Genomic DNA, 144,179 nt, shown 5'->3' with positions numbered 1-144,179 from the left:
ATCTTGCCACTCCTTTGCTCAAATCTTGTTTTAGAGATCAGTCCAGCACAGGAACAGGCCCTTCAGCCCAGCAAGACCACACTGACAGATGACGCCGTTCTAAAGTTAAAAAGAAAGTTTTTGCTCCGACACCCTCTCTGTCATTCTGTTTCCTACTTACTCATACTTGTGTCAAGATTCCTCTTCAACCATGCTCTATTAGCTCCTTCTCCTCTATCAGTACATTCCAGGCACTTGCACATTCTGTCTGGAACAGAAAAAATAAACCTTGCCGATCATATCTCCTGAACTTTCTCCCTTTTACAAAAAACCTACGGTCTTGAGTAATTGATATTTCTACTCTGGAAAAAAGCCTCTACCTGTCCTTCTATCTATGCCTCTGATAATTTTGTAGATATCTATCAGGGAGCCCCATAGTCAATGATGCCCAGGTGCACACAAACCATGTTTGTTCAATTTCTCCTTCTGGCTCATACCCTCCAAACCAGACAACATCCTGGTAAAATGTTTCCATACCCTCTCCAACACTTCCACATCGTTCTGCTGGTGTGGCAACCAGTACTGTACACGATATTCTTAAAGTGCCTGAACTAAGTTTCACTACAGCTGCAATATGACCTGTTAATTTTCATACTGCATGCTCCGATGTCTGTCTGCAAGTTTGCCGTCAGTCTTCTTGATCACCCTCTCCACCCGTGTTGTTACTTTCCGGGAACTGTGGAGCTGTAAACCTACATCCCTTCGGATGTTGATGCAGCCAGTAGTTTTTCCATCCACTTTATACTTCTCTCCTGCATTAGACCTTCTAAAACACATCACGTCGCAACTGACCAGATAACGTTTTCTCTGTCCAAGTCTGCAGCTGACCTATATACCGCTTTATTCTCTGGCAATCATCCTCACAATCTGCAACTCCACCAATCTCTTTACAGATCTCCAGTCACAAAAACACTGTTCCACCACGACTCTGTCTTCGATGACCAAGCAGTTATCTATCTTACTATCCATCTTACTAACTGAACGCTGATCCCATTTCACTTCACCTTCTGTATGAACCTTCCATAAGGAACCATATCAAAGGCCTTGCTAAGGTCCAATCGGCCAACATCCAGCCCCACGCCCTCATCAATCAATTTTGTCACTTGCTCAAAATAATCAATCAAGTTTGTGAGACAGGATATTCCCCACATAACTGTGTTGCCTGTTGCTAGTAAGTCCAGACTAGAACACTGTTGGAGCTGCACTCATTCAGACAAGTGATTATTCCATCATATTCCTGACTTGAACCTTGGAGGTTAGATTAGATTCCCTACAGTGTGGAAACAGGCCCTTCAGCCCAACCAGTCTACACCAACCCTTCGAAGAGTTATTCACGCAAACGCATTTCCCTGACCTATATTTACCATGACTAATGCACCTAACACCATTGCCAATTCGCCTGAACCATCTTTGGCTGTGAGAGGAAACCGGAGCACCCGTAGGAAACCCATGCAGACACGGGGAGAATGTGCAAACTCCACATAGACAGTCACCAAGGCCGGAATTGAACCTAGGATTTAGTGCTGTGAGGCAGCAGTGCTAAGCACAGAGCTCTTGATAGTTACTGTACAGTGGGAGGTATGTCGGGCCGTGATGGTTCCTGTACAGTGGGAAGTATATCTGGCGGTGATGGTTACTGTACAGTGGGAGGTATGTCGGGCCGTGATGGCTACTGTACAGTGGGAGGTATGTTGGGCTGTGATGGTTACTGTACAGTGGGAGGTATGTCGGGGTGTGATGGTTACTGCACAGTGGGAGGTGTGTCGGGCCGTGATGGTTCCTGTACAGTGGGAGGTATGTCGGGCCGTGATGGTTACTGTACAGTGGGAGGTATGTCGGGCCGTGATGGTTACTGTACAGTGGGAGGTATGTTGGGCTGTGATGGTTACTGTTCAGTGGGAGGTATGTCGGGGTGTGATGGTTACTGCACAGTGGGAGGTGTGTCGGGCCGTGATGGTTCCTGTACAGTGGGAGGTATGTCGGGCTGTGATGGTTACTGTACAGTGGGAGGTATGTCGGGGTGTGATGGTTACTGTACAGTGGGAGGTATGTCGGGGTGTGATGGTTACTGCACAGTGGGAGGTATGTTGGGCCGTGATGGTTACTGTACAGTGGGAAGTATATCTGGCGGTGATGGTTACTGTACAGTGGCAGGTATGTCGGGTGTGAGGTTGCAGACTGAATTGTATTCTGCTGCTGCTGATGGCCCACTTCACCTCATAGATGCATCATAATTTGTTGCTCAATCTGTTTAACGCCTGTCCCAGTAGAAACCCATATCATGGTGAGGTGGGTCTGCAAAATGCAAAGGTAGCCCTTGCTCCCCATAAGGACTGTGCAGTGACCATTCTTACCGGTATATGAAATGTAGAAGTGTATCTGCAGCAGGCAGATCAGTGATGATGTGGTCAATGATATGTTTCCCTTTTACTGATTCCCTTATAACCTGTCGCAGAGCAGTCTAGCAGCTACAGGATCCAGCATCAATGCTTAGCACTGTATTGACTATATGCCAAGAACTGCCCCCTCAGCCTGGCTATGTCCTGTCAGTGGGACAGAACCTACCAGAGAGGATGGTGAAGTTGCCAGGGACATAGTCCTGTTCACATAATCCTGCTTTACAGGCAATATCTGACTGTTTTTTGATTAGTTCGTGGGAAATATACAGCAAGTCACTTTTACATTTTGTATAATGAAGTGTTAATATCACTTTGTTTCTTACATATTTTAAAATAACCCAAACATCAATATTTTTCAATTGAAAACAATTGAAGTGAACAATAATTGAATTACCAGAGCGCACAGCTAACTATTACACAATTCAGTGACTGTAGTAAACACCCGATTCATGTTCAGATCAGTGAACACACCATATTGCAGGCAGCAAAGCTGTTGGAAATGACTTTGAGGAAAAGCCTGAATTCAGACGCAGTGTTATTGGGCCTCACCATGACCTCCAAAACACTGACCATCTTCAAAATCTGTCCAGAAAGCTTCCAAACTGGAGCTGGGCAGTTACTCACGCAATAGACTGGTTAGAGACATACCTGAACAACGGGGAGTGGTGTGTGGGGCAGACTGGTCAATGGACGAGCACATGGCGCAGTTCAACATTTGTAACAATGATCTGTAAAAATCATGTCTTGCAAGTATATCGCTTCTGGTATGGCACCTAAACTCTGTAATTCTGCACCTTGGACCCAATCCTGAATGAAAGTGTTATAAAGGTGATGGACTCCTGCAACACATGGCATTATACATTGAATCCCTCATAAACCATATCCAGTGTATGTTAGCCCCACAATGTCAGTATCCAAACAGAATTGTACAGCTCCATTGATGGCCGGCATCATCCTGGACCAACGCTCTTGTGTGTGACTTGAGCTGGAAATCTCTGTATAAATGTTTGTAGCGTTGTTCTAACCGTTAACAGCAAAGTCTCTTTACTGAAGGTCTGACATCCTTTCATAACACCAACCGTAAGATTGTCCAATAAGCACAAAATCCACCCATGTATTCAGTTCATTTTTGTAACAACAATATGATGAAAACAGTGCCCAACTCACAGTAAGGAGCATTGAAATGATGAGTCTCATGATCACACCCAAGACCAAATTATGATTAACTACAAGGAATTAGAAAATATACATTTATTTTCCCTTTTATTAATATTGTGAACTCATAGTCGACTCTCCTGCTCCTCAGCGGCTACATGAATAGCTGTGCTATTTTTTCAGAACCACACTTTTTGACTCTGATCTCCAACATCTGCAGTCCTCACTTTCTCCCTGCTAATATTCACGCATAATCATTTTCATCGCAACAATATCACTGCGTGTTTAAACATGTTACACTCAGATCTGGGTACATTTTGAATTGCTTCTGTCTATCTCAGAGCTCAGTAATGTGGGATGTGAATGACAGTGTCTGTGTGATGCTCGGTATGTAGGCCATGCCTCTGAGAGACTGACAGATTGTTTAAAACAGCACATCCCTTCAGCTGTTTACAACAAACAGGTTACTGCCGAGACACTAACAGCCTGAGCTCACAAAACCCAAAGCACAGTGTCCAACATTGGGCATGTCTGGAAAATATTTTCATTTCATTTATTCATGGAATATGATTGGGCCAGTATTTATTGTCCATCCCTTGTTGCTTATGAGAAGGTGAGGGTGATTTGCCACGTTGAACCACTGCAGTCAATGTGCTGTAATTAGACTTACAATACTTTTAGGATCTGACTAGAAACGTTGATGAGGGTCGAGCTGTGGATGTGGTGTATAAGGATTTCAGCAAGGCATTTGATAAGGTTCCCCTTAGTAGGCTCATTCAGAAGGTCAGGAGGAATGGGATATGGGGAACTTACCTATCTGGATTCAGAATTAGTTGGCCAACAGAAGACAGCGAGTGGTAGTAGAAGGAAAATATTCTGCCTGGAAGTGAGTGGGTGTTCCACAGGGCTCTGTCCTTGGGCCTCTACTGTTTGTAATTTTTACTTAAGACATGGGTGAGGGGATTGAAGAATGGGTCAGCAAGATTGCAGATGACACAAAGGTTGCAGGTGTTGTTAAAAGGTTCAGAGGGCTGTTGTAGGCTGCAGCGGGACATTGACAGGATGCAGAGATGGGCTGAGAGGTGGCAGATGGACTTCAACCTGGATAAATGCGAGGTGATGCATTTTGGAAGTTCGAATTTGAAAGCTGAGTACAGGATTAAAGATAGGATTCTTGGCAGTGTGGAGGAACAGAGGGATCTTGCTGTGCAGGTACATAGATCCCTTAAAATGGCCACCCAAGTGGACAGGTTTTTAAGAAAGCACATGGTGTTTTGGCTTTCATTAACAGGGGGATTGAGTTTAAGAGTCGTGAGATCTTGTTGCAGCTCTATAAAACTTTGGTTAGATCGCACTTGGAATACTGCGTCCAGTTCTAGTCGCCCTATTATAAGAAAGATGTGGATGCTTTGGAGAAGGTTCAGAGGATGTTTACCAGGATGCTGCCTGGACTGGAGGGCTTATCTTATGAAGAGAGGTTGACTGAGCTCGGATTCCTTTCATTGGAGAAAAGCAGGAGGAGAGGGGACCTAATTGAGGTGTACAAGATAATGAGAGGCATAGATAGAGTCGATAGCCAGAGACTATTTCAAAGGGCAGAAATGGCTAATATGAGGGGTCATAGTTTTCAGCTGGTTGGAGGAAAGTATAGAGGGGATGTCAGAGGCGGGTTCTTTAAACAGAGATTTGTGAGAGCATGGAATGCGTTGCCAACAGTAGTTATAGAAGCAAGGTCATTGGGTACATTTAAGAGATTGCTGGACATGCATATGGTCACAGAAATTTGAGGGTGCATGCATGAGGATCAATGATCGGCACAACATCGTGGGCTGAAGGGCCTGTTCTGTGCTGTACTGTTCTACGTTCTAATACCATTGGGGTGGACCTTTAAATAGTGATACTGACGGAATGGCAAAATACTTCCCAATCAGGATGGTGGTTGGCTTGGAACGGAAAGCGAACATATGATAATCCCATGTGTCTGTTTCCCTTGCCCTTCTTGACGGTCATGGTTTCAGAGGTACGCTGTAAGGAGCCTTGTTAAATTTCTGCAGAGCACCGTGTAGATGGCAGGTATTGATGCTCCTGAGTGTCAGTGGTTGAGGGGTGAAGGTGCATTCACAGGGAAAATGGGGAGGGGGCGGGTATTTCATCGCACACACATTCAATGTGTGTCTTATAGATGGTGTACAGGCTTTTGGAAATCATGAGGTATGTTATTTCTGCAGGATTCCTAGCCCTTGAGATATTCTTGTAGCCAATTAATTTATATGCGTCCAAGTGTGACGCTGAAAAAGCACAACAGGCAGCATCTGAGGTACAGGAGAGTCGACGTTTTACCATAAGGCCTTTTCAGGAATGGGTAATGAAAATATACGGTCAGTCTAGTTCTGGTTAACGGTAATCAGCGGGATATTGGTCTTTGGGAGTTCAATGATGGTGGTGATATTGAACGTTAGAGGATGTGATTCCATTTTCAATTATTAGAGTTAGTTGTTGTCTAGCATGTGTGCAATGGGAATGGGACTTGTCACTGTTAAACACACACCTTCATATTTCCAGGTCCTTGTTGCATTTGGATAAGGATTGCTTCAGTATCAGAGTAAATCACTAATAGTGGTGAATATTGTCCAATCATTGGCAAACAATCCCAGTTGTGACTTCACTTGAGTAGGGATGGTCATTTATGAAGCAGCTGAAAATTATTGGGCCTAGGACAGAGAGCACTTAGACAGCTCACTGATGCTGTCCCTCTCTCTGAGCTAGGAAGCTGGCTTCTAGTTCAACTTGCTCCAAAGGTGTTTAGCAACATATCTGAATGGAATAATATTACAATACCTACCACATGGAGCTGAGTGATGACTTGGTTCGTTGGACAGCTGGTTTGTAATACAGATTAATACTAACAGTGTGGGTTCAATTCCTGCACTGACTGAGGTGTATGATAAGGGCTGTCCTACTCAAGCTCTCCCTCACTTGAGGCATGATGACTGTCCAGTTAATCTACCGCCAGTTGTCTCAGTCTAAGGAGAGAGCAGCCCAATCATCCTGTCGGGGTATGGTGCCCTACCTTTCCATTTCTGATCTACAGGCTTACCCAGAAACCCCTCCCTTGGGGAACTGCAGCAGAGCTGAGATGGTTGCTCTCCACCAACCCCAGCCACCTTCCTTTGTACCAGGTATAACTTCTGCCAATGCAGACGATTCCTATTTGCTCCTGGTTTGCCGTGAATCCTGGATACGACACTTGGTCAAATGCAGTTATGATCATGTTAAAAGTGAAGTCACTGTCAACTCACCTATCGAATTCAGCTGTGGGTTTTCTTGTTGTAAATGGTTTAGCTGAAGACTGCCATCTGGAGGAGACTAAACTTGATCCTCCCATCGATATGTCTGTCTGAACATTGTTGTGAAAGTTTCAGCCTGAGCTTTCCTATTATTGTGCTGGGCTCTTCAATCTTTGAGGAAGGTGGTATTTGTGGATCCTCCTTCTCCGGTGAGTTGTGTGATTGTCCACCACCACTCACCCAGACTGTATATGAGAGGATTGCAGAGATTCATTGGATAGATTTGTGTATCATTTTCTATTTATACCATGTGGTGAGTAAGTGGCCCAATTTAGTAACTTCATCTCATTCTGAGGTGTATTTGGTGCTACTATAGGCAGGCCCTCCTGTATTCTCCATTTAACAAGGCTGTATCCCTGGCTTGATGGTCAGGATAAAGTGGAGCATACACCAGGCAGTGATAGTGAAACTTATGCTGGAGTACAATCCTGCTGCTGTTGGTAATGACCCGAACCGCCTCACACAGGCCAGTGCAAAGTTCCAAAATCTATTGGAAATCTGCCCTGTTTAGCACAGTGATGGTATCACATGTACACAGGGGGTCTTCACGATGTAAAAGTGGAACTTTGTCTCCCGAAATACTGTGCGCGGTAGGTTGCCATTCCCAATACGGGTATCGAACCATGTGTCTGCAGCCGGTAGGTTGGTGATGGTGAGGTCAAGGATGTTTCTCCCTGTCAGTCATTCCCCCCGACCTGGTGCAGACGCAGTGAAGCAGTTATGTCCTTTTGAACCCGACCACCTCGATCAGTAATGCTGCTGCTGAGCCCCTCTTGGTGTTGGGTTTGAAATGGCCCACCCAGTAAACATTCTCCAGCTCTGTCACTCTCTCAGTGCTTCCACCAAGTGTTGTTCAATGTAGAGGGACACTGATCCAACAGCTGACGAGGGGTGTCAGCATGAGGTTTCCGTGTCAGTGTTTGATCTGACACCGTGAGGCTGAGGGAGGGGAGTCAGCAGGAGGTTTCCGTGTCAGTGTTTGATCTGACACCGTGAGGCTGATTGAGGGGAGTCAGCAGGAGGTTTCCGTGTCAGTGTTTGATCTGACACCGTGAGGCTGAGGGAGGGGGTCAGCAGGAGGTTTCTGTGTCAGTGCTTGATCTGACACCGTGAGGCTGAGGGAGGGGAGTCAGCAGGAGGTTTCCGTGTCAGTGTTTGATCTGACACCGTGAGGCTGAGGGAGGGGAGTCAGCAGGAGGTTTCCGTGTCAGTGTTTGATCTGACACCGTGAGGCTGAGGAAAGGGAGACAGCAGGAGGTTTCCATGTCAGTGTTTGGTCTGACACCGTGAGGCTGAGGGAGGGGAGTCAGCAGGAGGTTTCCATGTCAGTGTTTGATCTGACACCGTCTGGTTTTGTTATGTCACATTGTTGTTTCAGCAGTCTATAGGACACCTCTCCCAAATCTTGCCATTGCCCCCAGACGTTCAGAAGGAGGGGTTTCCAGGGTCTGCAGGGCTTTTTATTTGTGTCGCTGTCAACCGAAGGGCCTGTCCTGTGCTGTATGACATTGACTCTATTTCTCTCGTGATTGGACAATCCAAGGTCTCACTCCTTCAGTTCCTCCCAGTGCCTTCTCTATTCCAAAGGTTTCTATAATATTTTCTCGATTAAGACATTGCTCAATTCCATTTTTAAACTATGTACGTGTATATCTGTATCTTTCCCTGTCATCTTCTCCAGCCGCTACATCCATCTGTGTCTCAGTAACCCTCCATATCCCCACAATTTTTATCTCATACTCCAGACCCATCTATGACTGCAAATACTGCCAGCCCCTCCATCCTTCCCTATGTCTATACCTTCCAGATGCTACAATTCTCCCTGTATCCTGTGATTGAATTTAAAAATATCTCACTAACCTTTTCTAACATGCACAGGCCACGCTATCTCTCGGCCATCTCCAGCCTTGCTTTCCTTTTCCTGTAACATCTCCAGCCTTGCTTTCCTATCTCTAACATCTTCAGCCTTGCATTCCTAGAGACCTCAGTGAATTCGTTATACATCTGCTCCGGTATTTTCATCTTTCTGGGGCTATATAAAATATCCCCAGCAGTGTGTTCAGTCAACACTTTGATTCTAACCTTGGCCAATAAACCCTCATTTGAAGACTCTTCAAAGATATTGTCCTTCCTTGCTGCTGTAACTGACTCCTTAATTAATAATACAACACCACCTCCTCTTCAACACCCTCTCCTCTCCTGCCCATATTTTACAGTATAACAGAATATTGAGTTGTTGATCCTGACCTCCCTCAAACACGTCTCTGTGATGGCAAAAATGTCACACCTCCAAATGTCAACTCATTCCTTTACCACATCAGTCTGTCTGGTAATACTCCCAGCATTAACATAAACTGGAACATAACACTTGGAATACTCTGTACCTTAGAGTTCTTCAGTCATTCACTATTTCTTATAAGACTGCTCAAACTATGAACCAAAATTATAACTCTGGCACTGAGTGTCATTTTTTTTAAAAAAAAACGTATTCATCAAGTGCAACTCTCCAGAACTGAGCAGTCAGCTCCCCATACAATGAGTTTTTGATGGTTAATTCCCCACTCAGTGTACAGAGGGGACAGCTGCAGTAATACAGAAAGTGAGGACTGCAGTTGATAGAGATCAGAGTCGAAAAGTGTGGAGCTGGAAAAGCACAGCAGGTCAGGCGGCATCCGAGGAGCAAGCGTGTTGATGTTTTAGGCATAAGCCATTCATCAGGAAGGCTTTGGTGCATTCCTTCTTTTTTCATTCTGTGATTCACAGGACGTTGGGAACCGTACTTACTCAGGCAGGCAGCACTGTATGTAGCGTTGAAATGGAAAGCAGTGAATCAGTTGGTTGGAGATGGAATAGAAAAGTTGAAGGGAAGTACAGACTGATTGAAGTACAAACATAAGGATAGGTAAATAACCTGGGTCAGATAGGGTACACCTGAGGTTATTCCAGGAAGTGATGGGAGAGATTGGTGTGCCTTTGGTGATAACCTTTGCATCCTCATTGTCCACTGGAGTATTGTCAGATGATTGACGGATGGCAAATGTTATTCCCTTGTTCAGGAAAGGAAATAGGGATAACTATGGGAATGACAGAACAATCAGTCTTATATCGGTGGTGGGCAAAGTATTAGAGATGATTCTGAGAGGCAGGATTTACAATTACTTATAAAACAATAGTTTGATTATAGGTAGTCAGCATGGCTTTGTCAGCAGCAGGCCATCCCTCAGAAACCTTATTGAGTTTTTTTGAAGATGTGAAAAAACACGTTGATGATGGTCGACCAGTAGATGTGGTGAACAAGAATGTTAGCAAGGCATTTGATAAGGTTCACCATTGTAGGCGCATTCAAAAGTTAAGGAGGCATGGGACACAGGAAAGTTTGACTGTCTGGATATGGATTTGTCAGGCCCATAGAAGACAGAGAGTGATAGCAGATGGAAAGTATTCAGCCTGGAGCTCAGTGACCAGTGGTGTTCCATAGGGATTGACTCTGTGACCTGTGCGACTTGTGAATTTTATAGATGACTTTCATGAGGTAGTGGAATGGTGGGTTAATAAGTTTGCCAATAACATGAAGGTTGGTGGAGTTGTGGATAGTATGGAGGGTTGGTATAGGTTACAAGAAGACATTGACAGGATGCAGAGCTGGGCTGATAAGTGGCAGATACAGTTCGACCTTAAAAATTGTGAAGCGATTTATTTTGGAAGGTTGTATTTTCACACACAATACAGAGTTAAAGGCCGAATTCATGGCAGTGTGCAGTGACAGAGGGATATTGGGCTCCATGTCCATAGATCCCACAAAGTTGCCACCCATGTTTGCAGGGTTGTTAAGAGGGCTTATTGTGTGTTGGCCTTCATTAACAGGAGTATTGAGTTTAAGAGCAGTGAGGTTAATGCTTAACTCTATAAAGCTGTGGTCCAACCACACTTAGAATACTGTGTTCAGTTCTGGTTGCTTCATAGAACATAGAACAGTACACCACAGAACAGGCCCTTCAGCCCACTATGTTGTGCCGACCATTGATCCTCATGTATGCACCCTCAAATTTCTGTGACCACATGCATGTCCAGCAGTCTCTTAAATGTCCCCAATGACCTTGCTTCCACAACTGCTGCTGGCAACGCATTCCATGCTCTCACAACTCTCCGTGTAAAGAACCCGCCTCTGACATCCCGTCTATACTTTTCTCCAAACAGCTTAAAATTATGATACCTCGTGTTCTCCATTTCTGCCCTGGGAAATAGTCTCTGGCTATCGACTCTATCGATGCCTCTCATTATCTTGTATACCTCAATTAGGTCCCCTCTCATCCTCCTTTTCTCCAATGAAAGAAGTCCGTGCTCAGTCAACGTCTCTTCATAAGATAAGTCCTCCAGTCCAGGCAGCATCCTAGTAAATCTCCTCTGAACCCTCTCCAAAGCATCCACATCTTTCCTATAGTAGGGCGACCAGAACTGGACGCTATATACCAAGTGCAGTCTAACCTAAGTTTTATAAAGCTGCAACAAGATCTCACGGCTCTTAAACTCAATCCCCCTGTTAATGAAAGCCAATATACCATATGCTTTCTTTATAACCCTGTCCACTTGGATAGCCATTTTAAGGGATCTATGTACCTGCACACCAAGATCCCTCTGTTCCCTCACACTGCCAAGAATCCTATCCTTTATCCTGTACTCAGCTTTCATACTCGACCTTCCAAAATGCAGCACCTCGCATTTATCCAGGTTGAACTCCATCTGCCACCTCTCAGCCCATCTCTGCATCCTGTCAGTGTCCCGCTGCAGCCTACAACAGCTCCAATCTTTGTATCGTCTGCAAACTTGGTGACCGATTCATCAATCCTCTCATCCAAATCATTAATAAAAATTACAAATAGTAGAGGCCAAAGGACAGAGCCCTGTGGAACACCACTCACCACTGACTTCCAGGCAGAATATTTCCCTTCTGCTACCACTCGCTGCCTTCTGTTGGCCAGCCAATTCTGTATCCAGACAGCTATGTTCCCCTGTATCCCAGTCCTCCTGACCTTCTGAACGAGCCTACCATGGGGAACCTTATCAAATACCTTGCTGAAGTCCATATACACCACATCCACAGCTCGACCCTCATCAACTTTTCTAGTCACATCCTCAAAGAACTCGATAAGGTTTGTGAGGCATGACCTGCCCCTCACAAAGCCGTGGTGACTGCATTTAAACAAGCCATACTCTTCCAGATGGTCATAAATCCTATCCCTCAGAATCCTTTCTAACACCTTGCAGACGACAGACATGAGACTGACTGGTCTGTAATTGCCGGGAATTTCCCTATTTTCTTTCGTGAAGAGAGGAATTACATTTGCCTCCCTCCAGTCCTCAGGTATGACTCCAGTGGAGAGCGACGATGCAATGATCTTCGCAAGTGGTGAAACAATCACATTTCTCGCTTCCCAAAGCAGCCGAGGGCAAAACTGGTCCAGGCCTGGTGACTTGCCAATCTTAATGTTTGACAAAAGTTTCAGCACATCAGCTTCCTCTATCTCTATCCATTACAGCATGCACACCTGCTCTTCAAATGTTTCATTCACTACAAAGTTTGTTTCTTCAATAACGAAAGAAGCAAAAAACTCATTTAGGGCTTCCCCTCCCACCTCGGACTCCACGCACATGTTCCCTATGCTATCCCTGATCGGCCCTACTCTTTCTTTGACCATTCTCTTATTCCCCACAGATGTGTAAAATGCCTTTATATTCTCCCTAATCCGTTGTGCCAAGCCTTTCTCGTGCCCCCTCCTGGCTCTCCTCAGACCATATTTGAGCTCCTTCCTCGGCTGCCTGTAATCCTCTAGAGCTGAGCTTGACCCTAACTTCCTCCACCTTATGTAAGCTACCTTCTTCCTTTTGACAAGAAGCTCCACCGGTCTCATTATCCAAGGTTCCTTTATCTTACCCCGTCTTGCCTGTCTCAGAGGAACATGTTTATTCATCATTGCAGCAACTGTTCCTTAAACAGTCTCCACATGTCTATTGTGCCTGTACCATGGAACAATTGCTCCCAATCCATCCTTCCTAACTCATGTCTAATCGCATCATTCATTCCTCTTCCCCAATTAAATATCCTCCCATTTTGCCTAATCTTCTCCTTCTCCATAGCTACGTAGAACGTGAGGCAGTTGTGGTCACTATCACCAAAATGCTCTCCCACCACAAGATCTGATACTGCCCCGGCTTGTTTCCAAGCACCAAGTCTAAGATGGCCTCTCTCCTCGTCGGCCTGTCAACGTACTGAATTAGGAAACCCTCCTGAACACACCTTACAAAAACAGCTCCATTCAAATTTTCTGCTCGAAGGAGATTCCAATCAATATTGGGAAAGTTAAAGTCACCCATTACAACAACCCTACTACGTCCACACTTTTCCAAAATCTGCCGACCTATGCTTTCTTCCATCTCCCTGCTGCTATTGGGGAGCCTGTAGTAAACCCCTAACGAGATGACTTCTCCCTTGCAGTTCCCAATTTCCACCCATACTGACTCGGTAGGCGGATCTTCGTCGACAATGGTAACCTCTGTAACAGTGAGACGCTCTCCGATTAGTAGTGCTACACCCCCTCTTCTTTTCCTCCCTCCCTATTCTTTTTAAATGCCTTGCTGATATATGTACACACTGCTTTCCTTCCCGACTGCCCCTCTGGTCCTCGTCACTTCCTCCGCTGCTCCCGCTCCTTCTGTGAAAGAGCAAACAACGCTGCCCTCTATCGGTAAATAATTTTTTAAAAACTGCCTTACCTTACCTGCAGTCTTTCGGGTTCTTCTTTCCTCCGCTGCTGCTCGCACTCAATGTGGAAGTCTCAGAGAGTGTGCAGAGCATATCTACCAGGATGCTGCCAGGACTGGAGGACATGTCTTAGGAAGAAAGTTTGAGAGAGCTAGGGCTTTTCTCACTGGAGCGAAGAAGGATGAGAGGTGAGTTGACAGAGATGTAAAAGATGTTGAGAGACATAAAGTGGATAGCCAGATCCTTTTCCAAGATGGAATTGGCTATCAACAAGGGGGATAAGTTTAAAGTGATTGGAGGAAGGTTTAGAGGAGATGCCAGAGGTAGGTTCTTTATTCCGAGAGTGGTGGGTGGGCAGAATGCAACGCCAGCGGTGGTGGTAGAGTCAGATACATTAGGGATAGTTAAGAAGACTCTTGGATAGGAACATGGAAGTTAGTACATTGAAGGGTATGTCGGTTAGTCTGACCGAAGAGTAGGATAAAAGGCCATCAAAACATTGAGGGCTGAAGGGCTCTTACTGTGCTGTACTGTTCTGTGTTCCAAGTTTCACTCAGTTTGTGGATTCTCATTAATTGGTGATGGTTTGAGGGAGTGAGCTGTGTGAGATCAGGAAGCTGGGGTGGGCCATTAGACCAAGACTTCCAGTTTTGATGTACATTGTTACATTCACCTAAATGCTAGCACAATATGTGTGGTTACCTAGACCAGACAAAATCCATCAAGTTCCGTTATTAAAATTATTCTTGGCTTGCCGTTTGCTCCTGGTTTCTTCGGAAGCATTCTGTTGTGTGTCCTATCAATTAGTATCAGACCATCCACAAACGTGTACAATTTTATTTTGATACTGGTGAATATGAAGGTACATTTATTGGATATAGTTTCAGAGGGTTCACTGTGAGACGCAAGATGCTGCAATAGACTGTCAATTGTGAATGTTTACACCCAGTGTCTGGTCCAGGGGGCAGATGCATGGACTTTGGGGGACATGCCAGATGTCATCACCATAAGTAACTTGAGTGATGTGATTCTGACACTCCATGTCCACACATCTGCTCCATGGGCCAGCCTATGACTGAAGATGAATTTGTTAGACCTGAATCCTGGTCAGTCATTGGTATCTAATTTAGACAGCATTTATACCTACACTGAGAGCAGAGATAGCCTGTTGGTTTCTTTACTCCTGCTCAAGGCGGATCTTAAATGATTCTCTGTCAGAGCATGTTTGAATGACTGCCCTGACCCAGGATGGAAACTCTCTGGACAGATTCAGGAGGCAGGCCAGTGTCTCACTTAGTGCCACAGGCAGCTGTGAGGTCCAGTAGCACTGTACCCGAATTCACCCTTTTGAAATCCACTTTTAATGTCAATCATGATGCAAAGCGATGGGTTTACTGACCTGAACAATGATCAAGAGTTTGCCATGTTTGTGAATTGGGCAATAATAAGGTATGAGCTATAATTATTTAACTGAACAATAACTGCATCATCTCTGAAAACAATAAAATTAATTTTATTTGATGGAATTAAAATATAAACACCGAACAACGTTTTATGATACAAAAGTAATGAATTACATTTTGTTTTGTCTGAAGAAGAATATGTTGTCTGACTATCTTGGTGATCACAATTACACATTGAATCTCAGTACTCAAATGTGTACATTGTTGCTCTATCATTTGCAAAATGATTGATCTCTGACTGATTGCATATTCAGAGTGAGCAAATGATTGAACAATCAAATAGAATTATAACTCTTACACATTTAAATATAACCAGTCGATTTGATTTCTCACCTGAAATGTGTGAGTTTCAGTTATTTGCCAACAATTCTATTAGTTTTAAAATAATGATGGAAAAGGATAGACTAGATCTAAAAGTTGAAGTTCGAAATTGGAGAAAGGCCAATTTTGACGGTATTAGGCAATATCTTTCAAAAGCTGATGGCGGCAAATGTTCGCAGGTAAGCAGACGGCTAGAAAATGGGAAGCCTTCAGAAATTAGATAGCCGGAGTCCAGAGACAGTATAATCTTGTTAGGGTAAAAGGAAAGGCTGAAAGGTATAGAGAGTGCTGAATGACTAAAGAAATTGAGGGTCTGGTTAAGAAAAAGAAGGAAGGATATGACAGGTACAGGCAGGATGGATCGAGTGAATCCTTAGAAGAGTAGAAAGGCAGGAGGAGTATACCAAAGAGGGAAATCAGGAAGGCAAAAAGGGGACATGAGTTAGCTTTGACAAATAGAGTTAAGGAGAATCCAAAAGGATTTTACAAATACATTGCGAACGAAAGGGCAAATAGGGAGAGAATAGAGTCCTCAAAGATCAGCAAGGTGCCTTTTTGTGGAGCCGCAGGAGATGGGAGAGATACTAAATGAGTATTTTGTATCAGTGTTTACTCAGGATAAAGACATGGGAGATGTAGATATACGGAGAAATAGATAGTGACGTCTTGAAAAATGTCCATATTACAGAGGAAGAATTGCTGGATGTCTTGAAATGCATAAAGGTGGAAAAATCCCCAGGACCTGATAGATTAGGTGAAACTTGAAAGGGTTCAGAAAAGACTTACATGCATGTTGCCAAGGTTGGAGGGTTTGAGTGACACCTGGATGTTGAACAAGCTAGAGCTGTTTTCCCTGGAACGCTGGAGACTGGGGGTGACTTTATAGAGGTTTATAAAATCATGAGGGGCATGGATCGTGTAAATTGACAAGGTATTTTCCCTGGTGTGGTGGAGCCCACAACTAGAGGGCATAGTTTTCGGTTGGGAAGGGAAAAATATAAAAGAGATATAAGGGGCAACCTTTTCACTCAGAGGGTTGTACGTGTGTGGAATGAGCTGCCAGAGGAAGCGGTGGCAGTTAGTACAATTGCAACATTTCGATGGCGTCTGAATGGATATATGAATAGAAAGTGTTTAGAGGGATATGGGCTGAGTGCGGGCAGCTGGGACTAGATTGGATTGGGATATTTGGTCGCATGGACAAGTTGGACAGAAGGGTATGTTTCCATGCTGTACATCTCTTTGACCCTGTGACTGTAATTTAGAAATGGCAATAATTTGACATGCACTGTCAAATAAATAAATTGTTTATATTATTAAATTGTAGCATACAGTAAGTTGAAAACTTGCTATATTTAGAATGAATGATAAAGAACCAAGAACATTCCAACACAGGAACAGACCCTTCGGCCCTCCTAGCCTGTGCTGATCCAGATCCTCATATTTTCTAAACCTGCACATATTTTCTAATGGTCTGTATCCCTTTGCTCCCTCCCCATTCATGTTTCTGTCTAAATACATCTTAGATAACACTATTGCTCCTGCCCCTACCGCCTCAGATGGCCACACGTTCCAGGCTGCCACCACCCTGTGAGTAAAGTTATTCCCACATATATCTGCACTAAACCTTTCCCCTCTCACTTTGAACTCATGACCCCGAGTAATTGAGTTCCACAATTTGGGGAAAAAAGCTTCTTCCTATCCATCCTGTATATATCTGTCTTGATTTTGTGGACCTAAACCTTCGACTTTGTTATGAAAATAGTCCTAATCTACTCAATCGTTCTTTCTTCGTCTTTGGAGGTGATACGGTGGCACAGTGGTTAGCACTGCTGCCTCACAGCGCCAGAGACCTGAGTTCAATTCCCGCCTCAGGCGACTGACTGTGTGGAGTTTGCACATTCTCCCCGTGTCTGCATGGGTTTCCTCTGGGTGCTCCGGTTTCCTCCCACAGTCCAAAAATGTGCAGGTCAGGTGAATTGGCCATGCTAAACTGCCAGTAGTGTTAGTTAAGGGGCAAATGTAGGGGTATGGGTTGGTTGTGCTTCAGCAGATCGGTGTGGACTTGTTGGGCTGAAGGGCCTGTTTCCACACTGTAAGTAATCTAAATCTAAATCTATATACAGCATTCCAAATGTGGCCAAACCAATCTCCTATGCAACTGTAACATGACCTGCCAGCGCTTGTACTCAACACCTGATCCAATGAAGGAAAGCATGGCATATGTCACCTTGACCACTTTGCTGACCTGTGTTGGCATCTTCAGGAAACAATGGACTCGAACACCCAGATCTCGCTGTAAGTCAATTTTCCCCAGGAGTTTTCCATTTACTGTGTTGTTCACTCTTGAACTGGATCTTTCAAAATGCATGACCTTGCATTTGCACAGATTGAACTCCATCTGCTATTTCTGTGCCCAGCTCTCCAATCTATCTATATTCTGCTGTATTCTCTGACAGTTCCTTCACTCTCTGCTACTCCAACAGTCTTGGTGTCATCTGCAAACTTGGCAATCAGGCAACCTTCTTCCAAATCATTGATATATATCACAAACAACAGTGGTCCCAGTACGGATCGCTGTTGCACACCACTGGTCATAGGTCTCCATTTTGAGATATCCCCTTCCACTACTCCTCTCTGTCTCCTGTTGGCCAGCGGGTTCTCTATGCATCTAGATAGGACACTCTGGACCCCATGCGACTTCACCTTCTCCATCACCCGACCATGGGGAACCTAATAAAACGCCTTACTCAAGTCCCTCAGTATCTTCTGCAACAGCTTCCCTACCAATGATATCAGGCCTGCCGGTCTACAATTACCTGGATTATCCCCGCTATCCTTGTTAAACAAGGGGACAATATTAGAAATTCACCAGTCCTCCGGGACCTCACCCATGTTCAATCATCCTGCAAAGATAAATGTTAAAGCCCCAGTTATTTCCACACTCACATCCCTCAGTAACCTGTGATTGATTCCATCCAGACTTGGGGGCTTGTCTACCTTAATACCTTTCAGAGTATCCAAAACTTCCTTCCTCTTTATGTCGACTTGACCCAGAGTACTCAGAGATCTATCCCTAACCTCAACATCCGTCATGTCCCTCTCCTTGGTGAATACAGATGCAAAGTACTTCCTAAGAATCTCACCCATTGTCTCTGACTCCATGCATAACTTTCTTCCTTTGTCCTTGTGTGGGCCAAACATTTCACTAGTTACCCTCTTGCTCCTTATATATGGAAATAAGTCTTCGGGATTTTCCTCAACCCTGTTTGCTAACGCTATCTCATGACCACTTTTAGCCAATTTGAATCCTCGATATTTACTGGGAAATGTTGCTAGTGAAAAGAAAATAAACATTTGTTCATGCGAGTGGGAACTCAGATCTTTTCAAAGTGTTTTGTACCAAAAATAATTTGAAATTCGTCTCAGTGCAAATAAATGCAAGAGAAGAAACCTCTTGGGAAGAGTAATTTTCAGCCACTATTCCCCCCAAAGTACATCTGAGGTAGAATAGAGTGAGGGTTTGTAACAAGGGCACAACAGTAACTATGGGTGGCTTGAACATGCAAATTGGCTGAATTAATCAACTTGACAGTAATGTCCTTGAATAAAGATTCAGTGAATGTATGAGAGATTATTTCTGAGAGCAGGCCATCATGGGAACAACCGGAGAATGGGGCTGAGTGGTTAGCACAGCAACAGGGACCCAGGTTCGATTCCAGCCTCGGGGGACTGTCTGCGTGTAGTTTGCACATTTTTCCCCTTGTCTGCGTGGGTGTCCTCCCACAGTCTGAAGATATGCGGGTCAGGTGAATTGGCCATGCTAAATTGCCCATAGAGTGAGGTATGTAACTCAGAGGGGTCTGGGTGGGTTACTTTTCGGAGGGTTGGTGTGGACTTGTTGGGCCTAAGGGCCTGTTTCCAAAATATGGGGCATCTAATCGAATTTAGAGTTGATAATATGTAACAAGAAAGGATTGGTGGATGAGCTTTGCCTTGGAAGGAATACCCACAACATGCTGGAGTTTCACATTCAGATTGAAAGAGTGAAGACTGAGTCATACATGTGGGTTTTAGTGTTAGGCAATGATAATTATACAGACCGAAGGAGGGATTTGGCTGTGGTGGTCTGGGGGATGAAAAGAACAGTCAAAGACAGGACAGCTGAAGAAAATTGGCAAACAATTAGGAAGATACTAAAGACAAAGAGGAATTGTATTATGGAAAAAAATCATCCATATCTTGATGAGGAAGTCAAGGATAATATGAAGACAACTCCCAGTGCATGTCATACTTCACACGTTAGTCACACTGTGGAGGATTGGGCAAGTTAGTGGCCCCGTGGTGTTATAATTGAATTCGTATGTGATAAACCCAGATAATGTTCTGGTGACCTGGGTCCAAATCCTGCCACAGTAAGTGGCGGAGCTTCAATTCAAATCTGGAACTAAGAGACTGATGTTGGTTATGAATCGATTGCCCCAAGAAAAACCCACCTGGTTCACTGATGTCCTTTAGGGAAGGAAACTGCCATCCTTACCATAGACTCACCACTCTCAGACTGAAGACATTTCTCCTTATCTCCGTTCTAAAGATTTTCTCTTGACCCTCGGGCTATATCCTTGAGTGCTTTCTCTCCGAACAGTGGAAGCATCTTCCCAACGTCTACTCTGACCAGGCAACCAGTATTCTGTATGCTTCTGTTAGAGCCCCCTTCACCCTTATACACTCCAGCGAGTATAGACCCAGAGACCTCATATGTTAAGTTTTTTATTCCTAGGACCATTCTTATGAAGCTCCTCTGGACACGCTCCGGGGTGCTACATATTTTATGAGTTATGTGGCCCAAAACTGTACATAATACACCAAATGTGGTCTGACCAGAGTCTTAGAGAGCTGCGGAAATCCATCCATTCAACTAGATTAGATTAGATTAGATTACTTACAGTGTGGAAACAGGCCCTTCGGCCCAACAAGTACACACGGATCTGCTGAAGCGCAACCCACCCATACCCCTACATCTACCCCTTACCTAACACTACGGGCAATTTAACATGGCCAATTCACCTGACCTGCACATCTTTGGACTGTGGGAGGAAACCGGAGCACCCGCAGGAAACCAACGCAGACACGGGGAGAATGTGCAAACTCCACACAGTCAGTCGCCTGAGGCAGGAATTGAACCCAGGTCTCTGGCACTGTGAGGCAGCAGTGCTAACCACTGTCATCTCAAAAGAAATGTCATCAATGTATTTGCCTTTCTGACCAGATTGACCACCTGAAATAATAATCTTACAATGGACAATAATAAATTTACCATGGAGTTACAAAAATGAACAATGATTAAAGCATGCTGGGAAGTAGAACCCATCCTTGACCAAATTCTTCCACATGCTGCAGAATCCAGACAGGCTGCAGCTACCCAGAGATGGTTTGCAAACAAACCTGACAGCTCCAGACCCTGTAATACTAACCTGAAGTTGGACCTGAATGGGACAATGGAAATTCGCCCTTTGGGCCATCAATGTGACAACCCCAGGTTGGATCTGATTGATCAGGGTAAATGAACCTGATCATTTCATTGGCAGATCCTCCACACCCTCCAAAAAGGCGTGAAGACTTGGAAGGATATGAATCACCATAAAACCCCTCAGAGAGTGGTAACTCGAGAATAACCACTGAAAGAGAAGACACCTACAAGGCAATCAGAAGAAAACGAAGACTTCACCACGTGGAATCCGGTCAACTTCTGGTGGGGTGGTATGTGATCATCCAAGCTTAAGTTAACCCATAAGATAGATTGTAGTGTTTTTCATTACGTTATAATACGTTTATTGTTCTAATATTAATTGCATTCAATAAACAAATATCATTGTTTGTAAGAGTTGACTCAGTTCTTTTGCTGAATGTAAGATTTCAAACACACTGTGTGGCAGATACAGCACCTTCCTAGCGACTGACACAGCCTGCACATTTACCTTGAGATAATCCTGACTGGAACTCGCAACACTTTGCACTTCAGACTTCTGAATTTTTTCCCCAGCTATAAAATAGTCCATGCCTCTCTTCTTCCTACTAAAGTGCATAACCTCGCACTTTCCCAAGTGTACTCCATCTGCCACGTCTTTGCCCACTCTCCTACCATGTCTAAATCCTTCTGCAGCCTCCCTCCCATCTCAATGATACCTGTCCCTCTATCTACCTTTGCATCATCTAAAAACCTCGCTGGATTGCCCTCTTTTCCTTCATCTGGATTGTTAACGTACAAAGTAAAAAGTTGCAAAACACCAGTTGTCATTGACTGCTATCCTGAGAAGGACCCTTTTATTCCCACTCGATCTTCTGCCAGACAGCCAAGCTTCTGTACAGACTAGTACCTTATCTCTGATACCATGGGCCCTTACTCCAGGCCTCCTGTGAAGCACCTTGTTAACGTCCTTCTTGAAGTCCAGACACATAGTATCCATTAGCTCTCCTTGATCTAACCTGCTTGTTACATCCTCAAAGTGTTCTAACAGATTCATTAGCATGACCTCCCCTTGATGAAACCATACTGACTTCGCCCTACTTAATTATTCACAAATCTCATCCTTCACAGTGGATTTCAGGAAGTTACCCACGATCGAGGTTAGGCTGATCAGTTTGTAATTTTCTGTCTTTTGCCTTATTCCCTTTTTAGCAAGGTATCAGGGAGATCCAAGATGATGGCGACCCAGCAGGTCTGAGTCTACAGAGCTCTGCCCAAGACCCAGGCAAAGTGGGGTACCCATTCTCACCTCACCTGTTAAATAGTTTTCGCCCTGCAGCTTTGCCGTTTAGCAGTTTGATGCTTTTTAAAATGTCCAAAGGCAAAGGGTCTCACAGTTCACAACAGGGAGGGACCCCTCCCCCACCCTTTAGCAAGACAGATGTCTGCGGCTGTCCTGGGGGACTCACCTGCAGGGGTGAACCTGATCTTGGAGCTTGTTAAACTCCGAGAGAAGTTGCTGCGTCCATTGAAGAGACCCAGTCCAGGTGGGAGTCGATCTCGATCATGCTGCAGAAACATGACGGAGAGATTGAGAAACTCGGGCAGCGTGTCGGAGGTACAGAGCAATGGACCACGGCCTCCGAGACCACTGCTGAGTTATCCATGAGTCAGGTCTGGGCTCTGGAACATCGAGTCCGACCATAGAGGCACAAATTGACGATCTCGAAAATTGAGGTCATCGGAAAAATATTCGGTTGCTGGGCCTTCCCGAATGGGAGGAGGAAGCCCAACTTGTTGATTTCCTGGAGCAATGGCTCCCACGGCTGCTGTAACTGGAGTCAGAGCTGGGTCAGGTGTGGGTTGAACGGTCCCACCGGGTTGCTGTGCGCCGGCCCGGGTCGGACCAGCGTCCCCGTCCAGTCCTAGTTCAACTTCAACATTACAGGGAAAAACAGATGCTGCAAGAGGCCTCCAGAGACTTGGGGAATGATTCTCATGCCATGATATACAAGGGGTCCAGGATAATGTTCTTCCAGGACTTCTCTCCAGCTGTGGTCTGCAAGATCAAGGCATTTGATGAAGCGAAGAAGCATCTGAGGGATTTAAATATTCAGTAATCTATGCGCTGCAGTCATGGAGGATCTGTACATAACTTTGGATCACCAGAAAAAATAAAATAATTCCTGGCTTCTCTCAAATACACTGTGGTACTTGAATTATATTGATAATGACTTTATTTTGCTCCCCCTCCTTTGTTTTTTCCTCCTCCTTTCTTCCTTTCTCTTCTCGATCTTTCCTTGGTGAGGGGGTGTGGGCGGTGGGTCCCCTTCCATATCATTTCTATGGACTCTTATCTAGAGCTCGTGCTGTTTATTTGATTATTAGGGGACGTTTCTGAGTGTTATTTTTATTTGGTTGCTTATTACTTGCTGGGATTGTAATTTTGTAATTTTATATATTTTCATCTTGTGTTGTTTTGCTAAGTGTATCTTGGTGATGGGGGGGGGGTGGTTTAGCTCGCACATTTTTAACGTCTGCTTTATAAGAGATTGGAATTTATTTGCTCTACTTTGCAATGCCTGGGCCGAGGACATGGTTCTGGCTGGGAGATGTTATGGCGGGATTATTGGAAGGTAGTAGTGCCCCTGTGAACAATGGGGAAGGTCTCCTTTTAAGTATGTTTTATGTTATTTGTTTTTGGGAGTCGTTCTTAGTTGTTTTGGTATCGCTCTTTAAAGAGTGTTTTATGTGTGAATCGCTTTTGGTTTTTATTCGATGTCTTTTGGGTGGGGTTCTTCCTCCTGGTGGGTCTTGGGCTTGCTTGGACGATCATGGCTAGTCATTCGTTTAGGTGGTGCACTGGGAATGTCAAGGAAAGCCACTCACAAATCAAAAGGAAAAAGATCATAAGACCATAAGACATAGGAGTGGAAGTAAGGCTATTCGGCCCATCGAGTCCACTCCGCCATTCAATCATGGCTGATGCGCATTTCAGCTCCACTTAAGTCTTAAAAAAGAAAGGGTGGATGTAGCCTTTCTACAGGAGACACATTTACATTCTAAGGAGCATTTAAGGCTGAAATAGGATGGATTTGGCCAGGTGTTCTTTTCATCTTTCAGCTCAAAAAGTAGGCGAGTCGCCATTCTTATTCAGATGAATCTTCCCTTCCAAATGCTCAGCCAATAAAAGATAAGTCTGGATGGTATATATTAATTTCAACTCTAATGTATGGAGAGGAATTTGAGATTTTGAATCTCTGTTGCCCCCCCCCCACCCCCCCCACCCCGGAGCACCCTTTTAAATTTGAAATGGAAGTGTTCTGTAAGTTGCTCGCTCTCGGGGTGCACCACATGATTATAGGGGGAGATTGTAATTGTATCATCAACCCAGGGCTGGACAGAATATCTAAGATCTCTGCAGGCATATCTATGAGACCTAGGCAGTTGGCGGATCTGAGTATGGAGTTGGGGTGGTGGATGTGTGGCGGTGTCTTCAACCGGAGGCTAGAGACTTTACTATTTATTCTAACCCTCACAAGTGCCATACCAGAATCGATATGTTTCTGTCCCCTCAATCCTTTTGAACTCAATATTGTTTTGTGAAGTAGGTAATATTTCCGACCCTGCCGCAGTATATATGAAGGTTAAGACTAGTGATGATGATATCGCTTCCCGACATTGGGGTATTGAAGGATAGTAAGTTCATAAAATATTTCTGGCAGGAATTTAAAACCTTCTGGGATATCAACTTCAACACGGCCAGTAACCCTTCGGTGATTTGGGAGACTGCTAAGGTCTATATGTGAGGTTTGATTATCTCATATTATGTGATCTGGAAAAGACAAAAGGGAGAACTACAGTGTCTGATCGAGGCTCGCCTGAAGGCGGCTGAGACAGCGTACGTTGACAGACCCTCCATTACTCAACTACAGCTGATCACAGCACTTAGGGCAACTTTACCACACTTGAATACCACACTTACTCAAACAGCAAAGAGGGAGCTATGACTTGCGAAGCAGAGATTATTTGAATAGGTGACAAGCCTGGCAGTTATCTTGCATACCTTGCCAGAAAGAAAAAGCCTCCCCAAGTCATTAAGTCTATTAGAAGGAGTGCTGTAACCCTGACTTGTGATCGCATAAAGATCAATGCAGTCTTTAGAAAGTTCTATTTCGAATTGCATAGATCACAGGACTGTGAGGATAGAACGAGGAAGATAGAGTCTTCTTTGAAACTCTGGCCCTCCCGGGCCTAACCACGGAGCAAGTATTGTTCTTGAATGCCCCCCTGGCAACCCAGGAAGCACAGGAGGAGATGAAGCAGCTCCAGAGTGGCAAAGCGCCCGGACCAGATGGATTCCAGGCTGAGTTCTATAAAGAGTTGATTGGGGAATTGTTTGGGCCACTTATAAATTTGCTTAAAGATTCACATAGTCAGGGCTGTCTGCCGCCTTCTCTGAGAGAAGCAAATGTTTCTCTCATTCTTAAGAAGGGAAAGGCCCCAGATGACTGCTCTTCGTACATACATATATCCTTGTTGAGTGTGGATTTTAAAGTTCTCTCAAAAATGTTGGCATTAAGACAGGAGAGGGTTTTACCATTCATTATAAAAGAGGACCAGATGGGGTTTATAAAGGGTCGCAGATCAACTAATAACATTAGAAGAGTCTTATATATGGTACAAGCCTGCCAGCAGGGAGCAATACCGGGATTAGTTGTCTCCCTGGAGGCAGAGAAGGCATTCGATTGGGTAGAATGGCCATATCTCTTTTATACGCTGGAACGGTTTGGTGTTGGAGAGGTCTTTACTAAAGTAGCGGTGATCACCAACAATTCAAGTTCAGATAGCTTTGGCGTTGGCCAAGGTTGTCGTCAGGAATGCCCTTTCTCACCATTATTATTTACGCTACTGATTGAGCCGTTGGTGGAAGCTATACGAGCTGACCATAATATAATGGCTCCACAGGTTGGATCAGTTAAGCACAAAATTACTCTCTCTGCGGATGATGTCCTCCTTTTCTTAATTGATCCATTGACTTCTGTGCCCCGCTTAATTCAAGTGGTTAACTTATTTGGCATGTTCACAGGTTATAAACTCAATTTTGTGAAATCATAGGCCATGCCGCTGGTAGGTCTTGCCAGTATATTCAATTTTCCAGATGGATCCTGTTTCCGTTTTCAGTGGTCACTGGGGGGATTTCTTAACTTCGGTATTTTTAATACTCCGGCATTTGGTCGGCTATATAATGTCAATTATTGGAGAAAATAAGATAGGACCTTCAATGCTGGGAAGATCTCCCAATATCCTGGCTTTGGTCAACATGAATATCCTACCTGGCCTTTTCTAAGCTATGAGAATGCTCCCCTTGATGCTGCCGAGACAGGCGCTATGTAGGCTTTATGGTTGGCTTGGCTCTTTTATTTGGAGTCATAGACGGCTCCTTGTTAAATTAGAAAAGCTGCAGCTTCCACAAGTAAGGGGTGATAGAGTCATAGAGCCTTTCAGCCCAGTACAACTATGCCAGCCAGAAAACACCAAACTACATTATTCCCAGTTACCTGAAGATCTATACCCTACTATTCCCTGGCAATTTGTGTTTAAATGCTGTGTTACCGTGTATCTGTGACCTGAGCTTTTTTGTTCTTTCAATACATGCACGAAATGCTTTCACGGAAATAGATCATATAACTTCAAAGACCGTGACCAACTCATCAGATCAACAAAACGTCCTCATTGTTTAATAATTATTAGAAAATCGGATTGTCTTCTTCGTTCATTTGGGATTTACATGGAGCTAGACTAGCAATAATTTGTCCTTGAGAAGTTCCAGTCCAGTTGGTGTTGGTCCATCCAAGTGGCTGGTGGGATGGAGTACCAGCAGTGCATCTCATGTGCTGGTTTAGCTGGGAGTAACTATTACTGGTGGTGGATGGAGTGTTACACAAGCTGTCTTGCTGTGACGAACAGCTCGCAGGAAAATGGACTCTTTATCATTATGAATATATAAGAAGGAATTTACTATTCTTCAGAGAAATAACAACCTTACACGAAAAGTCTATATAATAATGAAAGGAAGTCTATTTCTATGTCATTGGTGTCCTTAAAATAATGGTGTCAAGCAGTTAGAATAATGTTGGCGCTGTCGTTGAATGACTCTTCACTGAGCATGTATGTAATCCTAGAAGTTCTTCGAGATGACTGGCGTGTTCGAGATTGAGTAAGTGCTGATACTCCATGGGATGATGCTGGTTTATAATCTCGCCACTTACTGAGCACAGTTCAATGGAACAAACCAACAAGTCCAATTGGCTGCTGCTTCAGAATATATCAGAGCTTTCATGGCTGCTACCACATGGAATCATGTTATAAAGACAAGGCCCATCGTGTCTACATCATCCAGTGCTGATACAACTGCTTTATAAAGATTGTGAGGTTTCCTTCCTTATCCACCCTTTCAGGCAATCTGGGTTCAAAACAGATTCAACAAATCCTCTCTTAGTGCCTTATCTTTTAATTTAAACGTGTTCTCCCATATTTTTAACCCTTTGACAAAGGGGAACAGCTGCTGTCTGTTCACTCTGCTCATACCTTTCACGTTCTTATTCACATGGGTTTAAACTAGTATGGCAGGCGGGTGGGAACCTGAGCTGTATACCGGAGGTGAGAGTTGATGCAGGTGAGGCAATAGCAAGAGGTAGACCAGCTAGTGGGAAGGATTTTCCTGGGAAGGAATGAAGGGATCAGTTAAAGAGTGTTTGCTTTAACACAAGGAGTATCAGGAATAAAAGTGATGAACTTAGAGCATGGATCAGTACCTGGTGCTATGATGTTGTGTTCCAGGGTTTACACAATTTAAAAAGAATGGGGGGGGGGGAAGGGGAGGGGGTGTAGCACTACTAAACAGAGAGGGTATCACAGCTACAAAAGCTTCCATTGTCGAGGAAGATCTGCCTACCCAAGTCAGTACGGGTGGAAATTAGGAACAGCAAGGGAGCAGTCACCTCGTTAGAGGTTTACTACAGGCCCCCCTATAGCAACAGGGAGATTGAAGAAAGCATAGGTCGGCAGATTTTGGAAAAGTGTGAATGTAGTAGGGTTGTTGTAATGGGTGACTTTAACTTTCCCAAAATTGATTGGAACCTCCTTCGAGCAGAAGATTTGAATGGAGTTGTTTTTGCAAGGTGTGTTCAGGAGGGTTTCCTAACTCAGTACGTTGACAGGCCGAACGAGGAGAGAGGCCATTCTAGACTTGATTCTCGGAAACGAGCCGGGGCAGGTATCAGATCTTGTGGTAGGAGAGCGCTTTGGTGATAGTGACCACAACTGCCTCACATTCTACATAGCTATGGAGAAGGAGAGAATTAGGCAAAATGGTAGGAAATTTAAAATAAGGGGAAGAGGAAACTATGATGCGATTAGACATGAGTTAGGAAGCATGGATTGGGACCAATTGTTCCATGGTAAAGGCACTAAAGACATGTGGAGACTGTTTAAGGAGCAGTTGTTGCGAGTGATGAATAAATATGTCCCTCTGAGACTGGCAAAAAGTGGTAAGATAAAGGAACCTTGAATGACAAGAGCGGTGGAGATTCTCGTCAAAAGGAAAAAGGTAGCTTACATAAGTTGGAAGAAGCTAGGGTCAAGCTCAGCTCTGGACGATTGCAGGCAGGCGAGGAAGGAGCTTAAAAATGGTCTGAGGAGAGCCAGGAGGGGGCACGAGAAAGGCTTGGGAGAACACAAAGGCATTTTACACTTATGTGAGGTATAAGAGAATGGTCAAAGAAAGAGAAGGCCGATCAGGGATAGAGTAGGGAATTTGTGTGTGGAGTCTGAGGAGGTAGGGGAAGCCCTAAATGAGTTTTTTGCTTCTGTCTTTACGAAACAAACAAACTTTGTAGTGAATGAAACCTTTGAAGAGCAGATGTGCATGCTGGAATGGATAGACCTAGAGGAAGCTGATCTGCCAAAAATGTTGTCAAACATTAAGATTGACAAGTCGCCAGGCCCGGACCAGATTTTTCCTTGGCTGCTTTGGGAAACGAGAAATGCAATTGCTTTGCCACTTGTGAATACCTTTTCATCCTCGCTCTCCACTGGAATTGTACCTGAGGAGTGGAGAGAGGCAAATGTAATTCCTCTCTTCATGAAAGGAAATAGGGAAATTCCCGGCAATTACTGACCAGTAAGTCTCACATCTGATGTCTGCAAGATGTTAGAAAGGATTCTGAGGGATAGGATTTATGACCATCTGGAAGAGTATGGCTTGTTTAAATGCAGTCACCACGGCTTTGTGACGGGCAGGTCATGCCTCACAAACCTTCTCGAGTTCTTTGAGGATGTGACTAGAAAAGTTGATGAGAGTCGAGCTGTGGACGTAGTGTATATGGACTTCAGCAAGGCATTTGATAAGGTTCCCCATGGTAGACTCGCTCAGAAGGTCAGGAGGATTGGGATACAGGGGAACTTAGCTCAGCGAGTGGTAGTAGAAGGAACATATTCTCCCTGGAAGTCTGTGGTGAGTGGGTGTTCCACAGGGCTCTGTCCTTGGGCCTCTACTGTTTAAAATTTTTATTAATGACTTGGATGAGGGGATTGAATGATGGGTCAGCAAGTTTGCAGATGACACAAAGGTTGGGGGTGTCGTTGACAGTATAGAGGCTGTTGTAGGCTGCTGCAGAACATTGACAGGATGCAGAGATGGGCTGAGAGGAGGCAGATGGAGTTCAACCTGGATAAATGCGAGGTAATGCATTTTGGAAGGTCGAATTTGAAAGCTGAGTACACGATTAAGGATAAGATTCTTGGCAGTGTGGAGGAACCGAGGGATCTTGGTGTGCAGGTACATAGATCCCTTAAAGTGTCCCCAAATGGACAGGGTTGTGAAGAAAGCATATGGTGTTTGGCTTTCATTAACAGGGGGATTGAGTTTAAGAGTTGTGAGATCTTGTTGCAGCTCGATAAAACTTTGGTTGGACCGCACTTGGAATACTGTGTCCAGTTCTGGTGGCCCTATTATAGAAAAGATGTGGATGTTTTGGAGAGGGTCCAGAGGAGGTTTCCCAGGATGCTGCCTGGACTGGAGGGCTTATCTTATGAAGAGAGATTGACTGAGTTCGGACTCCTTTCATTGGAGAAAAGCAGGAGGAGAGGGGACCTAATTGAGGTATACAAAATAATGATAGGCATAGAAAGAGTCGATAGTCAGAGACTATTTCAAAGGGCAGAAATGGCTAATACGAGGGGTCATAATTTGAAGCTGGTTCGAGGAAAGTATAGAGATGTCAGAGGCGGGTTCATTACACAGAGATTTGTGAGAGCATGGAATGCGTTGCCAACAGTAGTTGTAGAAGCGAGGTCATTGGGGACATTTAAGAGACTGCTGGACATGCATATGGTCACAGAAATTTGAGGGTGCATACATGAGGATCAGTGGTCGGCACAACATCGTGGGCTGAAGGGCCTGTTCTGTGCTGTACTCTTCTACGTTCTATGTTCTACACGTCTGTCAGGTTCAGTTTCCTCCCACAGTGCACACAGCTTCAGTAGATTGACCATGCTAAATTACCCATCATGTGCAGCGAGGTGTGTTGGCTGTGGGATACGCAGGGACAGGGTAGGAGTGGGTTAGCCATGGGAAATGCAGGAAAGGGGTATGAGGTGGGTTGGGTGAAATGCTCTGCAGAGGGTCAATGTGGCCTTGATGGGGCAATGTCCCATAAAATAACAAAAGTAAAGGTTCAATCAAACAAAGAAACAAAAATAAAAACAGAATGCTGGGGAAACCGAGCAGGTTTGGTCGCTTTGTCGAGAGAAAAACAGATTTAGCATTTTGAGTCGACTCACCATGCATCAGATGTGGAAGCATCGGGGAAATTATGCACTGTGTGTTGGTGGATTGAGTTGAATATATGGAGAAATAGAGACATTGAAAAAAATCAATAAAGGGACTGTGGATAATCAGCTAATATGGAAATAAATTGGGAGATCATTTTCATTTATTTTTCACCTTTTCCCATATTCCTGAGTGTCATGCTCATATAGGTATATGTCAAAGTCCCTGTTTCAAGTGAATTCTGTCCCCCCATCACTCCATCCTGAGTGTGGTCATCTTCCTTTCTTCATTAATGGGACATGGGTGTTGTTGGCTGGGCCAGCATTTATTTCACTTTCTGAGCTGCTTTTGAGAAGGTGCTGGGGAACTGCTTCTCTGAACCACTGCACATCGACGTGTTGTAGACTGGCAGTGGTTCAGTCTGTCTGGTTACACTTCTTTGAAACCTTGTAGTATTATAACTGAATGTCTGTCTTGGCCATTTCAAAGGCCATTTGAGAGACTACCACTGCTGAAAGCCAAGAATCACATGCAGGCTAGACCAGTGATGAAATCAAATTTCCTTCCCTAAAGGAGACTAGTGAGCCAGATGTTTAGTTTTGGCACCCATCAATATTTCATTAGATTGATAATTCCAAATATTTTATTGAATTCAAATTCCAGCGTCTGATGTGACGGGATTGAAGTCCGGGTTTGGGTCATTACCTCGGAAAGGTATACCATTGGGAAATATTTGTGGAAATCTCCGAAGTTACAGTCTAGAGAAAATACCACTAGACCATCACCTCCCCCAGCATCTCCACCATCAATAGCAGTGTTGGTATTACCGTGACTGACATACAGATAATTGTGCAGTTACATTATCAACTATTTCCACGAGAGCAGAACTATTCATATTTCAGGGACGGCACAGAAATGTAACAGTTTATCAGCCAGGATTACAAACAGAGGAGATGTAGGCATTTTCAACACTGTGCCATATATATAAGTATTCACTTGCTCCTGACATTGGAAAGTCAGTGTAGTTTCTCTGGATGGTTTTCTTGGATTTGTGTTGTCAGCTGCTGCATTCATTCAGCGAGACCAGAGGCCCTGGTGTTCCTACTCTGTGCAAGGTATGAGGATAGATTTTATAGTGTATCTGAGTCTGCTGAGAGTGCATAGGGAGGTGTAGAGCACTGCATTATCCTTTCTGAGATTTCCACAAGTACCTCCCAATGGTATACCTTTCCCTAGTGCAAAGACTGAATCCGGTTTATTTCAACAATGAGGAGGTCACAGAGCTGTGCAGTCTCACACCAGGGAGAGGACAATATTCAAAATGTCCATCAACCATTTTGATTCTGGACCTTGCTAGGCAGGAGTAGGGGACATATCCATTATGCCAGAGTCCCATCACCTCACATATTCACAAGGTGACAGTGGCCACCTCTGTCCAGTCAGGTGAATACATTGGTTTTGTCTAAACAGAAGAAGCAACAGAAAATCTTTTTCGGAAATATTAGAGAACATGGTTACTGGCAAAAGTGAGGAAATTAAGAAATTTAGAATTAGTAATGTTGAAGTACTGGAAAAACTCATTGTGTTGAAGGTTGGTAAGCTGCTGGAACAGATCGGTGATGAATTTAGACGGCTACAGAGATAGGGTTGGAGAATTGAGTTTGCTGGATAACTCTTTTCAGAGCTGGTGCAGACACGATGGGTGAATACCCTCCTTTTTTCCAGCCTTTTCCGTAATCATATGAAAGAGATCAAAACTCTTTATGATGTGTAATGGATCCTGCAGACTGGAAAGCAGCCATTGTGTATTGTGACCACACATATTTACAACAGGACGGAGAGTGAAAACAGAAAAACAACTGGGGGATAGGTTTATGTCATTAGTGAGATAACTATGAGCAATTTTTGTATTTAATCATAAATAGTTCATTGTAGAACAATAATATGATTGAGTAGTGTCAACCAGATTCAGGACAGGAAAACTACCTTTGAAAAACGTACTGGAGTTTATGGACGATGTTGGTTGTGACATCGACGAGTGAGAACTAGTGTGAACGGTGTATTTGTATTTTCAGAAGAAGGTTGACATGGTTGTACACAGGTGAGAGAAGAAAGTTACAGTCCTTGGGGAAGGGGAAGGTATCCTGCATGGATTAAGAATTGGATGATGGAGAGAACACAGAGACTAGGGTCTTCCTTTGGACAGAAGGTCACGACTGATTGGGTATCACATGCATCAGTGCTTGGAGCATCGCTGTTTGTAACACAAAAAACTGATATGAATGTGAACTACACATGCAGTCCTTTTCATGTTGGATTTATTTAAAGGTGAAAGTCTGTGAAGTGCTTTTGACACAAAGGATCGGAATGTCCTTGGCCACAAGTCACGAATAGAATTCACGCAGGGCATCCATTAATCAGAACAGGAAATGAAATGGCAGCCTTCATTACAAAATGAATCATGTGGAGGAGTTGTGGAATGTTGTTGAGGCAGTATTTGGGCTATTGTGGACAGACTTTCTGACCTTTATAAATCAATGATCAACTTGTCACAGAGGAAGTGCAAAGCTGTTTTATCAGATTAATCTCTGGGATGATGGTAACATAAAGCGAGTGTGAACGAAATGGATGTTTAGTTGGTAGCACGGTGAGAGCATATTAGTTGATTGTATTGAAACTTGAAGATTATGGACGAACACACATTATGTCCAGAGAAAGACATTGGTGGCATAAGAAATTACATTTTGCCCATGATACGTGCTTCTTGGTAGTTTATGTTCCTCTGTGAAGCTCCTATATTGGTTGAGGGAGAGCTTCAGGTTCTGAATGAACTCTCATTGCCTCAATGTGCAGTTGGTGTGTGACCCTGCACTGAAAGTCACATTATTCACAAATCTGTCAGCAGTTGCAATGCCTAACTCCCGAAAAATGTTAGCCATTCCCAACAGCTTCTGACCTCCATAGAGAATACCGGTCTGCCTTCTCGGAGATGTCCTCTCTCCTCACCATCAACAACCATATTAATGTATACATTGTGGACCATTAGCAATGGAGCCAGAAGGAACGACATGGAACAGTCTATCCATGCAGTGTCTTTTTCATTGGTTTGTCATGTTTAGTTGTAGATAACATCGTCCTATTTCTGTACAAGGGGCTTGAGCGGCTGAATGTCCACCTCATGATGTCTTGGGAGACGCTCAAGAACCTGACTGTGCAACCCGCGGTTCCTGTTTAGCAGCTCAATGTGTTTGACTGGACTCCTTACCTTCCTGTGCAATAGTCAGGAGGGAATGAATGGGCTATCCCTATTCTTATCCAATAACATTGATGGGCGGAATGACCTCCTCATATTCCTGTGAAGTTAGCTTGAGGTGCTGAACGAACACCTCTCTTTACTCTGGTAACACAGTAGTGTCCAGCAGGACTGTTACATGAATGTTACCGACACTTCAACAGCACAAGCCTGAATGCTGTCCGGGTCTTCCTGCACATGGACACAGACTGCTTCAGGAGCTGAGGGGGGCACATTGTTCTCAACATTACATGATTTTCAGTCACCACCTCCACTTCTGAGATTCTGATGGGGGGGAAGACACCGAGGCGCAAATGAGGATGTTTGTGCTGTGGATCTCTAGCAGAGATGTCCCGAGACTGAGGTGATATATGTCGAAGAAACATAAACATCTTGTTTGTGCTGAATCACTCCAACCAGTGGGGAGGTTACCCTTGGATTTCCATTAAGTTCCATTTTCTTCAGGTTCCTTGATACCATCCTCAGGTAAACACTGCCTTGTTGTCAGGGCCATTCACTATTACCTGGTTTTTATATATTTTGTTCATGTAAATAGGTCACGGTTGTATATGTGCGGCGTGTTTCCTTCTCACATAAGGGTGTGACCATCGGGACTTCTCTATACCAGAGAGTTTGGGGAGATAGATCATTGAGATAGTGGTAAGACAGGGATGGATGGATGTTTGACACGGCAGGCACTCCAGGAGTTGGGGCATAGAGCAGATCAGCCATGATCTTATTGAAGGAAAGGCAGGCAGTAGGGGCTGAAAGACATATCCTGCTTCTCATGTTCTTGAATTCTCTTATTGGAAAGTTCATCGTTGTTATTTTCCTGGCTGTCCTGTGAAGGAATGCTGTAGTCAAAGAGACCAGAGGATTTTGTGAGCAATATCTGGGTAGTGTAAGGGGTCATTATTCACTGTGAATCTGGATCAACAACATGACAAATAAATGGAGAGGGGGTACTTCTGTAAGGAGTGAGGAGGGAACTGTTTCACAGTAACACCAACTCTTTTTTTCCCAAGAACGTTCTCCAATCCACACCAAATCATGTTTGACTGTATTCAGGGGTTGAATGGTCTCCTCGGTTTCTGTGCACCAGGTAGTAGGAGCAAGTAGTCTCCAACTGCTCCTCATAGCAGATTGAGGCGCTGAATGGAATGGGGCAAAATAGGACTGAGATACAGGAGTGGGTCCCTGCCCCACCAAGGACTAATTTTGTGGCTGATCACATTGTGGTCTCAGCTGCACGTTCCTATCTGCAGTTCATTATACTTGAGTCACTTTCCCGTCAAATATTTAACTAACACACCTTTCAATAAATGCAAACACACAGGTACCACAAACCTGTGGGGAGGAGAAATTCCCACTCAAATGGCCTTCTGAGAATTTCTCCTTATCCCTGTTCCTACTGAGGTTAGGGAGTCATTGCTTCTTTTTCTAGTCCCACTCCTCCAGCCGTCACGAAAAATTATCCGTGTAACTAAGTGTGTGATATGGTAAATGATATCGTTCTCAGACTGGGTCAGGTTCAGTGTTAGGAACAAGTCAGACAGGTTTCTCAACTTTGTTAAAAATCTAAAACCAAAGCTAAATTACTCGAAATACGATGGATACATAAATGATATAAGAGTGTGAACATTGACAATACCTACATCAACATTTATTTTTCTATAAATCTGAGACACAGAAATATGCACACAAAGACACACACACACACACGTCTGAAGGCAAACGGAATAAAAAGAAACTCTGCAGGATATTAGTTCGAAAGAGCTTTGTCCAAATAACAGTAAATTTCATGACAATAGCAAAATTGAGATAGTTTCAATTGTTATTCTGCCTCTGAAGTGATTCTGCCTCACAGAAGCTGCTAGCACTGGGGTTTCTTCCTGGAACAGTTGGATTTGGCTGAATTCCCTTTGCTGCAGGCAGAGGACAGATTCCAATGAATCATCAGCAGGAAGCTTAAAAGAGTTCTAAAGATGGCTGATTGGTTTTCAGCTCTCATATGTTGCTGTAGAGAAGTACAAGTAGAGATGGAGCAATGGCCGTTTGCTTCTACGACAGGTCGCATTTGCTTCCTCCCTGATCTGAAACATGCAATAATGTGACCCAAACACCAACCTGGACTCGGTAAGGTCTGGGTGAACATTCTCCTGATTGAATTACTCCATCCACGTTACCTGCTCCATTTAGGAATAATTTGCAATTTATAATTTGAAGGTATATTTAGAGGTGTATGCATAATTTTTGTACAATATATTAAAGTCTTCATAGTATCTGTGTTAAAATGAGTATATTGTTTTTTAAATTAAATCCTTAGTTTTATTCTCTAATCCTCAGCTCTGCCCCAATACACTCTCCTCAGGGTCTTATATGGTTCAATATGATCAGCTCTCATTCTCAGGCTTGAAGTACTCTGACATTGTAGAGTCCATGAGGGCCATGGATGCGGGATCAGTCAAGGTTATTATCCAAAGGCTGGAGGAGTCCAAACCAGAGGGCAAAGACTTAAATTGAGAAGGGAAAATGAAAAAGATACCTGAGTGGTATCTTTATCACACAGAGGGTAGTGCGTGTATGGAGCAAGCTGGCAGCGAAAGTGGTGGAGGCTGCTACAATTAAAACATTTAAGAGGCAGTGGATGGGTATATGAATAAGGAGGTTTAGAGAGTTATGGGTCTCATGTTGGCAAATGGTTTTACATCAGATTGGAATATCTGGTTGGTGCAAATGAGCTGGACTGAAGGGTCTGTTTCCGTGCTGTATGACACTATGGTTCTATCAGGCCTTCATTCTAGCAAGGAGTAAAGTGAAGCATGTGTGAAAAGCTTCTAAAACAATTGCATATTTTTTTCTTTCAATTTCGGGGTTCATAACTACATACAATACATTCGATGTAGTCTCAGCATTGTCATGTACAGATACAGAAAAACATCCCGATGATTATACCCAATAGCGTTTGCATGAAACAGCATCATTCGATACACTTCCCTAATCACTTGCTGAATCTGCTGACGAGGTTTATATGGCTCATGTACCAAGACACACACATCCCTCCGTACCAATGCGTTCTGTGATGTTCTCTCCATTTAAGTAGGTTACTGTTATTTTATCTGTTCTGAGCACTGCCTTCCCTTAGCCCTTGTTATACTGTTTTCTGCCAAAGCTTTGCTCACTAATTTCCCCTGTCGGTATTCCATTGCAGAGTCTCCATGTGCTGTTAAATGATTATCGTGGTAAATGAACTAATTGAGTTCCAATCCAATGAGTCACCTCATCCAAGTCATTGGTATAAATTGTCAATTGTTGATAATGTCACACTGATCCCTGAGGCATTCCACTAAGTTGCAACTTTACAACCTGAATATAAACATTTATCCCGAATGTTTATTCCCTGATAGTTTACCAGGTTTCCCCTGTTGCTGGGCACCAGGCTAGAAAGGTTGGATGGCCTCATCCTACACTGTGTAATGTACTTAGTGGGCTGAATGACTTCAATCTATTACTGTGTAAAACCTTAAAGGGCAGAATGGTCTCCGCCTGTCTCATTATAATGATGTTGACTGGCTGAATGGGACCTTTCTTTACCTCTGTAACATTATTGAGTGGTTGAGAGAACAGCATCTGGACATTCAGCCCCTCAGGCCTGCTGCACCATTCAGAATGTGCATTGTTGATGTGATTGTGATTAAACATCCCCTTCCTGTCAGTTCCTAATAAATATGGATTCTCTTGTTCATCAAAGATCTATGGAACTGAACCTTGCTACTTCGGCATGAGAACATCACAGATCATACAACCCTAAAGAGAAAGGAACATCCCTGTCTCAGTCAGAAATGGGAAGGTCCTTATTCTCAAAATGCGTTCCCCTCAAACGAATCACCACTCATTTGACATATAAGGAGTCGACCATTAGGAACATATATCGACCATTCAGCCCCTCAAACCTGTCCACATTCTCATTAACTCTCCTAAATCAAATTCTTACCAAATTCAGCCTCCACTGACCTCGTGGAAAGACAATTCCAGGCACCGCAAGATCATATGAGCAATGGACCTTGGAGCAGAATTTGGCCATTCAGCCCATCTTGTCTGCCATGACATTTGATCACGGCTAAAATATTTCTCAACCCCATTCTCCTGCCTTCTTCGACTCACCATTGATAACTTATTAATTAAAACGTATAAATCTCTGTATTAAAGACATTGTGTGCCTGTATGTGGGGTTATGTTCGTGTGTTTGTGTGTAAACGTCCATATCTGTGTGCGTATCTCTGTGGGCCTGTGTTATGTGTGTTAGTGTCAGTATCTCAGTTTGTGTGTACCTCTGTCTGCATCTCTGTGTAGAGTTGTTTTTGAAGTAAATAGATGGAAATTGGGATCAAAGTCTCCCTCTTCTCTCTCTGTCTGTCCCTGTTGTTCGCATAGTTCATAGAATTCCTACAGTGTGGAAGCAGGCCCTTCAACCCAACACATCCACACTGACCCTTCGAAGAATAACCCACCCAAACCCGGTTGAAATACTCTCCTACGTTTACTCATGACTAATGCCCCTTACCTACACATCCCTGGGCACTGTGGACAATTTAGCATGGCCACTTCACCTAACATCAACATCTTTGGGCTGTGGGTGGAAACAGGAGAATCCAGTGGAAACCCTCGCAGACACGGAGAGAATGTGAAACTTCACACAGACAATCGCCCGAGCGTGGAATCGAGCCCGGGTGCCTCGCGCTGTGAGGCAGCAATGCTCGCCTCTGAGTTTGGTGATTAGATTCATACAATACTACCCTCTACTGGACTGTCCACACCACTGCATCAATGGCAGAGTTTTTACTCTCTCAGAAGATAACAAATCTTCTGTGAATCTCTCAAATTGCACGGCCGTTTGATTTTCCAATAATATCTTTGGAAGTATAGAGCTGTTTTGTCCGATACAGAGCAATGTTGTTCCTACGTCATTAGCAACACTACTGGGCCTTTATCAGGACTTTTCAATACTTTCTCAAATAAGTTTTAAGATTGCAACTCACAGAATGAGAAATCAATTCATGGCACCGTCTGACAAAATGGTTCACCTGGAGGTGAGCATTTCCATTCCGACAGGCCCAAGTATATTTGCAACCCACCATGTACCAGCATTGTGTGTGCGTGCCTGCACGTGGGTGTGTGTGTGTGTGTTGAAGGTGCTGTCAGTTTGCATCGTGCTATGAGCTCTCGCACTCTCTCCCCCTCCCAGACTGAATCCTCGAGGGTTGTCACTCTCTGCCACTATTGCTGCATACGGTGGGCAGGCCAGCTGAGGGAGACAGTGTTTCATTTTCAGCACCACAGAGACGTCAGACCTGCACTTAATTATAGATACTCACAGAGTCAAATACAGACACACAGGTACGGGTGGTGATGGAGGAGAGATGGGCATCGGGCACTCCACCACCCAGCTTGTCCCTTTCCATCCTATTTCAGACTGTTTCTCTTGGAAACGAGAAATGGAGGGAGGGAGTGAAGGTGGGAGTGGGGGTACCTGCTGTTCGTGCTGTTGTGGGTGAGGAGGGAGGTGAGATGGTGATGTGTCCAGAGGGAGTCAGTCCATAGTGTTGTATCCAAACAATGTTATTAGTGAGGGAGATATAGTGGAGAGGAAAGAGAGAGAGAAGAAAGGTGCTATTTGCAGTATTGTGAGTGGTAGAGCATGAGCCTTGTTCGTGTGTCGGTACTATAACAGATATGCAGTGAGTGTGAGGGAGCAAAGAGAATACGGTGACCCTTATCCTGACAGAGTGGGGAAGGTTATTGATGCTTGTCCTGTATTGCTGGGCATTTCCTCAGACCTCAGATACTGCACTGAGTTGGGTGGTGAGCTCAGACCATGCTCGGTGGGTCTGGTGATGTGGCCCCCTCTGGCAAGAGAATAATCCTCTTCTGTACTAGCCCATCCACCAGGACCTCCGTGCCCCTGTCAACAAACAGTGGTGCAATTGCCCCTTATCCCCCATGCTCGGAGTAAACCGTGCAGGGCAGCTCCAAACTGAGAAAGCTCAACCGTGTGCCCATTGGACTTTTAAAGATGGCACCAGTGTCAGGGATCAGGGAATATCCAGGGGCACCCGGGAAATGGTGAGTACCTCCAGCCATGATGAGAGGGTCACCATGGGGTGGGGTGGGTAGTTAATGAGGTGCATTCGATAAGATAGTACAAAGTAACTAGCTCAGCCTCGTGCAGACAATCCCTCTGTCACACTGAATGAAAACGTCATTGAGACAAATTGTTGTTAGAATCAACCCAATGAGTCGAAGACTCTGCTGACCCCATTCCCAGTTACAACGCTGCAGCTGTTTGTCCAATGCTCTCCATCACAGAGAAGGAGCTAAACATCACCTTACCCTTGGGAATAAGGCAGTGGGGAGGGGGTGGTTTTGGTATCAGTGTGGGAGCACTTAATGGCAAGTCATCATAATTCTATTAGTTTCAAAATAGAGATGGAAAAGGATGAACCAGGTCTAAAACTTAAAGTTCTAAATTGTTGAAAAGTCAATTTTTATATTAATCAAGAATTTTCAAAGTCGATTGGGGCAGATATTCGCAGGGAAGGGGGAAGCCTTCAAAAATGAGACATCAGGAGTCCCGAGACAGTATGCCCCTGTTAGGGTGAATGGTAAGGCTGGTACGTGTATGGAATGGTGGAGGATTGGAGAGGTTGAGGTTCTGGTCACGGAAAAGTGGGAAGGAAAGGTCAGGTATAGACAGCAGGAATTGAGATTTGTTTTCTTAATTCATTTACGGGATAAGGGCGTCCCTGGCTAGGCAAGCATCTATTACCCATCCCTAATTGCTCAGAGGGCAGTTAACAGTCATCCACATTGCTGTGGGTCTGAAGTCTCATGTAGGCCAGACCAGGTAAGGATGGCAGATTGTTTCCTTAAAAGGTGTTCAGATGGATTTTTCTGACATCGGAATGGTCATCATTAGCCTCGTAATTCCTGATTTAAAGTGAATCACTAGAGGAGTCTGAAGTCAACAAGAGTATACTTAAGAGGGGAATTGGGAGCATAAAAAGGGGACATGTGATAGCTTTGGCAAATAGAGTTAAGGAGAATCCAAAGGAATTCTACAAATACGTCAAGAACGAAGAGTAACTGTGGGGAGAATAGGACATCCTTAAAGATCAGCAAGGCTGCCCATGTGCAGAACCACAGGGAATGGCGGAGGTACTGAACGAATATTTTGTATCAGTATTTACTGTGCAGGAGGATATGGAAGCGAGGGAACTTGGGAAATATGTAATGACATCTTGGAAAGTGTCTGTACTACAGAGAAGCTGCTGGAGGTCTTAATACATGCAAAGGAAGGAAAATGTCTTGCCTTTTATTAGATGTACGCTATACTCTGTGGGATGCTAGGGAAGTGATTGTTGAGCCCCATGCTATTATCAATAGCCACAGGTAAAGTGCTGGAAGACTGGAGGTTGACTAACGTGGTGCCATTATTTAAAGGATTGAAGAATGGTAATAAGGAAAAGCCAGTGAACCTGACGTCAAAGGTGGGTAAGTTGTTGGAGAGGATTACAAGGCATTGGATTTTCACGCATTTTGAAAGGTAACAACTGATCAGGGATAGTCAACATGGCTTTGAGCAAGCAATATTGTGTCTCACTGACCTGACAGAATTTTCTGAAGAAGCGACTAAGAAGATTAATCGAGGTAGAGAGGTGTACATTGTCGATATGGACATCAGTAAGGTGTTGAACAACATTGTGGATGGTCATCTGTTTAACAAGGTTCGTTCATATGTAATACATGGAGAACTAGCCATTTGGATACAAAATTGGTTTAAAAAGGTCGGAGACCGAGGGTGGCGGTAGAGGGTTGCAATATCCTGGCAAAGTTTGCAATGTTCTTTCATGCTGTGCAGATAGTCCAGTTTATGGAGTAGTCCACAAGCACGGTCTGCTTAGCTCTCAATCTTAGCCATTACCTTACCCCAGTTTATGGTGTCTGGGCTGATTCTGTGAAGCAGATTCAAAATTTGAGGCAATGGACCATTCCAGCTGATCTGGCAATGTCTTTCTTCAATGTAAGCATCCTTGTGATTGGGCCCACTGTTGTCTCACTTATCCAGTTATTCCAATCCCCCCATCTCCTTATCCACATTTTCACCAAGTTATCAGTTAATTAATTGTTTGTTTGTTTTTTCTGTATCTTTCCCTGGCCTGGGTTTTTGACTCCCTCGTGTATCGAGTGCTGGCATGGTGAACTTCAGAAACATTAAAATGGTGTGTGCCAGGCTGTTGTTCACTTCCCGAAGTGTCCCATGTGGTGCTCCATGGACAGCGGTGTTCCAGCAGCTCTGACTCACGTGTTTGAATCTTGGTATGTGCCTGATCGCGGAATGCCTCTGTTAGTCTCTCTCAGTTGATTGTGCAGTCAGTAAAATGAGGAATACTCTTGAGTATAATCGTAAAGGACCAGGCATCTAACTTGTAGCTGAGGGGCTTGTGACTGACTCCTGTTATTGAAAAGTTAGTGGAGCTGCTGGGGATGGTTTGCCGGAGGTTGTGCTGTGAGCTGCCTCAGACATTCCGGACAACCTGAGGATTTGGTGACCCAACTCTGAATGGAATATGGGGACTGTAGTTACAGCATCTGGGTCTGTAACATGAACAACAAATGGAGAAGAGGCTACAGAGAGGGGAAGCTCTGAAACCACGGAGTTAGTGTATGTGGGGAAAGTAATCAGTGTCTGTGTCTTAGTCTGGACAAGTACACACTCTCACTCTCCCCGTTACATACACTAATGCACACTCTCCATATCTGCCCCTCACACACAATCACACTGCCCCTCTCTCACGTTCCACACACGCACCCCACTCCGTCACACTCTCGCCATCCCGCACACACACGCACGATCCACCTCACTCTCTCTCACATACAGAATGGGTGTCTCTCACTCACCTTCACGCAGACACGCCCTCTCTCACACACATACGCACACGCGCTACTCCTACTTTGTAAATAAAACCAGTCTGACTCCAGGTCAAGACACAGACAGAGTCCAAACAAGGCCTCAAGCTTAGAATATATTATCTGACCGCAAGTGTTACTTCATTTACATCGATAGTACCTGAAGGTGTCTCCAGGCAGTGATTTGCATTTTAATCAATCAAACTCGCATTTCCATTCTAACTGATTAAGTACTTAAGAGCCATCTTAGGTGTGTTCAATTCATGTGCATAAATTGTACAACCCTTTGATCTTGGCTAAAGATGGCTGGAAGAGAAGACTTTATGGTGGAACCGTTGATGAACAGTGGAAGGCTTTCAAAACAGTTTTTCAACGTTCTCAGCAACAGCATATAACAGTGAAATGGAAGGACTATAGGAAAAGGGTAATCTGCCATGAACGTCTCAGGAAATAAGGGAGGCTATTAAATTAAAATAAATGGTATAAATAATGGCAACGACCAGTGGGAAAGTAGAAGATTGGGAAAACTTTAAATGTCAAAATAATGTCAAAACCGTTAAATTTCAAAATAAAGCAACAAAAAAGTGATCAGGTCACATCAGATAGGTTATGACAGTAAACTACTCAGAATATAGAGACAGATAGCAAAATATTCTATAAATATACAAAACGAAATGAATGGCTAGTGTAACCAATTGTCCTTTAGAAGGTGAGAAGTGGGATGCAGTAATGAGATATGAGGAAATGGACGAGGAATTGAAGAGTTATTTAGTTGATCTACACAATGAAGAACACTAATAACACGTCAGTAATTGTCAAAGGCAGGAAGGTAAGTTAGTACCTGGAAACAACCATTCCCGAGAGAGAGAGGGTTGGGCAAGCTCATGGAGCCAAAGGTAGATAAGTCTCCTGGCCCTGATGGAATGTATCCCAAGGTACTAACAGAGGTGATGAGAGAAATAGCAAATGTACTTGTGGAAATTTTTCTGATTTCACTGGACTCTGATACAGTTCCAGCAAATTGGAAATCAGGAGTTCAAACAGCACTTTTTAAAAAGGGAGATAGACAAAACATGGGGAATTATAGACTGGTTAGCTGAACATCTGTAGGAGAAAATATTTCAATCTATAATCAAGGAATAAATGGCAATGTATCTTGATAGAAAATGTCCCGTTGGGCAGACACAGTGTTGGTTAATAAAAGGCAGGCCAAGTGTAACTAACCTACTGGAATTCTATGAAGACATTACAACTGCAGGAGCCCAGTAGGTGTGGTGTACTGAGATTTCCAAAAGACATTCAATATAGTGACGCCAAAAAGGCTGCTGCGTAAGGTGTGGCATTACGGGTAATGTATTAGCACGGATAGAGGATTGGTTAACTAACATGAAGCAACGAGTGGGAATACATGATTGTTTTTCTGGTTGCTGATCAGTGACTAGTGGAGTGCCTCAGGGGTCGGTGTTGGGACCGCAATTATTCACAGCTTACATAGATAATTTGGAGGAGGGGAGCACGTGTAGTATCTCAAAGGTTGCAGACGATACTAACATGACTGGCAGAGCAAAATGTGGAGAGGATGGTTAAACTTTACAAAGGAACATAAAGAGTTGAAGTGAGTGGGTCAAGGTCTGGCAGATGTAGTGCAATTATAATAAATGTAAAATCATCCATTTTGGTAGGACAAATACTAAAGAGGACTCTTATTTGAATTGTTTAAAAATGCAGCATGCTCTTGTGCAGAGGGACCTGGGTGTCCTTGTGCATGAATCACAGAAGCTGGGCTGTAGGGGCAACAGGTAATTAACAAGGCAAATTGAATTTTGCCCTTCATTGCGAAAGGGATTGAGTGTAAAAGTAGGGAGGTTATGTTGCAGATTTAAAGGGTGCTGGGGAGACCACACCTGTAGTACGTGCAGTTTTGGTCTCCCCATCTGAGAAAGGAAATACTGGCACAATAATGTATGCAGAGGAGGCTCGTTAGGTTGGTTCCAGAGGTGAGGGGTCTGGTTATGAGGAGAGACTGAATAGATTGGAATTATACATTGATTGGAATTTGAAAGAATGAGGGAGGAAGGAGTAGAAACATTTATAATTGTGAAGGGAGTAGGTACGATAGAAATATAAAGGATGTTTCCAGAAGCATGGGAAATTAAATAACAGGGCAAAGCCTCAAAACTATATGGAGCAGATTTAGGACTGAATTGAGAAGGAACGTCTTGACCAAGAAGCTTGTGAATCTGTGGAATTCTTGAGGATTTGTCATTGAATGTGTTTGAACTTATATAGATAATTTTTTGAAGATTAAAGGAATGATGGATTATGGTGAGTGGGCGGGTACGTGGCGCTGAGGCTATGAAATGATCAGCCATGATCTTATTGAATGGTGGCACAGGCTTGAAGGACCCGATGGCCTACTCCTGCTCCTAGTTTGTACGTTCTTATGTAATGGGTCAACATGAAATGGGAATTATATTTGACAAACTGACTGGTCAATGCATACAGAGAAGAAATGGATGCAATGCATTTAGAGTTTCAGAAAGATCTTGATAAAGACTATGGCCGAGTGTGCAAACTCAAATGTTACGGCATTGGGACTAAAATATGAACATGATTTCAATGTATAATTCCAATCTATTCAGTCTCTCCTCATAACCAGACTCCTCACCTCTGAAACCAACGGAACGAGCCCCCTCTGCATACATTGTAGTGCCAGTATTTCCTTTCTTAGATGGGGAGACCAAAACAATCTGTTTTGAAGTTGAAGGATCATGGCGTGTCGTAGGGATTAGTGATTGTGACACAGCTATTCTCAATGCATGCCAAACATTTAGGTGAGGGAATCAAATCTGCTGACAGCACTAAATGATGTCAGATTGTTAGTGGGTGAGGAGGATTTAAAACAAAAGCTCCAAGGTGATTGAGACAAGTGGCGTGAATGGGCAAATATGTGGCAGATGAAGATCAATGGGGGTGGATGTGATGGTGTGTACTTTGATAGGTACAATAGAACAGCAACCTATCATTTGAAAAGGGATTGTATGAAACATGTTGGTCTTTAAAGGGATTTATGTTCTTTTTTTTCCCTGTTGCGCAGCCCTCCGAGGTCAATGCAGGGCAGTGAGTTCTGAACCCAGAAGTCAATACTGGGAATGGCATTGGCACGCTGACCAGTGTACACAAACCCACCAAGTTGGGAGCTGTAACATTTAAAAGGATCTGTATCTCCTTGTACACCAATCACTGAAAGTAGTATTGCAAGAGCAGAAAGCAGGCAGGAAGATAAATGGTGTGTTGACCTTAATTTCTAGGGGATTGACTGACAGAGGGTGTCTTCATGCAGGTGTACAGGACCTCGGTGAGAGGCCATCTCGAACACTGTGCATTATTGTGTGCAGTACTGGTCTCCTTACCTAATAAGTGACAAACCTGACATTGAGGGAGTGCAGTGAAGGATGACCAGACTGATCTCTGGAATGACAGGCTTGTTGTGAGAGCAGAGTTTGGGGCGTTTGGGCCTGTATTCCATGGGCTTCAGGAAAATGAATGGAGATCTCAGTGAGACATATAAAACTCTGACAGTGTGAGACATATTGGAAGATGTTAATTACCCTGCCTGGGACGTCTAAAACAAGAGGCCACCGTATTAGGTACAGACAGGCCACTCTGCATCGAGATGACAATAAATGTCTGCACTCAATGACTGGTGACTCTGGGAATTTCTCTCCCACATAAGCTGTGGAACACAAGGCACTGAATATGAATAAGGATTTCTCGACACGAAAGGGAGCGGGAGGCATCTGGAATATGGCTGTCACAAGCTCTCAGCCGATAGGAAGTAGACCTCTGCAGGGTCAACAAGAATGTGCTTCCCATTCCCTTTTCGGATACTGAGGCTGGTGCCGGTAATTCTGTCAGTTTTATCCTTCCAAATTCAGAGCAGTTTGATACAATTTTGTGTCCTACTTTGCCGTTTTCGAGACCATTGAAAAGTTTATCACATGCATGTGTGTATAGAGTATCGTTTAGGCCAGACCAGGAATGCATGGAATTCACCAGGCCAGAATTCACTTCCTGAATGTATATTGATGAAGCAAATTGGAGTTTGCAATCGGCATTGATTTCAGCATCATCGTGACTGATACCAGATTTTAGATCTCGATATGTTGTTAATTGCTATTCAATTCCATCAGCTGCCAGAGCATTAGCCTGGTCTGGATTAGTAATCCAGCGATATTTCCACAACAGCACCATCTCCACGTAGGGACCTATTGGAAACCACACTGAGCTGGTTATTTCTGTGCGGTTTGACAGATCTGTCAAAAAGAACTTCTACCAGTTTAACTATCGTGATGGGACTGAGGGGGTGGCAAATGGTCAGATTGTAATTATTCTCCTTTTCGCGGACTGGACATAGTTGAGTAATTTTCCACATTGCCAAGAAGATGTCAGAGTTGGAGCTGGAATGAAACAGCTTCCCCCAGGGACACGGTTGTTGCGCAACACAAGTCTTTAGTCCTGTTGCAGGAATCGTGTCAGGGCTCTTTGCCCTTGTCGTATCTACTGTGTTCAGCTGTTTCTTCATGTTGCTTGAAGCAAATCGAATTGATTGAAGACTGGCATCTGTGATTTTTTGGGCATCATGCGAGGGTGAGGTGGATCATCCACTCAACACGTCTGGCGGAGTATCTTGCCAAAACTACATCATTATCTTTTACACTGATGTACAGGACTGTTCCATTATTTAGGATGGGGATAATAGTGAGCCCTCTCCTCCACGAAATTGTTTAACCGTCCATCACCATTTATGGCTGGATGTGACAGTACTGTTGGTTTGTTGGTGTTGTGATCATTACACCCTCTCTATCAGATGTTATTGCTGCAGTTTGGAATGCAGACAGTCAATTATGGTAGCTTTAACGGGTTGTCATCAGGTTTAGGTACACACAATTGGGACACTGGCACGTTCACCTATACATCACTGAACCATAGATCAACTTGGTTGGAATGGTAGACTGAGGGATTATCCCAGGAAAAACGTTACAGATTGTGCTTGAATTTAATTCTGTTTCTGCTGCTGCTGTCGTCTGCAGAACCACATCAATGTCAGGAATTCTCTATTTCAGAAGGTTTGGAGAGTTAGATCATTTAAAATATCTGCAGATGAGCTTTGACTTGGAAATGAATTGAATGCAATTAAAGACTAGTGATGAAGGAGGAGTGAAAAAGTCATAGACTCTTAGAATCATACAATATACAAACAGACATTTTGGCTCAACTCGTCCATACTCACCTGGTTTTCTAAACTGAATGATTAGTATTTTTCTCCTTTAGGCGCACATCCCTCCAAACCTTTGGTATTCATGTACACATCCAATTGTCTTTCAAATATTGTAACTGTACTCCCCAATGCTACTTCCTCTGAAAACTCGCTACCTTTACACACCACGCTCTGTGAGAAACAACTGTCCCTTAGATCTCTTTTAAATGTCTTCTCTCTCACCTTAAACCTATCCTGTCTGGTTCTGGACACACCCACCCGGAGGAAATGATCTTGTCTATTTATCCTATCCATGCCTCTCATGATGTAATAAAGGTCACTTCTCAGCCTCCAACGCAAAAGGAACAAAATCCCAGCCTATCCTTATATCTCAAAACCTCCCATATCCGTCACATCATTTTAAATCCTTTTGTCCCCTTCTCAGTTTATAACATTCTTCCAATACCAGGATAACACCAATTGCTTCAAATGTGGCCTGACCATTCTCTTGTAGAGCCACAACATGATGTGCCAATTCCTCTAATCAATGCACTGACCGATGGAAGTCAGCTTGCCTTAAGCCTTATTCACTGTCCTGAAAATCTGCGACTCCCCTTTCACTGAACTATGTACCTGGACCCTGGATTTCCCTGTTTGGCAACACTCCCCAGCGCGCTACCATTTTCTGAATAAATCCTACACTCGTTTGTCTAACAAAATGCAACATCTCACATTTATCTGCATGAAGATCCATCAGCCAATCCTCAGCCCACTTGTCAAGTAGATCAAGATATCATTGTTCCCTAAGATAGCCTTCTTCACTGTCCACCATAACTCCAATTTTGTGGATTTCATCTCCAAATTACTATCCACGGTTCCAATGTTCTCATCCAAACCATTTACAACAACAATGAACAACGGCAGCCTGGTCCTTGTGGCACAACGCTGGACACAGGCCTCCAATTGGAACAGTAAATCTCTCCCAGCACCCTCTGTCTCCTACAGTCAAGTCAGTTTTGTATCTAATTGGATAGATGTCCCTGATCTCCTGTGATCTAACTTTATTAAACGGACTTCCATGTGGAACCTTGTTGGGCCTCACTAAGGTCCACGTAGACAACGTATGTTGCTTTACCTTCATCTATCTTCCTGATCACCTCTTCAAAACCTCCAATCTAGTTAGTGAGACATGGATTCCCAGACATAAAGCCGTGCTGAATATCCGTAATCAGTCCTTTCCTTTCCAAATGCATGTAAATCCTGCCTCTCAGAATGTCCTACAAACACTTCTCCACCCTTGACATCAAACACACTTGTCTGTAGTTCCCTGGATTTTCTTTGCAGCCAAATTTCAAATAATGTAACAACATTAACTGTCTTCCTGTCCTCCAGGACATCAACCCTCGCTGTCAATAATACACATAAGAAAGTCAAGAGAACTTCAGATTTCGTAAACCAGAATCTAAGACAGAAATGTGCTGGAAAATCTCTGCAGGTCCGGCAGCATCTGTGCAGAGAAATCCGAGTTAATGTGTTACAACACGGGGGAAACCTTGCCCCCTCCCCTACCATCTCCACCACCCAGTGCTAATTTAAACTTCAAACACAGAAAAGATTTAACCCATGCTATAACGTGTAAAAATTCAGAAGGCCAATAACCATCCTAAAGGTTAATATTTAAAGCAAAAATTAACATTTTTTATAAGTCTAACAGGGAATAATTAACTAACAACTTTTTGCAACTCCTTTCTCTGACCTATCTTTTACTTACTCTTCTACAATACTGGTCCGATAATCCCCCCACCCCACCCATCCCCAATTAAGATATACCAAAACATTCAAATTTCAGAACCAGCCAGCTGTCGAATATTCTCTTTGTATCGTCCCCTGTCTTCGCTTCTTCTCCTTAGAGTTTCTGTGTCACAGGTCATTGATAAATATAGGTACATTTCGGAGAGCTATTCTCCGGGCAGTCTGCCGATGTTGGTGGCGTGGCAGTTCTCCCCTAACTGGTCAATTTTCTTTTCAGCTTTCTATCCCAAATCATCGGTAATTTCCTTTTTTTAATAATATTGCCAAATGCCAAATGTAAACTCGATTGCAGTTTAGCTTCATGGGACATAATTTAAATGGATTGATCAAATTTGAATTTAATTTTTGTCTCACAGCAACCCAGGTACTGCAAGCTGCTGGACCACATGTTACATTGTAAATTTTCCAGAACTCACTGTGCTTGGAAATCCTTCAACTCTCTTAAAGGTACAATACCATTTACACATTTATAACCCCTTCTCTCTCAAAAAAGAACAATCATAATGAAAACACGGTCTCATTTGTTTTTCTATTCTTTCAACACATTACCATAACATACAGATAACCTAAATCTAAGTTCACCTTAACTTCTTCCCCTTTTCCTATATTTAACATTGGATAATTACAAATCTCGTCTAATCTTTATCAGTTAAATCTGTGAGAACGCATCTGAGATTACATACTTACGACACGGTACGTGTACAATTTTAAAATTAAAAGTCTGTAACCTAAGACTCCAATGAAATAGTCTTTAAAGCGTTGAAAGAATGTCAGCAGACTGGGGTCCGTGTACACAACCATCTCTAACACGCTGTTTGTGAGTACACATTAAAATGTTATAAGGCTAGTACCAAACTCAATAGTCCTTTCCCAATCGTGGAATATTTTCTCTGGTGAATATTGAGCTTCTTTGAAAAGGACGATCCCATCTCAGCACAGTGCAGCTCCAACTCCTATGTCACTCACATTGACGGCAACTTTGAAATGTTTTCAAGCGTTTGGTGTAGCTGAAACTGATTTGGTGCTCAATATTTCTTTTTAATGGTCGGATGCCTCCTGGCATTGTTCTGTCATCCAGTACTTTGTGTTTTTCTTCAGCAAGTCGGTTAACGGTGCTACTACACTGCTGACATTTGGAACAAACTTCCGATAGAATCCGCTGATTGCGAAGGAGCGAAGCACCTTTTTCTTCGAGGTTGGCCGTGGAAATTCCTCGGTTGCTTTTGTCTTTGTGTTCCATGGGATCAACCTTCCATGACAGATATTTTGTCCCTTGAACATCATGTCTGCTTTCACAGATTGTGTTTTGTTTAATTTTATCAGCTGTTTTGTTTCTCGTATTCGTTCAAAAAGCTCTGCCAACTGTACCAAGTGATCTTTCCAGGACTTAGTAAAGATCACTACATCCGTCTAAACGGACTGCACAGTTTATTAATCAGGCTACAACTCTGTTCATGAGTCTTTGGAATGTGTTGGGTGTGTTCGTCATTCCAAAGGGCATCACTTTGAATTGATACAGACCATTTGGTGTTACAATTCAGAAATTTATTTCACTGTCTCTGATAAAGGTACCTGCCAGAAACCACGCATTAAATCCAACTTCGTGATGTAACTGATTTGTCCAACTTTCTCGATACAGTCCTTCAATGTTGGTATTGGATATAAGTCTGATTTTGTAACAGTGTCAATCTTCCAATAATCCAAGCAAAATCATTGAGTCCCATCCGGTTTGGGAACTAAGATGATCGGCGAGCTCCACTCGCTTGGGCTTGGTTCGATGATGTCCTCATTGAGCATATCCTCCACCTCCTTCTGGAACTGTCTGGCTTTGAGGGATAAAGCCGATATGGATTGTCTTATCGGAACAGTACTCTATACAACAACTTCATATACAATAGTGCCCACCATATGATTCTAACATATCTCCTCATATTGCAATAACAAACCTTTCAACTGTGTTCTATGCTCCTGAGACAGATAGTTTACTAATCTACCCCACTGCTGAAGGACTTCTACGTTTTTGACATATTTTGAGGCACATCAAAATCCACGACATTTGGAATTGATTCTTCACTCTGTGGGGGAGTAAATAACACCTGTTTCTCCAATTCTTTCTCTCCTCTACTTTTCAGGAGGGGACCTGCACACTCATTTATAAGTCACATGAAGTGGTCTTCAAATGTGAGAATTGGCAACAGAGGTGCTAGTTTCATTACTGTCCGTGTCCTACCTACCATCTGGCATGAATGACATGTATGCAAAACGTTAACCACATCTTTGTGCATTCCAGGTTAATAAAAATATTTTTGTCCCTTCGCCCGAGTCTTTCGTACCCTATGTGACCTCCTACAGGTAGTTCATATGCTACCTGTAAAACTTCCCGTCTCTATGCTACTAGCAACACAATCTGGTGCACCTCAGCACATTTCTCCTCTGCACTAACCTGATGTGGTCTCTATTTCTGTCTTAAGGTCTATCTTTCAGATAATAACCCTCATGAATATCCTCTGCCTCCTTTTCAGAGTACACATCCACATATATATCTTTTATCATCTTGTCTGTCTGTTTCAAGTCCTTTAGCCTTTCAGGACAAAACACCTCTGTCTGACCCACTGCCTGTTCAGGTTTTCCCTGCACCATTACGGCAAACAGGGTGTCCATTAACTGAATCTCAACTCCTTCATCTTTGTCTATAGTTTGTCCTTCGTGCTGTGACTTATAATAGTGGGATACGGTTACTGCACAGCCTGGGAAAATACCAGGATATTTCCGATTTAACACTTCCGTTTCTTTGTCTTCTTTGGGCTTCTCCACAACAAGCGATGTCACTCCCAACTTGGAAACTGCTAAACCCTTCCCAAGTACAAACTGCATTCCTGGATGTGACAGTCTGTCAATCTTTCCCGCTATAACTTCCCCAGTCTTGATTAGGCACTCCAACCTGATCTTACATTGGGAAATGCTAAATTTCTGTCCATCCTTCCCATAAATTAATGCATTCCCGGGTAACAGATCAGAAAGACTGCAAATTCATTCATCTCTTCCTATTATCGTCTGGTTAGATCATGTATCTCTCAAAATGGTAACTTCTTGCTCTTCTACCCCCGTTAGTTCTGAGTAAACTTTACTCACAGACGCAAATTCTTTATAGAGATCAGGTACTAACTCCATACCTAGCCCCTGCCTTGGCTGTGCACTTTCCTGCAGCTCTTCGGTCTTGTTGGGGTTTCCTTTAAATCTTTCACTAATGCCACTGGCTTAGCTTCTTTTACCACATCTTTTCCCACAGTCCTTTTCTTAACAATCAGCACTGTGACCATACATTAACCTCCTTATGTCGGTGAAAACACCTTTTGCTAATGCCCTTTGGAAACCACCGGCACTGTAATTTTCTGTGTCCCACTCATTTACAGTGAAAACACCTGAGGCCTTTCACCTCCTTTCCACTCACTTGGGCAGCTTCTTTAACCTGTGGTAAACTCATATGTTCTACTCTTTCTTTTTTGTGTAGCATCTCCCCTTCTCCCAAACTCTATCCCTCACAGGACAAAATTCTGGCTGGAAGCTTGTCTTATGCAGCAGCATGTATTCATCTATTAATTCTCCTGCCCTTCTCAATTTCTGAACTTTCTTTCCCTCCACATGAATTATCATCATCTCTGGAAGTGAGGTTTTAAACTCCTCCAGCAGAATAATCTCCCTTAGATCCTCATAGGTCTTATCTATCTTTAAAGCCTGCACCCATCTATCAAAATGCCTATGTTTAATTCTTTCGAACTCAACATAAGGCTGATCTTGCTCCTTCTTTATGTTTCTGAACTGCTATCTATATGCTTCCAGTACCAATTCGTAAGCACAAAAAATACCTTGTTTCATGTCTTCATAATCTCTTGACCCCTCAACTGGTAGGGCAGCAAATACCTCACTAACTGTGCCGACCAGCTTAGCCTGAACTACCATTACCCATAAATCCTTTCACCACTCTACCTGCCTAGCCATTTTAAAAAAAGAAATAAAGAAGGCTTCAACATCTTTCTCATCAAAATGTGGCAGAATTTTGACATAGTTGTATACATCACTAATGTCCCTTTTACTCTCCAGCCTATTCACTTGACTTTGCATACTAAATCACAACTTCTCAAGTTCAAATTCACTCTCCCTTTGCTCAACTGAGAACTTTCTCCTCTCTTTTTAATCCCCTGTCTCTCTTCCCTCTTGCTTTCTCTTTCTTCTCTCTCTTTCTCTCTCCCTTTGTTTATCTTTAAAACTACATTTTCTTCAACTGTAATTTAAGTTTTTTTTTCTAAATATCGTGCACTTGTCTGTTTCTCTGGCACACCTTATTGTTTGAGTAATTTCCTGACAATTTCAGCTTTACTCTTGTTCCTTGGTTAAACCCAAATCTAAATTCTTTGCTAATTCTAAATGTTTGGCCTTTATTTTTCCTATTAAATGCCATCGGCAAAAGTGAGAATCATCTTAAAACCGAAGAATCTTTTTAACATTTTTAAAGAGCCATTTCTCTCACTTTAAAATTAACCAACTACAAGTCACCGAAATTAAACAAAGTGTCTCATCGACTTTTTATTTAAAGCTCTCGGATAATAACTGATTATGATTGATTAAATTATTAAATGAGTTAATGTAAATGATTAAATCTGCTGTGCATTTTTATACCCCAAACCCATTTAACTCTGCCCAAATCTCAGACTAGATCTGTCTAAACTTGTTTTAATCACAGACAAAAGGCCCCAAACTGTTATGACACAGGGTTAACCCTTCTCCTAATCTGAACCAGCCACAAAGTAAAAAGTGCACCTCATGCTGTAATCTGTTAAATTTCGAGAGGCAAAGATCCATTTACAGAGGTCACTATTTAAAGTAAAATTAACAATTTTGTTATTTAAGTCCAACAGAGAATATTAAAATGAACAACTATTTAGAACTCGTTTCATTAAACCTATCTTTTACCTCCCACTCTACAATACTGGTCCGATAAAAGAAAACACCATGATTAAGATTTGAAAAAAATACAATCACGTTTCAAAACCAGTCAGCTTTGTCAATTCTCCTTTGAAGATTTTTCTCTGTAGATTTTTATCTCGGTTGGCTTTGATGTTCTGCTGTGCAAACGTCTTACAGACAGGTACCTTTCAGAAAGCTCTTCAGCTAGCAGTCTATCTTTGTGGATGCCCTTGGCAGTTCTCTCCCTAAATGTTCAAACTGTCCAGTTTTACACCTCAAAACATTGGATTATTTAATTGATTTGGATGTCATCAAAAACATTATATTTCAAACTCCATTGGATTTCAGAGTGTTGGGGCATAGTTAAACTGACCGGCCGAATTTGAATTTGATTTTGTACCATGATAACTCAGACTCACTATTTGTTTCAAAGTCAAATTTTACATTTTAACTTTTTTCAGAACACTGTACACCTCTACACCTTCATATCAATATCGTTTGTCAGCCCTATGTAGTTTTCCATGAATTTGATCACCTAAGTTCACGTAATAGTTATTTTCAAAATAAGACCCACTTTCTCTCATCCTTCCTTTGTCTAAATCCTTCTTTCCAGTTATGATTCCAATTGCTTACAATGTTACTGGTATTCTTCGACAAAGTGATACATTGTGTGTGTTTTGTGAATAATCCTCTGTAATTGAAATGAGATGAACGAATGAGATGCAATCACATTCCCATATGAAGAAGTAAATGTGCAACTTTTCCGAGCTTTCTGATTTTAAAAATGATGCAAAAATATCTCCTTTATTCAGGATTGGGAAAGTGAACAAATGGCGTTCACAGAGAGAACAGGAGTAATTCAATAAAGCTTTACTGGGATCATTGAATGACTAAATATTTAGTTTTCCCCTGAGATTTTAAATTTAGCTTTGTTTCAAGTCTGAGTTGTGCATGTTTTTGTCAATGTGCAAATATCATCGGTGACAAAACCACAAGTTGCTGGTCATGCTCAGTATTTCTGGAAGTATCTGCTGTGAGAAAGCAGATTCAACATAGGGTAACAGAATGGGTCTAGGTTGCTTACTTTTTGCCAATAGTGTTCAACCATGTGCCGGTTAGGTGCATTAGTCAGGGGCAAATGCAGAGTAATCGAGTAGGGGAATGGGTCAGAATACGTTACACTTCGGAGGGTCAGCGTGGACGTGCTGTGTGAAATGGCCTGTTTTCCCACTGCAGTGATTCTGTGATTCTATGAATTGTTCGTACAAAGGGCGGTTGGTGCGAGGATCAGGGATGTCTCTGAGCATGTTCTGGGCATACTGAAGGGGGTGGGTGAACAGCCAGCGGTCGTGGTACACATTGATATGAATGATATCCTTAAGAGCAGTGAAAGGTCCAGCAAAGAATGTTTAGGAACCAAGACCTGAGTTTAAAAGCAGGATCTCCATGGTTGTGTGGGAAATAGAACCCACTGAATTCAATAACTTCAGTCTGAAACAAGATCTGAAGCAGCAGTATCGGTTATTATACTCTTGCAAGAGTGGTGCCTATGAGATAGGCACACCGAATTTAACTAGTACACAACTTTTTGTACAATTCATTCCCCTTTTACTCCTCCCCTACTTATTCCATTGCTTCTCCCCTGTTTACATCTCCCACTTCTTTCAACACGGCTGTTTATCTGTTGCCTCATCCGGCCTTGTTCGTGACAAAAATGCATGTCCTGCTTGGCTGTTTCACCACATCCCTCTGTGGTCTTTTGTTATATATCCTCCTTGACTGTCATCTGCTTCCTTCTTCGCTAAAGCAACATTTCCTTCCATTCTTTGCCCATACGGATCCTTATGAACTCTTGATTGTGTTTTTTGTTTGTTTTTGCAGAAGCGGGAAACAGATACTTATAGCTATTTGTACAAGCATATCTCGCTTAACCTACACCCCTCTTCCACTTTCATTTTTCAGCCTTGTGATTGTTGCTGATAACAACATTTATAATTACTCCTCACAATTCCCCCTTTCTATTTTTACATTTAATTGTTGTTTCTGCAATTTTTCCTTTAAGCACCGCCCCCAAAATTCACAAGCATCATTCCTGAGACTTCATCCATCTTGGTCTCACTCATCCCCTCATTATTTAATAGAAGAAAGTCCTTCTGCCTGATTCCCTTTTAGGGGCATCTCTTTCATTAAGGCTGTCTCAATCAATCTTTGGGTGAGCCCTCAAATACAGGGTATGATGCAACAGCCAATGGCTACTAATACCACGGCTACTACTATCAGGGAAGTAAGGATGGAAACCACCATTCCCTTCCATTTTCTAAACAATGATTGAAGCCATCACGTGAGAGATGTGTTTTCTCCTGAATTATCAGCAGTTTCTCTGCTAAGGTAGTCAAAGCCCTTACGGCCCGAGCAATTGAACCATCAGGTGCAGTGTAATTGGGAATGAAGGTAAAACAGCTTCCTCCGAACATCACACACACACACACACACACACACACACATACCCTTTTTTCACTAGAATCATATCAAGGGCCATTCTGTTTCCCCAAACCATCCTACTTGTCGCGTCAAGCTGTTCTGATATTCCTTTAACAGCATTTCTTGTATAATTTATAAATCGCTGTTGGTTATAGAAAATGTAATTTATCCAATCTACATTTTTATTAACTGTCACCCACCAAAAGAGAGCTGACTCGGGGGATGCTTTTAAGTCTTTCATCTCCAAGGGAATGAACATCAGAGATAGGGAGGTACAGTTCCTATCATTCCATGCAGTCTTATCCTGTTACAGGGCTATCATATGTTTCATGCCCTTCCTGTCTCGCTTCCACCCGAGCGGAAAGGGAACCACCTGGGCCACCTGGTGTACCGGAGGCACATGCATAACAATTGCTTTTGTTCAGACGTTTTACAGTATACTTTACCCATTCAATCCAGGCATTTGCATCCCCGTACCCAGTTTCTATTTCAATGGTCTGTTTAAGTTCTTTACCTCTATAATTTTTACTACTTTAAAGTCATCGGGAGGGGTGAAAGGTTGTACCTTATTATCCAGTAGTTCTGCCAATTTTCTCTGTCCTACGCTAATTCGTAAACAACAGCCCAAGAAATCATTCCCGTTAGTTTTCATGTAATTGTAACTGATAGGTGCATCCCGCCCCCCCCCCCCCCCCCCCCCACCCCCAGGGTTGCTTCGTGCGATGTTTCGTTATCGTTAAGTATATTGGGTTACACTGTATCGGGACAATCAAAAGCTGTTCGGAAGGTGGCCCAGTGTATTGTGACGAGACTATTATACCAAGTACCATCCCCGAGGCCATTCCCATCGGACTTAAGATGTATATCTGAGCTGTGGTACTGTCCCTGATTATGTACATCCCCACAATTTACCAAGCTGCATGCATCGGCATCTATTACTTGCGGGTTAACAGACTCAGGAACCGTTAATAACACATATGACATTGATGTTTGACAAAATCCCAATAATAAGAGAGCTATTATCATAACTCTAAGCATCCCCAGCATTCTAAGATCATGCTGAAGCACCAAATGACTTAAGATACTTAAAACCCTCACTCAATATCCGTTGTATTTGATAAGGACTACTAAACCTTGCTTGTCAAGGTTCACCTATAACTGGAAGAAATAGTAATACCTTATCCCCGATTGCAAAATTGCACTTTTTAAAAACATTTCCCATCCGCTACCTATTTTATTGCATATTGCAATACTTTTAAATGCTGTCTAGCCAACTCCCCAAAGCTATTAATCGTCCCTTAAGTTTTGAGACCTAGTCCAAATGTGTGGCCTTTGAACTCTGATTTGCTATTTTCTCCTTAATCAATTTTAATGGTCCTCTCACTTAATGCCCCAAACATAATTCCAACGGAATGAATTTGCTCTGTTAATTTTGGGCATTCCTGATAACAAAAACTGCAAATGGAATTCCCTAACATTAATCATCTGGATAATCCCTGGATTATAAGCCCTCAACATGGTCTTTAATGTGTAATGTCACATTTTTAGCGCTCCTTGCAATTTTGAATGGTTTGCAGTAGATTTGAATTGCTTAATCCTAAGACATTATCGTGATAAATTAGATGTAAAGTTTGAACCTTGATCCCACTGTATCTTCATTGGTAGTCCGTATCTTTTTTTTAGAAAAGAGTAATTCCTTTCCAATTCTTTTAGCTGTGATACTGCATCTTGGGATGGCCTCTGGAAATCTAGTCGATGCATCCATTAGTGTTAACAAATACTGATGGCCACTTTTTTGTTTGTGGTAGGGAACCTAGCCAATCAATTAAGACACCTGTAAAAGGTTCCTCAAATGCCGGAGTCGTTAAGAAAGTGCAGGTTTTATTATCGCTTGTGTTTTTCCAATTACCTGACATGTATGACGCATCTGGCAAAATTCAACTCCATCCTGTTGCGGTCCAGGCCAGTAAAGTTTCTCTGTATTTGGTCTGTTTTCTTCATAACTCCTAACTGACTTCTAGATGGTAACTCATACACCATTCGCATCACCTCCTTTCTGTAACCCATTGGCAATATGATTTGATGAATCTCTTCCCATTTCTCATCTCCTTGAAAATAGTTAGTCTCGATTTCCTCATTTGGACATCATTTTTAAGGTAATAACACTTAGGGATACATTCAAAATTCCTAACGTATTTGTTTTTTGATGCAACTGCTTTAAACTTTTATCTTCCTGCTGTGACTCAATCAGTTTAGCTGAGCAAAAAATATTTACACGATCACCTATTTGCTCCTGTTTTGTCTCAACTTTCTGATGGACCAAAGTATCTGCTCATGCCACTTAAGCTTCCTTATCTTTACGTTTTTGGTATTTTCTATTTCAACTGGTGATATTGGGACTTTATTACCCATAATCAGGAAAGTTTCCAGGATAAGATTCCTACATTGATTCAGTTGTCTGCATATCCACTGGCTTTTAAACGAGAGTAGCAGTAATCCAACCACTGAATCAGCTATATTTTCTGCAAGGACAAATTTCATTCCTGGAGCTGAGAGTTTGTCCAGTACCCCTGCCACAATTTCCCCACACTTTTTGGGACACGCTAAGCACACATTACATACTTTTGCACCTTTTGTCTCATGGTGAATTCCCTCTAGCAGTCCCTTTTCTGGAAATAGTCCTTCAGGAGTACATATCTCCTTATCTTTTCACAGAGGATCCTGTGTCTCTTAATATTACACCCTCTCTACCTGCCCTATGTGAGTAAAATTTCCCTTTGTAGGTATATTTTCTAAGCAGATCTGGCACTTCCTCCTTAACAAACTTCCAATCAGCTTGTACACTCTGATGCAGCTTTCTAGCTTCCACTGTGCTTTCTGTTACCACTCCGACAAAACTGCCAGACTTATCTTTTTTCCTGCATCCGTTTTTTTTTTCTGAACCCACCAAAACAGTGAGTTCATGTGTCCTAATTTGGTGCAATGAAAACACCAGAGCTTTTTATCTTATTTGCCTCCTTCACGTATTGCCTTTTTACCCTGTGGTAAGTTCTTCACCGAGATCTGTATCTCCCTTTCTACGTGGGGATTTCTCTTTGCCACAATTTCTATCCATCATGGACTGAAATTGATTCTGGAAGCCAGAACAATTTTTATAATCATAATCACTAGTCATAATCATCAGCCTCTTCAGCTGCCAGTTTTGGCTTTATAACTCTATGATCTTCCAAATGAGTGTGCACTATGTGAATGCTTAAACACCTTCAAAGTAATTGTCTCTCGAAGAGCATCGTATGTTTGCTCTCTTTTTAAAGCTCTTATCCATCTATCAAAATTACTTTGTTTGATCCTTTCAAACTCAATATGTGTTCGAACAGGATCCTTCCTTAAATTCCTGAAACGTTGTCTGTAGGCTTTTGGCACAAGCTCACATATATGTTTTCCTCTCCTCATACTCCCCAGATCCCTCCTTTGATAGTGTTGCACATATCTCACTAGCTCGACATACAAGTTTTGTTTGGGTCAACAAAACCTACATGGTCACTGGCCACTGAAATTCTTTAGCCACTTTCCTACTCATCAAATTTAGGCAAGCTGTGAATATACTGAAACTAGGCTTTGGACTACAATGGGATTGCCCATCCTCAGTCTGTTCCTCACTAAGCTTACCTTCAGCCTTCATCCTCATCCTTTAAAGCTGACTTTCCATTCTAAGTGACCATCTCTGACGCTCAAATGCTCCCTCTTTTTCTTTCTCTCCTGCTGAATGCATTATTTTTTTCTCTTTCCTCTGCTAAACCTATTCGTTATCTTTCTTCCTGTTCTGACTTTAGTCGTAGCTCAAACTGCTTCATCTCTGCTTCTAACTCAAGCTGTTTCTTTTGCGATTGAAGTTTAGTCATGCCACCGATCCTGATTGAGTTTCCAGCAAGATGGAATGCTGAACTACTGCTGCAATAATCTCATCTTTCCTCACATCAGACGGTAGCTTCAACTCACTTTGTCTACTAATTCCCGCTGCTTGGACTTATGTGCATTCTGTAAAACCCACAAGGTCACTTTCCCGACCTCCAAAACAAGCTTGGTTCCTGCAAGAACCATTGTTACCTGAAGCTCTGCTTACTCACCAAATCAACACACGAAATAAGACACAATAACACCCGCCACTCGCTGTCTAAATTCTGCAAAGGCCCCCTAATTTGTTGCAGACCAGACCCGACCCCTCAAAACATTTTAATAGGAAATCCGCAACATAGATTTGCTATTTTTTGAAGGTTAGTGTATAGCTGATAGTTCCAGAGTGAATTAGCTGGTCAGACAGCCGATTTTTAAACAAATAACATTTATTTGCCAAATTACTAAATGAAACATAAGGAACCGAAAATAGAATACCTGAATAACGTAGCGTATCCGAACCTGACAGGCTATCCCGATTTAAGGATGATGTTCCAATTTACTTGCAACAATCCAATAAACAAAACCCCTTATCACCAAGGGTAAAACTGACACAACTGCTTACAGGTTATAAGGTCAGAAGGTCAGAATGAGGCAGAGAGCGTCCAGTGACCCTGACTCAACAAACCCCCGAACTGATCCAGCCTGTCCAGTTGTGGGAGCTGGACAGGTCCTCTTGATTATACAGGCTACTTTTCAAGACTTGAAAGGCTTCTGTATGAGGCATTATCAGTTAGGTATAAACAAAAGGACCCCAATGAACCTTTCAAAATTATGACATATTGGAATCCTTGGTCGTTTAGACCCTCTTTAAAAAAATCAATGACAACATAACCCTGTAAAAGGACTAACTTTGTGAGAACATGCCACATTTGGTTTTGGACTGAATTCCAAAAATGTAAGTCTTACAGCTTTGAAGACAATATAATGCATTAAGTTGTTTGTTAGTTTTCATAAAACGGTACTCAATCATACTGTGTGTTGAACATTCAGCATGGTCACGAGTGGACTGTCCAGACAGATCCACACTTCCTGTATATGGTCAGGGCAAATACATCCACTGAGAATCTGTTGCTTGGCGACTGTACTAGTCGAGGAGAGACCAGCATGGAAACCAAGTCTAGATTGTGATTTTCTTGTGGATGATCATGATGGAGCGTTCAGGTGGTTACAGTATTGGAAATGAACAACACAGCAGAATCATCTAGCCTGCGATAAGAAAACGTCCATAATTCTCCCTCACAACTAACTTCATGAGAGCAATTGGTGATGGGAGATGTGACCATAGAACATTGAACATAGAAAAATACAGCGCAGTACAGGCCCTTCGGCCCTCGATGTTTCTCCGACCGAAGCATACCTCACCTACACTAGCCCAATAACCTCCATATGCTTATCCAATTCCCGCTTGAATGACCATAAAGAGGGAGAGCCCAACACTGCTACTGGCAGGGCATTCCATGAACTCACAACTCGCTGTGTAAAAAATCTCCCCCTAACATCTGTCCTATACCAACCTCCACATAATTTAAACCTGTGTCCCCTAGTAACAGCTGACTCCATACGTGGAAAAAGGTTCTCACTGTTAACCCTATCTAAACCCCTAATCATCTTGTACACCTCTCTCAAATCTCCCCTAAACCTTCTTTTCTCGAATGAGAACAGCCCCAAGTGCCTCAGCCTTTCCTCATACGATCTTCCTACCATGCCAGGCAACATCCTGGTAAACCTCCTCTGCGCCCGTCCCAGTGCCTCCACATCCTTCCTATAGTATGGCGACCAAAACTGTACACAATACTCCAGATAAGGCCGCACCAGAGTCTTATACAACTGCAACATGACCTCAGGACTCCGGAACTCAATTCCTCTACCAATAAAGCCCAGTACGCCATAAGCCTTCTTCACAGCACTATTTACCAGAGTGGCAACTTTCAGAGATCTGTATACATGGACACCAAGATCCCTCTGCTCATCCACACTACCAAGTAGCCTACTATTAACCCAGTAATCCATCTTCTTGTTACTCCTACCAAAGTGAATGACTTCACACTTAGCTACATTGAACTCCATTTGCCACCTTTCTGCCCAGCTCTGCAACTTATCTATATCCCGCTGTAACCTGCCACATCCTTCTTCACTGCCCACCACTCCACTGACTTTCGTATCATCCGCAAACTTGCTCACCCAGCCTTCAAGCCCTTCCTGCAGATCATTTATAAAAATGACAAACAGCAATGGTCCCAAAACAGATCCTTGTGGAACACCGCTAGTAACTGCACTCCAAGATGAACCTTTACCATCAACTACTACCCTCTGTCTCCTTCCAGCCAGCCAATTCCTAATCCATTAGTCAGCAATGTCAACATTCAATTCAATCCAGTTGTTATTTTGAACTGAATGTCGAATTCTGAAAGAAATTATCTGGATCTGTTTGTTCAGTGACTGTGATTGATGTCAGTCTCCATAGATCCTAATTATGTCACTGGATGGTTTTCCTCTTCTATTTGTACCGGGCGTCTTCCAATGCTTTATCCCATTGTTGCTGCAGATGCATCATCTGCAACACTGACAAGGATCAGCAGTTGCAGAAACAGGGAGAGGAGAGATCAGAATCAGAGAACCACAGACTGGAATATTCCAACAATGGACAAGGATCTAAGAACAGTAGACTGGAATGTTTCAACAATGGATCAGAATCTGAGAACAGTAGACTGGAATGTCGCACCAATGGTTCAGAATCTAAGAAAAATAGACTGGAATGCTGCAACAATGGACAGGAGTTTATCTTTCGGTCTTTTGTTTTTTTCCCGGTATTGGCACATATTACCAGATCGGATATTAGGTGTACTGTGGATTATTCAGGCTGGTTACTATCCCATGCTCGCTATTGTTGGTGTTCCTGGTAAGTCTCCCCATCTCTATCGGTTTATTAATCCCATAAGCCATGGTGAACTTCAATGCTATTTCTGTTATCTATTTTTAGTAAGGACTGAAACTATTGTCTTCAGTTTCAAATGCAAATCCATTCATTCTCCACAAATTTCCGAACCACCCACACTCCCGCCCTCACAAACATCTGAGAACAAGACTGTTCACAATCCCGAAATACCCATTTGCCCCGAATTGATTTATGTTTTGGTATTCTCTCCATCACTAAAGCTACCCACTACCAACTCCAGATATCCCCAGACCCCATCTTGACGTCAGTGCGGGTGATAAATATACCATTAACTACACCATGGTAAAACTGAGACTTTATGGTTCCTGTTCTCTTCTAATCGCTCTTTCCGTAACAAATGTTTCCATCAAAATCTTGTTCTTGTCTGTAAAATATATTCATGACAGGGACACTGTGTCAGAGTAGTACTGTCGGTGGCCACGTAATTCAGTGGTCCAGATATCTACACTATGGACGCTGTTTCAAATCTTATCTCAGATGATGACAGAACTTAAATTCAAATGAGAGGAACTGGAAATAAAAGTGAATTTTACTAATATAATCCAACCAGCACTTTGTCAAGAAGTTTATCTATTTCACTGTTATCCTTTGGTGAAGAAATCTCACATTATTGCCTGATCTGAATTAAGACTGATATCAGACTCAATACTTTAAGGAATGGCCTCACAGTAAAAGGCATTTAGTGAGGTCCACAAATGCTGCCCTGCCAGTGATGCAGACATCCCATGCAATAACAACATGTAAGGTAGAGGAAAAAAATACAAAGTATGAAAGTAGAGATCAGAAACAAAAGGAATGAGTAAGTGCCAGAGAAACTGAACAGATTTGGCAGCCTCAGGTCGAGAGAAAAATAGAAGTGAAATTTCGCATCCAATCACCATACATCAGAACTGAATGCAGCTGGGAAACAGTGTGTTTGATGTTGATGACATGTATGGCTGCTGTGAAAGGAAGAAGGAGTGAGTTGAATAGATAGAGAAAGAGAGAGGTAGAGAGAAAGAACAAACAAAGGGTTCGTTGATGATCAGCTGGAATGGAAATAAAAATCCAGACGAATCTTATTTATTTTTCTCTTGTTCTCATATTACTGAAATTCATGCCCGTGTCAGGTATATATCACAGTCCCCGTTTGAAGTGAGTTATGTCACTTTGTCTCTCTTCCTTGAGTGTGATCATCTTCTTTTATTCAGTAATGGGATGCTGGGCCAGTATATAATTCCCTTTCTTCATTGTCCTTGAGAAGGTGTTGGTGAGCTGCCTTCCTGACCCACTGCAGTCTGTGGGCTGTAAGTAGTCAGTGCTGAGGTCCGCCCGCATTCATTTATTTGAGAATTTGTAGTGAGTGGCATAACTGAGCGGCTGGCTTGGACATTTCAAACTACAACTGTGTGTTAACCACAGTGCTATGGGCCTGGAGTCACATGTAAATCCGACTGGGTGAAGATGGTAGATTTCCTTCCCTGAAGTGCACAAGTGTGCCAGGTAGGACAAACGCAATGCTTTCATTGCTTCATTTGATTCTCAATTCCTGATATTTTATTGAATGCAAAATCTAACATTTGCCGTGGTGGGATTCGAATCAGGGGTCTGAGACATCACCTGGGTCTATGGGTTAATATTACAGGGATAATACTGTGAGGCCATCAACTCCTCAGTATCTCCAATAATCTCCAATGGCAAACGTGGTGTTGCTGTTTGGCGTGGGTGTGCTTAAAGCATAGCGTTTTGCAAGGCAACAAAATGATTTGGCAAAACATATCATCCTTCTCATTTTGTATTTATGGAAAGGCGAGATGATGGGAAGTGCTCTTGGTGAAAAGGAGGTGGATGTCCTTGGCCATGAGCCACTGACAGAATTCATACAGAGCAGTAAGTACTGAGCATCATGTTGTTCACAAAATTGTCAGCAGCGACACTCTGACAGGGTTGGTCATTCTCAAAAGCTTCTGACCTCCATGCAGAAGACTAGACTGTCTTCTCAGAGATGGAAGATGCCTCCTTGAGACATGGCACAAATCATCCGCTGTGCCTCCTTACCATCAGCAAACCACGTTAATGCAACACGCATGAAACATTAGCAATGGAGCCAGAAGGCACAGCATGGAACAGTCTGTTTGTGCATTCTCTGCTTCATTGGTTTGTAAAGTTACAGCATCGATGACATCCTCCTATTTCCGTGTAACAGTTTGGAGGGGCTGAATGGCCTCTTCTGTTCGTGTGTCAGTGTCTCGGGTGGCTGAATGTCCTCTTCCTCGTTCCAGGGAAGAGGCTTATTATTGGGTGACCCGTGGTAGCTGCTTACCTGCGTGTTGTGCTGACTAGATTCCTTATATTCCTGTGTAACATTAGACAAACAGGAGGTTGGAAGAAACAGCAAGTCAGGTAGCATCAGGAGGTGAAGAAGTCAACATTTCAAGTATACCCGTTCTTCAGGATTGCAGGTGGGGGTAGGGGGAACTGCAGATAAAGAGGGAAAGGAGTGGTTGGGGTGTGGAGAGCAGAGGGATGGTGAGGTAGGGGATAGGTGGACACAAGTGGTGGGTGCAACGTGGTTGGTCGATGGGAGGGATGAATATAGTTGGGAACTAGAAGGTGGGGTCATTTGGTGGAATGGAAGGGAGGAGGCGGGGCTGGAAATGGAGTAGGGCCATGTAGGGAAGGTTATTTAAAATTGGAGAACTCAATGTTGAGTCCTCCAGGCTGTAGGCTAACTATGCAGAAGGTAAGATGTTGTTCGTCTAATTTGCGGTCTGACTCACTGTGGCAACAGAGGAAGCCAAGGAGGTCATGTTGGAAAGGAATTGGGAAGGGGAATTGAAATGGGTGGTGACTGGGAGCTCAGGCCAGCCCCTTTGGACCGGGCAGTGATGCTCGGTGAAATGTGCACTTAGTTTACGTTGCTCTCCCCGATGTAGACAAGACCACATCAGGAGAACCTACTGCAGTAAACTAGGTTGAAGGAGAGGCAAGTGAACCTCTGTTTCACCTGGAAGGACTGTTTTGGGGCGCTGAATAGAGGTGAGGGAGATGTGTGCCAGCAGGTGATGTATTTTATTTTTAATCTGCAAGTGTCAGTTGCCCATGGGGATTGACAGGTTTGGTGGGGAGTATGGCACGAACCAAAATTAGTGAAGGGATCAGTCCTTGTGGAAGATGTGCCAGGTAATGGGATCCAACCTCGTTTACTGTATCTGCCATTCCTGATGTGGTCTTCTCTATATCGGGGAGACCAAATGCAAACTAAGGGGAATGGTTTGCTGAGCATCTCAGTTGGTCCTGTAAGGGCTGACCTGACCTTCCAGTCACTGCCTATTTCAATTACACCTACCAATCCCATTCCGACATGACATCATTGACCTCATCCATTGCCACAAAGAACCAAAGCACAAATTGGAGGAACAACGCTTCATATTCCACCTGTGTAGCCTACAGCCGGGGGTCTCAACACTGAGTTCTCCAATTTCTAGTAACCTCCCTTCCAATCCCCAGATCTCCTGCTTAGCCCCTCCCCTTTCCATTCCTCTGATCAACCCATCTTCCAACTGTCAACTGGATTCATTCTTCCCATTGGCCAACCCGGTGGTACCCTTTACCTGTGTTCGCCACCACAACACGCCGTCTCCTCCTATTTCCCCACCTCGCCTCATTATCAGTACACACCCTTGCCCCCACCCCCAGACATGAAGGAAGGTTATACCCAGAGATGTGGACTTTTTCACCTGATGCTGCCTGGCTTGTTGTGGTCTTCCAGTTTCCTGAATTCCAACATTTGTAGTTTTTTTAAAAAAATCTCTTCTTGTGTAATAGGTAAGAGAGAGTGAATGCGCTGTGCCTCTACTTATCCAATAGCTTCTAGGGGCTGAATGGCATTCTCATATTTCTGTGAAACCAGCTTGAGATGCTGAATGAGCTCCTCATTTTTAGTCCTGTGGAAATGTTCAGGGTCCACCAGTGCTGTTACATGAATGTTGCCTACACATTCACAGCATGAGCTTGAATGTTGTCCAGGTTTTGCTGTTTTATGCGATCTTTTCTGAGCATCCTCACTTTTGATCGAATGACGGAGAGTAAGACGTTGCTGAAGCGGCTGAAGATGTTTGTGCCGAGGAAGCTACCCTGAGGACCGCCAACAGAGATATCCAGGGACTGAGAGGATTGATCTCCATCAGCCACATGGTGTTCCAAATGGCCCAACAGCTTGGGATATTTACAACTGATTCCAATTAGGTGCAATTTTATTCAGCCTCCTTGACATCTTGTTCAGTCATGTCCTTTCAGGGCCAGTCATTCTGACGCTGTGTTCATATCTTTTGATTTGGAGATGGGTGTTGGACTGGGGTGTACAAAATTAAATATCATGGTATTCAAACAGATGAAAGACTCAACAGACTATCAATTTTTCAATGTTATAATTTCATTTACATCACACTAAAGTTTTGCTCTAAATTCTGTGTGTTACGATTGAGCCCTCCACCATCAACTAATGAAGGAGCGATGCTCCGAAAGCTAGTGTGCTTCCAATTAACCCTGTTGGACTATAACCTGGTGTTGTGAGATTTTTAACTTCATAGCTTTTGTTCATGTCAACGGCCAAGGTAAATGTGTGGGGACTGTTTCCTTCTCTCAGAGGGTAGTGACTGTTGGGACCTCTCTATCCCAGACAACTACAGCTCTGAATGTTTGAGGGAGCAGGGTGGTGTTAATGAATGTTGACGCATCAGGGAGTTAAGGCTACAAAGAATTGGGCATGAAAGAGAAATTGCGGCCAAGAGAGATCAGCCCTGACCTTACTGAAGGAAGGACAGGCTTGACGGGCTATATAGCCTGGTATTATTACAATAAACCCTATAGCCCAGTCACTTTATTGCCTCTTCCATATCCTGTGGTACTTCAAGTAGCTGAATAGGTTGACATTGTTGCTGCATGATCTAAACTGGGTCTAGTTCTATAGATTGGAAGGGCTGATTGGTCTCTTCCTGTAAATGTATATCATGGTCCAGGGGCTGAGAAGCCACATCCTGTTCTGGTGCAACTGAAATCCATATACACCAGATCGACCACCCTTGGAGAAAGTCATCACTGCAGATGCCGGTGATCAGAATTGAGAAGTGTGGCGCTGGAAAAGCTCAGCTGGTCAGCCAGCATCCGAGAACCAGGAATATCGATGTCTTGAACATTCCTGATGATAGAGTTGTGCCCAAAACGTCGATTCTCCGGTCCCTCGAATGCTACCTGACCTGCTGTGCTTTTCCACCACCACACGTTTAGATGTCAACCGGCCCGCCCTACTCAACCTTCCTGGTCACATCATTAAAGAACAGGCATGAACTTCCACTGACAAAGTCATTCTTACTATTACTAATGAAACCCTGTTTTCCCAATGCATATACATTTTATCCCTCAGAATCTTCTCAATTAATTTACCTAACACAGGTATTAAGCTTACTGGTCTATATTTCCCAGACTTTATTTTTCAGTCCTTCTTCCTTTCCTCCAGTCTTCTGGGATCTCACTTGTGGTAACTGATGATCAAAATTATCAGCCAGGGCCCCCGTAAGTTCTTCTCTAGCCCCTGCTCTGAGAAATATTTGTTGAGGACATCGCTCATCTCTTATGGTTCCCAACATACATATCCATTGAGGGGTCCTATTCTCTCTCTAGCTACTGCTTTTCCTTTAATATACTTAAAGCATCTCTTTGGATTCACCCTGATCTTCTCAGGCAAAGTTGTCTCATACGCCCTTTTCTCCCTTCCGATTTCCTTCTTCAGTAAACTCCTGTATCCCCTGTACACCTTCAGGGATTCTCTTGATCCCAGCTGCCTCTACCTGAGCCACGCCTCCACATATCTTTTGGTAAAAGCCTAAACATCTCTTGTAATTCAGGGTACCTCATTCCTGTAAACTTTCCATTCACACTCACAGGAACATATAGATCGTAAGCTCCCACTTGCTGGAGGTCCCTTTGCTGCAAACATACTACTCCAATCAACCCCTGCAAACTCCTGCCTGAGTCCATCAAAATTAACCTTGCCCCGATTTAGAACTAGAATCTGTGGACCAAGTTCTTCCCTCTCCATAACTATTTTAAAATTAATAGATCTATGGTCACTGGTCCCAAAGTGCACATCTACTGTCACCTCACTCACCTGTCCTGACCTATTTCTTAAGAGTAGGACAAATATTGCTCCTTCCCGATTAGGACCCTCGACATTCTGCTTGGGGAAATTTTCCTGACGCACTTAATTGATTCCATCCCATCAAATCCCTTAATGCTCTGGCAGTGCAAGTCTGAGTTATAAAAAATATTAAAGCCCCCATTATGACAACCAAAATGTTCCTGAAAGTCTCCGCAATATCTCTACATATTTTTGTTCCTGCAATTTCTGTTTACAATTTGGGGGCCTACCGTACAACCCCAATAATGTCACCATCCCCTTCTTATTTCTGAGTTCCACCCACAAAGCCTCATTGGATGATCCATCAGTTATTTTATCTCTGATCACTGCTGCGATACACCCTTTATTCAGAAATGCAACTCACCTCCTCCCGTTCCACAATCTCTGTTCCTTCGAATGCATTTGACCCTGGTACATTAAGCTGTCAGTCCTATCCATCCCTCAGCCATGTTTCTGTAATAGCTAAACTATCGAGCACCTATAACCTATCCACACCCTGAATTCATCGGCCTTAACTGTCAGCTCTTTTGCTCTGAAATAAACACAATTTAATCCATAGGCATTTCTTGTTCCCTATCGTGGTCCAGCCTGATATGTCTCCTCAACGTACTATGTTTGATTACTGTATCTCCATCCAGCCTCTCACTTGCCTCCCTGCTGCTGAGGATTCCACCTCCTGCCAATCTTGTTTAAACACTCCCCTGTTGTACTAGCAAAACTGACTGCGAAGATATTGATTCCCCCTCAAGTGGATCTGTCACCAGTCCCTCTTGAACAGGTCAACTCTGTCACAGAAAAGCTCCTAATGGTCTAAAAATATGAATCCCTCCCACCAATTCTTTAGTCATATATTTATCTTGATATCCTCCTATTCTTACCTTCACTAGCTCATGACACTGGAAGTAATCTGGAAATTATCACTACCGAGGTCCTGGTTTTTAACTTTTCTCCTAGTTCTCAGTTAATCATTCTATAGAAACACATTCCTATATCTAACCGTGTCATTTGTACCATCGTGCACAATGACTTCTGGCTGCTCACCCGCCCTCTTGAGAACATTCAGCAGCCACTCAGAAACATCCTGGATCCTGAAATCTGAGATCCAACACAAGATCCTAGTTTCCCGTTTGAAGCCACAGAATCTCCGATCTGTGCCCCCTAACAATCAAATCTCCTATCTCTAAGACCCTGTTTACCTTTATCCTTTCCTGCTGCCCCCCAGATCCAGCGCATCCATCTTGGCTACTGCTGCTTTCCCCTGAACAGTCATTCTCTGACACCTATCGCCCATCTCCCAACATTAACAAAATCAGTATCCAGAATGGTATACTTGGTTTTGAGAGGAATAGCCACAGGGGATTCCTGCACTTTCTGCCTACTCCCTTCGCCATTCCTGGTGGTCGCCCAGATACTCTCTGCTTGGAACACGACAGGAAGCAAGGAAAGCCTGTTGGATTAAATTGCTTTAAATTAAATGGAACTGGACTGACAGGTAACGCAGATGAACTCAGGGCGTGGATCTTTACATGAGACTGGAATATTATAGTCCTTACAGAAACATGGCTAAGGGAGGGACTTGGGTGTGATCACCTCACTAAAGCTTTTATCTATGAAGTGTTCCATATCTCGGATGATCCAGAATGCTCCTGAACACGGTCTCCCAGGAGCTGCAGCAGGGTGCACTGCCCACACGTGTAGTCATCGGGGATAATGGAAATCTCCCTGAGCTCCCACAAACCGCAGGAGGAACATACAACTGCCCTAACTGCCATCTCCACTGCTGTCAGACTAGCGTTAAAAAAGAGTTTATCTGAGCTTACCTTTACCTTTTGCTGAACTGCTGCTCACCGATTTCTCTGGAACCAAAGCATTACTACCTATTCTTCCACTCACAGTACGTTAATAGACCACTCCACATTTAGGTTTGGTTAGGGTAGGATGGAGACACTACAGTGATGTATTGTTTGGGCCTTAAGCACTCCTAAACACCAGGCCCATGCTTGGACATGGGGGGTGGGGGTGGGGTTGTCTTGATGAGGTCTTCCTCCGAGTAGTGGTGACTGCGCTGATGCAAATATTCACCCTGACAGCCCATCCGCGTTGGCGCAGTCCTCTGGTTTTTTCGGTCTCCTAGTACTGCATTTATGAATTCCTTGTAACTACTGATTGTATTCGAAACTGTGTCTCACTCCGGAGTGAGAGATGTTGATATTCCACTAAGTACAGTCTATTAAAAAAGGTTTGCCAATGGACATATGAGCGACAGTATGTCCACCCGCTCTCTGACTCTGCGTTTACTTTCAATTAGGGTACATTTATTCTGATAACATTCCATTTCATTTTCCTGCGTTTTCCCTGTAATCCTTTTTTTAAAAATCTGTGGATCTCAGCCTTGAAGATATTTAGTGATCATTTCTTAACAGCCTTCACAATTTTCTGCAATTGTTTCCCTCCCACTGATGTGAGACTTAGTGGTCTTTCATCCCATGGCTTTTTTTTTCTAGCACTCTGTGTGGAAGTTGAACCTACATTAGATGTTGTTCTGTTTGATCACACCACCTCGCTGGCCAAAGGCAAAACAAAATAAAGCACAAAATGTAAGAGCCTGTAATCTCCTCCCTCATCTTCCACATCAGTCTAAGAGACAGTTCATCCGGATCTAGAGATTTTCCCACTTTTTATCCTGCATCAACTTCCAATTATTCCTCAGCTTCTGTCCAGGAACTGCTTCTCCAAAGTGAACACCAATATGCAGTACGTGTTTGACATTCACAGGTTCTATGCACAGTTTGCCTCCTCGGTCCCTAATACTCCCTATTCTTTCTCTTGTTACCCTCTTACCCTTAATAAACCGATAGAATGTCTTTGAATTCTTGATAATATTGCCCATTAATGTTTTTATCACCCCGCTTTTTGCTCTTCTACTTACTTTCTTGAATTTAGCCCAACACGTTCTCTACTCTTCTGGGACCTCCATTGACCTGCTCACTTTATGCGTGCTTTAAGCTTCTCTTTCATTTTTAATTCTGTTCTGAATATTTGTAGACATTCCATACTCTCTGGGCTTGTTTTCCTCATTTTTATCTTTATTGTAACATGTTGTGGTGACACCTTCATCAATTCCATTTTGAGCATGTGATCCCCACCACGCCCACGCTGTTCTGCTAAAGTTTCACCCAGAAGTAATTATACGGTGGCCAGATCCTGTCTTTCTTTTGATAAGACCTGCCTCTATCATCCAAATTATTTTTATTTTTCAAGCCTTTTTTCTTTTGGTCTTTTCCTTAATAAGCTAAAAATGCTTGAGTCATGATCACTGATCCTGAAATGCTCAGCCAATCCTGCCTGCAACACCTGACTGGCTTCATTCCACAGTGAGGCTCGGCATAGCCCCACCCATTGTTGTATCTGCTACATGTTTATATGAGGAGCTCTCTGGAATAAATGTCAAGACATTTTTGCCCTCTTAAAAATAATTATCGCTGCCCTAATCAATGTTTGTAATTGAAATGCCTGAATATAATGATCCTATTATTGCATTGACACACCTCAGCGAATTGGTTATGTACCTGCCCCTGTATTTTATTTTATCTGGGGGCCTATAATATGTCCCCAGTAGTGTGTCTGTCATTGATTTGAACCTAATTCCAACCCACAAACCGTCATTTGAATGCCCTTCCAAGATATCATCCTTCCTTACTGCAGTCTTTGACTCCATAATTAATAAGGCAACACCACCTTGTCTTTTACCCCTCTCCTCTGCTGCCTATAGTTCTTGTACCACAGAATATCGAGTTGTCAGCTCTGACCTCTCTCAAACGCATCTACGTGATGGCAAAAATATCCACTTCCCCATGTCACCTTGTTCTCTTATCAAATCTGAAGATCTGATAATATTACCAGCATCATGGTAAAGGACATCCAGCCTGGAATATAGCACCTGGAATATTTCGTACCTCGGAGTTCTTCAGCCATTTACTTTTTGTTATCAAGTTGCCTTTCCATGAACTAAAAATGTAACTCTGGGACTGAATGAATAATCGTTGATTTGCAATTTATTGTTAATTAACGTCTTAATCAAATACAACGTTCCAGAACTGAACAGTCAGCTTCAAATAGAATGAATTCCTGCTGATTAATTCCCTGCTCAGTGTGCAGCGGGATCAGCCCTCAGTAATGGAGAAAGTAAGGACTGCAGATGCTGGAGATCAGGGTCGAAAAGTGTGGTGCTGGTAAAGCACAACGAGTCAAGCAGCATCCGAGGAGCAGGAGAGTGAAAGCTTTGGGCATAAGCCCTTCATCAGGATGGCATTGGTGTGTTCAATTTTATTTTCCATTCCATGATTCGTGGAATATTTGGAATTGTACTTGCTCAGGAGGGCAGCACTGTATATAGCCCTGAAATGGAAAGCAGTCAATCAGTGGTTGGACAGGGGGTAGACAAAGTGAGGTGAAGTACAGAATGAGTGAAGTCCAAGCAGAAGGATAGATAAGTCCCCTGGACCATACAGGAAGCATTCGAGGTTACCAGAGGAACTGAGGGAAGAGATTGCTGCACCTTTGGCGATGATCTTTGTGTCCCCAGTGTCCAATGAAGTACTGCATGATGATCGGGTGGTGGCAAAAGTTATTCCCTTGTTCAGGAAAGGTAATAGGGATAATCCTGCGAAATACAGGCCAGTCAATCTTACTTCTGTATTGGGCAAAGTATTGGAGAGGATTCTGAGAGACAGACTTTATGAAAACTTGGAAAATCATAGTTTGATTAGAGGTCGTCAGCATGGCTTTTTGACGGGCACGTAATGCCTCACACAACTTATTGAATTCTTTCAGGATGGGATCAAACACATTGATGAAAGTAGAGCAGTGGATGTGATGTACATGGATTTCAGCAAGGTTACCATAAAATCGGCTCATTCAGAAAATAAGGATGCATGGGATACAGGGAAATAGGGAAATCTGTCTGTGTGGATACAAAATTGTCTGGCCTGTAGAAGACTGATGGTGGTAGAACATGGAAAGTTTTCAGCCTGGAGCTTGGTGACCAGTGGCGTTCTTCAGGAATCAGTTCTGGGACTGTTGTTCTTTGTGATTTTTACAAATGACTTGGATGATAAAGTGAAAGGGTGCGTTAGTAAGTTTTACGATGTAACAAAAATGTTGGAGTTATGGAGAGTGTGGAGTGCTGTTGTAGGTTGTAATTGGACATTGACAGGATGCAGAAGTGGGCTGGTAAAGGACAGATGGAGTTCAACCTGGATAAGTGTGAAGTGACTCATTTTGGAAGGTTGAAATTGAATGCACAATACAGGGTTAAAGGCAGGATTATTGGCTGTGTGGAGGACCATAGGGATGGTGTGTTCCATATCATAGGACGCTCAATGTTGTGACCCAAGCTGATAAGGTTATTAAGAGGGATGGTGTTTTCATGAGCCAGGGATTGAGTTTAAGAGCCGCAAGTTTATGCTGCAACGCCAAAAAGGTCTGGTGAGACTGCACATCGTATATTGTGTTCAGTTCTAGTTGTCGCATGACTGGAAAGACATTGATGCGTTGGAGAGGATGCCGGGGAGATTTACCAGGATGCTGCCTGGACTGGAGGGCATGTCTTACAAAGAAAAGATGAGGGAGCTAGGGCTTTCTCCTTGGAGCAATAAAGAATGAGAGGTGACATGATAGAGGTGTATAAAATGATGAGAGGCATTGGTAGAATGGGTTGCCAGAGACTTTCTCGCAGGGAGGAAATGGCTATCTCGAGTGAGCATAATTTTAAGGTGATCGGAAGAAGGTTTGAGGAGATGTCAGAGGTAGGTTCTTTACACAGAGAGTGGTGTGTTCTTGGAATGCACTGCCAGCAGCGTTAGTAGAGTCGCCTGCATTAGGGGATATTTAAGTGAGTATTGGATAGGCACATGAAGGGTATGTCAGTTATTCTGATCTTCGAGTAGGATAAAAGTTCAGCAGGACGTCAAGGGTCGAAGGGTCTCCACTGTCCTGTACTGCTCTGTGTTTTATGTTCACCCAGTCTGTGGATTCTTATCAATTGCTAAATGTGTGAGAGAGTGGTGGGTATGAGATTATGAACCTGGGGAGGGGCGTTAGCCCAAAACTTCCAGTGATGTTGTCCATTGTTCCATTCACCTGAATGCCAGTCTGTGTGGTGTCCTACACCAGGCAGGCTCCGCCAACTTCAGTTATTAACGTGATTCTTGACTTGTCATTTACTGCTGTTTTATTCAGGTACAATTTGTTGGGTGACCCATGTATTACTCAGATGTTTACTATGTTTCGTGAATTGGGCAAAAGTAAGATGTCGACTATGATTTTTCAACTGTACTATAATCTCTGAAAAGCATTAGGTTGATTCTATATTTATGGAACAAAAATATAGCCTCCTGTCATGATTTTCTAACACAGAAATAAAGAATGTGCATTTTATTTTGTATCGAACAAACAACATGGATGTAACTTTTTGGCGATCAGAATTACATACACAATGTCAGGATTCAAAATAATGCATTGTCACTCCAACATTTTGAAAGTGGTTGGATTCTGAATGATTACATGTTTAGGGTGAGCAAATGGTTGAACAATCAAATAGAATTTGCGTTCTTATACATTTATATATAATCAATTTGTTTAATTTCTCACTGAAATGTACAAGCTTCAGCCATTTGCCAGCGAATTAAAAATGGCCATAATCAAAAATGGACTGTGAATATTAACCTAAATAAATGATTTGTGCTATCAAATTTTAGTGAACAATAATTTGAAAACTTTTAGTTTTTAGAAAGAATGTTATTTAATATGAAATGTAGACAGTAAACAAAAAACGATGAACATATTATCGTGTGAGAGAAAAGTCAGACCTTTTCAAAGAGGTTTGTGCCAAAGCGATGACAGATTTGTTTTAGCAATAGGAATACAACAATTAATATATTCGTGTTCTGAGCAATAATTAGACTACAAAATGAGGCTGGTCTTGTAATACTTGCATTTTAAATGCTTATGCTGCACTAAAATAATCAGATATTTGTGAGCATTTTCAATGGGAAATAATCTGATACTGACTTTTATTCTAATCAGACACATGATAGAGTGCAAAACTTTAAAGTACAGGAGGAGGCCATTGGCCACTGTGTGTACATCAGCTCCAGGAACGTCTCCCAAGCCCACCCCCGCCCCCCCGCCATTTGCCAACTCTATCGCTGCAGCCTGTTGAATTGATAATTTCAAATGCATTACCAGTTCTCTTTTTAATCTTCATCCACAACTCTCCCAGGCAGTTCCATTCCAAATCCTAACAAGCCTCTCAATAAAGAAGTTTTTCCTTTTCTCACTCCTGGCTCTTTTGCTGACAAGTTAAAAAATTAGAACTGCTTGATGCTGTAATGCAAACCTACGGAAACAGAGTATTCCTGTTTTACTCTTCAACTTTTTTTCATACTTTTGAGCACCGCAATATGTTCACACATTTATCTGTTTTCCCCCAGGAAGAATAAGCCTTGCAAGCACTGTAACAGGCACTACATCGGAAAAACAGGCAGAAAACTAGCCATCTGGATACATGAGCAACAACTAGCCAGAAAAATGACACGACCCACTATTACCAGCATCGTTACATACAGATGAGGAAGTACACCATTTCGACTGGGTCTGAACTTCAATCTAGGACAAGCCAAACATGGACATGCACGAGAATTCCTAGAAAAAATTCCTGATGAAGGGGTTTTGCCCGAAATGTCTATTTTACTGCTCCTCGGATGCTGCCTGAACTGCTGTGCTCTTCCAGTACCACTAATCCAGAATTGCTAGAAGCATAGCATTCCAAACGGAAATCAATCAACAAACAAATAGATTTTGATTCCACCTAACACTCTCTGAGAAAAAGAACCGGACATAAAATCACCAATACTGGAAATTACATCACTGACTCAAGGAAACCTAAACACGTAAATAGCAAGTGGGACATAATACCAGCACTTCACCAGAGGCTCACTGATAATGTTCCCTAGTACAGTGATGAACCATCTGAAAATGAACTCTCCAACTCAGCGAGCAAACTGACATCCAGAAGAAGCGCAATTTCTCTCATTCTCCCTTTAACTAAATCCTTCATTCCAGTTATCGTTCCAGTTATTTATATTCTTCTGCAAAGTAATGTGGTGTCTGTCTCTGTGTGTGTGAGAGAATGTGTGTGTGCGTGAGAGAGACAGCAAGAGAGAGAGAGAGACAGAGAGAGAAAACAATCATCTGTAATCTCTGGATTACTTTCCGAGCCATGTGGAAAAGAGGGAAGGATGAGGAACACAGTATAGCTTAACATGTTGTTAAAAACCTCGTTCAGGGTTAATGGTTTCAGATTTTTGGATCATGGAGATCTCTTCCAGGACAGGTGGGACCTGTATAAAAAAGACAGGTTGCATCTTAACTGGACAAGCACCAACATCCTTGTGGGGAGGTTTGCGAGTGCAAGTTAGATGGATTTGAATAAACCAGGAGGGTGAGAACCAAACAGCAGATCAGGAACTGAGCAGAAGGTAGAGATGATTAGGACATCAGGCATGGCCAGTCTAATGACCATGCCGAGAGAAGGAATCAAATCAGTCCAAAATGTGAGTTGGGAGTTGGAATAAATGATCGTGATGAGGCACAGGTTTTTCAGGAATTAACAAATAAGGATAGAGAGTGTGGGGGATGTGAGAGAGTGAGGAGTATGGGATAATGGAGACAGTGAACAAGAAAATATTCAAGGGGAAAGAGGTTGAGGTGGAGTGAGTTGAGGAATTCTGTGATAAACAACTGGCAGCAAAACTCAGGAAAACTTGTTTGTCAAAGTGAATACCTGGGAAAGAATTTATTATGCTTCAGAGAAATAGCAATCTTATTGCTAGAGGTCTGTATTATAATGAAGGGAAAGCTGTGTTCATGTCATGGCTGTCGCTATAATAATGGTGGCAAACAGCTAGAATAATATTGGTGCTATTATGGGACAATGCTTGCACTGAGCATATGAATTACCCTGAATGTTCCCTGAGATGGCTGGGCTGCCTTTGGCTGAGTAAGTGCTGAAGCTCCATGAGATGATGCTGTTTTGTGATGTAGCCACTTACTGAGTTCAGTCAAAGGAACAAAGCAGCAACTATCATTGTTTATTGCTTCAGAATATATCAGAGTGTCCATGGCTGCCACTGCACACAATCATGCAATGAAAACCAGGCCTAACACGCCTGTGCCAGCAAGTGCATATCCAAAGGCTTTTTCAACGTTTGTGAGGTTACCTGCCTCAACCACTCTACTAGATAATGCATTCCAGATTCATACCACCCTCTCAGTTCGAAACACATTCCACAAATTCTCTCTCAATCCCCTGCCTTTCACTTTAAAAGTATGTCCCTTTGTTTTTGATCATTTGACTGAGGAACACAACTGCTGTCTGTTCATCCTCTCCATACCCCATATGTTCTTGTACATCTGAACTAGGTTCCCTCCTCAACCTTCCCTGCTGCAAAGAAAGAAACGAGCAAATTTAGCCCTCCTCTTTCATACTCACTTGTCTTGTTACTTCTGACTTTCATCTTCCCAATTTATCGGTGTTAAATTTCATTGACCGTTGATCTAGCTATCTGAATAATCTGTTTATATCCTCTTGTAGCCTTACATTTTACTCCTGGCTGTGATCCACCCAGCTTATTTTTGTGTCATCCACAACATTGATCATAATTCCACTGCTCCCCACCTTCCACATTCTCACAATCGTCATTTCTGAATATCGCAAACAAATCGTGATTTCCTTCCTGTTCTCCAAATGTTATTCAGAGGATGATTTGACAATTCCAGTCTCTTGCCTTTCCTATTTTGGTGAATTTATGAGTGATGTAGGTAACATATTTTATGAGGGAGTTTCGATAAATAGTAGTTTCGACACAGAGTTGAATTCACCTTTTACACTCTGTCCCTCTGCATATTTTATTTCTAAACCTTCTAAATAATTTCGGAAAAAAGTGCGTTTTGGCACCTTGCGCTGGAACATTAGTATTTTGCGTGGCACTGTTCTTTCTAACATTCCCTACAATAGCCAAAGCTGAAGAAATGTTTCATCTGCAGGATGGACATGGACTCATTCATTGTTTGTTTAAATCAGCGAGTGTGATGAGGATAAATGTTCAATTAAGTTCTATGTTGGGGCAAACTGCAGAAGATCAAATCATATTCTCATGTCTACCTTGAATTGGAAGCAAATACATACTGTGAAAAAAAATCAAAAACGTTGAAACACCACAGTAGGGGAGAAAAAAACATGTTGTCTGCTGTTGATGAAGATATCGAAATATACAGTACATGTACAACGTGTACAAGAATCAAGTTATAGAAGGAAAAGTACAAGAAATCCTTACTTAATTTGAATGGAATCCAGATCCCGATTTTCTTGAACAGTGATTTTTTTTCTCATCCAATCTCACTTCCTCGAAAACAAGCTTTTCACTGTCACTAAAATTTCATCTGCCATTCGTCCTCCGCGGTCCTACTCTTTTCTTACACTCCTATTTCGTTTGCACTGCCCCTTCTGCTGCTACATACTCTTCCACTGATAATCTCCCTTCACACTCTTCTTCTGCCACTCCCACTGTAAGTTACACAAATTCCCCAGTTACTCCCACTTTTTCTGGCCATCCCTTCCCCTTTTTGCTTTCCAACTGGGATGATGGGAGCCACTGGCTTCTATGCTGCTATTTGTCATCAGTCAATGATGAGATTGAGATGATCAATGACCAATAGGAACAGACAATAGTGCATTTCTGTCATTGTCTGATGCACCGTGCACAGGCTAGTTTTGTTCCCCATGGTACAGAGTGGAGTGTCTTGTTATCTCTTAACAGCACTTAGCCAAATGGCCTCATCACAAATAGGATAAACCTCTCCTCAGAATCAGAAGTCAATGCATCAGTTTTCCCTTAAACATTGTGAGTAGAGTGCGCACATTGCTCAATCAGGCCGTGTACTGTCCTTTTGTTCTTTATTCATTTAACTAATTTTCCAATGTCAGTTGAGGTGAGGTCAGAGTAACTTGCGTTGCATTAAATTAGTATTTGACTCTTGTGACATCAGGGATCCTGAGGAAACTGTGGTCACTGGGAATCGCAGGAAATTCAGCGCTGGTAATTTCCTCACTGAAGAATGACACTTTCCCCAGAGTTATTGGGAATGACAAATAAACTCTGCCCTTGCTAGTGCCTTCCAAAACCATGGATAAATTTGTCTTGATAAAAACATCAAGACATATTATATTTTCACAGGTTGATCGAAAGTCTCCGAAAAGTAAGATCTTGCTGCTTGAGTGTCACTTCAGTGAAATCAGGAAGTTACAGTAAGATTACCTTCCCAATTATTTTCAATCAGTTAATTTCTGAGGACTGATCGAACGATTTCAGTGCTACTGAGTTCAACAGTTTCTCTGTCCAGCAGTATCGCATCACATTAACTCAAGGCTGCGCCACTCCACAATTCTAATTTATTCATCGGCTCATTCGCCGTACTGACCAGATGTACCGGGCACACAATTTGCAACAACGTGGAGATGCCCTTGACCCTCTGGAACCTTCCTGACACCACATACCCTGCCTCTGACTCCATCCCCTCCTCCAATTCCACCTCCTGTCGTTTATTCACCATCCCTACTGAACTTTCACTCTCTGATGCTGAATGTTCTGTTCTAATCAAATGTCTGAAATTTACCTCTCTGCCCCCACTTTAATGAATTTTAGGCATGACATTTAGTTGAGCTCTTCCGCTGTCTTCGCCTCAATGCACATTTCTTTCAGCAAGATTCCTCTCCCTGCCCCATAGACCCCGTTACCCAGTTGCAACACTCTCCCTCCTCCTGGAATCACCCCTCCTTCTAGTCTTTACCTGAACTAAATCGGTTCATTGAGACATCTCAACATGACATTGGTTGTCTTAATTATTCTGCACTCCCCTCGCCAAATCCAACCTATCACTGCCCGAACAGCCGACACTCCATGTGCTTAGATCCAACCATAACTGTGTTATTCAACCTGTGCCGATAAGGGTGATGCTGCTGTAGCCTGGTGGACTGACCTCGACATTGCAGAGTTTGAAAGCCCACTCTCAGATACCTCCTGTAATCTCCCCTGGACCATGACCCTACCATGGCACATCAAACCATTATATCAACTATGATAACTTGACCACCTTTCATCTGGAGATTCCTGCCCCATTCGCCCCCTTCCCCCTAACTGCACCCGAGCTGATGGTCCTCTGATAGCAGATCTCGCTTCTATCTCCTTACAAAAATTCACAAACAGAGCTACCAGGACATACCCATTGCTTCAGCCTGCACTTGCCGCACAGAGGAACTGCATGGATACACACGTGGGCCCCAGTTATGTCTGTTCTTTTCTTGGAGTACATCGACTATTCACTGTTCCTGTTCTATTCTAGCACCCACCCACAACTCTTTCTCCGATACACAGATGATATCATCGCTGCGACTTTTATCTCTTGTCTGGAATTGGAAAGGTTCATTGATTTCGCTTGGAATTTGAAGCCCTCCATCACTTTCACCTGGTCTCTCTTTGACTACTCCCTTCCTTTCCTCAACATCTCTGCTTCCATTTCTGTGGATAGACAAGCCACTGATATCCAGTATTAACACACCGACTCCCACAGCTTCCTGGAGAATATGCCCTCACATCTGGTTTCCTGTTGTAGACTCAATTCCATTCCCCCAGTTCCTCAATCTCCACCGCATTGCTTCTGATGATACTAAATTCAACAAGGTAGCCTTTGAAATGTCCACCTTGTTCCTCAATCAAAGGATTCCCCATCATTGTTGTCAACAGGGTCCTCAACCGAGTCTGACCCATCTCCTGCACTTCTAGCCTGCCCCTCCCCTTCTCTCTCGCAACAGAGTTTCCCTACTATCTCAGCCGCATTCACTTGCAGAGGATCATCAGCCTGCATTTCCCCCACCTCTAGCGAGATGCCCCCACCTGCACATATTCACCTCTCCTCCATTGTCCACCCTCTGGAGGAATCATTCCCTCCAGGATACACTGGTCTACTCTTTATTCACTCCCACCACAAGTCCACTTCACTTTCCCCTGCTGGAGGTGTCACACTTTCCCATTTCCCTCCCTCCTCATCAGTATCAAAGGGCCCAGCCATAAATTCCATGTGAAGCAGCCCCTTACCAACGTTTCCCACAATCCAGTCAACTGCATGCGCTGCTCACAATGTGGTCTCCTCTACATTGGGGAAATGAAGGGTAGACTGGGTGACCTCTTCACAGAACATCCAAGTTGTACCGCTGCAAAACACCCTGAGCTTTCTGTTGCCTGCCAGTTTAACAGTCCGTCCTGTTCCCTGACCAATTTCTCTGTGTCAGGCTTGCTGCAGTGTTCCAGGCAAGTTCAGCGCAAGCTGGAAGAACAACACCTCATTTTCCATGTGCGGACCTTGCAGCCCTTTAGATTCAAAATCAAGTTCAATAATTTTCGGGCCTGAACTCCCCAATGTCCTAGCCCCCTATCCATACACCAGGCTTAGTTCTCACATCGCCTTCCATTACTCACACCCTATTGTTAGCTACAAACAGTCTCCATTAAGAGCTATCCAGTCTCTTCTGCATATAAACCAACATTTTCCGTGTTAACATCAGTTCTGAGGAAGGGGCACTGGACCTGAAACGTTAACTCTGATTTCTTTGCACAGATGATGCCAGACCTGCTGAGCATTTGCAGCAACTTCTGTTTTGTTTCAACATTTTCATCGCAAGTTCTCACAATGCAATACGTCACCGATATTTAGAGCCCTGTCAAACATAGGAACTTTGTAATTTCTCATTTAATGTCCATAACAAATTATTCGAGATTCATCTGAGATAACAACTTTGCTGTTGTCATTCAGATCAGACACTTTGCCACAGTTCAGAAAGAAGAAAGAAATCAAAAGAGCTGGTGCGAAACTCAGTCGATCTGGCAACATCTGAGCAGAGATGCAAAAAAACTTCCCTTTGATTCTAATATGACTTTTCAGAACAGTGTCACATCATATTACATATGTTAATTCTGTTGCTCTCTGCAGATACTTCCTCATATTTTTCATTTCTCCAGCATTTTCTGTTTATTTTTCATGTTTCCATTATCTCTATATTTCATGTTTCTTGACAGGTCTACATGTTGACCTTGGTAATATTTGGACAATGTGGTCCTTTCATGTTTCTATTACAGTTGGTGTGTCTGTGACACCTGAATTACAGCCGAAATCTGTTTCTTCTTTAAGATAGAAAGTAAAAAGAAAATCTGAACATCTTGTAAATCTCAGGAAATATATTTTGTTTGAAAATACATTTTAGATGCAGTTGAACTTCATGAAATAATAGGGATAGGTTTTTGATGATGGAACACTCCGTGTCCTTCATTGAACTAGCTTGTCTCCCCAATCTCCAAAAGCTTTCAATGCATAACATAGAATTATTAAAACAAAGGTGGTGAAACCTCAGCCCATTGTCTCTTCCAGTTTGGAATGAGCGATATCTCTACTATTATTCTCCTGTATTGTCCCCGTAGCCCTGCGCATTTTGTTATTAGTATGAGCTTTTAATTGTAAGCATCCTGCCAGATATGAACAATATGATCAATCTCACACAAAAACAGACGTTGGAAGGAAAGCTCAGCAAGTCTGGCTGTATCTGTGAAGAGAAATCACATTTCATCCTTCAGGTGTGGTGACCCTACTCCCAATGATTAAATTGTGTGTATACTAAATATAGTTCACTTTATCACATTTAAAATTATTCTGTTAAGTTCACATTGTCATTCAGCATTGCATCTTCCAAACGTTGGCTCGTTCCTTGTTATGAATTATATTTAATTCGATCTGACGTTAAGAGTGATGATGACTGGGGAATATCATTGTACTGCCCATGCAGTCTCCACAGCCGCTGTCCCATTCCGCCCGATCTCCCAGCATAAAAAATACTGCTTTACAGCAAATAAACCTGCATTAAGATGTTTGTCAATTTTTATATAAATTAATTACTGAAGCATATGTTGTACGGAAGGTCCAACGTTTCTGTATTAGAGCAGTGACAGGAACATTCAGAGAAGTCCACACTTCCTGTCTAGGATGTAGATGGATTCATCATCGTCATTTGGCACTTAATTCCAAATTTAAAGTGACTGTCGATAAAGGTCTAAACCCAGTAGGAATATACATTAGAGGGAAATCCGGAGGACATAAAAGGGACATGAGATAGTTCTGGCAAATAGGGTTACGGAGAATCCAAAGGGACTCTACACATACATTAAGGACAAAAGAATAACTCAGGAGAGTTTTGGGCCACTTAAAGATCAGCAAGGTTGCCGATGTGCAAAACTGCAGGAGATGGAGGCGATACTAAACAAGCATCGTGCGTCAGTATTGGCTGGGCAGAAAGATATGCAAGCTAAAGAACTTTGGAAATAAACCGCGACATGTTGAAAAGTGCCTGTATTACAGAGAAGGAGATGCTGGAGTTCGTAAACCCGTTAAGTTGGGAAAATCTTCAGCACCTGATCAGATGGACCCGAGAACTCTGTGGGAAGCGAGTGAAGTGAATGCTGGGCCCCTTGCTGAGATACTTGTATCGTCAATTGCCACAGATGAGGTACCAGAAGATAGGAGGCTTGTGAACTTGATGCGATTATTGACAATGTTTAAGAAGGATGGTAAGGAAAAGCTAGTGAGCCAGATTCAGTGGAGGGCAAGTTGTTGGTAAGGATTATGAGGCACAAGGTTTGCCTGGATTTTGAAAAGCAAGGACTCATAAGTGATCGGCCACATGGATCGAAGCACTAAATTGACTGAGTATGTTTGAAGAAGTGACTAAGAGGCAGAGGTGTATATTGTTGGTATGGACTTCAGTAAGGTATTTGCCAACTTCCTGCATGGTAGATTGGTTAACAAGTTTAGTTCATATGGAATACAGGGAGAACTAGCCATATGTATACAGAATTAGCCCGAAGGCAGGAGACAGAGGGTGGTGGTAAAGGATTGTTTTTCGAAAAGGAGGGTTGTTACCGTTGGTGTACCACAAGGGTTAGTGCTGGCTCCACTGCTTTTCACTATTCACATAAATCATTTGAATGTGATCATTGCAGCAATAGTTGCTAAGTTTGCAGATGAAACCCAAAATGATGGTGCAGTGGACAGCAAAGAAGGTTTACCTCAGAGTACAATGGAATCTTGATCAGATGGGCAGATGGGTTGACAATTGGCAGGTGGTTTTTAATCTAGACAAATGGGAGGTGCTGCATGTTGGAAATGCAAATCAGGGCAGGGCATGTACACTTCATGCTAACGTCCTGGGGAGTGTTGCTGAACAAAGAGACCTTAGAATGCAGGTTCATAATTTCTTGAAAGTAGAGTCGCAGTTAGGTAGGATTGTGAAGAAGGCATTTGGTATGCTTGCCTTTATTGGCCAGTGCTTTGACTATATGAATTGGGTGGTTATGTTGTTGCTGTACAGCACATTACTTTGGCCACTTTTGGTGTACTGCATTCAATTCTGGTCTCCTTCCTTTTGGAAATATATTGTGAAAGTTGAAGGGAGTCAGTAAAGATTTACAAGGATGTTGCCAGGATTGGATCTATAGGGAGAGTTCGAGTAGATTGGGTTCTCACAAACTTTGATGATTGGGTTATTTTATTCCTGTAGCGTGAGGAGCATTTATAGTGTGCATAGCTAAGGTCTTTTTCCCCAAAACTAGAGGGCATGGATTTCCGATGAGAGGGAAAAGATTTTAAAAAAGACCTAAGGAGCAACTTTTTCCCACAGAGGGTGGTGCATGCGTGGAATGAGCTGCCAGAGGAGATGGTGGAGGATTTTTACAATTATAACATGTAAATGATATCTGGATGGGTACATGAAGAGGAAGGGTTTACATCAATATTGGCCAAATGCGATTAGTTTAATTTAGGATATCCCATCAGCATGGACGAGTTAGACTGAAGCATTTTATTCTGTGCTGTACATCTCCGAGACTCTGACTCTATCTGACCTTGCACCAATATCGTATTAATTCATCATTCCCGGACATGCTAACCTATGTTGCTAGATATGAACGAAATGTCTTCATTTCAGTATTCTGAAACCTGCAAACACATCCTTCCATAACACTGACTCAGAGTCTCTCTCCCTCTGTCTATTTCCCAAATCCCTCCCATTTGTTGGTGTTTAAACTGCTTCCCCACCATCTAGTTTTAACTGTCCAGTTTCAATGTGAATAACTGTCCTATATCTTTTCCTGCCCTTGAATGTTGCTCACTCAAGAGCATCAGCTTCCAACACTAAGAAGCTGTGAAACAGTGTTCAAAAAAGCATTGCTTGCGTTTTCGTTGACTTCCCAGTGTCCTGCCCTGTACTCCATGTTGGATATTGGGGTTTTAACCGTTTCGAGGCACACCTTTGTAACTTGCTCTGTTCCTATTCGTTGAACGCCTGTGTTAATCACTATCGGCTGATCATGTGCTCAGTTGCATGAGGAATCCTCACAACTGTTAGTGATTCAGACCAGCCTTCTCATTTGCCTTTGACTGACATTTAACTTAACTCTAGTTTTTGTACGTTCGGGGATTGTTTTCTGGAGGCTGTGTTTTAAGCTGCTGTGGAAATTCAGGAAGACCAGTGGCTTTGGTGACCCAACTCTGGATGAAGCATGGTGACTGTAGTTACAGTATCTGGATCTGCAACATGACCAACAAATGGATCAGAGACTGCAGAGAGGGAAATCTCTGTAAACTGGAATGGGTGAATTACAATCAGATCAGCCATGGTTTTGAAGAATGTTGGAGCAGGATTGAATGGCTCGTTCATGCAAATTATTCAGATATTTCTGTTAGTACCAAGCCAATTCCTCTTCTCTTCCAGTGTCTCACAGTGGTGGACAGTGAGTCACCTCCTCCTGTTCCTGGGGAACAGAAATCTGGGCCTCACTAGCTTCCAGATTTCCCTGTATCGCAGTCTCGAGCAGTTGAGTGACTGCTTCCTGTTCCTGTGTCCCAGTCACGAGCAGTTGAGTGACTGCCTCCTGTTCCTGTATCCCAGTCTCGAGCAGTTGAATGACTCCCTCCTGCTCCTGTGTCCCAGTCTCGAGCAGTTGAGTGACTGCCTCCTGTTCCTGTGTCCCAGTCACGAGCAGTTGAGTGACTGCCTCCTGTTCCTGTATCCCAGTCTCGAGCAGTTGAATGACTCCCTCCTGTTCCTGTGTCCCAGTCTCGAGCAGTTGAGTGACTCCTCCTGTGCCTGTGTTCCAGTCTGGAACAGTTGAAAGACTGCCTCCTGTTCCTCTGCCCAGATCGAGCAGTTGAGTGACTACCTCCTGTTTCTCCCTGTTCCTGAGCAGCAGTTTGAATGCTCTGAATGATGTCACAAGGTTAAGAAAGGACTTGAGAACAGGGAATTTCAAACTTGGAGCAGCATTACGCAAAGGTATCTAGAAACGTCTCCACCAAACATTTTATGCAGCTCGTCTGTTATTTTATTCCTGTCTCCTTTTATAAACAGGGTGAATCATATACAACAGTGCAGTGTTCTTGACAATACTCCCATATATAGGAAAGACAGATTAAAAAGATTGCAAGATTTATGATCTATCCCTCAGCAACTCTCATCCATTCAATCCAAACCGAGTAAATGTTCCCTTTCATTGCGTTATGTAAAATTATGTAAGGAACTGGTTAACTGAACGTGTTTGTTTGCTAACTGTGAATAATGTTAGTCTCCATGGATTCTAATTATCCCAGTGGACAGTTTCCATCGTTTAATGATAAAAGGGCTCGATTCAATACGTTATCCCATAGTATTGGTCGGGAGCACCACCGATAGCACTAACAGGGATCGGTTGCTCCAGAGACAGGGAGAGATCAGAAACTGAGAACATTAGACTGGACAGTTCTCACAGTGGATCAGAATCTGAGAATGTTATACTGGAATGTTACAACAATGGATGAGAATCTGAGAACAATAGACTGGAAAGTTACAACAATGGACAAGGGTTTATCCTATTATGTTTGGTTTTTTTTTACATATTATTGGTGGCGGTTATCATCGCGGATCAGATTTGTACTTTACATTATTCAATGTTTTTATTATCCTATCCTGGCTATTGTTGGTGTCCCTGGTAAGTTTCACTGTTGATATATTATTTGCATTAACCATGTGCGACTCTATTACTGTTCTTTTCATTTACTCTACTCTGTAAGTATTCACGCTCCAAACCACAATAAAGCAATATTGTTCATTCTTTATCTCCTTTAGTTGTGGCACTGGGCCTTGTTGGTTGACCTACTCACTTTCAGGTATGAACCAGGATGCATTGCATCACTGCCCTTGCTATTTAAATATTGAGAGCTTGGAGGTCACTGTCTTCTGTTCTGGATGCAAATTCCATTTCCTTCCTCTGACTACATCTCATCCCTGGCCAATAACTGAGGCTGAAACTGAGTCACAACTACGGTGATCCCTTTGGCCACAAGCTGATTACCATATCCTGACCATTCCTAATTTTAACTATTGTCATCTGCACGATATACTTCACTGGTTCATCCCATCTGCTGTTTGAACCTTCAGCTATGAAACACAATCTTATTAAAGCCAATAATCTGCTGTTGCTTAACTAAATCTGAGTCGGTATTCCATGGCTTGTATCTAAACGCAGACCAAAATCCCATCATTCCTGTACGGATTGCTTTATATTGTTGTTGGGTCTGGGAAAGCCTTTACTTTAATATTCACAAGCACATCGTCACCTCTGTCTATAACACGGTCCTCAGTCTCCCTCTGTTAATGACACAAAGCCCTGTCAGTTGTTCACATTTGAACTGATTTCCTCTATGTCTATTCTCTCTCAAATAATACTTTTCATATCTACTACCACCAACACACACAGACACACACACATACACACACACAGACACAATCTCTTATCTTATATTTCGGCAGTGGAGATACTGAGCCATACATTTGTGGGAGTCCATTTACTGTCACTTACTGCATGGGTTACGCATCTTCCCGTACAAGACATTTCTGTAGTCCAAGTATAGTAGCCATATACTGGCAAAGGTTTGCACTGTTCCCCATGCTGGGCAGGTAGTCCAGTTTATAGAGCAGTCCAGTAGCATGGTCTGCACAGCTCTCCATTCTGGCTGGTGCCTTGTCCCAGTCTATGGTGTCTTGGATGGTTCTGGCAGGCAGATTCACAATTTGATGTAACTAACCATTTCAACTGAGCTGGCAATAATTTTTTTGAATGCTCCTATTCTTGTGATTGGACCCACCGTTGTCTCACTTCTCCAGTTACTCCTACTCCCCTGTCTCCTTTTCCATATTTTCACAATATGTTATCAGTTAATTAATTGTTTGTTTTTCTGTACCTTTCCCTGGTGTTGTTTTTTTCACTCCCGAGTGTATCGAGTGCTGGCATTGTGAAGCTCAGAAACAATGTAATGGTATGTGGCGGGCTGTTGCTCCAAGTTGGAAAGGGGGTTCCAGCAGCTTTGAGACACGTCTTTGAAACTTGGCCTGTGCCTGACCTCTGATGGCCTGTGTTTGTCCCTCTAAGTTGATTGTGCAGTCCATACCATGAGGAAACCCCTCGAGTATTATTGTCAAGGAACAGGAGCTGAGGAGTATCTGACTGCCTCCTGTCATGGAAAGGTTAGTGGAGGTGATGGAGATGGTTTACTGGAGGTTGTGCTGAGAGCTGCCTCAGACATTCAGGGAGACCTGAGGATTTGGTGACCCAACTCTGGATGGAGAATGGGGACTGTAGTTACAACATCTGGGTCTGCAACATAAACAACAAATGGAGCAGAGGCTGCAGAGAGGGGGAGAACTGGAACCACAGAGTGTTTGTGTGGAAAGAGATCTGCCAAACCTGCCTGTGTTTTAACGAGGAGACACACATCCTTTCCCTCTCCCCTTTAAATACACCCATGCAAATTCACCCTCTACTTCCCGCACACAAACACACTCGCCCCTCTCTCACACGCACGCATACACTCTCTCTCCCTCCCAAAGACACACACACTCCCCCTCACTCTCTGACAAACACACACTCTCTCTCTCCCTCCCACAGACACTCCACCTTGTTTTCAATCACACACTCGCACGTGCGTGAAAACACACACACACACACACACACACACACACACACACACACACACACACACACATCTAATCTGTAAGATGAATTTTCATTTGCCGGTTCGTATTTCCAGATGCATTATATTTTCTCAAAAAAAGTATGATTTATAGACAGTCAGTCAAAATGATATTTTATTAACTCCTACTTTGTAAATAAACCTAGTCTGATTCCAGGTGAAGACATATGCAGACTTCAAACAAGACCGCATGCCTAAAATACAATGTCTGACTGGAGGGGTCACCTCCTTTACATCGATAATACCTGAAGGTATCTCCAGGCAGGACTTGAAAGAAACGGATTGTAGTTGAATACAATTCTGCTGCTGCTTTGATTCTACCACACTACATGAATGCCCACTTTGAGCTCCAATATGTTCAATTCAATTCTACTAACTATCCCTCAGTTCACACCAAGACCCATTCACCCATCAGCTCTGTACTCAATGTCTTAACCTGGTTTCTGATGTGGTAACACTTCCATTTTCCTATTCTCATTCTGCTGAAGGTCTCTCCCTGGTGTTACGCCTCCAATTTGTTACTTTACTCAAACCCTTAACCTATGCATCTGAATCTTTTCCATTCCCCCAATGCTATCTTCTGTGTTTGATGTGAATGTGTTCCTCTCTGTTTTTCTAGCTGAGCATGATTAAGAGCTCTGCAGTGTCAGTGATGCCAGCCTTATGCAGTTTCAGATCAAGTAATCTGTGCACCTTGCATTATCGGTAACATCCCAGTGGATTCCGTGTGAGACAGAGCGTTTGAGCAGCTTTAACACACGTCTATGGAACTTGTTCAAAAAAAGAAATTGCTGATGAAATTCAGCAGGTCTGGCAGCATCTTGTGGAGTGAAAGCAGAGTTAATCTTTCAGGACCAGTGAACCTTCTACAAAGCTCCCATTTTCTCCAGCAATTTTTGCATTTTCATTTCCAGTCTCCATAGTTATTTGTTTAATTGAAAATTTGTTCTGAGCCTATTCATTTCTAGAGAAACTCAACAGGTCTGGTATAATCTGCAGAGACAGAGAAATAGAGTTAGCGTTTCAAGTCCAGTATGACACTTCTTCAGAACTGAAAAAGGATTGGAAAATAAGCTTTATAATCCCTTGATAGATGTGGGGAGTGGTTTGACGGGTAAAAGAGGGTGTGGCAAAAGATAAACATGCTTTTAGTAGTGGTGAACGAGTAGATCATGTGAAATAGCTTTAAATTAAGATGTGAATGGGGAAAAGGGGTTCTCTCTATTGAGTGAAAGATAAAGAAGATACAACCACACAAGGTCATAGGGAGGCCAGGAGGGAGATTGTACGGAAACTAGAGAACAGTTATAATGGGGTCAGACTGTGAAGTTATGAAATTGTACATTAACTCCTACAGGCTGTAACGTACGCAACTTTAAAGTGCGTTGTTACTCGAGCTTGGGTTGTGCTGTCTTGGGACATTGCAGCAACCCAGGGCCGAAATGTTATCATGAGAGCAATGTAAGTTATTGAAATGGGAAGCAATGAGAAGGTCAGAGTTATTTCTACAGACAGAGTGGGTGTGTTCCTCAAAGCAATCTCTATTTGGTCTCGCCAATAAAAAGGACTGCATTATGAGCAGCAATGACGGGAGATCAGATTGAAAGGTTACAAGTGAAATGCTGCTTCACCTGGAAGCTATGTTTGGGGCCTTGGATAGTGAGGAGGGAAGAGATGAATGGACAAGTGTTGCAGCTTCTCCAATTGCATGGGATGGTGCGATGGGGGAGTGGGGAAACGTTCGGGGTGATGGACGGTCACACAGAGGGAACGGTCGCTGTGAAATACTGAAAGTGGGCGGGAGGGGGAGTTGTGTTTGATGGTGCTGTCCTGTTGGAGATGGTGGAAATGGCGTAAGATGAATATGTGAATGTGGATTCTCGCGCAGGAGGAAGTGTGGACAAAAAGGAATCTATCATTGTTCTGGGAGGGAGGGGACGGATTGAGGGCAACACCGTGGAAGATGGGACAGTCATAGCTGAAGGCCCTTTCCACCAGAGTTCGGGGATTTCTGGTTTGATGGAAAAGGAGGTCATGTTAGACCCAGCTCACAGGAATGTGGCGTCGTTAAACAGAAACAACAGAGATGCAGAAACTTGGAGAATTGAGTCAGCCTCCGCTGATCATGTGTTCAGCCACAGGCAGAAGTGCCTCCTGAATGATTGAAAATAACCAGACATCTAAATTGAGGATTTCTGCCTCACATCTGGTCTGAAGCGGAATGTGAAAATAGACCCAGAGGAAGGTCAGTGAGTATACGTGAGCAGACATTCAAGTAGATATCCCAAACAGCCCAGAAATTATTGTTTCTGTTCAAAAGAAGAACTCAATAAGAAGATGAAGCACCCATGGTTGACAAAGGCTCTCAAGGATACTATGGATGAGCATGAGTGGAGGGTCAGATTTAGGATGTTTATTTCAGGGACCAGAAGCAGATGCTGGGTATGAATTTCAGCTGTGCTTCCTGAATTCCCCCCAGAAACTGCTGCCATTGCTGTTCCATCTTCTTCCCTGCTCGTGTCCCCTTCCTGATTCCAGGTTCTCCCTCTCAAATTACAGAGTACATTATCTTACCTTATGGTCCCTCCCCACTTCACCTGAAACTCTTTGATCAAGTCTACCTACTCTGCAGTAGCATCAAGCTGCGTTTTGTGCTGCCACTTTGCCTCTGGTCTCAGTGTGGCTTGGCCTCTCCATTCAAGCTGTTTTACACCTCCCACTCACATCTCACTCAGGAAAGTTTCCATCTTTGAGTAAACCTTATTGAAGACCCCTCTCCCCCTTTGCACTGAATTCACACTGTGATCCAAATTTCAAAAGTATACTCAGCCTTCATCTCACTCTGCTAAAGGCAACTGCACGCTGACAGTGTGGTACAAAAATTGCCCTTCTTATATGGTTCATGCCAGTGATGTGATTTCACTGTAGAGATCATCACCCCATTTGGACAAAGCAATTCAGGTGTTTGACCTCTTACTGGTACTCGTCACAGTTTCCTGCTGCCTTAGTATTATAACATGGAGAAAAATAAATCACAGTATGAAGCTTGGGCTGAAGGTTGTTTACCTGTCATTTGAATACTGTTTCAAATTTGCAGTGCTTTATCTGTAAATGTTTGTTCGTAAAGTTAGTGTCAGACAGCGTGTCGGAGGTTGAGGGGTGACATTGAAGAAGTTTATAAAATCATGAGAGGTATGAATAGAGTGACCAGCCAAGGTCTTTTCCCGGGGACGGGGGAGTTCAACCATAGAAGGCAGAGGTTTAAGGTAAAAAAGGGGAGATTTGAAATGGACGAAGGGTCAATGTTTTCACACAGAGGGTGATGTGTGTATATGGAATGAGCTGGCAGAGAAAGAGTGGGAGGTGCAAGTACAGCTACAACATTGAAAACTCATTAGGACAAGCATATGAATGGGAAAGGTTTAGAGGCATATGGACAAAATGCAATCAGATGGGACTAGTTTAGTTTGGAAAACCCTGTCAGCATGGACAAGTTGGACCAAAGGGTCTGTTTGTGCACTATATGGCTGTATCAATCTAGAAAGCGAGGAAAAGGGGAGAAAAGAGGTGATGTAGTAAATAGGCAAGAAATACAAAAACAAGCAGCACGATCTTTTCCGAGCATATAAAAGAAGTTCAAGATGAGTGTGCGATCTTAGGTGAAATTAATTAGGAAAGTATACTGAGGATAATTGGAGGGTGTGACTGAAGAATTGGCTGCAGGGCAGACAGATAATTTACACCCATGTTTTACATTTTCCTCACAGGGGAAGGCACAGTAAGTATTTTAAAGACGTAAACAAAATGGTAATAGGAGGGAAGTTCTTGAACTGTCTCTAACAAAAGGATCAAGGATTTTTCTAACAGAAAAGAGGAAGAGTAGACAGGCCAGCAGTAATTCATAGCTGGTTTTAAAAGAACTGGTCACAGTCTTGGGATCATGGCGCCCTCTCTATCAGATGTTACCTCTGCTGTTTGTTAATGTAAGCAGTAAGTGCAGTAGCTTGATTGGGTTATCATCAGGTTTAGGTACACACGGTTCTGACCGTAGCATGTTCACCCACACTCATCACTGAAGCGGAGATCAGCTTCATGGTAATGGTAGACTGAGAGATTATATTGTGGTTGAATATGATTCTGCTGGTGCTACAACGGCTGCTATGATTTACAGCATCACATGAATGCCCAGTTTGAGATGCAATATCTGCAATACAATTCTGCTGCCTGTCCTCATTCGCACGGGGACACGGTCGTCCTCCTCCCCTGTACACAGTGCCCTATCCCAGTTTCTCATGTGGGAACACTTCCTTTTTTAAAAATTCTCATCCTGTTTGGGTATCTTCATGATGCCATGCCTCCAGTTGTCGCAATCCTCAAAAGCATTTAACGTTTTCACCTGAATATTTTCCGCTCCAGTAATGCCATCTTCTGTTTAAAGCGAATGTGTTTCCCGCCGTTTCTCTCCATGACCATGATTAAGAGCTCTGTAGTGTCGGTGATGACAGCCTTATGTAGTTTCAGAGCAAGTGAATTCACTTCCCGGTGTATGGCTCTCCATGTTGGACAGGGCGTGTGAGCAGCTTTGACACACATGCTTGAAACTTGTTCAAAAACAGAAATTTCTGAAGATACTGACCAGTCTGACAGCATCTGTGGAGTGAAAGCAGAGTTAATATTTCGGGTTCTATGACTGTTCCTCAAAGCACCCAGTAAGTCCAACAATTTTTGTTTTTGTTTCAGATTTCCTGTATCCAATGATCTTTGCTCTGTTGAAAATGTGTTTTGTAACTTTTCATTTTTGAAGGAACTTAGGGGTCTGGCAACATCTGCAGAGACAGAGAAACAATGTTAATGTTTCAAGTCCAGTTTAAATCTTCTTCAAACGTGTAAAGGATTGGAAAGTGAGCGCTTTAGTATCTTGGCGGAGGTGGGAAAGAGTGTTTGGAGGCCCAGTGTGAAAGACAAATGGGCTTGAAATTGTGGTGAAAGAGACACAGGTATATAATGGGTGTAAATAAATGTGTAAATATTAGAAATTGATTTTCTCTGTAGAATGGAACATAAACAAGACACGAGCTTAGGGACCCCAGGAGGGAGAGTGTACAGAAAGTGGAGAACAACCACAATGGGTTCAGGCTTTGAATTTATGGAATTGAATATTAACTCCTACAGACTGTAACGCATCAAAGTGTAAAGTGAGCTGTTACTCGAGCTTGGGTTGTGCTTCATTGGATCATTGCAGCAGTCTGCATTTTCTTAGAATCCCTATTGTGTGAAAACAGGCCCTTCAGCCCAACAGGTTTATACTGACCCTCCAAAGAGTATGCAAACCAATCCCATTCTCTACCCTAATACTATACGTAGACCCTTGATTATTGCACCTTACATCAACATCCCTGAATACAATCGGCAATGCAGCATGACCAGTTCACCTAACCTGCACAACTTTGAACTGTGGCAGGAAACTAGAACACCCAGAGGAAATCGAACCCAGTTACCTGATGTTGTGAGGCACCAGTGCAAACCACTGAGACACCGTGCCATCCAGGACCGAAATATTATAAGGCCACAACTCTATACGAGCAGAAATGAAGCCATTCGGACCATCAAGTCTGCTCCGCCATTTGATCACGAATGATAGATTTTCAACCCTATTTCCCTGCTTCCTGTCAGTTATCTTTGATCCCCTTGTCAATCAAGAACTTATCTGTGTCTGTTTTAAATATACTAAATAGAACATAGAACATAGAACAGTACAGCACAGAACGGGCCAGTTGGACCACGATGTTGTCCTGAGATTTAATCCTAATGTAAAATGTAGTAATTTAACCTACGCACCCCTCAACTCACTGCTATCCACGTGCATGTTCATCAGTCGCTTAAATGTTCCCAATGACTCCGCTTCCATCCAACAGAGCTGGCAATGCATTCCATACAATCATAACTCTCTGCAAAAAGAACCTACCTCTGACGTCTCCCTTTTACCTTCCTCTTAATGTCTTCAGACTATGACTTATCATACTAGTCAATCCTACCCTGGGGAAAAGTCTCTGGGTATTGACTCTATCTATTCCTCTCATTATTTTGTACACCTCGACCAGATCTCCTCTCTCCTCCTTGTCTCCAAAGAGAAAGGTCCAAGCTTGTTCAACCTTTCCTCATAAAGCAAGCCCTCCAGGCCAGGCAGCATCCTGGTAAACTTTCTTTGCACCCTCTCGATAGCCCCTGCATCGTTCCTATAGTAGTGGGTCCACAACTGGACACAATTTCCAAGTGTGGTCTCACCAGGGACTTGTGGAGCTGCAGAAAAACTTTGCGGCTCTTAAGCTCAATCCCCCTGTTCATGAAAGCCAAAACATCATATGCTTTCTTGACACCCTATCCATTTGCGTGGCAACTTTGAAGGATCTATGCACTTGCGCACCCAGATCCCTCTGTTCTTCCACACTGCCAAGAATCCTGTATTTAATGCTATATTCAGGATTCGAATTTGACCATACAAAATGAATCACTTCGCATTTACCCAGGTTGAACTCCATCTGCCATTTCTCAGCCCAGCTCTGCATCCTATCTATGTCACGCTGCAGCCTACAGTAGCCCTCTATACTTTCGACGACGCCTCCAATCTTTGTGTCATAAGCAAATTTACTAACGCACCCCATAACCTCCTTATCCAAGTCATTTATAAAAACTACAAAGAGCAGAGGCCCAAGGACATAGCGATGTGGGATCCCTCTCAACACTCCTCCAAGCAGAATATTTTCCATCTACAACCACTGTCTGCCTTCTGCTAGCCAGACAATTCTGAATCCAGATAACCAAATCTCCCTGTATCCCATACTTCCTGACTTTATGAATGAGCCTTCCATGGGGAACCCTATCAAATACCTTGCTGAAGTTCACATGCACCACATCCACTGCTCGACTGTCGTCGACCTGTCTTGACACCTCCTCAAAGAAATCAATCAGATTTGTGAGGAATGACCTGCCCCCCACAAAGCCATGCTGACTGCTTTAATCACACAATTCTTTGTCAAATAGTCATACATCCTATCCCTCAGAATTTTTTCCAAACTTTGCTGACCGCTGACGCAAGACTGACTGGTCTCTAATTGCCAGGGATTTCCCTATTACCCTTCTTGAAATAAGGAACAGCATTCGCCTCCTTCCAATCCTCCGGTATGACTCCTGTGAAGACTGAGGAAACAATTATCCTCACCAGCAGCTTAGCTAACGCCTTTCTCGCTTCCCGGAGCTCTCTAGGATAAATCTGGCCCTGGGGACGTATCTATCTTAATGTTTTCCAAAATTTCTAGCACATCAATTTCATCAATCATGATCAGGACCAGCTCCTCTAAGTTTTCATTTACAACAAGTTCCCTTTCCCTGGTGAAAATTGAAGCAAAAAACTCATTTAGGGCTTCCCCTACATGCTCAGACTCCACGCATAAGTTCCCTATGCTATCCCTGATTGGCCCTCCCTTCTCCCTGGTTATTCTCTAATTCCTCACGTATGAGAAAAATGCTTTTGGATTCTCCCTAATCCTTCTTGCCAAGCCTTTTTCGTGCCCCATCATGGCTCGCCCCTGCCCATTTCTGAGCTCCTTTCTAGTAAGCCTGTAATCCTCTAAAGCTGTGTTAGATTCTTGCTTCCTCCATCTTCCGGAAGCTGCCTGCTTCATTTTGACGAGACGTTCCTCTGTTCTCGTCATCCAAGGTTCCTTAATCTTACCCCTTCTTACCTGTCTCAGAGAAACAAATTTGTGTATCACTCGCATCAACTGCTCCTTAAACAGTCTCCACATGCCCACTGTGCCCTTTCTGTGGAACAATTGCTCCCAGTCTGTACTTCCCAACTCCTGTCTGATAGCATCATAATTTCCTTTTCCCTAATTAAATATCTTCCCATCAGAAACTGCTCCTTTCACTCTCCCAGACTATGCTACATGCGAGGCAGTTGTGATCACTTTCAACAAAGTGCTCTCTCACCATTAGTTCTGACACCTGTCCTGGTTCGTTGCCGAACACCAAATCCAAAATGGCCTCTCCCCTTGTTGGTCTGTCTCCATACTGAGCAAGGAAACCATCTTGAACACACCTGACAAAAACGGCTTCATCCACACCATCTGCACTTAGGAGGTTCCAGTCGATATTGGAAAAGTTGAAATCGCCCATAGCATTAACCCTACTACTTTTGCATTTTTCTGGAATCTGCCCGCCTATGAGATCTTCAATCTCTCTACTGCTTTTAGATGGTCTATAGAAAACCCCCAAATGCGGCGACTGTTCCCTTGCTGTTCCTAACTTCCACTGCACTGAGTTGGATGGTGTGCTCAGACCATGGTCTGGGAAGAGAATGGTCCCCCTCTATACTAGACCATTCACCATGACCTCCATGCCTCTGTCGTCAAGCTGTGGTGTAATTTCCCTTTATCTGCCATGCTCGGGTAAACTGTGCAGGGCAGCTCCAAACTGACAAAACTCAACCGTGTGCCCATCGGCCCTTTTATGATGGCAGCAGTACCAGGGGTCACTGAATATCCAGGGGCATCCGGGCGATGGTGAGCACCTCCAGCCATAATGGGTGGGAAAATCGTGCTGGCGTTGAATGAGAGGGACACCATGAGGTAGGGTGGGTAGTTAATGAGGTGAGTTCGATAAGATAACACCAGGAAACTAGCTCTGCCTCGTGTAGATATTCCTTCTGTCACATTCAATGAAAATGGCACTGAGACAAATTATTGTACGATTCAGCCCAGTGAGTCGAAAACTCTGCTGATCCTACTCCCAGTTACAACGCTGCAGGACAAATGCTTATCCAAAATTCTCAATCATCTTAACTTACACAAATATCCTGCTCACCCATCATTCCTAGAAACTGTGGCTTATATTGCAAGATGCTATCAAAATGTTCTCATTTCACAATTTTAAAACCTACCATCAGATCATTCTCTGAAATTCTCTCTCAATCTTCCCCTCGCTTTTAACAAAGTTCCACCCATTTGTTGGTATTTAAACTGATTCCCCCACCATCCCGCTCTGGCAGTGAGTTTCACATCCACAGCAGCCCTGTGTCATGCCACATTGGACGTATGGAGCTGTAAATGGAGAGGTGCTGCACATCCTGTCGCTTCCACCATGAGCTGCAAGGTTCCCCACGCTGGGCAGTGATCTAGTACAGTGTTACACAGCAATGCGTCAATTGGTGCACACAGCTGCATGTGCTGGGAAGGTAACTGCTCCAGATTAAAAGATAAATTCACTGCTATTTACTGCACAGCTCCCCATGCTGCACAGATATCCAGTCCGTGTGTATAGAACAATGCCTTTGTGTGTTCTGCACAGCGCCCTGTGTTGAACAGATCATTTAGTCCAAATTTATAGATCAGTACACTGTTGGACACATAAGTAGTGAACTTGTGAGCTCTAAACAGTGTTCGATCCTGAACGGATTGCTGAGCAGTACACTAGCCTGGTCTACGCAGCGCTTCATGTTGAGGAGGTACCTCATCTGGGCTTATACGTATCTGGGCTGGTTCTGAGAGGTGGATTGGGTAACCGATATAATTCTTGACATGATTATCACTCCTCCAGCTCGGCCCATTCCGCTGGTAAATGTAAGGTGCTGTGTTTGAGATAGAATTTACTTGGTCAAAATATTCGACATTAAGCAAAACACAATTTATTCGAAGACTGTCGATAAAAGACAACAAAAGGAAGACGAACTTGCAATAACTTAATTCTGTTCGAAAACTTAGCAGAATAATAGTTTATTTAACTACTATACAGTAACTGCTCCAATATGGTATCATCCAATAAGCACACAAAGCTCAAAAAAACATATGCAGGAAACAGATTGTCTGACATGCAGTTCTCCAATCCAGGAGGAAAGAACATCAAAAGACAGTTCCGAGAGAAATCACAGACAGAGTGTGTAGAATCGGGGAGAGATTTCCTGCCTTCCAACCCTGCTGAGACCCCAGCAATAATTGGTGAAAGGTAAAATTAAGAGTCCTGGTTCTGTGAGAGTTTGACCATCACTCCACAGGACCAGGCCGTGGCTGCAAGAACACAAGGAATGGACTGTATCTACACCGTCTATGGCTCTGTAGGCATCTCTCCAAAATGCCTAAACCCACCTAAGCCGTTAAATGCTGGACAGACAAAAGTCAAAGTTAAACATAAATAAACAAAAAGATGCAGCGGGCCTGGTGATCAGACACAGACGGCCTCGGGAGCCCAGCAATTCCTATACTACCAAAACACAGCAGAATAATCGAGCTTGTAAAGAGAAAGAATGATGTCTCTCCCCCACCTCGATGTTTACAACTGGAGATGTGCCATGAGCCCAATAATCAACGATATCAAAATCCCACCCACACCAATTATTGTGATATATCAGAGTTGCCGTGAAATGGGTTAACTTGATCTGTTTGTTCAGTGACTGTGATTAATATCAGTCTTTCTGGACCCACCTGGGTCACTGGAAGCTTTCCCTCTTCCATAATTAGAGCCTTCTTTCAAACTTTATGTCATAGTATTCGGCGCAGAGTCAACCTCAACAAGATTGAGATCAGCAGCTTCAGAGGAAGAGAGAGAAATCAGACTCTGAGAACATTAAAATGGTCCAACAATTGATTTAATTTGAGCATTTTAGACTAGAATGTTCCAACAATGGATCCTAATCTGAGAACATTAGACTTGAATGTTATAACAATGGACAGGAGTTTATTATTGGGTCTTTCCTGGCTTTCTCAGGATTGGGCATGGTTACAGTTGCGAATACGAGCCGTACTGCTGATTAGACAAGCTGGGTACTATCCCATCCTCGCTATTATTGGTGTTCCTGGTAAGTCTATCTCTGTCGATTCTATAAATAATGCTGAATGTTATTGCTATTCTGGTTGATTATATTTAACAAATACATGAACTTGGAGTCACAAACGCCACGTCCTTCTCATGCATTTCCAAAGTACTTACTCATAAGCATGTGAGAAGGAATAAGACTGTATGGAAACTTGAGTTTCCTTTATACAGTGAACTGTTTTATGTCTCCATATTCTCTCTGTGTGATCAAACCCGCCGCCACCCACCTTCATAATATCCCCAATCTCCACCTCTGCCTGTGTTCTGTTGCTGACTTCGACATCATCTACCCCTTCGTTAATGACAGATTTTATGGCTCCAGTTCTCTTCTGACCTCTCTTCCAGTTACAAATAGTTTGACCACAAGCTTGTTCTTGTCTCTACAGTTACTTCACAACAGAGATTCGTAAACAGAGTAATAATGTCACTTACTGTGTAATTCAGAGGCGCAAGTCATGACTCAAAAAGCATTGTCTGAAATCCTAACACAGCCGATGACGTAAGTTAAATTCCAATATCAAAAATTGGAATAAAACCTAATTTCACTCATGGCAAGCATAAACCATCAGGATTTATTTTCTTATTTTATTGATAACCTTTGGTAAAGAAGCCTAACATATTTCCCCAGTCTGAACTAAGTGTCACCTCAGATCCACAACAATTTAGTTGCCTCCATATTGCCTTGACAAATGTCCAAGTGGTCAAGGGCAGCTAGGATGGACAATAAATACTGCCCTTGCCAATGATGCTGGCATCCTGCGAAGCAACAACATTAAAGGTGAAATAACCAAGGAAATGTGGATGCTGGTGATCTGAAATAAAATTTTCCCCTTCTGAAAGAATGTTGGAGAATCTCAGCAGGTATGGCAGTCTGTCGGAAAAAAAATGTTTCGAGTTCAGTGAACCTATCAAAACTGAATGCAGCTGAGAAATAATATTATTATATCAGGGATGGTAGGAAGGGTGAGCGGGAGGTTTGTGTTGAGGGGATGATGTCCATCAAGAGAGAGAGAGAGAGAAAGAGAGAGAGATGGAGAGAGAGAGAGAGAGAAAGGAAAAGCAAGCAAAAGGATTGCTGATGATGGACTGGAAGGAAAACAGAATTGGAAGTTATTCTACCATTTCCCCTTTTCACATATTCCTGAATATCATGTTTATTATAGGATCTCCCTGCTTACCGTGAGTTATTTTCCTTCTATCTCTTGTCTCTGAGTGTGGTGATCAACTCCATCAGCAATACTTATAGTCGCTGAGATATAGAGAAACGTAATGTGCCATTGTCAACTGTTTATTTGGAGACAGGAACTGTTACTGTGCGTCTGTGTGGAGATGTAAGAGCTTTCTCAGCCAGGAAGAGAAACTGAGCAGCTAAAAAATGTATTGCTGGAAAAGCACAGCAGGTCAGGCAGCATCCAAAGATCAGGAGAATCGACGATTCGGGCATGCCCTTCTTCAGGAATGAGGAAAGTGTGCCAAGCAGGTTAAGATAAAAGGTAGGGAGGAGGGACTTAGGGAAGGGGTGTTGGAAATGCGATAGGTGAAAAGAGGTGAAAGTGAGGGTGATAGGCCGGAGAGGGGGTGGGGGCGGAGAGGTCAGGAAAAAAATTGCAGGTCAGGAAGGTGGTGCTGAGTACGAGGATTGGCATTGAGACAAGGTGGGGGAGGGGAAATGAGGAAGCTGGAGACATCTGAATTCATCCCTTGTGGTTGGAGGGTTCGTAGGTGGAAGATGAGGAGTTCTTCCTCCAGCTGGAAGAATGCCTCATCTTCCGTCTGGGAACCCTCCAACCACAAGGGATGAATTCAGATTTCTCCAGCTTCCTCATTTCCCCTCCCCCCACCTTGTCTCAATCCCAATCCTTGAACTCAGCACCACCTTCCTGACCTGCAATTTTTTTCCTGACCTCTCCGCCCCCACTCCCTCTCCGGCCTATCACCCTCACTTTAACCTCTTTCCAACTCTCGCATTTCCAACACCCCTCCCCCAAGACCCTCCTCCTTACTTTTTATCTTAGCCTGCTTGGCACACTTTCCTCATTCCTGAAGAAGGGCTTATGCCCGAAATGTCGATTCCTCAGATCTTTGGATGCTGCCTGACCTGCTGTGCTTTTCCAGCAACACATTTTTCAGCTCTGATCTCCAGTATCTGCAGTCCCCACTGTCTCCGAGAGAAACTGAGGAGACCGAGGCATTTTCAGTAGTGAATGGATGCATTGTCGCTGTGGGGAATTCACTTGCTGCTGCCATCTGGAAAGTCAGTGGAGTCTCTGTGGGTGGTGTTCTCAGAATAGTGATGTCAGCTACGGGGTTCATTCAGGGAGCCCTGATGGTTGGGGAACCCCACACTGGATACTGCATTTGCAGTGTGTCTGGGTCCGTCATAAACAAATGAAGCTGAGACTACAAAGAAGGGAAGCTGTATAAACAGGGAGGAGCGAGGCACTATATTTTCCTCTCTGGGATTTCCAGGAAGATTTGTCTAAGCTGCATCCATTCAGGTGTAAAGTGTAAAACCAGCTTGTCTCAAATTGAGGTGATCATTGAGCTGTATGCTCTCTTTCAGTATAATGTGTTCTCACGCCAGTAGCAAGACTGCGCTGACACTCACGATGAATTAAACTGGATTGATTTTGGATCTTTTCAGGCAGCAGTGGGTAATATATCCATCATCTCTGAAGTGCAGTCCGCCAGTGTATTCACGAGTTGACTGAAACCATCTGCCTGCTGAGAGGAATGCATTGGTTCCATCTCCACAGGGGAAGGTACAGAAACTACTTTCCACAAATATTAGGGAAAAGAGGGACTGGTAAAAATTGGAAACTGAAGGAAATCAGAATTAATGAAGTGTATGTTATTGAAAATCTAATTGAATTGAAGTTTCATAAGTTGCTGCATCTGATGAGTTACATCTCAGAGTGATTGAGATGAGAACAGAGCTAGTGTAATAATTACTGATTATTCTTCAAAGCTAATTAGATTCTGGAAAGGAACCTGCAGACTGGACAGCAGCTATTGTCAACCTAAATATTTAAAACAGGATGGAGAGGGAAAACAGAAAATTAAATAATTTGATGTCAGCTGTGAGAAAAAAAATTGGAACCTTTTAGAAGGAACATGACGACTAGATACTTGGGGAATAATGATATGATTTGGTACATTCGGCCGAGAATCAGGAAAGGGAAATAATCTTTGATAAACCTGTTTGTGGAGGTTGTCCGTTGTGACATCGAAAGTTGAGAAGCAATGGGATTGGAGTATTTGTATTTTTAGAAGACGCTTGACATGTTTGCATACAGGTGAGTGGGGAATATTAGAGTCCATGGGTAGGTAGGGGTGGAATATATACCACATGGATTAAAATTTGATTAACGGAGATACAAGAAGAATACTGTTTTTCTCTGGACTGAAGGGTTGATGGGTGGCAGCAGGATCAGTGTTTGGGCAATAGCTGTTCACAAGGTATAACAATGATTCAGGTGTGAACAACAAATACCATCATGTACATGTATATTTATTAAATGGTACAGAGGTTGGCGAGTGCTTTTGTTGAAAAAGACCTGAATGTCCTTGGTCATAAGTCACTGACAGAATTCATACAGGGGCAGGAAGTAAATGATATGTGGCTCTTCAGGCAAAATGATTGAAGTACAAAAGTTAGAATATCTTTCCCAGTGATCGTGTTTTGTTGAGGTAGTATTTGGTGCTTTGTGTAAAGATTTGGTCTGCTTTATAATCAATGATCTCCTTGTCACCGAGACAGTGCAATGAAGTTTGACCAGACTAAACACTAGCATGATGTTACCATGAGGAGAGAGTGCAGTAACGATGTGCTTAATCTGTAGCGCTGTGAGAGAATACGAAGTTGAAGCTTGATGGGTATGGACAGAAACTCATTATGACCCAAACAGCTGAATGGGGTGTCAATGTCATACTTTTCATTGGATATTTGATTCACGACAGTTTACATGCCTCTGCAGAACCATCATGTCGATTGACAGAGAGGTGCAGGCTCTGAATGAACTCTGAACACTTTAATGCACAGTTACTGTGTGACACTGCATTGAATGTCACTTTGTACACAATCCTGTCAGCAGCCAAAATGCCATCATTCTGAAACAGTTAGTTATTCCCCACCGGTTTCCCACCTCCACGGAGACCATGGGTCTGCCTTCTTGGAGATGGAAGATAACTTGGAGAATGGCTAAAAAATGTTGGCTCCATTCCGACTGCCAGAAAACCCATGTTAAAGTAACACATATGAACCATGAGTAATTAAGCCATTTGGATCAATTTGGAGCAGTCTGTCTGTGCAGCCCCTGCTCCATTTGTTTGTGATGTTGGAGCATCTCTGACACTTTCCTGTTCCTGTGTTAGTGGCTTGACAAGCTGAATAACCTCTTCCTGTTCCTTTGTAAGTGACTCCGGGTGTGAAATGGTTCTTTCTGATCCCATGTACGTGACATGTGGGAGGGATCAGACTCCCACCTTCCTGTGCAACAGGCAGTAGGGACTGAATGGGCTATCCTTCTTTTGCCCAGTAGTTTTGATGGGATGAATGGCTGCCCCACATTCTCGTGAAACCAGATTGGGCTGCTGAATGAAATTGGCCTTTTACTATGGAAATGTACTATGCTGTTACATAAATGTCAACCAGACTTTAACAACACGGTCTTGAATGTTATCCGAGTCTTGCTATACATGGTCACAGATTGTTTCAAGAGCTGAACACGGACAACCTGTCCTGAAAACTTAGTAGACTTCAGTGAATGCCCCTCTTCTGCTGGCACGGTGGCTCAGTAGCTTACACTGCTGCCTCACAGCACCAGGGTCCCAGGTTTGATTCGATCCTTGGTCAACTGTCTGTGTGGAGTTTGCACATTCCCCACTTGTCTGCATGAGTTTCCTTCGAGTGCTCCGGTTTCCTCTCACAGTCCGAAGATGTGCACGCTGGGTGAATTGGCCATACTAAATTGTCCATCATGTTAGGTGTATTAGTCAGATGGAAATGTGTTTGGGCGAGTTACTCTTCGGAGGGTCAGTGTGGACTGTTTGGGCCGAAGTGCCTGTTTCCACATTATAGGGAATCTAATCTGCTCAGTTTGGACTCAATGGGCTAAATAGCCTCCTTCCACACTCTAGGGATTATGTGATGACAAACTGGAGATGCCTGAGCTGAGGAAGCTGCGCTGAGGATCTCCTGCAGATGTGTCCCACGGCTAAGATGATTGATGCCCACCAATGATAACCACGTTCCCTTGTGCAATGAATGTCTCCAAGCGGTGTAGAGGTCATAATTAATTCTCAGTAAGTGTGATTTTGTTCAGGTTCCTTGATGGCATCCTCAGTCAAATACTGCCTTGATATCAGTGTCAGTCTCTCTTACCTGAGCCACTGCGTTACCTCTTTCGTTCATATCAATAGGTCATGGTGCAGAAGCAGAGAAGGTTTTCTTCAAACAGAGGGTAGTCAATGTCAGGAATTCTCTTACACAGAGATCTAGGGGAGCTAGATCACTGAAAGGGACCAGCGGTGTCCCGCTGGGATCAGTTCAGTGACCTCTGCCCACTGTTATTTTCAAAATGACTTGGATGTGGGTGTTGAAGAGTTGGCTAGTAAGTTTGCCGATGACACAAAGGTGGTTGGAGTGGTACAGAATGTGGAGGGCTATTGTAGGTTGCAATGGAACATCGACAGAATGCAGAGCTGGGCTGAGAAGTGGCACATGGACTTCAAACTGAAGTAATACACTTTGCAAGCTGGAATGTGAACGCAGAATACATGGTTAAAGGCAGAATTCTTGGCAGTGTGGAGAAACAGAGGGATCCTGTCATCCGTGTCCACAGATCGCTCAAAGCTGCCACCCAAGTTGATCGGGTTGCTAAGAAGGCGTATGGTGTGTTGGCTTTCAGTTGCAGGGGGATTGAGTTTAAGAGCCGCGAGGTTATGCTGCAGCTCGATAGAGCCCTGCTCAGACCGCACACGGAATATTGTGTTCAGTTCTGGTCTCCTCATTATAGGAAGGATAATGAAGCTTTTGAGAGTGTAAAGAGGAGATTTACCAGGATGCTGCCTGGACTAGAAGTCTTACGAAAAAACCACGAGGGAGTAAGGGTTTTTCTCATTGGAGGAAAAATAGATGAGAGGGGACTTGATAGAGGTGTACAAGATGATGAGAGGCAGATAGAGAGTGAATAGCCAGAGACATTTTCCCATGGCAGAAATGTCTATCACTAGGTGGCATTTTTTAAGGTAATTGGAGGAAGTTTTAGGGGAGATATCAGAGGTAGATTCTTTACACAGAGAGTGGTGGGTGTGTTGAATGCACTACCATCAGTGTAGTAGAGTCAAATACGTGAGGGAAACTTAAGAGACTCTTGGATAGGCACATGGAACAAAGTGAATGGAAGCATGGAGGTTAGAGTAGGACAAACAACACAACATCAAGGACTGAAGGTCCTAACTGCATGCATTCATGTAGAACCTTGAGCTCAAAATCTGCATGAATTCATGTAAAACTCCGTTATCTCACTTTTTAGCTTAGAATTAATCTAAACATCAGAGAACACAGGTGGCCAACACCTTCAACATTTTACCTTGCTATCACCATTGTTCACAGCTCACCTGAGAATGCAACATTTTTTTAAAATAAAGGTTTTGTGATTTACACATAAAAGAAGTGAAACTATCATGGCATTTTAACAGATGAAAGGCTTAACAGACAATCAGTTTTTCCATGTATAATTTCAGTTACATCACACTGTAAATGTTTGCTATAAATTCTGTGTTACGATCGACCCCTCAACTATCACCTGATGAAGGAGCGATAATCCAAAAGCTCGTGTGCTTCCAATTAAACCCGTTGGACTATAACCTGGTGCTATGTGATTTCTAACTTTGTACACTCCAGTCGCACACCGACATCTCCAAATCAGTACTGTTCTTTGTTCTGTGTTCTATGGAAGTGCTCAAGAAGACTTGGACATTAAGAAGATTTGAGACTTGGAGCAGATCAGCCTTAATCTGAGTGAAGGGCAAGGCAGGCTTGGGATGTGAATGACCTGCCCCTGTTTCTGATGCTCTCCCATTCTGTTATTGGAAAGTTCATATGTGTTATTTTCCTGGAAGGTCTTTTATGGAATATTGCAATCAGGGAGACCCGTGGATTTTGTGAGCCATCACGGGGTGAGATTTGGGGGCTGTATTCACAGTGAATCTGGGTCTACAACATGATCAACAAATGAAGCACAAGATACAGAGAGGGGAGGTTTTGTAAAGAGAAATGAGCAACATCTTCCATATCCAGCCTGGGTCTTCCAATTACATTTTCCAAATCTCCCAAACCGAGTGGGACAGTCTCGAGGGACCGAACTGTTTCCTGTATTTCTGTGCACCATGCTATAACAATAAGTGGACTCTAACTGCTCCTGTCTAGCAGGTTAGACGGGTTGAATGGAACAAAGAAACATGGGACTGAGGAGCAGGAGTGGGTCATCAGAGAATTTGAGCCTTCTCCACCAGACATTAAGATTGTGGCTGATCAGATTGTGGTCTCAGCCTCATCGTCCTGTCTGTGTCCCATTATCCGTGACTCACTTTTCTGTCAAATCTTTAACTAACTCAGCTGTGAATACTTGTAATCAGAGAGGCACCACAAACTTCCGGGGAAGAGAATTCCCATTCGAATGGCCCTTTTAGAAGTCTTCCTCATCCCGCTGTGAGAATAAGAGAATCATACAGCGTGGAAAAAGATCCTTTTGTCCAATTTGTCCATGCCGATCAGGCATCTTAATCAGATCTCGTCCCACTTGGCAGCAGTTGGCCGACATCACATGATCCATTCCTATTTATGTACCTATCCAGTTACATTGTAAACATGTAATTGTACCCGCTTTCACTACTTTCTCTGACAGTACACCCACCAGCCTCTGTATGAAAAGGTTTCCCCTCAGGTCCCTTCTAAGTCTTTGCCCTGTCACCTTCACCCTATGCTGTCTAGTTCTGGACGCCCCTACTCTGGGAAAAAGATCTTGTCCAATCAGACTATCCATGCCCCTCAGGACTTTATTAAACCTCTGTCATGTCACCATTCAGTCTCTGACAGTCCAGGGGAAAAAGCCTCATCCTGTTCATCATCTCCCTGTAGCTCAAACCCTCAGGTTCCAGATAATCTTTGTAAATCTTTTCTGCACCCTTTCAAGCTTAAAAAGAGTCAAGTGATATGTACGCAGTATTCTTAAAGTGGCCTCACCTCCGTCCTGTGCAAGCGCAACACGTTACTCCAACTCCTATTCTCAATGTTCTGACCAATTAAGGCAAGCATGTCAACCACATTCCTCACCACTGTACCGTTCTAAACTCCACTTACAAGGAACTATGAATCTTGACCCGTTGGTCTCTTTGTTAAGCAACATTTCCGAGGGCACTACCCCGCTTTAACTTACCAAAATGTAAAACCTCACAAATATCTAAATTAAAATCCATCTGCCAGTCCTTGGCTCATTGATGGTCAAGGATCCCGTTATATTCTGAGATAATCTTCTTCACTGTCCACTGAACCAATTTGGTGATGTTATCTGTAAACTTACTAACCATGCCTCCGATAATCACATCAAAGTTGTTTATATCCGTGATGAAAAGCAGTGAGCTCAGCACTGTTTCTTTCAGAACACCGCTGGCCACAGGTCTTCAGTTTGGAAAACAATCCATTACCTTCAATCCAATTTTGTATCCAATTGGTTAGCTTTTCCTAGATTACATATAACCTAATTTTAGTAATCTGTCTACGATGGGGAACTTTATTAAATGCCTTGCTGAAGTTTGTGTAAAAATTGTACACCATAGTGTATTCTTCAATCTTCTTTGTCACCTCTTCATAATACTCAATCACATTAATTAGACATGATTTCACAATTCCATATTGACTATCCCTAATCATTCCTTGTCTTTCTAAATAAATGCAAATTCTATCCCTCAGAATCCTCTCCATCGTCTCTGACGTTGGCTGATTGAGTCGATAATTCCCTGTGTTGTTTTGGCTCCCTTCTACCTTTTCTCGCCCCACTCCTCCACTGCCCACAAAAAATAATTATAACTATGTTGGTGATATGGCCGATGATATAGTTCTCAGAGCGTTTCAGGGTCAGTGTTAGGAACAAGTCAGGCAGATTTCTTTAATTTACTAAAACAACATGTCTATGACCAAAACAAACTATGATGGAAAGAGGAATGACGAGAGGATATTGCAAATATGTACAGTGATATTTCCCTTTGAAAAATACTGAGAAACACACACACACACACGCACACACACAGACACACAGACACACACACGCACAGACAAACAGACCCACACACACACGCATGCGCACACACATTCGTATTATTGATAACAAACTGAAAAGCAAAATATCTGCAAAGTTAACTTGAAAGAACATTGTCCAAATCTGATTCGAACTTATGACCTAAGGAAAAATGAGAGTTTGACCCAAATGCTGTTCTATTTGTTCAGTCATCAAGTCCTACAGCATGGAGAGAGGCAGAGAGGCCCTTTGGCCCACACTCGTCCATGCTGACCCAAATATCAAAACACACAAAACTCATTTCCCAGCACTTGGCCCATAGCATTCTCGACCTTTCCTGTCCATGTTCTTGCCCAAATGCCATTTAAATATCGTTAATATAAATGCTTCAACTCCTTGTGTGCCCCACTCTGTGTAAAACAGTTTCCATTAGTTTCCCTTTTACTCTTTCCCCTCTCACCTTAAACTGAGGCTGTCCCATCCTTGATTCCCCAACTCTAGGAAAAAGAGGTTGGGTCCATTCACCCTAACCATGTAAACTTCTATAAGACCCCTCTCCTGTACTCTTAAGAAAAAAGTCCTCGCTTGTCCAACCTCTCCCTATAATTCATACTGTTGGGTCCTGGCAACATTTTTGTAAATTCCGTCTGCATACATTCCAAATTAAAAACATCCTTCCGGTCGCAAAGTGACTAAAACTGAACACAACACTACAAGTGCAGCCTCACCAACATCCTGTATAACTGTAACATAACTTCCCAACGGCTCTCCTCCATGTCCTGACCAATGCTTGCTCGTGTGACAAAACCCTTCTTCACTACCATGTCTAACTATGACCCTACTTTCAGAGAATGGTGGACCTAAACTCCATGGTCCCTCTGCTCAACTACACTCCTTAAGGTCCTACCAATAACCATGAAACTCCTACCTTGATCTAACGTTGCCAAAATATTTCTCAGTCCACTTCTCCAGTTTGATCAAGGTCCTGCTGCAATTTCTGATATACTTTCTCACTGTCCACGATACCACCTATTTTAGTCATGATTCGGAGATGCCGGTGTTGGACTGGGGTGTACAAAGTTAAAAATCACACAACACCGGGTTATAGTCCAACAGGTTTAATTGGAAGCACACCAGCTTTCGGAGCGACGCTCCTTCATCAGGTGATTGTCAATTATCTGATGAAGGAGCGTCGCTCCTAAATCTAGTGTGCTTCCAATTAAACCTGTTGGACTATAACCTGGTGTTGTGTGATTTTTAACCTATCTTAGTGTCATCTTCAAATTTCCTAACCTTGTACATGCCTTGTACATGCCTTGTACATTCGCAAGAATATCATTGATACAAATAACAAACAGCACCGGGCCCAGCAGAGACCCCTGAGGCACTTCATGTGTCACATGCCTCCAGTCCGAGAGCATCCTTCCACTATTAACCTCTGCTTAGTACCATCAAGCCAATTGTGTGTCCAATTTGCCAGCTCCCTCTGGATTCCATGTGATTTTAACCTTCCAGACCAGCCTATCAATGGCAAACTTGTCAAAGGCCTTCCTGAAAACCACACAGTCAACCGCCCTACCCTCATCAACCCTGGTCAATTCATCAATGAACTCAAACAAATTTGAGAGGCATGATCTCCCACTCACAAAGCCATGCAATATTTCCAGTCTAAAAACAACTATTAATAATAATTATTAAAATTAATTATATAAAACTAATAAATAATAATAATATGACACTTTCAGTGGTCAATAAATTATTCATGGTATGTGATATTGGAACGTGCATCATGGGTGAAGGGCAGAATAGATTTTGTACCTGTGTAATTGAACTGTGTTGAAAAAAAGCAAGGGTGACATGGTGTTCAGTGGCTAGTACTGCTGCCTCATAGTGCCATGGATCCGGGTTTGGTTCCAGCTTCCGGTGACTCTCTGTGTGGAGACTGCACATTCTCACTGTGTTTGTGTATGTTTCGTCTGGGTGCTCCATTTTCCTTCCACAACCCAAAGATCTATAGGTCAGGTGAATTGGCCATGCTAAGTTACCCATAGTGTTATGTGCATTTGTCAGGGGTAATATAGGTTAAGGGAATGGGACTGGGTGGGTTACTGTTTGGAGGGTCGGTGTGGTCTTGTTGTTACAGATGGATTGTTTCCATACTGTAGGGAATCTTTCAAAAAAGCTATTTCTAAACAAACCTTATCTTTCCAAATGCATGCATATCTCATCCCTAAGACTCTTCTCAAACAACCTACGTACCACAGATGTGAGACTTCCTGGTCTATCGAACCCAGATTTTTATTTGCTTCCCTTTTTGAATAATGGCACAACATTTAATAATCTCCAATATTCTGGAACCTAACCTGTCGCTAATGATGATTCACAAATATCAACCAGGGTCCCCGTAGCTCCTTTTGTAACCTCTTGCAGTATTCTTGGATGCATCTGTTCAGGACCCGGAGATTTATCCACCTTCATACATTCTAATGCATCCAACACATGTTCTCCTGTGATGCTGACTCACCCCAAGATAACACTTCGACTTTTGTTAACCTCCCAAGTTTCATGTAGTTCTCCACGGTAAAGACAGAGGAGAAATATTCATTGAGAATCTCGCAATCTCCTATGGTTCTAAACATGCATGTCTACTTTGGATCTTGAGTGGTCATATTCTCATTTAGTTATTCCTTATACTTTAATATACTAAATTAACCTCTTTGCATTCACCCTAATCTTCACAGCCAAAGCTATCTTGTGCCCCCTTTTCGCCCTCCTGATTTCCATCTTCAGTAAACTCCTGTATCCCCTGTACATCTCCAGGTTTTCCCTCGATCCCAGCTGCCTGGACCTGAGCCACGCCTCCTTTTTGCTGGTCAAAGTCTCATTATCTCCTGCCATCCGAGGTTCCCTCTTCCTACCAATGTTGCCTTTTTCCCTCACAGTAACAGAAAGACCTTGAACTGTAGACATTTCACTTTTAAAGGCCTCCCACTTGCAGGAGGTCCCTTCGCCTGCAAACAAACTCCTCCAACCAACCCCTACAAGCTCCTGTCTCATTCCATTAAAATTCGCCTTGCCCCAAGTTTGAACTTGAACATGTGGGCCAGTTTTTTCCTTCTCCATTACTATTTAAAAATTAATAGAACTATGGTCATGGGTCCCAGAGGGCTCCCCCACTGTCACCTCAGTCACCTGCCCTGCCCTAGATCTTAGAGTAGGTCACGTTTTGTCCCTTCCCGATTTGCACCCTCTACATATTGCTTGAGGATACTATTCTGAACCCACTTAATAGATACACCCCATCTCAGTCCTTAATTCTCTGTCATTCCCAGACTATGTTCGGAAAATTAAAATCTCCTACTAATGCAATCCTATTGGCCCTGCTCGTCTCCCCAGTCTGTCTGCATATTTTTGTTCCCCTAATTCCTCGTTTACTATTTGGGGGCCTATAGTACAATCCAAATACTATCACTATTCCCTTCTTATTTATTAGCTCCCCAGACAAATCCTCACAGGATGATCCATCAGTTATTTTATCTCTGATTACTGCTGTGTTACTCGCCTTAATCAAAAATGAAACTCCCTGTCTCGTCTTTTCACCATCTCTGTCCCGTATAAAGCACCTGTAACCTGGTACTTCAAGCTGCCAGTGCTGTCCCTCCCTTATCCATGTTTCAGTAATGGCTATAATATCCCAGTCCCATGCACTGATCCATGCCCTGAGTTCATCAGTCTTACCTGTCAGCCATCTTGCATTGAAACAGTTGCAATTGAATCCAACAGACATTCCTTGCTCCCTGTCGTTGTCGAGCCTGACCTGTCTCTTCATTTTACTGTTTCTGATTACTGTATCTCCTTCCAGCCTCGCACTTGCCTCCCTGCTGTTGAGGATCCCACCACTCCCCAACCCCAGCCAATCTAGTTGAAACACTCCCTTGCAGCAGTTGCAAACCTGCCTGCCAGGATATTGGTCCCCTTCCAGCTCAGGTACAACCCGTCCTTCCTGAACACGTCACCTTTCCCCACAAAAGTTCACAGTAATCCAAAAATCTCTGCCCCCTGCACCAATTCTTTAGCCACCCCTTCATCTGCCATATCATCCTATTCTTACCCTCACTAGCACAGAGAACTGGAAGTAAACTAGATATTAGCCCTGCCTTTTATCCTTCTTCCCTAGCTCTCGACAATAACTCTGCAGGATGTCATCACTATTTCTACCTGTGTCATTCTGTCCTTTGTACCAAAGTGCCCAATGACTTGTGGCTGCTTCCCCCACTGCCCCCCCCCCCCCCCAGCCCCCAGTGAGAACGTTCTGCAGCCACTCTGAGACATCCTGGACCCTGGGCATGTGGGAGGCTACACACCATTCCGGATTCCCATTTGCAGCCACAGAATCTCCTGTCTGTTCCCCTCACTATCGAGTCGGATAATTACTTCTGTTGTTATTCTGCTTGCACAGCCTTCTGACAATGGGATTTCTTCTTGAAACTGTTGAATTTGGTCTGAATTGCTTTGCTTCAGGTAATGGGGCGATTCCAATGAATCCTCATCAGGAATCCTCCATTAGTGGGAAAGACGACTCGGCTCTTTTTAACTCCCACACATTGCTGTGATTAGCGATTGGGAAACAGAAAGGGAGCAACAGAATGCTTCTCCAAAGATTGGCTACATTTTCCATCTGTAAGTTAAATCAGTAACGTTATCAGTCCCACACTGGACTCTGTGAGCTCTTCTTGAACATTGTCTGAACTATATGACTCCATCACATTCTCGACTCCAGGTCAGTGCATTATTGCAGTCTCAATTAATTAACAATAAATGGTTCTACTTGTTTTGAAGATCTGTTAATATGTGCTTGCATAGTGTAAAAATAAGTGTTTCATGTCTTCACAATATCTGTGTTAAAATGAATATTCTTAAACATATACAGTAATTGCTGAAAAAGCTCAGCTTGACTATCAGCATGTAGGAAGAGAATTAACAGTTCAATTTTACTGTCTAATGACCTTTCCTTTGAAACTGACTTATTCTTAAATTATTTCCCCAGTTTTATTCTCCTACACAATGAGAAATATCCATCTGGTATTCACCAACTACATTCTTCTCAAGATCTCATATGGCCAATAAAACATTTATCATTCTCAGGCCGAACTGTTCATTCTTCACAACGTAATGCCTTCATTCCAAGAATGCGTAAAGAGAAACATCTTTGAGACGTTTCGAAAGCAATTTTGTTTTTTTTTCAGTTTAGGCTGTTATAACTACACATAATGCAACAGATGTAATCTCATCAATGCCCTGTACTGATGCAGAAAACATCGCTACGATCATACCCAACACCCCTTGCACGAAACAGGATCACGACATTTACCTTCCAAATCACTTGCTACTTCTTCAGGTTAATTTGATGTGATTGATGTACTAAGACACACAAATCCCTCTGTAACACTGAGTTCTGCATTCTCCTTGCATTTAAATAGATTTCTGCTGTTTCGTCTTTTCCACAAAACAGAAAGTTTCCATCACATGTATATTGTACTGTTTTTTTTTTCTGTTGAAGCTTTGCTCACGGCCATCCTCTGTCTGTATGCCATTGCTTGTTGCTATTCCCTCCTCCAGTGTGTGTCTCATTGCAGATGTTCTGCACTCCCCCTGTCTGTATCCCATTGCAGAAGCACTGCCCTCCTCCGTCTGTATCCCATTGCTGATGCTCTGCCTCCCCATCTGGATCCAATAGCAGACCCTCTGCCCTCACCCATCAGTATACCATTGCAGATGCTCTGCCCTCCCCTGTCTGTATCACATTGCAGACGCTCTGCCCTCCCCTGTCTGTATCACATTGCAGACACTCTGCCTCCCCCTGTCTGTATCCCATTGCAGACGCACTGCCCTTGCTCTGCCCTCCCCCGTCTGTATCACATTGCAGATGCTCTGCCCTCCTCCTATCTGTATCTCATTGCAGACGCGCTACCCTCCTCCTGTCCGTATCCCATTGCAGACGCTCTGCCCTCCCCGTCTGTATCCCATTACAGACGCACTGCCTTCAGCTGTCTATATCACATTGCAGACGCTCTGCCCTTCCCCTGTCTGTATCCCATTACAGACGCACTGCCTTCAGCTGTCTATATCACATTGCAGACGCTCTGCCCTTCCCCTGTCTGTATCCCATTGGAGAGCTGCATCCCTCCCCCAGTCTGTCTTCCATTGCAGACACACTGCCCCTGCCCTGTCTGTATCCCATGGCAAACGCTCTGGCTCCCCTGTCTGTATCCCATTGCAGATGCCCTGCCCTCCCCCTGTCTGTATCCCATTGCAGACGCTCTGCCCTGCCCCGTCTGTATCCCACTGCACACAGTCTTGCCTCCACTGTCTGTATACCATTGCAGACGCTTTGCCCTCCCCCCGGCTGTATCCAATTGCATTTGATCTGTCCTTCCCCTGTCTGTATTCCATTGCAGACGCTCTGCCCTCCCCTGTCTGTATCCCATTGCAGACGCTCTGCCCTCCCCTGTCTGTATCCGATTGCAGACGCTCTGCCCTCCCCTGTCTGTATCCCATTGCAGATGCCCTGCCCTCCTCTGTCTGTATCCCATTGCAGACGCTCTTTCTCCATCTGCCATCTTTTAACTAAGCCTGAAAAGTGAGAGAGATGTGATTGGAACTGCCAGTGAGTTTAAATAGATAATTGCTCTTCACTGAACATTGCAGCTTACTTGCCTGGTGGGATGTCTATGTTTCAGAATCTCCACACAAGGTGCCCTGGTCCTCTCTGGCTCTTTCCAGGATCCGGCACACATGTCGAGGTAGAGGGTGAGGGAACGGATATCGGGCCCTCTAACACCCTGCGTGGCCCTTTATGTCCTATTCCAGGATGTTTCTCATGGAATGGGAGAAGAGGAGGGAAGGTGTGAGGGTGTGAGTGTGTGTCCCTGCTGTTAATGCTGGTATGGGGAAGGGGGAAGGGTGAGATGTCCGGAGGGAGTCTGACCACAGTGTTGTATAAATGCAGTGGTATTAGTGTGCGGGGCTATTGTGTCAGTGACAGAAAAACCGAGGGAAGGTAGGTGCTGAATTCAACAGTGAGTGTGGTCGTGCTTGAGCCTTATTTGGAGAGAGAGTGTGAGCCTTGTTCGGGGGTAGGTGTTATAACAAGATATACAGTGAGTGTGATGGAGCAGAAGAATATGGTGACACTTATCCTGGCAAAGTGAGGGGAAAGAATATTGATGCCTGTCCTGTATTGCTGACCAATTCTTCAGATCATCTCAGTGTTGAGTTGAGTCTCCCTGAACGTCTTGTCCAAGTCTATCAGGAATAACGCCTCAGACCCTTTCCCTCGCTTCCCACAGAATCAGTTTGGGTGGATCTTACAAATAGCAAGAGGAAGCAAACATTAGTGTAAAATATATCAAAACCAAATCTGTCACATAAATACTTTACAACATATGCTCTGGAAATTATGTATGCAAATATATTCAAGGGGGAGCAATGACACAGTGATATTATCACTGGGCTCTTAACCCAGAGACCCAGGTAATATTCTGGGGACATGAATTCAAATCCTGACAAGGCAGATGGTGGAATTTGAATTCAATATGTATCTGGAATCAAGGGTTTATGATGACCAGGAATCCATTGTCGATTGTTGGAAAAACTCATCTGGTTCACTGATGTCCTTGAGGGAAGGATACTGCTGTCCTTACCTGGTGTGGCCTGCAAGTGACTCCAGACTCAAGGCAACACTGCTGACTCTTACCTGCCCTCTGGCATGGGCAATAAATGCTGGTTATCCAGCGACACCCTCATCCTGTGAATGAGTAACAAATAATCGTGTGTGCTGCAGTAATAATGGATGGTCTCAAGTTGCACCGAAACTGCAGTGACTACTAATACTGTGAAGATAAACTTCCGTAAGTGTGTATCAGGTCGGTTGAACAGTATGTTGTGAACCAAACTAGACAGGAGGTTATTTCAGATTTGATGTTGTGTTGTCAGGAGGACTAATTAATAACCTTGCTCTGAAGCAGCTTTGGAGGAATAGTGACATCAATATGTTGCATTTTTACACGGCGTCTGAATACAATATCGAATGTTTGAACATTCTGGATAAACATCATGGAAGCCTGGAGGCTAGAGGGTTAATTACGCTCCAGTGAATTGGGGAAGTATGATATAACATTCAATGGGAGAAGCAATGATTGTGAGAGTCATAGAGTCCGACAGCTCAGAGAAAGGCCCTTCAGCCCAAACTGGTCCATTCCGAACAAAATGTCCATTCACATTAACCCCATTTCCCTGCACTTGCCCCATATCCTTCTTCTTCTTTCCTATCCGTGTATTTGTCCAAATGCATTTTAAATCTTGGGAATGTACCCGCCTCAAACACTTCTACTGGCAGCCCATTCCATGTGCAGACTACCCTGTGTGTCAAAGAAATTGCCCCTCAGGTTCCCTTTTACTCTTTCCCCTCGAATCTTAAATTGATGCCCTCTAGTTCGTGGGTTGTTCAATCATGTGGAAAAAAAGACTGAGTGCATTCACTCTATCCATGCTTCCCATGATCTTATACACTTCTATCAGATCCCCCTCAGTCTCATACACTCTAAAGTAAAAACTCCTAGCTTGCCCAACCTCTCACTATATCTCAGACCATAGAGTCCGGGCAACATCCTTGTAATTTTCTTCTGCACTATTTCCAGTTTAATAACATCCTTCCTATAGCAAAGTGAATTACACTGAACATAACACTACCAGTATTGCCTCACCACCATCCTGTATAACTGCAACATAACTCCCTAATTTCGATACTCATTACTCTGACTTATGAAGGTCAGTTTGCCAAATGCCTTTTTTCACTGCCCTATCTACCTGCGACTCCACTTTCAGAGAATCGTGAACCTGAATTCCAAGGTCCCTTTGTCTCAATACACTCCTTAAGACCCTGTCATTCACCATGAAACTCCTACCTTGATTTGACTTTCTAAAATGCAAGAACTGACACTTATCCGTATTAATCTCCATTTGCCATTTCTCGGCCCACTTCCTCACTTGATTAAGGCACTGCTGTCATTTCTGAAATTTCTGATAATCTTCCGCACTGTCCATGATACCACCTATTTTTGTGTCACCTTGAAACTTATAATTCATGCCTGTACATTCTGATCTAAATCATAGATGTGTGTAATATGAAAAAATATATATGGGCATACAATATACATGGATAAAACTAACAGTAATTGCCCCAGAACCGACCCCTGAGGCATTCCACTCATCACAGGCATTCAGTCCGACAAGCATCCTTCCACTTTAACTGTATGTTTCCTACCATCAAGCAAATTGTGGATCTGATTTGCCAGCTCCCCCTCAATTCCATATGATCTAAACTTCCAGAGCAGCCTACCATGTGGAACCTTACTGAAGGCCTTACTGAAATCCATATACACTACGTATACCACCAGGCCCTTGTCAAAGTTACTGGTCATTTCACCAAAGCACTCTCACAAATGTTTGAGCCATGATCCCCCACGCACAAAGACGTGCTGACTGCTCATAATCACACCCTGCCTTGCCAAATGCACGTATATCGTCTCTCTCAGAGTCTTCTCAAGAAACGTACCTAGTAGAGATGTTAGGTTGACTGGTCTCTCATTCCCAGGTTTTTCTTTGTAGCTCTTCTTGAATAAGGGCACAGCATTCGCTACCCTCCAATCCTCCGGGACCTCACCCGTTGGCTACTGATGATACAAAAGTACCAACCAGTGCCCCCACTATTACTTCTCTGTCCTCCTGCAGTGTTCCAGAATATATCTGGTCAGGACCAGGAGATTTATAGAAATACTGCATAGTCTGAAAGATATGTCGACTTATTTCAGGTGAAAATACCAAAGAGAAAGTAAGTGACTCGATGATTAACATAACAAATTAAAGAGTATATTAATCACAGGAAGCGACTTCAGAAGAATTCCAGACATTGTGGAATCCAAAGAATTCTCAGAAAATTGCAATCCAGAAAAGGAGGGTCATGAAACTGATAAGGAAATCAAAAAGCGAACATGCATGCAAACAAACCGGAACACAAGGACTGCAAACATCGATGATCTATAATTCAAAAAAAAACATAGTCAAATGTGGAAATTTGCAATAGGGGGAGACATGTTTGTGGTGAATAACAGGGAAATGGCAAAACAAATGACCAGTTACTTTACATCTGTCTTAATGGAGTAAGATCCACTAAATCACCCAGAAATACGAAGTGATTGTATAGGACTTGTGGAAGTAAAGGCATAAAGTCAATTCATATCAGTAACAAGGCAATATTGAACATGCAGCCGGATTGAGCATTGCTAACCTTGACAACCAGATGTACTTCATACCAAAATCTTCAGACATAAATCACAAATAGAAGTATTGATTGCATTGTCGATGACTGCGTTCTATTTTCCTGTACATTCTGCAGAGTCCAGAAGCTGATGTAGATAAATGTACATTCGTAAACATGATCCAAGCACTATAGATGAATGATATAAGAATCTACAAAGAGAAGAAGAGATAGTGTGGAGAACTGCAGACCAATTAACTTGACATTTGTTGGGAAACTGTTGGAATATATTGTATAGAATGTGATATTGGATATTTAGACATTAACAGCAAACTTTGAGAGACTCAGTATGCATTTCTGAAAAGGAAATCATACTTGACAAACTTTGGAATTGTTTGAAGTTGATTCTTACAGCATAGATAATGAGGATCCAGTAGAATTGGCATATTTTAGGTTATCAGAAGCCTTTCTATGAGAACTCACACAGTGAGTTCGAAACTACAATGATGTGAAGGGTATTTGGAGGAATATATGTAAGTGGAGACTTAAAGTTTGGTTTGCCTTCCTTTAAGGGAGTCAGAATATAGATGTAAAGACACTTTGAAGCAGTTTCACAGAGTGTTGGTGAGATTGTACCTAGAGTATTGAGAACAGTTTTGGTGACTAAATCAAAGAAAGAATATACTGACCACAGAGGAAGTGTAATGGACATTATCCAAATAAATCCCTCAGATGGCGAGATTGCGTGATGAGGAAGCTCGGCCTATGTTCTCTAGAGTTTCAATGAATCAGCGGTGGGTCACTGTGAACTTAGAAAACTCACAAAACATACGGCAAGTTGGAAATTAACAGAAAATTTATCAGGCTGTCTAATCCACATTCAAGGCAAATAATGACAGGATAAGGGACAAACCATTGAAGACTGCAATAAGGAGGAAAGTCTGCGTGTGGAGAGGACTGACTAACACAGGGGCAAGGCAGGACAAAAGAAATAAAGAAAAAAGAATACAAGCATGGACTACTTTCTAAACGGTGAGAAAATTCATAAAGCCAAAGTACAAAGGGATCTGGGAGTGCTAGTTGCGGATTCTCCAAAGGTAAACATGCAGTTTGAGTCCGTGATTAAGAAAGCGAATGCAATGTTTTCAATTATCTCAAGAGGGTTGGAATATAAAAGCACCGTTGTACTACTGAGACTTTATAAAGCTCTGGTTAGGCCTTATTTGGAGTAATGTGTCCAGTTTTGGGCCCCACACCTCAGGAAGGACATACTGGCACTGGAGCGTGTCCAGCGGAGATTCACACGGATGATCCCAGGAATAGTAGGTCTAACATATGAGGAACGACTGAGGATGCTGGGATTGTATTCATTGGAGTCTAGAAGATTAATGGGAGATCTAATAGAAAGTTACTAGATAATACATGGATTGGAAAGGGTGGACGCTATGAAATTGTTTCTGTTAGACGAGGAGACGAGGACCCGTGGACACAGCCTTAGAATTAGAGGGGGTAAATTCAGAACAGAAATGCGGAGACATTTCTTCAGCCAGAGAGTGGTGGGCCTGTGGAATTCATTGCCACAGAGTGCAGTGGAGGCCGGGATGCTAAATGTCTTCAAGGCAGAGATTGATAAATTCTTGATGTCACAAGGAATTAAGGGCTACGGGGAGAATGCGGGTAAGTGGAGTTGAAATGCCCATCAGCCATGATTGAATGGCGGAGTGGACTCGATGGGCCGAATGGCCTTACTTCCGCTCCTATGTCTTATGGCCTTATGGACAAGATTACAGTGAATCCCCAGATAATCTACAAGTGTGTCAAGTGGAACAGAAAACCAGTGAACACGTGGGACTCATTAGTAACTTGCCAAGTTGCATCTAAATCAACTTTAGTAGTAGGAGAATGAGGGGAGTGGTAGAAGGCTGTTTGTGTGACTGGAGGCTAGTGTCCAATGTTGTACCAATGGGCATCAGTGCTGCGTCCCTTATTATTTGTGATTCGGAGGTGCTACTGTTGGGCTGCGTTGAACAAATGTAAAAATAGCATAACACCAGGCCATAGTCTAACAGGTTTATTCGGCAGCACGAGCTCTCGATACGCTGCTTCTTCATCAAGTACACAACCACGTGATGTAACTGATGTTGAGAGATTTTTAACCTTATTATTTGTGGTATTCATAAATGATGCAGCTGTGAATATGGACGAGGGGTGGGGTGTGTAATAAATAAGTTTGGATTTGATACAAAGATTGGCCGGGTGGTTGGCAGTGAGGAGGAAGGCCTTATGTTACAGGTAGATACTGATGGAATGGTCAGATGGGTTGATCAATGGCAGATGGAATGTAATCCTGATAACTATGAGGTGATGCAATTTGGAAGAAAGACCTAGACAGGGGAGTACTCAATGAATGGCAGCACACTAGAAAGCTCAGGTGTGCTTCTCCAGACATCGCTGAATGTGCCTGCACAGGTTAATACACAATCTGGGAAAGGCTGGGGGAATGTAAACATAGCCTTTATTCATCGAGGCCTAGATTATAAGAACTATGCGGAACTTTGGTGAGGGCAAGATGGAATACTGTGTGTAGGTCTGGGAACAACATTAGAGGAAGGATGTGATTGTCATGATGGGGGTGCAGAGATGTTCCCTTGGATGGAGCATATCAGCTATGGAGAGAGGCTGGATAACCTCAGGTTGTTTAGTTTGGAGGAGAGAAGGCTGCGAGGTCTGTGATTCAGAAGGATAGGATTACGAGGTACATGGACAGGGTGGATAGACAGTTGCCGTTGCTGTTACTCAAAATGACACACTTTAAATGTGAAGGATTTACGGTTTAGTGAAGATTTGAGAATTGTTTTTCAACCAGAGCGTGTTGGGGTCTGGAATGCACTTCTTGAGCAGTTGTCATGCTAACCTCAAGCCATTAGAAACGACACTGTTGTGCACTTCAAATGCTTTAAGATTGACGGCTAAGGTCTTGTGTCGGAAAGTGGGCCGAATGTAGACTGTGCTGCATTTCTGGTAGTACAGAAACTGTGCTTAGGTGATTGTATGGCTGTGGAAGGTCAATCATTGAGTAGCTTAAGGTAGGAATTGATGGGTTTCTGAAGATTATCTTCACAAAGTTGATAAGAGAGAACTTGTAATATTTTCTGGAAATATGTCAATGGTAAAATTAAGAGAAAAAAGTTGCAGATTTCTGACAGTCTGATACCAGATAATTGAGAACCGGGAAATAGCAGAACTATGGAGCAAATACTTTAATTATGCCTTCACAGAAGAAAACAAAACCAAAAAGAAAACTTCCGAGCAATACTAGGGAATTTCAGTCTTATGAGAAAAGGGGAATAGAATGTAAATAGCAACTAAACAGTTTAGAGAAAGTATTGGACTGAAATTAATGGGCATTGACAATGTCATCAGAGATTTATGAAACGGGAATCATATTTGTGAAAGTGGCCTTTTGGAAATTTATGTAGGAGGTATCAATGCAATACGAGTGGATTAACAGAAAGATTTTTGATAAAGCCCCAAGCCTATTGCACAAATTCGAATCCTCTGGGACTCGGCCTAATATGTGGTCATAGATTTAGAATGGGAGAGCTGGCAGGAAAGAGTGAGTAGGAATAAAACCATATTTTATTTTTAAATGGAAGGCTTAGCGGATATTGTACGGATCGTGTCTTGGGCTCCAGCTATTCCCAATACACATCATATCTTTGGATGATGGGTGCAAATGCAAAATTCCCAAGTCTGCTGACAGCACTAAACAATGTCAGACTTTGAGTGGATGTGGAGGATATAAAAAAGCTCCAAGGTGACTGAGACAAGTGGAGTGACTGGGCAAATACGTGGCAGATGGAGAGTAATGGGGGAGATTGAGATGTTGTGTACATTGATGGGAACAATGGACTGGCAGCCTCTCATTTGAAAAAGGAGTGGTTGAAAAATGTTGCACTATAAATGAACTTAAGCTGCATTTTTGTTTATTTCTGCGTAGCCCTCCGAGTCCATGTGTGACAGTGAGTTCTGAAGCCAGAAGTCAATACTGGGAATGGCATTGGCACGCTGACCATTGTATGTAGGCCCAGCACGTGGGGAACTGTAACTTTGAAATGAATCTGGATCTCTCTGTACACCAATCACTTAAAGCAATATTGCAGGAGCAGAAAGCAGGAAGGAAGATAAATGCTGTATTCACCTTCATTTCAGGGGGATTTGAGTACAGGAGTAAATGTATCTCACTGCAGCTGTTCAGGGCCTTGGTGAGACCCCATCCCGAACATTGTGCAGTATTGTGTGCAGTTTTGGTCTCTTTTCCTAACAGACGACAAACCTGACATTGAGGGAGAGCAGTAAAGGATGACCACACTGATCGCTGGGATGGCAGACTTCTTGTGGGAGCAGAGTTTGGAACGACTGGACCTGTATTCCATGGGGTTTAGGAAAATGAATGGAAATCTCAGTGAAATATATAACACTCTGACAGGGCGAGACAGATTAGAAACAGGGATGGTAATTCCCGTGGCTGGGACGTCTAAACCAAGGGGAGACAATATTAGGTACAGACAGGCCACTTTGCATTGAGCTGAGGATAAATGTCTGCACTCGGAGACTGGCGAACCAGGGGTAGTCTCTCCCAGATCAGGCTGTGGAAGTCAAGGGGCTGAATATAATTAAGGATTTGTGGAAACTAAAGGGACTGGCAGAGAGCAGGAGTATGGTGTGAAGATAGAAAATCAGCTATCATTCCAGGTTGTTCTCAAATAACGCAATAACTGTGTTCCTGTGCAACACTGTGGTGAACAAAATCGTGGAATATTAATAATGGCGTCTATGGAAAAAAAGAGGGTAATTGGCGAACCCCCAAAAATATCAGTAAAAACCAAACATTAAATTTGATCTAACAAGCAATAGGACAGTCTAAATAAATCTTTAAATTACATGTTGTAATGGAACAGCGCTGTAAATGCAACGCTTTCACACGACAGTCACTCACTGGTGCACGATATCTTTCACGACAATCTTCACCAGAAAGCGCGCGGGGCCTGACTGACCATGTGATGCCGACGGGGAATTCCAGTTCTCTCCAACATTCTCCCCACAGTTTCAAATAGATTTCTTTCGAAACATAGACTACAATTCCCAGTTTCAGGCTCAGTTTCAAGGCCTGCAGAGCGGATTGCATTCCTGTTTTTGCTGAGCACATTGATTGTACCTTTTGTAGACAGAGGGTTTCTGAGGCAGCTGGTGCCCGACAAGGAATCGCGTCACAGTGAATGCCAGTTCACTTGAAAGAAAAAGGTTCATGAATTGCATTGCAGTCGAAATGTATTTAATCAACACGTGTTATTGGTGAACTGCCTGTACATAGAATGGAGGCGCAAAACTGATGGGCTGAATGGACTACAGCAGTTCTCATTTTATGTTTCACAATGTTTAAACATATTAAGAGATATGTATATTGTATGGGGAAAACTGCGTTGAGGAGATGTTCGGCCATTAACTAGAATAGGGAAAGCTCAATGAGTTGTATGACATATTCCTTTCCCGATGCTTCTGTGCAGTGTGTGGGAAAGCTCTGTAAATGTTGTCACAAGCTCTCAGCTGTTAGGAAGGAGGTCTCTGCAGGGTCAACAGGATTGTGTTTCCCATTCCCTTTTCTGATAACGAGTCTGGTGCCGGCTGTTCTCTCCGGGTTTATCCTTTAAGACCTCGGAGCAGTTTGATACAATTGAGTGCCTTGCTTGGCCGTTTTAGAGACCATTGAAGAGTGTATCACATGTCTGTGTGTCTGGAGTCACTTTTAGGCCAGACAGGAAAGCACGGGGGATTCACTTCCTGAAAGTACACTGGGGAATGAGATCGACATCTATAATCGACATTGAACACAAGATCAATATGACTGACACCAGATAATGGATCACGATATTTTATTAATTGTTTTTAACTTGCACCACTTTCCAGAGAATTACCCTGATCTGGATTAGCAATCCAATGACAATTCCACAACAACACCATCTCCACATGGGGGTCTATCGGAAACCACACTGAACCGATTATTTCTGTACTGTTTGACAGCTCTGTCAAAAATAACCCCAACCAATTTGGCCATCGTGATGGGACTGAGGACGTGGCAATTGGTCTAATTGTAATTATTCCCTTCTTAGGGGATGGGACATATTTGAGTAATTACCCACATTGCCAGGGAGTTGTCAGAGTTGGAGCTGGAATGAAACAGCTTCCTCAGGGACACGGTTGGTTGTGTAGCAAAAGCCCTCAGTCCTATTGCAGGAATGGTGTCAGGGCCAAATGCCTTTGTCGTACCTACAGTGTCCAGCTGTTGCTTCATGTCACGTGCAGTGAATTGAATTGGTTGAAGACGGGCATCAGTGATTCTGAGGATATCATATTGAGGGTGAGGTGGGTAATCGACACAACACTTCTGGCTGAGGATGGTGCAGATACTGCATCTTTTACATGGATGCACAGGGCTGTTCCATTATTTGGGATGGGGATATTTGTGGAGTCCTCTCCTCCAGTAAGTTGTTAAATGGTCCATCGACTTTTATGCATGGATTTGACAGGACGACAGAGCTTAGATCTGATTTGTAGGTCTTGGGATCATCTCTCTCTCTGTATCAGATGTTAGTCCTGATGTTTGTAGTGTAACCAGTCAAGTGCAGTAGTTTTAATGGATTGTCATCAGGATTAGGTGCACGTGATTCCGACCCGACCATGTTCACCTACATTCGTCACTGACCCATGGATCGGCTTGATGGTAATGGTAGACGGATGGACTATGCTGGGGGAAAAGTTACAGATTGTCATTGAAATCTACAGCATCAGATGATAACCAAGTTTTAGCTGCAATATCTACAATTGAATGCTTCTGACTGCCCCCAGTTCACACTGAGACCCATTCACCCATCAGCCCTGTATTCAGTGACCGACTCTGGTTTCTGATGCGGAAATACTTCCATTTTCATTTTCTCATTCTGCTGGAAGTCTTTCCTTGGTGTCACGCCTCCAATTTGTTACATAAACAATATCCATTTAAGGTACTAATCTCAATCTTTTCCTTTCAGTAATGCCATCTTCTGTATTTGAAGTGAATGTGTTTCCTTCTGTTTTTCTCCGTGACCATGATTCAGAACTCTGCAGTGTCAGTGATGCCAGCCTTATGCAGTTTCAGAGTTAAGGAACTTGTCACCATGTGTTCCTGTTCAGTTCCCAGTGTACAACACTCCATGTTGGACAGGATGTTTGGGCATCTTTGACAATATGTCTTTGGAAATTGTTCATAAACAGAAATTGGAGAAGAAATTGCTAAAGATGTTGCAGAATTTTCTGGAGTGAATGCAGAGTTAAACTTTCAGGTCCAGTGAACCTTCTATAAAGGTTTTTTAATTTTATTTCCAGTATTCCATATTTATTTATTTAATTGAAAAATTGTTCTGCGCCTATTCATTTCTGGAGAAACTCTGCAGGTCTGTCACTATCTCTAGAGAAAGAGAAACAGTGTTAGCGTTTCCAGTCCAGTGTGACAATTCTTCAAATTGCAAAATGGCCTTTTAATCCCTTGCCGGAAGTGGAGGATGGGTGGCAGGGAAAAGAGTGTGTGGCAAAAGAAAAACGGGCTTTTCGCAGTGGTGAAAGGAAAGATTCTGTATAACGGGTCAAATTTAAGGTGTTAATGGAGGAAAGGGGTTCTCTCTATTGAATGCCAGATAAAGAAGACACAACAACACAAAGTCATACGGAGGCCAGGAGGGAGAATGTTGACCATGTGGTATTATATAAATCTGGCCACAGAACCGTTTTCACTGTCGTGATCACCACCCCCTTTAGACAAAGGAATTCAGGTGCTTGCCTTCTTATTGGCACTAGTAAGCGTTTCATGCTGCCTTAGTATTGTAACATGGAGAAAAACAAATCACAGCATGACATTTGGGCTGAGTGTTGGTTACCTGTCGTTTTTAATATTGTTTCAATTTTGCAATGCTTATCTTTAAACGCTTGTTCTTGAAGTTAGCATCAGATGGAGTGTAGGATGTGTGGAGTGACATTATAGAAACATATAAAATCATGAGAGGTATGGATAGGGTGAATAGCCAAAGTCTTTTCCAAAGGGTAGGGGAATCCAAACATAGAGGGAATAGGTTTAAGGTGAAAGAGGGTAGATTTAAAAGTGACTAAGGGGCAGATTTTATACACAGAGGGCGGTGTGGGTATGGAATGAGCTTCCAGAGGAAGAGTGGGAGATGCAAGGACATCGACAACATTTAAAACTCATTTGGACAAACATATGAGTGGGAAACATTTAGAGGCACATGGACCTAATGAAAACAGATGGGACTCGTATAGTTTGGAAAACCTGGCAAGCATGGACATTTAGAAAATCTTCACGCAGAGTCAGGGTGGTTTTGTGAAAGGGAAATGATACTTTGCCCTGTAAAATCATACAAAGTATTTCTGGAGATGCCTGTAAATGTAACAAGTGGACTTGATAAAGGCGATCTGGTGGACACGAGGCTTTCCAGAGATTTTCCACAAGGTATTACAAAACAAAAGTTCATACACAAAACAGGAGCTCCAGGACGTCGGATACTGTATTAACATGGGATGATGATTGTTTAACACAGAAATCGGAGAGTCAGGATTAATGGATCTTCATGGTTAAGGTTTATCTGCTGGAGTACCACAAATATCAGTCTGATGACATCAGTTATTTACAATCTATGCTGACAGCCTGAAGGAGGGAGCTGAGTGCAATACACATCCGAGTTTGAGAATGACACTGAGAATCAAAAGGCAGGCTGTTACTTAATGGAGAGGACTTCCAGAAAAGGAACAGGAAAGGCATTGGAGTCTTCCTGGGTATGAAACATAAAGTCAGCATGATGATGCAGCAAGTAACTCGGTTGGTACATTAGGTGGTTTCCTGGGATGAAAGGGTTGTGTTATTGAGAATCTCTAGGATGGTGAGGCGATAATTCATTGGGTTTTAAATGAATGAGGAGTGATCCTGCTGAAAACTACAAGATACTGAAGGGGTTGGAGATGGTAGATGTTGAGAAGTTTTTTTCCATTCTTGAGCAAAGTGTCGAACTCGATGATATAGATACTGAATAAGGAACATCAATTTCAATCTGAGATTCAGAGTAATGTCTTCTCTCCGAAGGTAGTGAATGTCTGGAATTCCCTTTCTCAGAGAGGTGTGGAGGGATACAAGGAGTCGGCAAGAGAGTGGAGTTGAGCCCTGGAGTAGATTAGCCATGTTCTTATTAAATGACAGGGTTAGCTTGAGGGACTGATTGACCTACTCTTGTTCCTATTTATTAATTTCACATGTTATGCTTTTGGAAAGTAACGGATTATTTTGCTGGAAATCGTGTTGTACAATGTTGCATTCAGGGAGAGCAGAGGATTTGTTGTTTTAACCCTGGGTGGGATATGTGGCTGTATTCCCAGCGTATCTGGGTCTGCAACATGACCCACATCTGGAGCAGAAGTTACAGAGAAGGGAAGCCTGTAAACAGGGACTGGGGGGTGGGGTGGTGGTCACTTCCTGATCCAGCCTGGATTTTCCAAGTACATGTCCAAAACTACACCTAACCATCGGATTGGCCTCGATCTCTCCCTGTTTAGCATGTTCGAGGGCTGAATGGAACATCAGAACATAGGGCTGAGGGACACAAGTGGGCCATTCGGCCCTTTCACACTCCTCCATCAGTAAATAAGGTCATGGCTCATCACATTGTGGTCCCAGCTGCACGTTTCTTTCCATGCACCATTATCCCTGATTCACCTGTCCATGGAAAATCAGACAAAGCCAGCTTCGATGTAATATAAAAGTCCAGCCACGCCAAACTTCTGGGAAAGAGAATTCCCACTTGACTAAAATCCCACTTTGTGGATTTATCCTAATTCCTGCTCTGACAGATGTTGGAGGGTGTCACTGTTTCCTTTTATCATCCCATTCCTACACTGCTGACACCAAATTTTAAATGTAACCAGATTGGTGATATTGCCGATGATAAAGTTCTCAGACTGAGTCAGGTTCAGTGACAGGAACAAGTCAGGCAAGGTTTCTTTAGTTAGCCACAAGTAACTAACAGCACCAACAGATGCGCATGGTGGATCTGTGGTTAGCACTGTTACCTCCCGTCACCAAGGAGCTGCGTTCAGTTCGAACCTCGAGCAACCCTCTATGTGGATTTTGAACATTCTCCCCATGCCTGTGTGGATTTCCTCCCAGTGTTCTCGTTTCCTCCTATCGTCCATAGCTATGCAGCTTAGAGTGGATTGGCCTTGCTGAATTGCCCGCAGTACCCGGGATGTGTCGGTGAGATCTCCCCGATTAAAAACAATCAATTAAGTTTTTTTTTTCATCGTATGTTAGTGCCTGGGCCGCTGAGGTCTCGGAATCGATATGGCTAGACATTGAGCCCTCTCAGACAAAGTGAACCCTTATTAGTCTGTTGTTATGACAACATTTTGGAATATTGTCATAAAATAATGATTATCAATACTGTTAAAATTTCAAGGACAAAGCGTCAGATCGAAGCAATACAGCCAAAACCATGTTTCTTACCTCTTTAATTGGTATACCGGGGATAATGGATTCCAGGTTTAAACTGTGGGCAGCGAAGGGGATACCTTGCTTGGGTGATTTAGAATTATTAGTATCCCTACAGTATGGAAACAGGTCCTTGGGCCCAGTAAGTCCACTTCGATCCTCTGAAGAGTAACCCACCCACACCCATTCCCCTACCATCCTATATTTACCCCGATTAATGCCACAACTTACAGATCCTGGAACACTATGAGCGATTGAGCAATGGCCTAGTCATCTAACCTGCACATGTTTGTGACTGTGGGAGGAAACCTACGCAGACACAGTTGAGAATATACTAACACCACATAGCGAGTCACCCAAGGCTGGAACTAAACCCGTGCCCCTGGTGCGCTGAGTCAGCAGTGCAAACCACTGAGCCACCACGTGTTACTTGAAGGAGAAACAATGATACCATTTGATCAAATAACACGTAAGTATGAACTACCCAGTAGAGACTTTTTTTCCAGCTTATAGATTTGATTAAAAAACACAATTTTAAAAACCACATATAGATCTGATACAGAGAAGCAGGGGATTATTGTAAAGAATACACTCTCTGTCAGGACCCTTTACAATTTGTTGGAGAGTGTCCCCGCAGACAATGCTGTGCAGCTTTGTGACGTCTGTGCGAGAGAGTTGGGATTTTAGATCTCTTCGGAGACATGGGAGGATATTTGTGAAAATAATCGAAGGTGTTTGATCTGTAATAGAACTCATTCCATGCAGTTGAAAAATCTTCATAGGTTCTATCTGACCACAGATTTTCTCTCAAAATTCAAAGTGGGATTATCTTCAGCGTGTCCTAAATGCAGAATGACTACAGGCACTCTTACTCATTGCATGAGGTCCTGCTGCAGGCTTTGTATATATTGGAGAACTGTGTTAGGTGTGGTCGAGTGGGTCATGGGGACCGAATTGGAGATGGACCTGGTTTGTCTTTTCCTGGACCTGCCCAGAGTATCTTACACAGGTGCACATGGGAAAAAAATACATCCTTACTTTGTATGCTAGGAAAGATATTATGTTGTGTTGTATGTCTGAAAACTCCACGGGTCTGTTGAGACTTTGTAACCTTATCATGGAGAATATCCCTTTGAACTTTCTCACCAGTATGGTGCACCAAAAAAATAGATAATAATATAAGTCATAGAATCATCGAGTCATGGAGATATACAGCATGGAAACAGTCCCTTCAGTCCAACCCATCCATGCCGACCACATATCCCAAACCAATCCAATCCCTGGCTCATAACACTCCAAACCCTTCTTATTCATTTCCCCATCCAAATGCCTCTTAAATGTTGCACTTGTATCAGCCTCCCTGACATCCCCTAGTAGTTCATTCCATACACGTACCACTCTCTGTGTGAAATAGTTGCCCCGTAGTTCTCTATTATATATTTCCCCTTTCATCCTAAACTTATACCCTCTCATTCTGACTCCCTGACCCCAGGGAAAAGACTTTACCTATTTACCCTATCCATGCCCCTCATAATTTTGTAAACCTCGATAATGTCACCCCTCAGCCTCCGACGCTCCAAGGAAAACAGCCCCAACCTGTTCAGCCTCTCTCTCTAGCTCAAATCCTCCAAAGCTGGAAACATCCTTGAAATCTTTTCGGAATCCTTTCAAGTTTCACAACATATTTCCGATAGGAAGGAGACCAGAATTGCACGCAAAATTTCAACACTGGCCGAACCAGTGTCCTGTACAGCCGCAACATGATCTTACAACTCCTGTACTCAATACTCTGACCAATAAAGGAAACGCCTTCTCTACTATTCTATCTACCTGTGATTCCACTTTCAAGGAGCTATGAACCTGCACTCCAAGGTCTCTTTGTTCAGCAACACTCCCTGCGACCTTACCATTAAGTGTATAAGTCCTGCTAAGATTTTCTTTCCCAAAATGCAGCACCTCACATTTATCTGAATTAAACCCCATCTGCCACTTCTCAGCCCATTGGCCATTTGGTCAATCTGAGGTGACCCTCTTCGCTCTCCACCACACCTCCAATTTTGGAGTCAACTGCAAACTTACTAATTGTACCTCTTATGCTCGCATCTGAATCATTTATGTCAATGACAAAAAGTACTGAATCCAACACGGATCCTTGTGGCGCTGCACTTGTCACAGGCCTCCAGTCTGAAAAACAACCCTCCCGCACCACCCTCTTCTTCTACCTTTGAGCCAGTTCTGTATCCAAATGGCTAGTTCTCCCTGTATTCCATGAGATCTAACCATGCCATTCAGTCTCCCATGGGGAACCTCATCAAAACCCTTGCTGAAATCCGTATAGATCACATCTGCCACTCTACCCTCTTCAATCCTCTTTGTTACTTGCTTAAAAAACTCAATCAAGTTTGTGAGACATGATTTCTGACGCACAAAGCCATGTTGACTATCCTTAATCAGTCCTTGCCTTTCCAAATACATGCACATCCTGTCCCTCAGGATTCCCTCCATCAACCTGCCCACCACCAACGTCAGGCTTACTGGTCTATAGTTCCCTGGCTTGTCCTTAACACCCTTCTCATACAATGGCACTACGTTAGTCAACCTCCAGTCTTCCAGCACCACACCTGTGACTATCCAAAGTATAACTATCTCAGCAAGAGGCCCAGCAATCAGTTCTCTAGCTTCCCACAGAGTTCTAGGGTACACCTGATCAGGTCCTGGGGATTTATCCACCTTTACCCGTTTCAAGACAACCAGCACTTCCTCCTCTGTAATATCGACATTTTGCAAGGTGTCACCATCTATTTCTCTACATTTTATATCTTCCATATCCTTTTCCACAGTAAATACGGATGCACAATACTCCTTTAGTATCTGCCACATACTTCCTGTGCTAGTAAAAATATTCTGTTGTGTTGGATGTCTGAAAAACCTCCGGGTCTGTTGTGTCATCATAAGCTCGTCATGGGGAATATCCCTTTGGACATTCTCACAAATATAGTGCACCGAAAAGCAGAGATTTATATAAGATATGGCAACCCTTTTTGGATTACCGCGATACAGGCTGATCTGACACTCTAAACAGGGCTTTTGTATAGCCATGACGATATTGTCTAATGAACCACATATTAAGAATTGTGAATGTATGAATGTGTATCAGTTCATGCTCTCGAAGAACGAGAGCTATCACTTTGTTATGCTGAGCCATATTATTTATTGATTATTTATTGTTTATTTTTGTTTTTCTTCTGTCCGTTTAGAGACTTTAACTTATTTTGTATATACATGCACATGGGTGTAATTTTGTTCAGTTATTTGAGTTGTTTTGTTATTGGTTTAATATAAATAATAAAATATCTTTTTCAATAAAATAAATGTTAAAAAATTCAAATGCAAACATTGATAGATTAGAGTCCCAAATAACTCTTTTTTTAGAGAGATCACTCACGCTTTACATTGAAGGTCCCAACACGGGTGATGGTGTGAGGTTGAGAGAGCATCCCCTTCATGGTAACCTCTGTCAGTGTGGGGAATTGAACCTGCGCTAGTGGCCTCCCTCTGCATCACAAACCAACCATCCAGCCAACTGAGCGGGAGACTGTGTAACTGTTACACACAGAATCAGTCACAGACAAAGGGCAAGAGAAATTTTAATGACAAGGGAAAAGGTGTATTTCAGACAAAAACGTTCTCTGCTAGAGATCATATTTTATAATGAGACAAGTGTTTGGAAGCTGTCTTTGGCTGAACACAATAAGGTGAGACCAGTGAAATAACCAGAATGACTAATTGTGATTGGATATCGATAAGCATAAAATAAGTGCATGTTCTTGATTGGTCTGTGGAAAGCACGCTGACTGTTGTATGAATTTATAAATCAGATGAAATATATTGTAAGCAGAGTCCGTCCCCATGGGAAATGCCTTCTGAACACATGCGAGAAGAAACCCAGGGTATGAAGTGTCTGAGAATCGAATGCTCAGTAACAGGAACCTGGGGGTTGAATGACTGAAAGTTCCTGTAACATGGAGCTGAGAAAACCATCAGATCACCCCCAAACGTATTGAATGTTGGAGCATATTTGAAATACTGAATGGCCTCATGATGGATTTTAATTGTGTGTGATTTGAGAAACGTACATCTCTACTCCATCCTCTTACGTGTTACACACTGGGGCACTGCCGTTTTCCTGAAACTGGGAATAAGTTGGAACAATACCTGGAACATTCCATAATTGGCATTCCCCATAATATTCTATTACTGTGTGGGAGGCATTAGAAATACAAGAGAGAAAGAGATGGAAGGTGCTCTATGCAGTAGTGAGAGTGGTGGAGCATGAGCCTTGTTCGGGGGTCGGTGCTATAACAGATATACAGTGAGTGTGAGGGAGCAGAGAAAATATGGTGACCCTTATCCTGACAGAGTGGGGAAGGATATTGATGTTTGTCCTGTTTTACTGGTAAGTTCGTCAGACCCCAGAAACTGCACTGAGCTGGGTGGTGAGCTCAGACCATGCTGGGTCGGTCTGGTAGTGTGGCCCCCTCTGAGAAGAGCATGGTCCCCTTCATACTAGCCCATCCACCAGGACCTCCATGCTGCTGTCGACAAACCGTGGTGTAATTGCCCCTTCGCTGCCATGCTTGGGGAAAATGTGCAAGGCAGCTCCAAACTGAGAAAGCGCAACCGTGTGCCCATTGGCCTTTTAAAGATGGAACCAGTGTCAGGGATCACGGAAAATCCAGGGGCATCCGGGCGACTGTGAGTACCACCAGTCATGATGGTTGGGAGAATCGGGCTGGCATTGAATGAAAGGGACACCATGGGGTGGGGTGGGTAGTTAATGAGGTGAGTTTGGTTAGATAGCACCAGGAAACGAGCTTGGCCTCGTGCAGACAACCCCTCTGTCACACTCAATGAAAATGTCACTGAGACAGGTTTTTGTTAGATTCATCCCAGTGAGTCGAAGACTCTGCTGTCCTCACTCCCAGTTACAAAGCTGCAGAACAAATGCTTATCCAAAACTCTCCATCGCCTGAACTCACAGCAATATCCCTTTCACTCATAATTCTTCGAAATACTGACCCGTGTTGCATGATACTATCGGAATGAATTCATTTCAGCATTCTGAACCTGTGAATATATCCTTCCATGGCATTTTATCTCGGTGTATACTCCCCCACCGTGTCTCCACCCCAAAACACACTGATTTACGGTCATATTGCACGAGACTGCCAGTATGACTGGCCATTTGGCCCAGCTGGTCTATGGCAAACAAAATGTCCATCCAGACTCATCCCATTCCCCTGTCCTTGTTCTGTATCCCTCCTATCCTTTCCTACCTGCGTATTTGTCCAAATGCCTTTTCAATGTTGTTATTGTACCCACTTCAATCATTTCCACTGACAGCTCAGTCCATATGCGTACTACACTCTATGTTAAAAAGTTGCCTCTCAGTTTCCATTTTACATTTTTTATCCTTTCCAAACATTAATGGATGTCCTCTAGTACTCGATTCACCAAACTTGGGAAAAATTTTTGAATTATTCGCCACATGCACACCTCTCATGATTTTATAAGAGCTACACTTCTATAAGCACCCCCTCGGTTTGCAACACTGTAAAGAAATAAGTTTTGACCCGTTCAATCTCTGCCTAAATCTTCGAGCCTTTAGCCCAGGAAACATCTTTGTAAATTTCTTCTACACTTTTTCTCGTTCAATAATATCCTTTCCAGAGCAAGGTGAACAAAACTGAACACAATACTCCAACTGCAGCTTTACCAACATCCTGTACAACTGCAACATAACGTCCCAACTTCTTTACTCAATGCATTGATGAAGGCCAATGTGCCAACAGCCTTCTTCACTGTCCTGTGTATCTGTGACTCAAATTTCAGACAACCGTGCACCTGATCTCCAACGACCTTTTGTTCCACTACACGTCTTAAGGCACTATCATTCGTCATTAAACTCCTACCTGGATTTGACTTTCCAAAATGCAAGACGTCACACTTATCTATATTAAACTCCATTTGCTATTTCTCAGCCCACTTCCCCAGCTGATCAAGGTACTGCTGCAATTTCTGATAACGTTCCTCACTGTAAATGATGTCTCCTAATTTAGCGTCATCTTCAAACTTGCGTTGTGCACTCTGGTCCAAATCATTGACATAGATAACAAACAGCAATGGGCCCAGGACCGACCGCTGAGGCACTCCACTAGTCACAGGCCTCCAGTCCGACAAGCATACCTCCACCAAAGGCATTTGCTTCATAACGTCAAGCCAACTGTGTCGCCAATTTGCCAGTTTACATTGGAGTCCATGCGATCTGACCTTCCAGAGCGGCCTATCATGTGGAACATTATCAAAGGCCTTACTGAAATCCATATAGAATATGCCCACCACCCTGCCCTCGTCAACCTTCCTGGTCACTTCCTCAAAAAGTCTATCAAAATTTGTCAGGCATGATCTACCACGCACAAAGCTGTGCTGATTGCTCTAAGTCAAACTCTGTCTTTCCAAATGCATGCATATCTTATCTCTCAGAACCTTCTCAAGTGGTTAACCAAAAACAGGTGTGAAGCTTACTGGTCTATATTTCCCAGGCTTTTCTTTTCAGCACTTTTGAATAAGGGCACAATATTTGCTACTGCCCAGTCTGCTGGGACCTTGCCCCTGAACTATCTTCTCTCGCCTTATAAAGTGCTCTTAGATATATCTGGTCAGGACCAAGAGATTTATCTGACTTTGTGCATTCTAATTTGTCCAACAGCACCTCTACTGTGATATGGACTGTGCCAAGATATCGCAACTAACCTCTCAAAGGTCGCAAGTCTTCATGTCTTTCTTCATGATAAACGCAGAGGGGAAATTGAGGACCTCACCCATCTCTTGAGGTTTTACACATGTATGCTCATTTTGGATTTTAAGGCGTCCTATCTCTCTCGAGTTGTTCTTTTTCTTTACTATACTGAATTTGGATTCACCCTAATCTGCTCAGCCAAGGCTCATACCCCGCTTTAGCCCTGCTGATTTCCTTCTTCAGTGAACTCCTGTATCCCCTGTGCAAATCCAGAGATTCCCTTGGTCCCAGCTGCCTGTACCTGAGTTACTCGTTCTTTCTTTATGGTCAGAGCTTCGATATCTCCTGTCAACCAGGGTTCTCTCTTCCAGCCTCACTTTCCCTTCACCCTCTCAGGAATATGCAGACCTTGAACTCGAGCTATCTGACCTTTGAAGCCCTCCCACTTGCCCGGGATCCTTTTACCTGGAAATACACGACTCCAATCAACCCCTGCAATCCCCTGTCTAATTCCAACAAAATTCGCCTTGCCCCAATTTAGAACTTTAATCCGTGGACCAATTTTGTCCCTACCATACCTATTTTAACATTAATACAGCTCGGGTCACTTTTTCCAAAATCCTCCCCCACTTTACCTCCGTCACCTATCCTACCCAATTTCCTAACAGTAGGTCGAGTTTGTCCCTTCCCCAGGAGGACCCTCTACATGCTGCTTGTGGAAGCTTTCCTGAACACACTTAAAAAATTACGTTCCATCTAAGTTTTTAACCCTCTGGAAGTCCCCGTCTATGTTAGGATAATTAAAATCACCTGTTATGACAACCCTATTGCTCCTGGAAGTCTTGCCAGTCTTCCTGCATATTTGGTCTTCTAATTCTCATTGATTATTTGAAGGCTTATAGTGCAACCACTATAACATTACCACCCTCTCTTATTGTTTGCATCATTTACAAAATCTTATTGGTTATTGTCTCAGTTATTTCATCTTTAAATACTAGAGTGATACGCGCCTTAATCAGAACTATTGGTATTTAAATTGTTTCCATTTACATCTCTTCCTCGCAGTGATTTTCACATTCACAGCACCCCTTGTCAAGGCACAGTGGAGATATGGAGCTGTAAATGGATGGGAACTGCAAATCCTGTCACTTTCAGCATTGGTTACATTTTTCCCCACACTGGGCAGTAATCTAACACAGTGTTGCCGAACAGTGCAACAGCCTGGGTTTATATATGAATGAACCGGTGCGGACTGCACAGCCCCCCATGCTGGACATTTAGCCCGGGATTATAGATCCAGCATTGGTGTGGGCTGCATAGAGTTTCACTCTGCACATAGCTGGGTTACATTCAGCAGACACTAGCCGGATCTCCACAGTGCTCCATCCTGAATATGTCATGGATTGGCTGGTTATGTGATTTGGATTGCGAATGTGAGAGAACTAAATATCTGGCAATGCCTTTAATTTGTGTTTTAATTCTTGTGATTGGACTCTTCAAATCCTGACTCATCCGGTTAGACCCATCCCTCTGGATGAGTCATAGTGACGGTTGTTACAACATCTGTGTCTGCAACATGACCAACAATTGGAGCAGAGGCTACAGAGACGAGCATCTCTGTAAAATGGAATGAGGGAATCACCATCAGATCAGCCGTGGTCCGAGTGAATGGTGGGGCAGGATTGAATGGACCACTGATGCAATTTATTCATATATTTCTGTTTGTTCCAAGCAAACTCCCCTTCTCTCCCAGTGTCCCATACTGGTGGGGAGTGAGTCACCTCCTCCTGTTTCTGCGTAACAGGATCCTCGGGCCTCAGTAGCCTCCAGATTTCCCTGTGCCCCAGTTTTGAGCAGTTGAATAACTGGCTCCTGTTCCTGTGTCCCAGTCTCGAACAGTTGAATGACTCCCTCCTGATCCCAAGTTTGTGAAACTAGATGTCCTCCTCCTGCTCCTGAGTAACAGGCTCCAATAGCTCTGTGCTCACCTGCTGCTCCTGTGGAATGGAGGTGAGGGACTGAATGGCCTCTTCACATTCTGTACAGCTTTTCTTGATGAAAGGCCATTCTGTTTCTGTAGAACTTCATCAAAATCTGATTGATGTATTTCTGTTTTTGACTAGAATGTAATTGAGCAAACAAGCCGACTGGCAGAATTCAGATGCTGAATAGCCTCCTCCTGTTCCCGTGTTATACACTGAAGAGTCAATGGACTCTCAGAGATGTACAACACGGAAAAAGATCGTTCGGTCTGGTCATCCATACCGCCAAATATCCTAAAGTAATCTCGTCCCCCTTGCCAGCACTTGGCCCATCTCCCTCTCAACCCTTCCCATGCATGTATCCATCCAAATGCCTTTTAAATGGTGTAACTGTACCTGCCTTCACCACCTCTTTTGTCTGTTCAATCCATACACACAGCAGTCTCTGTGTGAAAATGTTGTCCCTCATTTCCCTTTTTAGTATCTTTCTCCTCTCACCTTAAAGCTTTGTCTTCTAATTTTGGACACGTCTATCCTGGGAAAAGACATTGACTGTTTACCTTATCTATGCCGCTCCTGATTTTCTAAACCTCTTTAAGGTCACCCCTCAGCCTCAACACTTGAAAATAGCCCCAGCCTATTCAAACTCTCCCTGTCACTCTGACCCTCCAAAACCTGCAACATTCTTTTACATCTCTTCTGCACCCTTTCAAGTTTGACAACACCTTTCTGACAGCAGGGAGACAAGAATTAAAGGCAATATTACAAAAGTGGCCAAACCAATGTCCTGTACAGATTTAACATGTCATGCAAATGCTTTGACTCAAAGCACATACCAATAAAGGGAAGATCACCAAATGCCTTCATCACTGTGCATCTACATGTGACAGCACATTCAAAGTACAGAGAACCTGCACCACGAGTCTAGCTTTGCTGCCTCACAGGGCAGCGACCTGGGTTTAATTCTATCCTTGAATGACTGGCTGTGTGGAGTTTGTACATTCTCCCCGTGTCTGCCTGAGTTTCCTCCGGGTGTTATGTTTTACTCCGACAGTATAAGGATATACAGGTAAGGGTAGATTGGTCATGCTGGATTGCGCACCGTACCCAGGGATGTGTAGGGGAGGTGGATTACCCATGGGAAATGCTGGCTCAGAGGGATAGGGCAGGTGTTTGTCCAGTGGGATACTGTTTAGAGGTTCGGTGTGGCCTCGATGGGCCAAAAAGCCTGTTTCCTAACTGGAGGGATTCGATCATTTCTATGGTGTTCTCCTTAATTTCAGCTTTCCACAGGAACCTACCTACATGCCTTACCTTGATTTGTCTTGCCAAAATGCAACACCTCACATTTAAATAAAATAAACTCGATCTGCCACTCGGTTCACCTAAACAAGGTCCCATTATAGTCTTAGAGATCATTCTTCGCTGTCGACTACACCAACAAATTTGTAATTGTCTACAACCTTACTTACCATACTTCATATACTCAAATGCAAATGATTTTTATAAGTGACAAAAGGCAGTGGACCCATTATTGATCTTTGCAGCACGCCACTGGTCACATGTCTGCAAGTTTAATGAACAAATGTCACTGTCACGCCCTGTCTCCAATATTCAAGAAAATTTTTGATCTAAATGGCGAGTTCTCCCTGGATCTCAGGCAGTCTAACCTTGCTAACCCGTCTACCATGGAGACCATTTTGGTTTTCTTACTGAATTCCATAAAGTCAACATCCACTCTCCTGCCTTCATCAATCATCTTCATCACTTCCTCAAAAGATTACACCGAGTCAGTGAGACGTGACCTCCAATGTACAAAGTCCTCTTCAGCCCTTGTCTTTTCAAATGCATACACATCCTTTCCCACAAAATCCCCTCCAACAATTTAGTCACCATTGACGTCAAGCTCAGCGATCTATGGTTAGCTGGTTTTTTTACCCTTACTTTCTTAAATAATGACACTATGTTAGCAGCCCTCCAGTCTTCTGACACATCACCTGTGGAAATCAGTGATACAAATATATCAGCAAAATGCTGACCAATTTCTTTCCTAGCTTCCCACATACATTTGGGATACAACTGAGCAGGTCGCAGGGATTTGTTCACCTCGATGTGTTTTAAAATGTCAAACCCCTCCTTGTAATATAGACACCTTTCAATGTTTCACTGTATATTTATTCATTCTCTCGCTCTTGTAACCTCCTCCTCATTAAATACTGAGGAGAAATTTTTATTTCTTATTTCTCAAATCTCCTGTGGTTCCACACATAGCTGGTCTTACTGATCTTTAAGGGGCCCTGTTCTCTCCCTAGTTAATCTTTTACCATTAAAGGATTTGTAGAATTTCTTCAATGTCTCGTTAACCCTATTTCTAAAGCCATCTCATGTCCACATTTTTCTGGCCCGAATTCCCCGTTGACTATACACTTATTGCCCTTATACTCCTCTCGGGAT

The sequence above is a fragment of the Chiloscyllium punctatum genome, chromosome 34 (genome assembly GCF_047496795.1).
Source record: "Chiloscyllium punctatum isolate Juve2018m chromosome 34, sChiPun1.3, whole genome shotgun sequence".
In the NCBI taxonomy this organism is placed as follows: Eukaryota; Metazoa; Chordata; class Chondrichthyes; order Orectolobiformes; family Hemiscylliidae; genus Chiloscyllium; species Chiloscyllium punctatum.
The sequence above is the reverse complement of the archived record's forward strand: the minus strand, read 5'-3'. Positions refer to the sequence as shown.